The sequence below is a fragment of the Oenanthe melanoleuca genome, chromosome 13 (genome assembly GCF_029582105.1).
Source record: "Oenanthe melanoleuca isolate GR-GAL-2019-014 chromosome 13, OMel1.0, whole genome shotgun sequence".
Classification (NCBI taxonomy): Eukaryota; Metazoa; Chordata; class Aves; order Passeriformes; family Muscicapidae; genus Oenanthe; species Oenanthe melanoleuca.
This window is the reverse complement of record NC_079347.1, coordinates 3,654,400-3,776,865: the sequence shown is the minus strand read 5'-3', so window position 1 is coordinate 3,776,865 and position 122,466 is coordinate 3,654,400. Positions and strand designations below refer to the sequence as shown.

General features: G+C 47.1%; 10 protein-coding genes across 14 annotated transcripts; 6 read left to right on the top strand and 4 right to left on the bottom strand.

The window, feature by feature from the left end:
* The first annotated feature begins 5,387 nt into the window (after positions 1–5,387).
* On the top strand, positions 5,388–7,598 carry FABP6 (fatty acid binding protein 6). Of its 2 annotated transcripts, XM_056502051.1 has the most exons (4): positions 5,388–5,793; positions 6,631–6,806; positions 7,235–7,324; positions 7,504–7,598. In XM_056502051.1, exons 1-4 carry the CDS (start codon positions 5,727–5,729, stop codon positions 7,555–7,557), a joined length of 387 nt encoding a protein of 128 aa, XP_056358026.1. In that variant the 5' UTR covers positions 5,388–5,726; the 3' UTR covers positions 7,558–7,598. The 2 variants fall into 2 exon arrangements, with proteins under 2 accessions (XP_056358026.1, XP_056358025.1); XM_056502050.1 differs by lacking the exon at positions 7,504–7,598 and having other exon boundaries at positions 7,235–7,402.
* Positions 6,353–13,567, bottom strand: C1QTNF2 (C1q and TNF related 2). Its single transcript, XM_056502048.1, has 3 exons — positions 13,086–13,567; positions 10,252–10,497; positions 6,353–8,969 (listed from the first exon to the last, which is right to left on the bottom strand). Exons 2-3 carry the CDS (start codon positions 10,487–10,489, stop codon positions 8,356–8,358), a joined length of 852 nt encoding a protein of 283 aa, XP_056358023.1. The 5' UTR covers positions 10,490–10,497; positions 13,086–13,567; the 3' UTR covers positions 6,353–8,355.
* Positions 13,568–17,539: 3,972 nt separating this feature from the next.
* GDF9 (growth differentiation factor 9) lies at positions 17,540–21,820 on the top strand. Its single transcript, XM_056502045.1, has 2 exons — positions 17,540–18,099; positions 19,117–21,820. Exons 1-2 carry the CDS (start codon positions 17,676–17,678, stop codon positions 20,046–20,048), a joined length of 1,356 nt encoding a protein of 451 aa, XP_056358020.1. The 5' UTR covers positions 17,540–17,675; the 3' UTR covers positions 20,049–21,820.
* A 998-nt stretch (positions 21,821–22,818) lies between these two features.
* LOC130258571 (cytochrome b-c1 complex subunit 8) lies at positions 22,819–23,890 on the top strand. Its single transcript, XM_056502052.1, has 2 exons — positions 22,819–23,244; positions 23,675–23,890. Exons 1-2 carry the CDS (start codon positions 23,091–23,093, stop codon positions 23,767–23,769), a joined length of 249 nt encoding a protein of 82 aa, XP_056358027.1. The 5' UTR covers positions 22,819–23,090; the 3' UTR covers positions 23,770–23,890.
* A 4,219-nt stretch (positions 23,891–28,109) lies between these two features.
* Positions 28,110–30,133, top strand: LEAP2 (liver enriched antimicrobial peptide 2). The gene is made up of 3 exons (XM_056502053.1): positions 28,110–28,341; positions 28,763–28,908; positions 29,871–30,133. The coding sequence occupies exons 1-3, from the start codon at positions 28,285–28,287 to the stop codon at positions 29,905–29,907; spliced, it is 240 nt and encodes a 79-aa protein (XP_056358028.1). The 5' UTR covers positions 28,110–28,284; the 3' UTR covers positions 29,908–30,133.
* Positions 30,134–30,735: 602 nt separating this feature from the next.
* AFF4 (ALF transcription elongation factor 4) lies at positions 30,736–77,077 on the bottom strand. Its single transcript, XM_056502033.1, has 22 exons — positions 76,738–77,077; positions 60,244–60,370; positions 58,004–58,786; positions 56,664–56,708; positions 55,728–55,814; positions 50,984–51,020; positions 49,483–49,531; positions 48,387–48,407; positions 47,794–47,848; positions 46,820–46,857; positions 46,288–46,450; positions 44,959–45,876; positions 42,870–42,958; positions 41,147–41,384; positions 40,058–40,155; positions 39,497–39,560; positions 39,235–39,371; positions 38,764–38,835; positions 38,009–38,102; positions 37,263–37,306; positions 36,246–36,466; positions 30,736–35,669 (listed from the first exon to the last, which is right to left on the bottom strand). Exons 2-22 carry the CDS (start codon positions 60,364–60,366, stop codon positions 35,551–35,553), a joined length of 3,495 nt encoding a protein of 1,164 aa, XP_056358008.1. The 5' UTR covers positions 60,367–60,370; positions 76,738–77,077; the 3' UTR covers positions 30,736–35,550.
* A 1,429-nt stretch (positions 77,078–78,506) lies between these two features.
* ZCCHC10 (zinc finger CCHC-type containing 10) lies at positions 78,507–88,264 on the bottom strand. Its single transcript, XM_056502049.1, has 4 exons — positions 87,879–88,264; positions 85,833–85,994; positions 83,138–83,179; positions 78,507–80,242 (listed from the first exon to the last, which is right to left on the bottom strand). The coding sequence occupies exons 1-4, from the start codon at positions 87,917–87,919 to the stop codon at positions 79,969–79,971; spliced, it is 519 nt and encodes a 172-aa protein (XP_056358024.1). The 5' UTR covers positions 87,920–88,264; the 3' UTR covers positions 78,507–79,968.
* Positions 88,265–90,758: 2,494 nt separating this feature from the next.
* HSPA4 (heat shock protein family A (Hsp70) member 4) lies at positions 90,759–105,658 on the top strand. The gene is made up of 19 exons (XM_056502034.1): positions 90,759–91,009; positions 94,991–95,048; positions 96,587–96,727; positions 96,930–97,052; positions 97,485–97,584; positions 97,956–98,089; positions 99,387–99,631; positions 100,006–100,082; positions 100,357–100,508; positions 100,628–100,734; positions 101,083–101,216; positions 101,612–101,793; positions 102,123–102,209; positions 102,705–102,857; positions 103,330–103,455; positions 104,150–104,257; positions 104,559–104,678; positions 105,061–105,222; positions 105,410–105,658. Exons 1-19 carry the CDS (start codon positions 90,903–90,905, stop codon positions 105,602–105,604), a joined length of 2,511 nt encoding a protein of 836 aa, XP_056358009.1. The 5' UTR covers positions 90,759–90,902; the 3' UTR covers positions 105,605–105,658.
* A 1,289-nt stretch (positions 105,659–106,947) lies between these two features.
* Positions 106,948–114,019, top strand: RNF14 (ring finger protein 14). Of its 4 annotated transcripts, none has more exons than XM_056502043.1 (10): positions 106,948–107,059; positions 107,495–107,609; positions 108,070–108,250; positions 108,702–108,853; positions 109,145–109,672; positions 110,339–110,567; positions 111,147–111,319; positions 111,821–111,951; positions 112,543–112,619; positions 113,333–114,019. In XM_056502043.1, exons 3-9 carry the CDS (start codon positions 108,097–108,099, stop codon positions 112,598–112,600), a joined length of 1,425 nt encoding a protein of 474 aa, XP_056358018.1. In that variant the 5' UTR covers positions 106,948–107,059; positions 107,495–107,609; positions 108,070–108,096; the 3' UTR covers positions 112,601–112,619; positions 113,333–114,019. The 4 variants fall into 4 exon arrangements, with proteins under 4 accessions (XP_056358018.1, XP_056358016.1, XP_056358019.1 ...); XM_056502041.1 differs by having other exon boundaries at positions 107,492–107,609; XM_056502044.1 differs by lacking the exon at positions 113,333–114,019 and having other exon boundaries at positions 107,492–107,609; positions 108,107–108,250; positions 112,543–113,187.
* A 278-nt stretch (positions 114,020–114,297) lies between these two features.
* GNPDA1 (glucosamine-6-phosphate deaminase 1) lies at positions 114,298–118,619 on the bottom strand. The gene is made up of 6 exons (XM_056502047.1): positions 118,306–118,619; positions 118,134–118,235; positions 116,915–117,097; positions 116,196–116,380; positions 115,457–115,631; positions 114,298–115,195 (listed from the first exon to the last, which is right to left on the bottom strand). Exons 1-6 carry the CDS (start codon positions 118,427–118,429, stop codon positions 115,098–115,100), a joined length of 867 nt encoding a protein of 288 aa, XP_056358022.1. The 5' UTR covers positions 118,430–118,619; the 3' UTR covers positions 114,298–115,097.
* Between the last annotated feature and the right edge of the window lie 3,847 nt (positions 118,620–122,466).

Sequence of the window (122,466 nt, the reverse complement as noted above, 5' to 3'; positions counted from 1 at the left end):
TTTTATTCACAGGCACAGCTCCGGGCTAGGTTTGTCTTTATATTATCAGGATAACAGCACTGCAAGAGTGTGTCCATCCCTTCACCCTCAGTGGGAAAACTCTACATTTTTCCTTGAAGAAGGATATTTAAACATTCATATGATAATGAAGAAAAGAACCCAACCATACAAAATTTGTATAAACCCATATCTGGCCCAGTGTGAAAAAATAATCCAGAGGCCACAGAACTGCAGGGCTGGCTCAGCCAGGCAGTGTCACAGAGAGCTCTTTCTCTTTAATTTTTTATTTGGATCCTCTCTGTATGTAGGTCACAATGACTTAAAAGAGCAGGCACTGACCAGACAAAACCAAACCTCTCAGAACAAAGCCATTGTTGCAGGAGGAGGATTTTTTTCCTCCAACAAGACCCTAAATTAGCACTGAAGAATTGCAGCATTCCCTGTGTCTTGCCCTGCTGGGATTCCCATTCCCAGGATGGGCAGAGCTGGGCTGGCCCCAGGGAGTCAGTCCTGCTGGGTGCCCCTTCCTCAGACCAGAGCAGGGATGGGGAGCCTCTCCCTGCAGCTCCCATCCCTCCTGCTTTTCCCAGTCCTTGAGCACAGGGCTGGACAAACCTCTCCTGCTGCAGCCCTGGGAGCATCACTCCATGGCCAATGGTCCCTGCAGGGATTCATTCCCTGTTTTCCTGGGGGAATTCCTCCTTCAGGCAGGGACACCCAGCCCAAACACCCTCCCTGAGCTGCTTTCCAGCTTTGAGGAGGGGAGGGAAAACAGATCCTGGGTTTGGCCCTGGCTCAGCCTCGTGCCAGCAGAGAACAGCAGGGAGTACCAATAACCTGCCAGGTTTTATTTTGGGAGAGGAGGGGGAGACAACCAAAGGTTGGGGCTCAGGAGATTCAAATGCCCTGGCCAAAGAGTCTTAGTGAGCCCTGGCTTGCACACAATGCTGGGTGGCAAGAGTGCAGATAAAAATCCCCCCAAAACCAGGCTATAAACAGGCCCTGAGTACAGATCACGGGGAGAAAAGCTCTGTAGAAATGCAGATTAAAACCCAAGAGATTCCCCTTCAGCTTCAAAATCCATATTGTGCCCCCAAACTTTGCATCAGGGGTTGAAAATGGATGATATCCAGGGTCCTTCCAACCCAAATCAGTCTGTGATCCTGAATTCTGTAAATGTAAAAAAACCCAGTCCTGATGCTGGGAGAGCTGAGGTATTTTGGTTTCTTTACCTCTCCTGCCTTTAAGGGCACGAGCTGCAGCTTTTCCCCTGGAATTCCCAGGGGAGGGTTCAGCAGCTCAGAGCTGACACTGGATGGTGCTGTGGCCCAGCACAGGTGAGCTCACCTGGCTGCCAGACAAATCCTGCTGCTCCTGGAACCACCAGGGGAGCCACAGGCACAGCCAGCATCCTGCACTGCTCCTGCATGCACGTGCCTTTCAAATGCAGATTTTGCAAGAGCACTTTGTGCCTGAGGAAGCTGAACTTTGGGAAGTTGGCTCCTACCCAGTCACTGAGGTTTTAAGCACCCTGAGAGTGACCTGTGCATGTTACCAGTCTGAGCCATTGGGAAGACAGATTTAAGCTAAAAATCAAGTTTTAAAAACATAAACAAATTTCCAGATCACAGAATGTTCTGAGTTGGAAGGGACCCACAAGGATCATCAAGTTCAACACTTAAGCCCATACAGGGACTGAACCCACAAACCTGGTGTTCTCAGCACTCTGCTCTGACCAGCTGAGCCAATCTGCCACTTTTTAGGGGCTTTTTGACCCCTGATGTTTTCCCATTGTTTAGGAGGGAAGCAGCTGTTGTTTGGTATTCTGGAGTAAAGCAACACTTAAGTAGAAGTTCAGATTTTGAAGTGTTTTCCAGATTTTTCTTCTCATTCTGGAAGGAATCTTTAAGAGAAATGTGACTTATTCCAGGGTTTGAGAAAATCACAGCTGTTACCAACCCAGTCTCATTTTCCCACTTTCCCATCAATGTTGATTGATTAATAAGAGCCAAATTAGTGCTGAACAACTCAGGAATAAATCAAACTGTAGAAGAGGGACACCAGATGTAATAAAAGCAGTTCCTGGAACAAGAAGATGCAAAGATGTGCTTGGTGTGGAGGTGGGGAAGGAATGGCACGTGAAATGTGTGTATTTGCTCTGCCACAGAAGTATATTTTCTTCTCCTGATAAATGTATCCAAGGCAATATAAACAATTTCAAAGAGCTGAAAGTATGCAGTGAGATGTTGCTGTGAATCACACACATCAAAGCAGAGCTGAGGCCCAGAAGAGGCTTTCTGTGCAAAGAAAACTGGCTTTTCTTGTATTTCAAGGAAAGAAATCCTTCTCTGCCTCTCAGGCTCTGTCTGTCCCTGCACACTTGACTTGGATCAGTATTTTCAGTGGGGCACTTACTAAACACTGCACTGGCATAAGAAAAATGCACTCAAATATTGGTTTCTCCTGCTTACCTTTGAGATGATTTCTGATGAAATCTCTCTTTGTGTGGCTCCTGGGGTGGTTCCTCCCCAGCCCCACCTGAGCCTTGTCCCAGGTGAGCTGCAGGGGAGAGGAGAGCAGGAAAGGCTTCAGGGGGTGACACAGAGAGAAGGGAATTGGGAATACCAAAAGGTCAGCTGCAAACCAGATGTGCCCTCAGAGAAAGAAAAGAGCAGTGTTTGAATTGAATTGAATGTTCCTTGGCCTGAGCCCTGGGAAGCACAGCTGGGGGAATGCTCTGGAGCTGCAGGAGCTCTCTGGAAGCCACAGCCATGTGAGGAAATCCCAGTTAGATTCCCTGGAGGATAAGTTCCATTTGGAGCTGTGTTATCTGATATGCCAGCAAGGACAGTCACACAGATATTATCAAGTAATAAAATCTTTACAACACTGCCCATGAACTGGGTAGATAAAGGGGTGGCTTTGGGGTTTGCTCAGAAAAGTCCAGAAGAGTTGCAATGATTCCTGCCTTTAGGGCTGCCAGTTATTAACTTAATTAGAACTTCATATATTTCTATATAAAAAGATCCATAGAGAGAGGAGCTTTAACTCTGATTTCTGACCAGAAGACTCCACAGATCAAGTTGAATTATATCTTCCTTTTCAGCAACCTTTGAAATATTGTCTATATTAGACTAAAACCATTGGAGTTCAGAATATTCCACAGTGGCTCTTAATCCAAGGATGATACTTCAAAGGAATCTGAGCAGTTTTGTGGGAGCCAAATTGAGAGCAGCCAAAATTAGTCTTCCTGTGCCTTTTCAGGATACACAAATCCACACTGACTTAACAAAATTCAAGTCTTCTGTTGTAGTTGTTAAAAATCAAGATAGCTTCCCATTTCTGCTGAGCATCCCCATCCCATTTAACTGCATACCACTGATAACATTTACTACAGGATAACTCATTAAAGGAGAAAGGAGGGAATTAAATTCCCAAGAAGTTGTGGTACCAGGTACATTTTCCCCAGGTTTAGTTTTCTGTCTCTGTAATTCCCAGCCCAGACCTCAGCAGTCCCCCTGAGGTCCCACTCAGAGATCAGGAACACCAGTGGGATCCAAGCTCTTCCTACAGAGGCTGTGCCAGCCTGGATTAATCCTTTGGTTGTCTTATTTTTCTGAAAATTTCTTTTCTGGAGATCCAGACACACTGAAGGTTCTCCTGACAGAGTGTTGTCACACTAAATAATTGAATTTTCTTTTAGAGAGTCCCCAAAAGCACAGGATTTTTGGAAGATCTCTGCCCTCCTCCCTCACAGGTGTTTCTGTCTCCAGGTGAGCTCCTGTTTTCCTGGTTTGTTGGGCAGATCCACATCTCTGTGCTGTGTCACCTGTGGACTTGGCAGGTGCATTTCTCTGCAGTCTTTGAGCTCTGTCCAAGCCGTGCAATAACTGAGCCCCGTCCTGGTAATGAATTCTCTGCTCTTTAGGGCTGGAGAGCTGCAGCACCTCAGACCAGACTAAACGGGCACTTAACAGGGCCGAGCTTACAGGACTCCCCTGGAATTACCCAGCACATTAACGCCAAATGAGCTCATCCTGAATTCATTAGCAATGATTACTCTGAGTACCAGAGGAATTAATAATCATTAGCATTTCCTAAGGAGGGCTGCCACGGCTGGTTCAGGGCTCCACAGCCTTTCCCCAGCAAGTTCCATTCGAAGGGAGTCATTAACTGCAGCTCTGTGGTCACTGGAGAGTTCCCACTGATATTTTCAATCCGTACTCCCAGTTCAGTTTCAATCCAGCTCTAAAAGCACTTCAAAGCCCGGCACTGCCTGGCTCAGTCACTGCTGGAATTACCTCCCTTATCCTCGTTTTGTCTCCCAGTGATTCTGCCTGGCTTTCTGAAAGGTTAATAAACCTGGCAGGCTGCTGGGAGCCACCCAAGGGCGAGGGGACTCCACAGACAAAAGGAATGCAAAAACGTTGTGTTATTATTTTGTGCAAGCAAATTCTCAAAGTAAAGATTTCCGAGGCTTTGATTTGGCTCCTTAAAGCTCCCTCTGTTCCCAGCAGCATTTGAAGACTCGGCTGTTTTGCATATCAGAGGCAGCTGGCTCGGGAGGCAGAGGGAATTCACTGCTCACTTTGGATGACCTTTTCCTTTGGGGATGAGCTTCCACAAGTTTTACTTCTCTGTCAACTTATTCCTGTTCACTGTCTCCAAATGCCACACACTTGGAATTTACATCAGCCTGGTACCTTCAAATGCAGTGCTGAGCTTTTCTGCATAACTGCTCCTTGCCACCAGCAGAATCACTCCATGGGATTGTGGAATATTCTATCCATGTCTATATGGAGCTGTCAGCATTTCTATATCTCATCATGGGACAGCTATCAATATAATCTGATCTTTATGGACAAGGAGCATAAAAACTCAAGTACTGTTCCTATAATCTGATTATCTCCATCCATTCATACGGGACTGGGCTGCTTTCCTTATCCAGCTTGATCTCTCTCCCAAGGTCCCTGTGGAGTTACTCTGCCAGAGAAATTGTCCCTGCAAGTTTTATGTGAGCAGGAGAGTTTATGGCTTGAGTTCATGGACCTCCTTCCCAAGGTTGTGCAGATCCTTCTGGAACAGAGCAGTGACTGAGGCTTCCATGGCTGTGCCACCCCTGCCCTGCTCCCTGTGCTAATGCCCTTTACAGGTGGGGCCTCAGCACTGGGGTCCAGCTGGGAAAGGAAGTTTCCTTTCGTTGAGTTCAGCAATCTTGAGGTTAAGCTGAAGGAGTTTTAATTAACAAAGTGTCAAATATGTTTTCAAGATAGTCAGAGTCATTTAACAGCCACCTTTAAATCAAAAGTGCAAAGGAAAGCCTGGTGGTGACACAAGTTTCCCCAGGTCCTTCTCTGCAGAGCTGAGAACTGGTGCATGGTCCATCTTTATTTTAACATCCTGAATGCAAAACCAGTGAAATCTTAAAAGTAAAAATACATAATTTTGTTGAAATCTGCACTAAAGGAAAACGGAGCCTTTGGCCTTGATTGCTGCTGATCTCCAGGTTATTGGCAGGGATGCACAATTGCCTGATAACCTTGATTCTCACACAGGTCGATGGCATCGCTGTGACTCACAGGGACCATAAAGTTCTGCTTCCAAGGGGTGTGGGCCAAGTGAGCTGAGAGCTTGGATGCTTTATAAAGGCAGGGCTCAGCCCAGCTGATCCATCCTGCTCTGATCCAGCTGCTGCTCCTCTGCCCCAGGCTCATCCCAAGGGAACGATGGCATTCGCAGGCAAATACGAGTTCGAGAGCGACGAGAACTACGACGCCTTTGTGCAGAAGATTGGTGAGTCTGGCTGGGGTCAGGCACAGGGCATGGACTGGATAAAAATCCTGGGGAAAGGCTGGGAGAGCTGGGATTGTTCAGCCTGGAGAGGAGAAACTTCAGGGTGACCCAGTTGTGGCCTCCCAGTGCCTGAAGGGGCTACAGGAAAGATGGAGAGAGACTAGAGAGACTTTCCAAGGAATGGAGTGACAGGACAGGGGGAATGGATTCAGACTTGCAGGGTGTAGGTTTAGATGGGATATTAGGAAGGAATCCTTCCCTGTGAGGGTGATGAGGCCCTGGCACAGGGTGCCTAGAGCAGCTGTGGCTGCCCCTGGATCCCTGGGAGTGTCCAAGGCCAGGCTGGACAGGGCTTGGAGCCACCTGGGATAGAGGAAGGTGTCTCTGCCCATGGCAGGGGGTTGGATGATCTTTAAGGTCCCTTCCAACCCAAACTGTCCAAAGATTCCATGATTCCATGTGCATCTAGTTAAAGAGGAAGAGCAAATATAAAAACAGGTATGTGCAGGTAAACAGCAAAGGCCCAAGGTCCCACACATGAAGTTCCAAGAATGGCATGTGTAGGTTAAGGAGAAGGGAATATTTTACGTACTCTGTACTTTTTTCCTATGTATTGCTTTTTCGGGAATAGAATACAAGATTTATTTTAGCAAATGCATTAACGTAGCAATATATTTCTTTACATCAGTAATTCCAACTCAGAGCTTTGATGTTGTAAAAAAGTTAAACATAGGAAATGAACAACAAACCGGATGCTCTGAGAGCAAACACACCACTACCATCCTTCAGTTCAAATTCAGCTTAGATTTGATAAACTCTGTGTTGTCATTGTTTAAGGTCTCCCCAGTGACAAGGCTGAAATGGGAAGGAACTGCAAGATTGTGACTGAGGTGGTGCAGAATGGGAATGACTTCACCTGGACACAGCACTTCCCAGGCGGCCGCACCACCACCAACAGCTTCACCGTGGGCACCGAGGCAGACATGGAGACCATGGGAGGAAAGAAGTTCAAGGTAAATCCATGGAGCTCTTCAGCTCCCCAGTCTCAGCTGGGTTTGGATTTAGGGTGAGAAGCAAACCTATTGAAGGTGTCCATTCATGACAGGGGGTGGAACACGAGGGGCTCTAAGGCCCTTTCCAACCCAGACCATCCTGGGATTCCCTGATTCCATCATCACTGATTCCTGGGCTGCCTGCCAGGACTGTTTTCAGAGGTGTTAATGAGTGATGCAGAGATCTAGAACCTGCAGGAATTGGAAATTGAACAAATGTCTGTTTCAATTGTGAACATTCAAGAATTAAAGCCCACGGATTTTAGTGCATGAGGCCACCTGTGCCACACACAGCCTCTGCCTCATAAACTTCCAGCATCTGGTGTTTACAGAATCTGGTGACAGAAATTCCAGCAACCCCAGCAACATGAACCCTTTCTCTCTTACAGGCAACTGTCAAAATGGAAGATGGGAAACTTGTAGCTGATTTCCCCAACTACCGCCACACTGCAGAGATCTCTGGGGGGAAGCTGGTAGAGGTGAGTGCTCAAAGATCCAGGGCAGTTCATAAAAACAAAGAAAATCCTCAAAATTTAAAGTTTAGAAGAAAATCTTAAGTGAAGCACAGGCTCTGAGCCATCCCCAGGGCTGTTGCCCTGGGACTCTGGAGCTCTGATTACACTGCTCAGCCAAAGTTTTGGTTTGTTCTTTGTTCCAGATTTCTACTTCTTCTGGTGTAGTCTACAAAAGGACCAGCAAAAAGATTGCCTAAGGCAGCAAGGCCAGTCTCTTCTAATGCACTGAAAGCCAACAATAAAATAAATAAAATAAACTTCTGTCTTTGTCTCTTTCTTGGTATTACAAACATCCTCATGTTAATGCTTCCCTAAGTATCTGACAGGAGTGGAACAAGATGAGATTTAAACCCTTCTGTGATTCTTATTCTGTGCTCTGAGGGACACCAGTGGTGCTCAGAGCACCACTTTGTGCCCTGAGAGGAGCCCTGAACCTTAAAAACAAGACCTTTTAATCACTTCCTTTGCAGACCAGATGCTTTTGCTGTTAGAACTGCCTTGATGGGGCTGGGAGGGACTTTTACAACTCCAGCTGACAAATTCCTGCCTCTGAAGTGGCTGGCAAAGCCTCATTCCATTAACAAGGGTTGTGCTGGGATGTAGGGGAGGAGGCCCAGTGACAATCTCCAGTATCAATGGCACTTCCCAGCTCAGCTCCAGGAAATTTCTGTTGGTTTCCATGTTTTATTATAACAATGCAATAGCCAAAGCATTCTGCACCAGTATTTGAGTTACATGTCCATGGTGTGTTGGAATAATCATGGAATATATAACGGGTGGCTTTGGGATGGAGACATTCACGAGGCTGCTGAAAGCCTGGAAGCCCTGTGGGCCTGATGGCATCAAGGAAAGGTCTAAATAGCCCATACAGGGTGCAATCAACTGATAATCCCATAGGCAAATATGGAATCATCTGATAATCCCAGACATGCCCCATGTAAGGCCACACTTTTGGATTGAATCCCATTTCCTCTTTTCCCCCATAGTTTCTCATGCTACACTTCATTGAGATAATCTTGATCAGGATAAATCAAGAACCCAGTAAATAAGCTGTCTGTCCAGTAGGGATCATAAAAGAGCCCATTTTGCTCTGAGTAAAAGATTTGCAGCCACACCTCGTCCTCCTGCTTCAGCGCCAGGATGGTGGATCCAGAGGCCACGTCGTGGTTCCCAGTGTTGGCATCAAAAGTCTTGATCCTGTACTGGCCATTGTGCACCAGCCCAATGGCCAGGTGCTTGTTGGCCAAGGTGATGTCGTAGGTGAAGTAGTAAATCCCTGGGATGCTGCAGATGAACTTGCCACTGGAAGCGTTGTAATGGCCTCCCTCATTCATCAGGATCCTGTCAAACTTGATGGGCAGCCTCTCCCTGGGGTAGCTCTTGGACACTGCCACAGAAAAGGCAGACTTGGCCCTGCTGCCACTGCAGCTGCAGGGTCCTGGCAGCCCAGGCTCACCCTGGCTCCCTTTGGGCCCTTTCTTCCCCGGGGCCCCGATTTTCCCGGGATTGCCCTTTAATCCCTTGGGCCCCCGGGGCCCTGCCTTGCCAAGGGCTCCTGTTTTCCCCTTCGGGCCTGGCTTGCCAGGGTTTCCTGTTTTGCCCTGGGGACCTGGAAGAAAAATGACCTTATCAGTTTTTCTTATCACTTTTGAGGGAAAGAGCTGATACAGCAGGGGGAAGGGAGTAAGAGCATTGCAGCAGGGATTTCATTTAAGAGGAAGCTGTTGCTGGTGTGAGAATCCCAACAAAATCCCACTGAGGGCTGGACATCTGTCCAGACTGACCAGACAAGGCAGGCAGGGAGCTGGTGTGGTAACAGTGCAACTCTGTCCTAAGGACCAAAAGGCTGATTCCATTTTCTGGCTTTTCTTGAGATACAGGAAGAATTAAAAGACAAGCTTTAAATGTTTGTGTTTTACAGAATAGGGTAGGTTTGTGAAGTTTTCAGAGCCTCACTTTGAGCAGGTGAATACCTTTGATCTCATGTCTCTTTTTTTTTTTTACCTTTTACATTTAGCATGAAACTGCTTAAAACTAAAGTAAAAGTAAATCTAGATGTGGTTAAAAGCCCAGCTCAGCCCAGCCCAGCTCAGCCCAGCCCAGCTGGGGGATGAACCAGCAAACACCAGGGGCAGGGGCTGCCTTAGGTGGGAAGGGAGTTGGGCTGACAGTGATTCTGGCTCGGTGGTATCTGATATGAGCAAAACCGTGAGGATTTATGCCGTATCTCTGACCTGCTGTAGCAAGAGCAGATCGAAAAGCAGCTGTGGCTGGAAACGTGCTCTGCACATTGCCGGTTTGGGCAGGGAGGAGGGAGGGAGCGCGGGCTGCGCTCGCTGGCGTTGCTGAGGCAGGAGTGCTCTCTAGTGTGGCAGAGGGAAATCACTGCTGAGCACATCCCGGCAGCGCAGAGCACAGCCCCGCCTCAGCTCCGTGGTTTGCTCTGGATCTGAGCACAGGGCTGCTCCTGCTGCCATCCCGGCAGCACAGAGCACAGCCCCGCCTCAGCTCCGTGGTTTGCTCTGGATCTGAGCACAGGGCTGCTCCTGCTGCCGTCCCGGCAGCACAGAGCACAGCCCCGCCTCAGCTCCGTGGTTTGCTCTGGTGAGGTCAGCATGACCGGTGTACAGTGCCCGGGCAGCCCATCGTTCCTGTTCTCAGGTTTTCCTGGGAGCAGGAACCAGACCTTGTCTCCTCTGGAGAGCCCTGATCAGCGCAGGGCAAACGTCACTGTGCACAAAACGAAGCCAACAGAACCTGTCAGGACAGGGTGCGAGTCCGGAGCCCTGGGACGAGCGGGATCACTGGGAATTCCTGGCGCAGCTGAGCTGCGAAGGGGCTGCTCAGCACAGCTTCCACCCTGCCACTCTCACCTGGAGCTGCTCCCTTACCTTCCTCGCCGTGCTCGCCCTTGTCGCCGTCCTGGCCGTCCTTGCCGTCCTTGCCCGGGAAGCCCATCCTGCCCACGGTGCCGGGGGTGCCGGGCGGGCCGGGGGGCCCGGGGGGCCCGGGGGGCCCGGGCAGGCTGCAGGCCAGCTGGGCGCCCTCCTGCAGCTCCCGCCCCGAGCCGCCCAGGATGTGGTTGGCCACGCAGGGCACGGTCCAGAGCAGCAGCGCGGCGGAGATCATGGCACAGCCTGCGGGGAGAGGGATGGGGAGCAGCTGCGGCACCACTGCTGGGGAAACCCCAATGAAAAGGGGAGATCCTTCGGCTCTCTGGGCAGGGTGGGGGAGCTGTTTGCTTGGTGGGATGTGGTTCCAAGGATTTGGCTCACGGAGTTTTCTAGGTCACACCAATATTTTTATCAAACTTACTCTTCTCCAAGCCTGTATCTCTAATTTTGTTTTGCTCTTTTCTCCCAAAACTCCAGGAGCAATGCAGAGGGGTGCAGAAAGCAGCTGCTTGGGACCATGGGAGTGGAAAAAGGAGAAGGGATTTGGTGGAACATCCCCAGCATGACCTGCCTGTGGTTGGGTCACTGAGGTTTCTTCAAAGCACAAAGCCCATCACGTGAAGAGAGGCTGGGTAGGCTTTGGGCCAGGCCTTAGTGCCTTTTGTCTGAGCCTCATCCCCTTCCTCACTGCAGCTCAGCTTTAGCAGCTCCCCAGTACTGTTATGTGCAACTCCTGCACTGGAAATAAGATGCTTAAAGCACTGGCTAAATTCCACCTTGGCCTCAGCTCTCATCCTGCTCTCAGCTCCTGAGGGGTGGAAATGCATATTTAGATGCTCCAAATCCAGCCAGCTGATCCTACATATTTATGCTCAGTGGGAGCCCCCACTTCTGTGATATTATAATTAAGAACATGCAGAGGAGAGGGAAATGCTAACCAGATCCAGAGCAGGATTTGGCTGCTAAGCCCTTTGGTTCTTCAGCTCTGATTTGCTGCTGCTGAAAGGCATTGGTTGGACTTGTGAGATGGAAAACACCACCCAGTGTTCATGTGGAAAGCTGAATGAAGGCTTCCGAGTTCATGGAAAGGGAAACAAAACGTTCAAATGCCTGTGGAGTGGGAGATCACAAGGAAAGCTGCGTCCCTGCTTCCCAGGAACCCACTAATGGGGCAGAGAAGGGAGAGGCATCTGGAGATAGATGTGACTCAAGCTATGGCAGGGAAAAATGTCATTGTGGAGTATAACCTGGAGAAAAGCTGGGAATGCCTCATGTGGAGAAGAAAGGTGCAAGAAGGAGCCAAAGGTGGGAGAGCAGCTCCTCCTCTGACAGGTTCTTACCATAATAATTTCTGTTACCTTGAAACAACCCAGCTTGTTGACCTGATGGGATAAAAAGTAGCAAATAAAATCCCCCGAGGCTGGGAGATCTGGGGCACCAGTACTTGGATGAATGGGGAGTATCTAAGTAGCTGATGCTAATTAATGGCTCCACAAGAATGCTTCATTCCAAATCCCAGCAGCGTGTGTGGGATGCAAAGCACCACCACATCCACCAGAGCATCTATAAATAACCTCCTCGAGAAATCTTTTTGAAAGAGAACAAACCTCATGGTGTTCCACCTTAAAAGGAAAATTGCTCCTCGATGTAGAAGGTCTGATGAGCTCCAAAAAGCAAATTGGAAGCAGATCAGCACCTCCCCTCTCTGTGGTGTGGGCAGCCAGCCCGGCACAGGAGGCTGTGCAGCAGCAGGACTGATTTTCCAGTGACATTTTAACCAATGGCTTTGTCACCAGGGTTAGAGACCTTTGGGCCACGACCAATGCCTGTTGTGCATTAGAGAAGTGTTTCTGTAAGAAAAGATCCTGCCTGGAAGAGTCAGCACCAGCTGTACTTTCTGCTGCTTCCAGGGCAGCTGGGCTGAAATCCCAGAGGAAAATCCCTGAGGGCTGCCAGATGCAGGGTTTGGGGGCACGTGCAGTGGTTGGATGGTGATTTTTGGGCCAGTGAAGCCACCCTGTGCCACATGGAAATAGGAAACTGGGTGAATTGCTGCTTGGAGGGAGGCAGGAGCAGGATTAGGGGACAGCAGTGAGCAAACACTGTGACTTTCTTCTCTATTTCCTTCCAGTATTTGAGGCTTTCTCAAACAAAACATCCATCTTTCTGCCTCACAATTTCCTGGTGCACCTCAAGGTGTCTTAATTAATCCTCAAGATAATAATTATCCCCATGAGCCTAATTCCCAGCTCTGAAGGTTGCCCTGCAGCATCCCCAGGGTGGAAGCAAAAGGAGCCTTTGGGTGCAAGGCTGATTTAGATAAAACCAGGTGTGACAGCAGTGACAGACCACCTGAAATGGGCAGATTTAACTGATAGGGGCCAGGGAAGTACTTACACCAACAGGGGTTTGATCTGTTCCCTGCTGCTGCACAAAGCAACGGCAAAGGAGGGAAAGCAGAGGATGCACCTTCTGTCCTGAACCTGCAGAGCTCTCTTGGCTTCAGGCACTGGGAATTCCTGTGCCAAACCTTCCCCAGCCTGGAGCAGAAACACCAGGAATTCCTGTGCCAAACCTTCCCCAGCCCCGAGCCCAAGTCTCGGCAGCTGCCCAGCGCAGGGACAGGCTGGAGGAGGTGGGAGCTCCCAGCAGAGGCTGAGGAATGTTTCCCTCTTGGTGTTATTTCTTTAACTGGCAAATGTTGCCTTCACGGATTCCTGTACAGGCTTTGGAAACCTGAGTGCTCAGTGACTTGAACCTTATTTGGGAAGTTTTCAAAGTTAAGGTTAAGAGGAGGGAGAGGCAGAAAAAGGAAAAGTTGATCTACTCACCAGCCTGGTCTCCCCAGCGAGGTCCTGACAGGGGCTGGCAGCCCCCAGGGCTTCAGGCAGATGTTTTGCTGCAGATCCCCAGCCCTGTCCTGCCACAGCAGGTCCTGGGAGTGCTGGGCAGGATTGACTTGGGTCCTTTTTACTCCTGCTTTACTCCTTCTGGTGCGTAGTTTGAGTTTCCTGCAGCAGCTCCACTTTGGCTCCACGTTGCCAAAGGAATATTTTTATTATTGTGTAATGGATCTGTGCCTCTTCCTCGGTCACGTGGCACGGGAAGAGATTTTTACGCACATGTGGCTGGAAAGCTCTTGATGCTTGGGAGCTTTTTCCTTTCTGCCTCTCCCCCACAGTCCTGGAGGAAAGGCTCAGGGACTGCCTGGATCATTTCTGATTGATGCTGCCCCTCTCTGCTGTAGGTGCTGCCCACACAAGCAGGGAATGGGTAACGCTGATCCAACTGTAGATCAACTTTGACACTTTATCCTGCAGCATTAAAGGGAAGGAAATCTTGTCCTAGGGCTGGAAACTCACTTCAATCACTCCAGGCTTGATTTTAAGCACAAAGTCATGAAGCAGCAGCTCTGCAAATGCAAATTTGTACCTTAGCAGTTCTTCAGGCTGATGTGCAATACAAAATACAACTTTGTCATAGGGGTAGCAGGGCAGGAATGCTTCTGTCTTGGGAAAGGATTGGGATTTTGTTTTAAATCTGGAAATTAATTACAACCCCTCAACAATTGCTTCAGGTAAGGCAGGAGCAGCAGCTGAGGCTGGAGCAGATGCTCTGGGATGCTGCCAGGGCTGGTATTGACCAGACTCATCTTTGGTTGTGGGTTCCTGCTCTGGCCCCTCCAGGATCTCACATGAGGTGTGGGCCAGGCGTGTGTCTGGTGGCAGGGCTCCAAACCCTGCCCTGCAGCCTGTAAATCATTTTTGTGCAGAACATCAGCTGATCAGGAGAGTGCTGGAACTGCCATTCCCTGCTCCACCCAAATTCATCCTTCCCAGAGTGGTTTATTTTTAAGCTTTCCCCTGTGCTTGCTTTTGGCACTTGGTGGAAACTGATCTAACATAAGAATGAAGTCTGTGCACAGTTGGCTTTGTGAGCTGGGGCCAGTTTAGATGCTCCTGGGAGGACTGGGAACATTTGGCTGAGGAAGCACAGGGCTGTTTCTGTGCTGTGCTGACAGTCCCACAGAGCTCCTGCAGAGCCAGCTCCCAGACACTGAACAACCCCCCTTCCCAAACCCTGCAATTGTGGAATTTGCATTTCCCTGGGAAAAGGGCTGCTTTAGGAAAGCTGGCTCACCTCTGGCACTGGGGTGAGCACAGCTGGGACAGACCCAGACACTGCTCCAAGGGCTGCCCTGGGTATTGGTCAGATAGAAATTCTCACTTTTTGCCTGTTTCCATCAAGTTTGTAAGAACCCAGATCTCATGCTGGGCCCCTCTACCTGGGTGTGAGCCAAAAGGCTCAAGGCATTGCATGTGAAATAAAAACCAGGTGAAAGCTTCCTGTGGGCTTTGCTGTGGTGCCAGTTGGATGAGACTGGGAAGCCACAGTGGTTTCCTCAGACACTGATGGTGTGGAACAGGAAAAGCTCCTTTGCTTATCCTGCTCCTACCCTATGGCACCTGTGCTTTGGGATGGGTGTGACATGGACCAGGGATGAGAGGATGCTTGGACACACAGCAATCCTGCCAGGCAGATCCAGGCAGGAGCAGGGAATTCACAGCTCAGGGTGATTTTGTGCCCAGGCCTGCACATGGGGAAGGCAGTGAGAGCCTGACCTAGTTCAGTCAGCAGCATGGGGAGAAACTGCTGGGAAGCTCTGCCAGGCAGATGGAAAATCTGTCTGTGCTGCACACCCGGGCCAGGCTCCATCAGGGTCCCAGACAGCTCTGCTGAGAACACTTGGCAGCACAATTTGTTAAATAAACAAACTGCACAGACCATCAGAGCAGCCTGAGACTCGTGCTCAGTGCTTTCTGTGCCAGTGAGAACTGCAGGGCACATCACAGCAGATCTTGTCCCCTCCATGCTGTGACTCCCGTGGTGTCCCCAGGGTCCCAGGGAAGGGGGGCTGGCTCAGGGACAGCTGTGGGCTGGGCTGGGGGTGCAGACCCTGCTCAGGATGCTCTGCCTGGAGTGGGGGTGGAACAACTCAAACAATGCCCTGCTCAAAAAGCTGCCAGTGAGTGGAGAAGGGGCTCATGCTGCTTTTGGGGTGAATAATGCTAAAACCAGCCTGACCCATAAAGTGAGGTGAAAATGTGGCAGATAATAAAATGCCTGATAAAGGAACAAACAAGTGATGCTACTGACACCTGGCACAGAGCTGGCACAGACACATCTGACTGACAGCCCAGGCCCACTGTTTAGCAGAGGGTTTTCCAGCACACTCCTCTTGGAGAGTGTGGAGATTCCTCCCTGGACTGGGGAGACCCCTCAAGGCCACTCCTCAGGGCTGAGCCAAAGGGATTTGCTCACAGTGGCTGGTCTGGATGAGTAACATCTTTCTCTAGTTAATACTTTTTGTTATCTTTAGTATAATTGCCCCAATAAAACTGCTTTAATATAAATCTTCAATTTTGCTTCAAAACAGTGCACTGTACTATACTAGTAGTTCTGGCTACTCATACTAAGCAGCAAATAATTCTGTTTAAGGCCTTTTTAGTCTTATCATTAGCATGATAAATCATTTATTTCTATATAAATATATCTGGTTTGCCATCCTTAATCCTGCAGGACAAAGTCACCTAAAGGTTCAATCACCCTTTGCTGCTGCTGTGCACGTTCTGTGGGGGAGAAGTGGGAGTGCCTAAATGTGGGTGAGCATCAGTTCCCAGCCCAGGACAGGGCTGTGTCCCAGCCTGGAAGGATTTCCCCTTGTTTGCCTTCTGAGCACTCACTGGTTTCATTGTTAGGTACTGACCCTGCAGCCACGACTTTGTAACCAAATAAAATGATTCAGCAAATGCCAGAAGAGCTGAAATTCACCCCGAGGCTGGAGGCAGCCTAAAAACCAGCAATAACAATACAAATGTGCCTCACCAAAGATGAGTGTCAGTGCTTTGGGGTTTTGGGGAGATACTAATGGGAAAGAAAAAGCATTTTTCCACCCAACAGGCCTCCAGTCTTAGTGTGGGATGGTGATTTGAGTAATTTTTATTGCCCTGCATAAAAGCAGCTTGGAAGTCTGGAAGCAGCCTACAGAGAGTGATTGTCCCTCTCCAAAAGCCCCCATAAAAATGAGTCAAAACCCTGTTTAAACTTAAAGGATGCCCTTGAGACCATTAGCTCTGCTTAGGAGCTGCAGCCCTGACCCATTAAGATAAAAATAAATAGAGCTTATTTTGGGAAGATGGAAGTAGGAACCAGTCCAATCACCAGTGAGCCACTGCCAGCACTGAGCAGATGCTGTAAAGCTTGGGGTTGTTGCTTTTTGTTCCCTGAACCTTCTAAAATTCCATAAATTCTGTAATTTAAAGTAAATTCAGCAACCTTTTTGGTCACCACAATTAGTGCCTGCCTTGATACCAAGTAACATAGACAAGAAAGGATTTCTGAAAAGGCCTTGTATTTCCTAATCACAAAAACCCTCCAGCCCTCCTGGAGTGTGCAGCACCAGACCTGCACCTTAAACATATCCAATAATAATGTAAAATAAACGAGACACCAACAACATGAGAAACAATTTACCTACTCCTACCTTAAAGCCACAGCTGAAGCCCATGGCAGAGATCCTGCAAGAAGGACCAGAAGTGTTATTTTATTTAGCAGCAATAAAAAATTTTCTGAAGAATAACTCTCAGCTGGTGTGCAGCAGGATACCTTAAACATCACTTCAGGCAGCAAACAGGGCAGGTAAAACCAGCAGGCTCTCCATTTTCCACAATTTTGATTCTTCAGGGCTTTCTTTGCTCTCCAGCTTGTAAACAAGAGCTTGTCAGGCAGGAAAATACACCAAGGAAGCTGAAAGAGAGAGTAATGAGCTCAGCAAACTCAGCTTTCCACTGCAGCACACCAAGACAAGAGGGAGAACATCTGCTATAACCCCTAAATTAAGTTACCTGTAAGATGCTCTCAAAGCAGCCTCAAACCTTCTTCCTTAACAAAACCCACAACTTTTTACCCAGTGAGCAGCTGGGGGCTGGGTTGTTCAGCTCAGAGCTGGTGAAAACTACTCTCACATGGAGAGAAGCCAAAGGTTAAAAGCAGTAATATTTAGCTTTATATATTCCTGCAAATAAACCAGGATTAATTAGACCAAGCAACACAACGCCTCCCCAGCTCCCTCTGCGGGCTGGCACTCGCTCCCAGCCTGTCATTTCCCACGTGAAACAGGGTAATTCAGAATTAGTATCTCTTTTCAATAAGCGTTCAGGGCCAAGTTAGCCCAACTGCAATGAACCTGTGGTTTCAGGGGCCAGCTGCAGATCTTTCTCTTTGCTTCCTAATCACAAAGAAATCTCCCTCACATTCCACAGCTGCAACCTATATAAGGGATGGGGCTCAGGTACTCTTGTTTTTCCTTGAATACTTGAGGGGAGGTGTTTTTCTTTTTTTCATCTGCAGCCCTCAAGAGCATGGAGAGCACTTGGAGGATTTGTGTGTGTTTGTACTGCTGCTTGCCCTGGCTCTCTGCTGGCACCCAGTGCTCTCCCCACTCCCGGGGCCGGGGGAGCTCTGAGGAGCCCCCCGAGCTTTTGGCAGCTCCTGAGGATGCTGCCAGCCAGCTGAGCGCGGTGCTGCAGCTGCCCCAGAGCAGGGCACCAGCCCATGCCCTCCTGCCCCCGCTGCTCGAGGTGCTGCACGACCGCGGCTCCCGGGGCTGGCACAGCGAGGTGCCGCGGCTGCAGCCGGACTCCAGGGCCCTGCGGTACATGAAGAGGCTGTACAGGATGTCTGCCACCAGGGAGGGCATCCCCAGGGCGCAGCGAGGCCGCCTCTATAACACGGTGCGGCTCTTCACGCCGTGCTGGGAGTGCGAGCACGGCCACCCGGGGAAAGGTAGGAGTGCGCTGCCTGGGTTACTCGGGGTTTCTGTCTGTTCTGGGTGCTGGCAGCGCGGGATAAAAATACTTCCTTTCTTTAGAGCTGCTGCTATTTTAGTCCTGGAGGCACTTCTCCTAAACTGTGGGAGTTTTTCACAGCCTACTTCTCCTTGAATGGCATTAGGCACAGACTTCACAGGCTGGGGAACACCGCACCAGTGGTACGTACAAGGCATGGCGATGTTTCGGGCTGACTCATCTCCTCGTGAGTCAGAAAAAGCCACAAGCAGATCTAAGTGAAACGAGAGAAGTGTAAAAAATGTTAAAGTATAATGGGCAGCACATCTTAGTGTTGCTTTTTTTCAAAAAACCACAGCACTGGTACCAGACTTGTACCAAACTGCCAGAGACTCCTCTCCTTGCCTGGTGCATTTGCTAGAGAAGAATGAATCACAACCAAAGCCTGAAGGGAAGCGTAGAATTATTTGCAAATCAGGCTCAGAGCTGGGATGGCTGGGTACCCTGTAAGTTATGGTGCTTCCATGGCTTTCTTAAATGTGAGTTGATCACAGCAGCACCCAGAAATCGTTGGCTGTTAATCCTACTGAGGTGACCTGAGTTCTTCTGACTCAGATTTTTCACTAGAAAGACATAAGCACAGGCATTGCACTGCTGCACAGGAACAGCCCTTTGAGGTGGAGTTCATTGTTTGTATCATCTGGAGTGTTTAGTTCCTGTTACTCCATACAGCACATAAGAAACAACAGCTGACTCCCTCCTGTGCTGGTTCTTTTAAAGAAATGAATACTAATAGCTGTTAAAATGTGGAGTTTTCTTTGGTTTGTTTTAATGTCTTAATTTTTAACTCTTAAGTCCCTGACCAAAGTAGAAATTTCACATAGTAAATATAAAGGAGGTCATCTAAATTGTTTTCTTCTGCTGCTGTACAATTTTTATTTATCTACTACAATATTTATGTCTAGGTGGGAAAATAAGACACACTAACACTACAGGAATCTGTTTCCCTTCCCAGGAGATGTTCACTCGGTGGATTTACTCTTCAACTTGGATCGTGTTACTGCTCTGGAGCACTTACTCAAGTCTGTCTTGCTCTATTCCTTTGACACATCTGTTCCCATTTCCTCTTCCATTACCTGCATATGCCATTTATCCCTTAAGGAACATGTTTTTTCCAGCCAAGTTTGTCCCAGCATTTCCCACTCTCTAGCTTTTAGCCTGCACTTTGACGTTAGGAGACGCAAATGGGTGGAAATGGATGTGACTTCTCTCCTCCAGCCTCTGATTGCTGCGAACAGGAGGAACGTGCACATGGCTCTGAACTTCACTTGTGTGATGGGTGACCCACAACGGAGCACGGGACTGGCAAACGCTGTCAATGTGACACTGGTTCCCCCTTCCCTTCTGCTGTATCTCAATGACACCAGTGAGCAAGCTTATCACCGGGGGAGCTCCCTGGGGCACGGGAGGGAAAGCAGCAGCCCGCTTGTGGAGCCTCCAAAGGGTGGCAAAGCACAAGGCACCCGCCAGCGTAAAAGGGCGTCCCGCCAGCGAAGGAACGACCCAAAAGCGACCCCAGCCCCTTCACCCCACAGCCTGAGCGAGTACCTGAAGCAGCTCGCGTTCCCCCAGCACGAGTGCAAGCTGCACAACTTCCGCCTGAGCTTCAGCCAGCTGCGCTGGGACCGCTGGATCATCGCCCCGCACAGGTACAGCCCCCAGTTCTGCCGGGGCGACTGTCCCCGGGCGCTGGGCCAGCGCTACGGCTCGCCCGTGCACACCATGGTGCAGACGCTCATCTACGAGCGCCTGGACCCCGCGGTGCCCCGGCCCTCGTGCGTGCCCGCCGCCTACAGCCCGCTCAGCGTGCTCACCATCGAGCCCGACGGCTCCATCGCCTACAAGGAGTACGAGGACATGATCGCCACCAGGTGCACCTGCCGCTAGCCGGGACTCTGATACGCGTTTTAGCTTCGCGTTCTCTCCGCATCTGCTGCTACAATCGACTCCGGCAGCGTTGCTGTAACGCCGGGGTTTAGCACGGAAGGGGTTCACATCACAGCACTGATTTTTGTACTCACTCAGCCTTTCTAGAACGTGCAATTAAATGTAAATCATGTCTTTTTATGGGGAGAATTTTGCATTTAAAATGGGGGAAGGTTTCAACTACTAAATGTCTATTTTTAAACTGCTTTATTACAGATTAAAAAAAGAGAGAAATAAATGGCTATCACACATACCCTGACATGCAGTGCCTGCTACTCTGCCCCTACAGAGCCCTTGTGTGTGGCACCTCCAGCAATGATTAGGAAGAGAAGCAAATCTTTAATGTTAGAACTATTTCTTCAGTTTTTCATTCTCTTTCCCTACCACATTCCAGCTCTTCCAAGTGGATGACAAAACCCTTCCTCACATTTCTGTAAAGAGTTACCAGTTTGGTTTTTTTTACTTTTTTTCTGTTGCACTCTTTGGCTCTCTCAGCTAAAAGAAGGGTAAGAATTTAAGGGCAGTAGTGGGTAATTTGTGAACACTTAAATCAAGGCATTATTTTGGTAACATTTGGCATCAGGTGAGGTTTCCTTTGATTCGAGAACAAGGAGCAGCTGTCCACGGGATGAGGGCAGAGGATTGTCCACTGGAGTCACACTGCCACTGGCTTCTGAAGTAGGAAAAACTGTTTAAAAAGCTTAATCCCCAAAAATGGCTTCTAAAAGCCTTAAATGTGTTGATGTAAATGTTGTTCAATGGGTTCAACATTCAGAAATATGGGGCCACAGATTTGTTTCCTCTCACAATGAAATTGTAGGTAGCAAGTGCCTCAACTCTAGATGCTTTAACACCAAATTTTTACTGTAATTGATTTATTATCATTTATTTTCTCCTCCTAGACTTGGGGTTCATTCACAAAACCTCTCAGCTTTAGTGGGGATTTTTCTTGTTTGTTTTTTTTGTTAATTAAAAGCTGTGCAGCAGCACTATCTTGTAAAACTTGTTCAGAACATCCTTTAACATTGACTTGCTACTGGATTAATAAACAAATGTTGTAACTTTCTGCACTCAGCCACTCAAGCAGCCTCTACCTTAGATCCTGAGCAATTCCAGAGGCTGGGAATTCAGCCTGGCAGGGCAGAGGCTGCTGTCACTGGTGGTGTCACTGTGATCCTTCACCACGGATGTTGGGGTGTCTGGAGATACCTGGAGGTGCAACAGGCACAAACCGGCCCAGAAGTGAGGATCCTGCTCCAGGTCTCAGTCTCTGACTGCTGAAATCAAAGAGCTCAGCACCAAAAGCTCAAAGCAGAGTCTTGGTGTCACATAAAACCATCCAGGTCCCAGCACTCAGTTTGGATTGTATCACTGCTCCTCATCCCTTCAAACTCTGGGAATTTGGCTTTGCTCACCTGCCAGAGAAGAGAATAAATTGAGTTTTTTCCAGAGACAAATCCTTCTAATTTTGGTGAAATGTCTAATGTAGTCTAATAATCCTAAAATATTCTAATATTCTATTAATGGGGATCATCTTTAATACAGTCTAATAATTCAAATAGTAATACATTAAATATGTATAATATATTGTAATAATTCCAGTAATGTTGAACTTATCTAATACATTCTAATAACAATTCCAACAATGCTGAAAGTGTTTAACACATTCAAACAAATCCAATAGTTTAAATAATGGCAAATATGTCTAGTGCATCATAATGATCCAAATAAAGTTGAAAATGTCTAATGCAGTCTAATAATTCAAATCATGGTGAAAATGTCTAATATTCTAATAATTCTATTCTAATGATAATTCAATAATGTTAAATATACCTAATAATTCTAATATCTTCTAATAGTTTCAATTAGTGGAAGATGATTTATTATAGTATAGTAATACAAATACTTATCTGTTAATGTGGAAGCTGATATAGTACTATAATTCCAATATGTTCTAATTATAATTGCAATAATGATGAAGATCTCTAATATATTCTAAGAATAATTTGAACAAGTTTGATGTCAAATATATTCTATAATTCGAATAATACGGAATGTCTCAGACAGTCTAATAGTTAAAATAGACTCTATTAATCATTCCAGTAAAACTGAAGATATCTAATACAGTCTAATAGTAATTTCAGTTATGTGGAAGATGTCTCATACATTCTAATAATAATTCCAATATTGTTTGCTATGCTCATAGCATAGGGGGTGTGGTGGATATTTAACCTTTAAAAGCCTTTTCCAGCTGAAACTATTCCATAATTCCACAATTTTCTGCTGCAGACGCTCCCGCTGTTCATCGGAACCCCACAATCACCACACAAAAGTGGGATTTTTTTTCTCCATTATTTATTTTTCACCGGAACCCCACAACTGCCACACAAAAGTGGGGTTTTTTTCTCCGTTATTTATTTTTTATCGGAACTCCACAATCGCCACATAAAAGTGGGGTTTTTTATCCGTTTTTTATTTTTCATCGGAACCCCACAACCGCCACACAAATTGTTTTTTTTTCTTCGTTATTTTTCATGGGAACCCCACGACCGACACACAAAAGTGGGATTTTTTTTCTCCATTATTTATTTTTCATCGGAACCCCACAACCGCCACACAAAAGTGGGGGTTTTTTCTCCGTTATTTACTTTTCATCAGAACCCCACAATCGCCACACAAATTGTGGTTTTTTCTCCATTATTTATTTTTGGCGCGTTTTCCGCGCTGAGGCGCCGCCCCCCCCCCCCCCTCACGGCGCAGGCGCCTCGCGCGCCCCCCGCTCCCCTCAGGGCAGGGCCCGTTTATGGCGCACATCATTTAGTACAAATCTCCTGTTAAAACACACTTCAGTATAACTGTGATTTATCACACACATATTTCATCGCCTTTACCGTTAATTACAAACGGGAAGCGCGGCTCGCAGTGCCCCGGAAGGCGTCGCTGAGGCAGTTCCGGGGCGGGCGGCGGCCATTGCGCGGTGACCGAGCGGACACCGCGGTGACCATGGGGAAGCACTTCGGGAACCTGGCGCGGGTGCGCCATGTCATCACCTACAGCCTGTCTCCCTTCGAGCAGCAAGCCTTCCCCAATATCGTGTCCCACGGCGTCCCCAACGTGGGCCGCCGCTTCGCCTCCCAGGTGTTGAAGGTGGTGCCCCGTGAGTACAGGAGGGATCCCCTCTTTTGTACCCCCTTTGTACCTTTTAGTGTAAGTTTGGGGAGGAGAGCTGCGGGCCGGGGGATGTGGGATGTTGTTTTGTCGCAGGAGGTGGCTGCTGTTCGCAGTGCAGTGTCCCCTCACTGAGGTGTTCCCATATTGTGAAATCCCCTTCTCCCGGTGTCTCCATATTGTGAAATCCCCTTATTCCAGTGTCCCCTCCCTGCAGTGTCCTTTTGTAGGTGTCCCCTCACTGCATCGTGTGCCACTTGATTGTGAATGCCCCGTTACAGTGAAAGTCCCGTTATTGTGAAGTGTCCCCTCACTGCATTATCCCCTTAGAGCAGTGTTCCCTCTCCACTGTCCCTTTAATGGAGATCGCCCCTTTCTAGCAGTGTCCCCTGACTGTGCCTGTCCTCTGTCCCTGCCAGCCTTGGCCATCGGTTACCTCATTTATTCCTGGGGGACGCAGGAGTTTGAGCGGCTCAAGAGGAAGAACCCGGCTGACTACGAGCACGACCAGTGACCACGGGCAGTGACCACGAGGCTCCGGAGCTCCCTGGGGACCTGCTGTGCTTGTTCCCGTGGCCAGAGGGGATTAACAGGGAGATAAGCCTTGGATAATAAACTGTAACTTTGCCCCATGACTCTGTGTGAAATCCGTGTCTTGAGCTGTTTGAGGTGAGGAGCATCAAATCCCTTGTCTGGATCTCTCTGTACAGGCAGATAATCAGGCTGAAGTTCCATGTGCTCGGATGTTTTTATCTTAGAGCACTTCCAGTCTTCATAATTCCTGTTGAAATATTCCTCAATATAAAGTGCAGCAAGGGCTGGTTTGAAATTGTTCCTTGTCCTCTTTATTTTTCCCATCACTGGCTGCTGCTTTTCCGCCAGCCTTGAGATCTGTGAAATACAAACACTCCCTGGTTTGGTATTGATTACAGCTGGATGGGCTGGCTGGTGGCTTGGGATTTGGGATGGACCCTGACCTCTGGCCAGAGGCTGCTCTTCATGGGAGCCCTGGGCAGAAGATGAAGGGGAACAGGTACAGGATGCACCAGGAGAGGTTTCATCTCTGTGTAACAAAGGAGTTTTTTCCAGTGAGAACAATCAGTCCCTGGAACAGCCTGGGGGTTTCAGGAGGTGACTGGACTGGGTGCCAGGTAACCTCCTCTGGGCTCCCTTCCCACAAAATGCCTGCACCAGCTGATCTGCCAAGGTCCCTTCCAACCTGGGCTGTTCTCTGATCCTCTGATTCTAATTACCTAGTTACACAAATGTTAATTGAGCGATTAACTACACTCTGATATCTGATCAGTGGTAAGAGGCTGCATTAGAACCTTCTTGAAAACTGCGGGGATAAGCAAGACTATTTAAGGCCTGAAGATGATTAAAAAATCAGCTGCTGGTAATAAAAGTTGCTTAAATATGTGACAAATTCACCTTGTGTTTCTGAGTATAGAAACACCTTCACTGTTGGCAGCTCAGAACACGTGGCTGGCTCCTTTATCCTAATTTTTTCCTCCCAGTGTTCCACTGACTGCCTCCAGCTCCCATCCCATGCAGAGCAACACGTTGGTGTTCTGCTGTGCTATTCCTGGAGCTGTCCTGGGGGTTTATCTTATCTGCAGGGCAGGAATGACGTTTCCCTGTGTGAGTTTCCCTCAGTGTGCTCAGGGCTGGGCTGTCAGGAAGACAATGATGCTCAGGCTCTCACTTCAGGAAGCTGGGTTGATGCAATTTTTATAGCTCAGTGCTGGAGTATTTTGGGGCTCAGGGCACACGAGACTGAGCTCAGCCTCTTGTGTTTCCTCCAAGCGCAGCCTGAGGTTGGAGGCAATAAAAGTGGCAATCAAATCAATCAGCCAGTGCTCCCAAGTTGTGCCAAAAATATTCTGTGCTTAACTGCATTTTGGGTCACTGGTACTTTCTAGGCAGCTTAAGCAAGTGGGGAGCTACAAACTGGCTGCTGTGGCTGGTATAAAGGGACATTTATCCCAGAGGAGACCTCAAAGCCCATCCAGTGCCACCCTTTCACCTTCCACTGTCCCAGGGTGCTCCCAGCCCCAATGTCCAACCTGGCCTTGGACCTGCCAGGGATCCAGGGGCAGCCACAGCTGCTCTGGGAAATGTGTGCCAGGGCCTCAGAGGGAACAGTTCCTTCCCAGTATCCCATCTAAGCCTGCTCTCTGGCAGTCTGAAGCCATTCCCTTGCCTGTCACTGTGTGCCTGTATTGAAGTCCCTCTCCCTGAGGTGTTTCACTCAGACCCTGGTGTCCTGCTCACCGTGCCCCCGAGCCCCGCAGAGCAGGGTGGGCTCAGTGACAGCCCCAGTGCAGCTCTGCCTTGGCAGCTCAGTCACTGTGTTGTCCCAGCAGCTGCCCAGGGCTCTCACGAGGTCCCTGCTCCTGCTCACAGACAGCTGAACTGTGCCTGCCCAGCTGAACTGGCCCAGGGGCCAGACCAAGGCAAACAGGGGCAGCGGCACGGCGGCCAGGCCGGCTGGGCAGGGTCAGTGCTGGGGTCAGCGTGGAGGGACAGGGACAGGGACAGGGACAGGAACAACACTGAGCTGCTCCACCTGCAGCCTGTTGCTACCCTGCCCTGCCATCCCAGCCCTGCCCTGCCATCCTGTGACCATGCTCATCCATCCCAAAACCTTCCCAGCCATCCCAAAACCTTCCCAGCCATCCCAACCCTGCCCTGCCATCCCAGCCCTGCCCTGCCATCCTGTGACCATGCTCATCCATCCCAAACCTTCCCAGCCATCCCAAAACCTTCCCAGCCATCCCAAACCTTCCCAGCCATCCCAGCCCTGCCCTGCCAACCTCCACCTCTGATCCAAGCCTCATTCCAAACTGGGAGGCTCCTGCTGGACCTGTGGCACTGGGAGGGCATTGCAGAATCTGAACAAGGTGCTTGAAAAGTTTTCACTCATTTTTTTTTCTGTTGTCCTTTGGGGAATTATTAGCAGTGGCAACAGAGCAACACTTTGTGTTTCTTTTCTCACATCCCTGCTGTGGTGATTTACTGGCCTGTGGGAATTGTGGGCATGGAAAGGACCAGCTCAGTTACACTCTTTTCTTTCCCCCAGCTTATTGCACAGAGCAGTTTGCTCCTGGCAGGGACTGTCTGATGCTATTAGTGACCCAGAAGGACAGACAACAATTCTGATATAAATATAAATAAATATAAATCATTTAATCACAAAGTACCAGCCTTCTCCAGGCAAAAAAACTGAGACAGTGACTTACAGAGGGCTCTGCTGCTCTTCCAAATCTTGTGCTTTATGGAAGAAGTCAAGGCTCCTGCTGCTGCCTTGTGCTCCTTTGTGTTCTACACTAGTGCCTGGTGGAAATGGCAGAAATTAAAACTCATGATGCATGAAAAGATGCATGTATGCATGGGAAAAACAATTGACAAATTCCCAGCCAAATATAAATTAACTTTTTAAGTTCAGCTACTTGTCTCCATGATTTGCTGTTCTATTTCCTTCCCTTCTTAAGATTCAAGAAGGTGAAATAATGAAAATTTTCCTTCCTCCTCCCAGAGAAGCAAATCAAATAGAGCAGAGGAAGGTGTGTAAGAACCATCTTAGGATGGGAAAGATCAAACACTGGTTGTAGACTGTGCTGGGAAGGTTTTTCTTTTATTCCCAGTGAAATTTGGGCTAAGGGCTAATCATCTGACATCACAGCATTATCTAAATCTAAGTCACTTGCACTCCACGCTGGCACTTGTGCCTTCATATTAAGCAATCAAAGAAATAGACCCTGTGACATCCAAATCTCTATTTACAATTTAGCCAAAACACAGTTCATTATACACTTACTTAGTTCATTATTACACTTACTTATAAAGTATTTGCTTGAATTAAAACAGTGTGTTCCAAAACCTGACACAAGCTGCAAGGTCACTCTGCAGTCTCAGATGTCTTGCCCTGACAGATGTGGGAACCAGACAGAACCACAGCGTGGTTTGGGTTGGAAAGGCTCTTAAAGTTGCAGTTCCCCCCAACCTTCACTAGCCCAGGTTGCTCCAAGCCCATCCAAGGAGATCCACAAGATCCCACAGGTGAGGAGCCATGAGACACAAGCACTGGGACAAGCACAGGTGTGCAAGCAGAGGGCAGAGGAGATGGGAGGTACAGCTCTGCTCACATTTTCTCTGCTGCTGCTGCAATCTCACTCCACAATGGAAAATCTGAAGCTTCCTCTCAATGACAAAGAGCCTCTCCACCCCATGGGAGCCGCTGGCATTTTTGGAAGCCTGATGGTAAATGACACAACTTTGGGGCAGAGATGGCTCATCCAGGGAAACCACAGTCTGCACATGGAGCAGCTCCAGACAAGCCCTGAGCAGCCTTTTCCATTATCTGCCTAGAGATGATTATCTTTGACACCTCTGGATTCCTGGGGGAAGAGCTCTGAGTTATCACACATTTTACATTCCCAAACCCAGCTGGGAAGTGTTACACCTGCTTTTTGAGCACTGTGTGCCTGGAAATAAAGGTTAAGCAACTTCCTTATGGTTCTTTCATGTACAGGAGTGAGAAACAAATCAAAAGCACAATTCTCTGTTCCAGAGAAATCAGCTTGGCAGGACAACCCTTACCCCTGCTTGGCAAACTCACAGCTACTGAAGCTAAATTAGGCTTTTGATCTTGACCATAATAATTTGGGCCAGCCCCACTTTTGCTTACAAATAGACCATGGAGTTCTGGTAACATCTTAGGAGGGCTTTAAAAAAACGGAACAGTTGGCACAAGGGGTCAGCACAACTGACCAGACAAAGTACAAGTGGAAGGGGAGTAAATCATTAGCTCAAGATAGGCCTTGAACCAGATCACTGCAGCAGATGTAGACTTAGCAATTCTCTCTTGCTCCAAAGCAAACTTTGGCCCTGTAATAACTGGCAGCTGATGCAATGATAAGAGAATGAAGTCTATAAAAATGTAGCTGCAAGCCTGGGAAGTCCTGACTGGAGCTCTTTGTGCCTCCTCCGCCCACAGCTGCTCCAAGTGACAGCTCCTGCTGGGAAGATGCACTGGTGGAAAGTGATGGCAGCCCTTCTGCTCTGCTCACTGCTGCTCAGCCAGGTAAACTGACATCATACTGAAATAAACTATTTAAAGGGCTAATTCAAAGCACAGGCAGTTCATAAAAGCTGTTATGATTTGGATGGACAACTGGCAGGAGTTAAGAGGTGACAGCAGGGCTTTTTAGAGGATTCAGCATCATAAAAATGTAGAGTTACTGCCTAGTGAACACTGGGCAACTCTGAGCCATAGCTCAGCCAGCAATTCTGCCTTCCCTCCCAAGAAGACTAAAACCATCATTAATTTTGGGAGATACTTCCTTGGGGTTGGGCTGCAAGCACTGCTTTACCCAGAGGCTGCTGCGATCTGCAAACACAGAAAGATTTCGAGTGCTTCACTTGAAACGAAGCCTGGTGACCTGAGCAGCAGGAGGAGGAAGTGCTGCAGCTGCCCATGCCCTGACAGTGACCCTGTGTTGCAGAGCCACGGCGTGTCCCTGTCCCTGTCCCCGTCGCAGCCCCGCAGCCCCCGGCAGCGGCGCATGACGCCCTTCTGGAGAGGAGTGTCCCTGAGACCCATCGGAGCCTCCTGCAGGGACAACAGCGAGTGCCTCACCTTGCTCTGCAGGTAAGCACTCCTGGGCTGCCAGGGCACAGCACCTTCCCACCTGGCCTCATCCACACGGGATCCAGAGGTCACTGGGCATAAAAAAAGATACCAGGAATAGGGATGGGGCAACACAGTGAGACTCTTTAGTAAGCAGAACAAACAGAGCAGAGTCCAGCCCCAGTCCTTTCACTGCAACCCCAAATAACCTGGCTGGCCAAAGAGAACACAGGGCTCCAGACAGCTTTTAGGCAACTTACAGACCTTCCTATTAATCCTTTTCTTTAAAGCATGTACTAATGAAAAGTGAAAAAGCTTGTATTAATACATCTTACCCTAAATTAATCACTTTTGAGTGATTATTTAAGCTTATAGTTTAAAAAGCAACTATAGTATCAAAATTTAGTTCTATAAAAATATCAAACTATTTAGTTCTCACTAGGCATGAGCAAATTGTCCAACTACATATAAATTGATTAGTTAATATTATTACTTAATGACTGAAAGGTGATTTTGTATGGCACCTGTTGTACACATATACCAGCACTAAGAGACAGGATAGAAAACAGTCATTTTCTACTGTATGTAAATAGCAATAATGGATAAGTATATCCCTATTATTAATGAATATAGTACATTCTATTATTAATGAATGTTGTTATAAATAAGCTTATTTTATACTATAAATTATTAGTAAAAGTAAATAGGAGAGGGTGGTTGGGCTGCTATGATAAGTTTGGAATTCTGATGGAAAGCAAAAACCAAAAAATTAATCAAGACTGAACAGCTGAGGGGAGTCCAGTGTGCCTGAAGCCAGCACTGCTGGCACAGGGCACAAAGATATACCTGGGGTCCCTGGCTGAGCCCTCAGAGCCTCATGGTTGTTTTGTTTTGATTTTCCTCATGGTTGTTTTGTTTTGATTTTCCTCATGGTTGTTTTGTTTTCATTCTCCTCATGCTGGTTTTGGTTTTATTTTCCTCAGGAAAAACCGCTGCCTCCTGTCCACGGCCTCGGCGTGAGCTGGCACCAAGCACAGCCTGCACTGTTACTGCTGACCATGCTCCACACACTTGGGATGTATTTATTGACTGCTCAGGAGCTGCAAGGGCCTGGAGCAATCAGAGTATTTAATATTTCTGTCACATGTGCTGATAAAAGGACTTCAAAGAGCTCAAGAGCATCTCCTCCCACAGCCATGCCTCAGGAGGCCTCTGGCCAAGCTCAATAAAAGGGCTCTGCATCTCCTGCTCGTTTGGTTTTTTTGTAATGCTTTCTATTATTTATTTGAAGGTGTGAATTAAAGTATATGTTCAGCAAAGCAGCTTGGTTTTCCTTGTATCTTGAGCAAAGTGGATGATGAGCACAGAGCTGGGGCTCTGTTCCAGCCAGACTTTGGACATTCATCCTTCCCCCTGGCAAGAGCCTAATGTAGATCAGGCCCCCTCTCCCCCAGTCTAGCTCTTATCAGTCCTCAGATAAAGGCTGTTGGAAAGAGGGAACCAAACTGATAATACTGATTGCAATTCCAATATCCCAAATATATCCAGCGATAAGTGGAATGAGAACTATTTACTTTTAATTACTTCTAATCAAATTTACTTAAATATATGTCCTAGACTGACTTTTGCCACTGACCTTCTGTCCTGTCTTAAAATGATCAAAATGCTCTTTTGATGTGTTGGATGTTGACTTGGGGGCTGAAAGACAAAAAAAAAAAAATCAACACATGCACTGGATGTTACTTTTCTTTTGTTTCACAGAGCAATAGGATCAAGGAAGAAAATTCTGCCTAAAAATGCACTTCCAGGGAGGAGAAGGCCCCATAAAACAGATACAAGCACAAGGGGTTGGAAGTTTAATACAGAAAATCTATTTGATATTTATTAAACTTAGTTTCTCCAGTTACAGTTTCGCATTGTACAAAGCATTTTAATGACACAGTAGTTAAAAAGATCTTTACAAATTGAAATGTGATACCCTTTTCTCCAAATATTTTAATTGCCATAAATTTGTTTAAAAATACACATTAAACGCATGTTTCAGACACTAAACTTTCTATAATCTCAATACCACAAAATACATAGAATATACTATACAGATGTGGAAAAAATCTAGTTAGTATATAATACTTTGCTCACCATTAACAGCTTTATTACGTGAAATGCACATACTGACTTAGAAATCCTAATTTTGAGCCCCAAAGTACCCTTTGAAATTTCAAATGTATTGCAACAAATAAAATCACAGTTTGTTTCTATTTTTTCTGGTTTTGGTTGAAGACAGATGCCCAAATCTTTTGATAGAAAACAAAATGTAACACATGGACTTGTCATGTACAAAGCATAAAACAGAGACATCCCATTAGTTACTAACAGTACCTTTCTGTAGGATTAATCAGGGCTTCATTTATAAGTGACAGATTAAAAGTTACCTCCCCTCCCCAGCCCTCCCCCAAAAGAAAAACCCCTTCTTCACCAAATAATAATTTCAAATAAGATAAAGGATTTTTAATAAATATATAAGCACTTTATCCTCCATATACAAAATTTTTTTAAAACAATTTAAAAGTGGGACCAGATACAAATGTCAGGAACTGTGCTTGGAAAGTCATGCCTGGTCCTTGGAGTAGAGTTTGGGATGTGGAATGCCAAGGCAGCGCCAGGAGCCGTGTCCTGGGGCAGGGATGGAGCCAGGGATGGGCACAGTGCCACGGGGAATTCAGCTCCCAGGTGGACTCAAAGCAGGGGGGGCTCAGCCCCACAAGAGCCTGGGAGTGCCCCAGCAGCTGGAACTGCTGCCAGAGCAGAGCCAGGGGCTGAGCCTGGCCTGGAGCAGCGCTGCCCTCCCCTCCCCAGGGGACACCTCCTGAACTCTGCATCTGGGGGAGCTGCAGCAAAGCTGGGGCTCCTCTCTGCCCCTCGGGGTGCCCAGCACTGACCTCACTGCTCACTGGAACAGGGGTTTTCCAGAACACTGACACATCACAGGGAGAGGTTTCAACCCTGACCCAAGGATTTGTCGGGAAAGGAAGAATTTGGAAGTTGTTTACTCCCCAATGGGTAATTCAAACTTGACTTGCTCAGGCCCTTGTGGATCTGCCTCAATGGAAACACTGCAGTGACAGTGAAGATCTGTTCAGAAAATGACATTAAATACAGCAAAGGTAGTTTCTCTCTCTTTCCAGCAGTTTGCCTTTTGGGCAAACTCCATAATTCTCTGCCTACGGCTTTATTTTACTTGCCCCAGGCAAGTGCTACATCATTCCCATAAATTCTGACTCTCTGTGTGTTGGGGCCATTCATAAATACATTTCAGGGCATTTTTTTGTTACCACAGCAATCAAGCCTCAGCAATCTAAAGGAATATACATTGCACTCCTGGATAATATGCAATATTTATCACCAATAAGATGGTGACTCAGCACTCAATAAATAATATATCAATATAGTCAGTTGCACCATAATCTAAAAACAAGTATAACATATACTTTGGACAGACTGAGTCATATATATATACATATATATTAAAAGACACATACAATACAAATTGCATACTGCCATCGAAGCCAAGGAGAGCCGTCCGTCTGCTCTGCTTTATGGCTGAGATTCAAATCAAAACAAAACTCTTGGGCTGGTTTACTCTGGTGTCCTGAAGATTTGTTTGGAATTATAAATGGTTTGCACCTTTATCACCCTGGAACCTGCAAGTCTGAGAGCAAAGTCAAACAGCACAGATAGCTGAGCAAGCCTAGTCTGATTGAGCCATTTTTAAGATTCACCAACTGGGGCCATGATCAGCAAGAGAATTAAAATTACAGCATTGATATGCATTGATACACATTCCCTATCCAGAGAATCATTTGGGAAGCCAGGATTGGGGAGTCCCTCCTCAGTCACTCCTGTGACCTGCACTCCCCCTGTGGTGCTGGGAGCTGCCAAGGACAGGGACAGAGCCCTCCTACTTTGGCAGAGGGATGGAAGCCTAGGATGTATTTGCTTTTTTTTTTTTTTTTTTTTTTTTTTTTGGCTATAAAATATGCTCAAGTAAAGAACTTTCCTCTAGGAAACAAGGGTCAATCCCAAATTAAGATATGCTTTTGGAATTGTGAGGTTTGAGCTGATCTGTTTGCACCAGCCCCAGCTGCACAAGGCATTTCCTACCCATCCCCAAGCCCCCCTGCACGGACACAACACCTGGGACAGCACTCCAGAGGATCTGCCACCATGGAGCTCACCCTTCAGCTGGGACACTTCCAACCAGCTCAGGTCCACATTTTGACACGATGCAAAAAAATCCTTCTGGTTGTTTGAAGCCAATTTCTAAGATCCACTGCTCTAGGGATAAGCGATGCGTTTTCAAGAGGCCGATTCATGTGACACCAAAAGGTATTTGTGGGACTCTAGTTAAGGAAAAAAAATTCCCCGAGATGCCACCATTCCTGCTGACAGCAATGGTGACTGTGCACAAAGGAGCAAGCCAAGAACAGCCACGCTGGCTAGTGCAGCACTACACACAAACCCACCCACGAATGCAACTTCTACCAAGGGATTTCTCAGCGTCAGAGGTGTGCGAGGCACTTCAGAGGAGGAAAGGAAACACAGCTGACAGTGTCCCATGCCCACAGTGGGGAGTTTGAGGGTACAGAGTTCTGTCTCCAACAGCAAAGACTAACAGAAAGGTGACCTTGCACAGTGATTCCATAAAAAGGATGCTCCGACAGACCTGGAGAGTGGAGTCAGGGAGAGCCCCAGGTCTGCTCCCCGTTTATCAATCGGACGTAGCAAAGCTTTTCTGGAAGTACAAAACACGCTGGGACGCAAAGGAAGCTCTACGAAGATGCAGCTACCTTGTAGTAGGTTACTAATTTGCAAAACTTCTAAACTCTTAAAGCCCATAGGACATACTGCAGTACTAAGGAGCGTAGAATTCTATTCCTTCTCTCGAGGTTGCCGTGATTTTGGCACTTAACTACACCTACACAAAAAATTTAGTGCAATAATTTTCCTGAACATGCACGTTCATATCTGGTACAGAATAAAGGGTTCAATGGGAGAGAAAACAAAGCAGCATTCCACAATCTCACTCCAAAGGATTCAGAGTTGGACTCTGGGGAAGGAGACCACCACGATGAGTCAGTTTGTGTGACAGACACCGGGACTTTGAAAAAGGAAATGGAATTTTACCCAAGTACTGCAGAAGACCACTGCATACAGTATACCTGGTCCTGCTGTAAAACATCTTGTAAACAGTTCATAAAATCTTCATCTAAAAGTAAGGCATAAGGCACACCAGACATGTTGGGGGCACTAAGCAATACTGAAAGCAGTAGCATTTGAAACCTTTAACTCAGACAAGCACCTCACATGGAAAGGTACTTTGGTTTGCACTCAGAGAGGGCCACCTGCAGCTCCTGCAAGCCTCTGTGGCAGCCAGCAGCCCCTCGGGAGTGGACGTTACGTGACATGAACGGGACCTTCATTAGCACGGGGTAAAGCCGAGTTTGCCATCCATGCTGCACAGAACAGAGCTCCTGCAGGAGCAGCTCTGCTCCCACCCAGCCTGTAGTGTCCATCACCCAGCAGACCCTAAGAGGACAAAATGGACCTAGAGTTCTACTCAAGATTCCTGGTTTCTCAGTCAATGGAAAAGACGCAAATGACGGTTCCGATAGGAACTGAGCTACTCTTGGGTTTGGAACCACCAAGTTCCCCAATTTTGCAACTGTCAAAAAAAGTGACAAACACGGAAACAAAAGGGATTTGAAATGAAGAGATGCAAAAAAGCAGGAGATTGTCCTTTTCCAAAGCCTTTCCTGTTTGCATCGCACCCATCGGACTGAAGGTCATTCCTACACCATTGCCTGGACGTTACATTAAATGCAAATTACTGTAATGTTTTGTGATTGTTATAGTGTTAATCCATGGCTTGAAGCTGCCTTGGAAATAATCCAAGGCAGATCCAGCTAAATATTTTTCCATATAAATTTCTTTATAATTCTTTTAAATGAAGTATCTCAATATGTAGAAGAATATCTGGAACTTTTCTATTTAGTACAAATTCTGCAATAATAAATCTGTAGTTGTCATTTATTAGTCGACTCATAGGCATTAGGCATGAGAAGTATGGTGTCCCTATTCGTTAGAACCTATCAACCCTAGTTCCTTTTACAGGCTCTACCACCACAAGACATTACAGAGTAACAAAGCTCACAAAGTACTTAAATAAAGTGTCTAGGTTTAATTTCTAAGTACTCAAAAGGGGAAATTTAGGGAAGAAGAAATAGCTAAAACCAGCCCCAAAAGGGGCTTTTCAAAATTAAAATTAAAAAAATTAAAATAAATAGGATTTAGACTGACTATTCATGTATTGTGACTGGAATTCCAATGATCCATCCATGACAGATCAGCAAAACTACAACTTTTATGTAGCAAATTTTCACATATTTAAATAACTTAAACCGGGAATACTGGAGAAGTCCATGAACCAGCTGATTTGGGGGGGGTTAAACACAAAACACAAATGAGGATGGGAGACATGGGAAAGCATTCCTTGCTCTTAGTGTCAACTAAGCAATGTGTTATGGCAGTCTTCCTTATTGACATGACACAGTGTTGTGGAGAGGATCAGAGGCAGCTGAAGAACGGGCTGGGCTGGGCTGCTCCTCACTTGGCGTCCAGGCGCAGCCAGTGCAGCCCCTGGCGGGTGTAACGCACCAGCTCCGTCATGATGCTCGTGTTAAACACCAGGGGCCCCATCACCTTGTCCAGTTCAGCAAAGAACTCTAAAACAGCACAAACACAGGTTAAAGGAGCACATCTGGTAACCACATCCAACCCCAGCTCCCCGAGTCAGTCGCTGGGATGGAGAGAAAGGGAAGGAGGAGGAGGGGGGGAATGGGGGAGTCAAGAGGAAAAGTCCTTCCTAATCTATTTCTTTACTCTTCTGCACAAGACTGCTTGGAAACAACTAAACCACTGCCAGAATTCCTGCTTTTCCTCTAAAACTTGTATTGCACTAGTTGAAAATAACTAAACTATTGCCAAAAGTAGGTACTACTGTCAAAAAGAAGTAACTAAACTACTTCCTTAAGAAGTCGTCACTAAAGAATTTCAGAAAGGGAAATGTACCAAGTTCCTCTTCCTACACTCAACATTTTACAGGAAATGCAATAAGGATTTTTATGTCACTACTCCAATACTACCTTGACAACTACAACACCCAGGCCTGGGGTATCTCTGCAACCCCAAGCGTCACCTTCCCCCTGATTTTGCAGAATTCAACACCCATCAACACAATCAAAGCCTGGGAGTGTTCCAGCCCCCTCAGGAGGTTTCAGTGCCCCTGAGGCAGCCCTTACCTTTCTGCTCTCTCGAGAGCTGTTCTGCTTGTTCCCAGATTTCAGTGGCATAGAGGAAGTTGGAGGTGACCTGGACGTAGCTGGCAGCCATCTGATGGATGCGCTGCGGGATCGTCACCGAGGACCCGCTCCCTGAAGGGTTGGCTGCCCCGGAAGAGTAATTTCCTGAATTCCCTGGAGACAGCTTTGGAGACACTGGAGATGGCATCCCAACAGGTTTGCTGCTCACACAGAGGGGAAGATGGAATTGGAAAGGCAGAAATGCACCAGCTTTAGACACATCATGCTCTGAGATCTCCCCTAAGATCTGCCCACACTCAGGGTGTGGGATGGGAAAACACTTCCACTTTACACACCAAAAATCAGGATTTGCCCAACAGTAAATGAAAATCTCGAGCTGGGAACTGCTGAGGATCCTCCAATAATTACTTCTAGCTTACAAAACCTAATTACCAAACCTGAGCATCTCAGCATTCAATAAAATCTTAAATTCATTGTTTAAATGAACTTTAAAGAGTAAGAACAAAAAAATTTCAGCTACCTGGTAACTCCACTGCCAGAATATTGCACTGTATAACATTACTGCAGATAACACAATGGAAATCTGAAGTGCCCTCCCTTAAACTCACTGAATAATTTATCAAAGCTCCATTATAGGGTTGAAAAGAGCAGAAGTGATTGCTGAACTATGGAACAGAGAATCCTGAAAGTGCTTGTAACCTCTGGCCTTGCAGCACTAATAAAACTCTTGTTTGGGGGGAAATGCATTCAATTAAACACCAAAACTTCCTGGGATAAATGTCTTATGGGTTAATGGCACACTGCCCCTTTTTCAGCTTGACAAACCTGCAGAGCTGCAGCACCTCCCTCCACCATGATAATTACACAAAAATGGATCAAAGTCCACACCCTTCAAATAAACACCCAAAAGCTGCTCCCTGAGCTCCCCTGGCACACAGGAAATGGAGAAAACATCCTATAAACTGAGAAACAGAGGTAACAGCTTTTACCACTCACCTTCCCATACCAGGGGACGGTGCTTGAGAATTATTGTAGCAGTTCTGTGGGGGGAAAAGACACATTTTACTTGATTTGTGTTTATACTTTCACCAGTTACATTTTATCTAGTTGTTTGACTGGTTCTTTTTAACCAAGTTTTTTTTTTGTACTTGTACTTTTAAGTAATGTTCTCAATAATATGACATTGAACTGAAATTTAGGGAAATATCATTTTTTACTGATGGCTAAGACACAAATTAAGGGGTTATTTTAGCAATATAAACAAGTATTAGAGTAGTCCATCGTCCCTTATGGGAACATTTTCATTTTTTCAGTGCTTTAATAGAAAGAATCTGTGATCACTGGCATGGAACAATTAAAGATATCCCAAATCTGAGAGATTTGGTATGTGATGAACCTGTTTCCTCTCAGCATTGAGAGCTGGAAGCTTCAGAATCAGCTGCACAGAAATTTAGATAAAGTCATGGGCAATTTACCTAAACCCAGCCAACATCCCACTGCAAACAACCTTCTCCTTGTAGCCTACTACATTTATTAAAGAAAATCAAATTAACAGAGTTGTCATGCCAGGACCAGCAGGGTTTTGGTTATTAAAGCTCTGCCCAGCTTTAATACACCTTCAAGTCCAGTTCTAAACATGTGCTCACACGCAGCAGTCTGAAATTGGATTTGGGAACTTTAAGTGATGTAGAGCTTCCATACCATTAGATTTTAATGCTCTGAGAAAATACAGATGCAATTACCTTCAGATGTTCAGTCAGAGTTTTTGAGTACTTCAATGCACTTTCCTTTTTCAGTTTGAAAAGCCTCAGGTAGAGCAGAGCTTGGCACCGAAGGCTGCCCAAAGACAGGATATTTAAATCAGTCACAATAAAAGTCAGGTTTATCTCAACTCAGTGAATTTCAAAAATCTAATAGCTGTGGTCTTGATGTTCTCTCTGCCAACTCAGCTCTCAGTTGTAACTCAACCAGAAAATCCACAACCACCTTGAAATTCTGCAGGGAACTGGAACAGCTCTGTGTGCCTCAAGCTGGAACTGAAACTCTCAGTGATGCTGCTGGGTTTGGGAGACACCACCCAGTGCATTCCTGGACAAGGGGTTCATTTACTGTGCCAGGACACCCTGAGCCCCTGCCAGGGAGAGCCTTCCCTTTGCTCTCCCCTGAACCACAGGGTTCTGCTCCCCTACACCTTCTGCAGCCACTCCCTCAGCCTCAGGGCTCCTGCCAGCCCCACAGGCAGCCAGGTGGGATTTATCCCTGGCTCAGTGCTCAGGGAGCACCTTCTGCTGTCACCCTTCAATGTTTCAAAGCCTTGGCCCCTGCTGGCAACATCCCCATTTACAGCAATCAGACACAGCTTAACTTTTGTGTACAGCCAAGTGGAAATCCCCAGTGTTTGGTCCAGGAACACCCTGAGCTCAGTGTAAGCAGCATTTTGTGTAGATTGCAGACGTGGAATGCACCAGGGCACTGCAGGAAGTCCCAGCACACTCACCAAAGCACTGCCAGCCTTTTGTCTGCAGCCGTCGCATCTGGGGCCAAGTAATTCTTCAGTTTCATAGTGTATCTGCAGAGAAAGCAGCAGATCAGCCCAAAACAAAAACTACCTTCATCTACCATGCACAAAACACTCATGTTCTCACAAATTTCCAGTTTCAGCTGGCTCCTCTGTTCTAGGAACATCTCTCAGCCCTGAATAAAGCATTGACTCAGCAGTGACCAGAATAATTCTGCTCCTCTTGGGTCACTCATTCTGGAGGGACTTGAAGCCTCAACAGAAACCACCTCATCCTTCCTGGAAATGCTTTAAACCCCAGCAACTGGAACAAACTGGTCACTGCTCCAGTGTTACTGGGAATGTCAACAGATCTCAAGAACTGGGGGCAAAACCTCTGTGCACCTGAAAGCTCTGAATCCCAGAGCTCCCCCCACCCACCTGCCCCTGCAGGAGCTCTGCAAAGCTTACTTGATTAATTCCACAGTTTCTGAATACATAGGGAACGGGGACTTGGATTCCTGAGCATTTTTCTCCAATGCATTCCCACACTCAATGAAGGACACGACAGCATCCAGGTAGTACACGGCCTTCTCGAACCTGTCCGACTGCAGGAGGGAGAACAGCTCAGAACACAGAGCACAGAAGTGCAAGGAAATCCCAGCACAGAAGGGCAGCAAACCAACCCCAGGATCAGGGGCACACACTGGGTGGCCACTGGAGATCCACTCACCAAAGCATCTGCATTATGTTTGAGCTTCTTTGCTTCCTGCAAATAATGATCAGCTGAGTAAGTCCTGCAAGAGAGGACATGGATTTAGGGACTGGAGCCACTCATTCACACAGCCTCTTGTAACTGGAGCTTCTTAATATTGCCACATTGCAGAGCTTTTCTGTTCTAACTCAAGCCATACCCCATAAACATAAAACTGTTTAAAGGAATCTGTTAGTTAACTGTATGATAAAAATGTTAAAAGTAGTTTCAAGTTCATTCTCTAGTTTCAGGTAATTCCAACAGTATTTCAACCAAGTTCTAAAGCAAAATGTTTGGAAACATAATTTCATCTGTAAAGTGATTTTAAAGAAGCTGACATCTGAATTGGCCCAACTGAAACCTCAAGTCTGCACAAGATGGTAAAATATTTGTTTAATTCTCTTTTCAAGGTATTTTCTGTGACAAAGGGCATGTGTGTACCATCTTTTGTGGAGCAGAACACCAGCTCTCCTCAGTGGGGAGCTGCCTGTGCTCGAGATCCAGAGACCCCAAGAGGGAAAGGGAATTTCCTGTCCTTACCTATCATCAAAAACAAGCTTTGCTCTCCTCGACTTCACACTTTCCGTGGCCTGAGCAGAGGCAGGAGGGCAGCTGGAGGAATTGTTCAGGATCTTTTCCTGGAAAAGAAACCCATGCCATGATTACAAGAAGAGCATTTGTTGTACAAATTCCCCCATGGCTGCCCCCATTCCATTCCATCCAGGAAGGACAGTGTGCAGGAGCCCTGGGAATAACTGGGTGCTCCCACAGGGCTGGGCTGGGGCTCCTGACTGCAGAGGGAAGGGAGCAGCCAAAGCTTTCCAGATACACCCAGGGCCAGGAAATCCCTCCCTCCATCTCCCCTGTCACTGTTTCTAAATCCTGTTTTTCTGCTCTAACAGAGATGAGGAGGATTTTGAGGATTTCTATCAACAAAATTCTGTGAATGCCTTTGCCTTGAAAAACCCACACAGGAGTAGTTACTCCTCTGAGAAAGACATGAGTAAGCACATCTGAAGTATAAAACAACAAGCAGATCACGAAAGAGCAGCTGGCTTGGGGACATTTATATTTTTAAATTCCATCACATGCATCTTCCCAACCTAAATCTCTTACAAACCATTTTCTGCACCATCTCCATAACCATGTTTTCTCCCCTCCAACCATGGAGAGCTCTGTAAATTGCTGAGCTGGAGTTGAAATAATCTTTCTACAATGTCATAAAATGAGAGCCAGAGCTTCCCATCCCAGCACTGAGCAGGGGCTGAGCTCCTGCTGTCCTTTGAAAGCAGGACAAATCCTGTGTCTGTTCTGAGGAGACAGGAGCAGCCTCCCAGCTCCATTTCCAGTGTGCACACAGCTTTCTAGGGAAGTTCTATTAACCACTTCAACAATGAACAGGCAGCAGCAGCCACCAGGGGATGACTAAACCCACTTCTCTATAAACACAGCAATTTGGCAGGATAAGCATTTGTATTCCATGATCTCTCCAAGCTGTCTTCTCATTTATGGCCTTCCAAAGGTCTTGAGCTCTATGACAGGAATGCACATCTCAAACTAATGATGTCTTAAACTGAACTGGAAATGGCTGCTTAGACCAAACTAAAAGGGACAGAACCAGCCCTTCACCTTGGCTTCCTTGGCACTGCTGGACCCCTTCCCCTCTGTCTTCTTCTGCTTGGAAGAGGAGCTGCTCTTGCTGCCACTGCTGCTCTCCTTGCCTGGGTTGCTGCTGGATTTTAGGGATGAGGACTGACTGACTGTTCTCTTCCTGGAGCCATGTTCCTGCTTGGACTCCTTCTGCAGGACTGGGGCAGCAGGGGAGGGCAGCAAATCCTTCTCTTTAACAGCACTTGGCTTTGAAGACCTGGAAAAGAGGAACAAATTCAGGGTTTGGGTTTCTTGCCTTAACAAACAAAACCAAAACCAAAACAAACAAAAACAACCCCAAGAACACAACACATAAAAGTCTGATTTTTAAATCTTAAACTAAACACCTTTTACCCACCCCCCAAGATTTTTCCTGTCAGCCCCAGCTTTGGAGAAAAGCAGAATAATCCTCTCAGTGAGCTGGTTTCTCCAAAGCCAGATCAAACTTGTTTTCACCATTTTATTTGTTCTGACCTGAAAACACAGGCAAAACCAGACAAGTTCTAACCATAAAACCACACCCCTGCACCAGCTGTGTACAAAAAGCTGCCCAAACCCTCCCAGCTGCAGCAGTGGGAGCCAGTGCCAGCGCCAGGCTGTCTGTGCACTGCAGCCAGCCAACAGCTGCAGGGAAAGATGCTCCAGACAAACCCTGGAAGGCAGGGAATGGGAAACTGCCCCAGCACAGCCTTTAGGACACTCTCACCTCACCTGGCTGCTGAGGATGCTGCTGGCTATTCCTGCCTTCCCACCATTATTATTTCTAGAAAATCATAGTCCCATTTAATTAAATGTCCTTCAGAGAACTGCACTGGTAATCAAGCAAACACCAGGAAAAAAATCAAATATCAGGTAAAAAAGTCAAATTAGAAGCGTATCCATTCATTCTACAGCTGTTCCCTAACAAACAGTAAGACACTGTTTAATTCAGAAGAGGCAAACTGCTGCAGTTTCTCACATCTTTGTAATTTAGCAATTACTCACTGGACAGGAATATTTTCCATGACACAATTATACCAGTTTTCAGTTGCTTGAACTGAAACAGAAGTTTCAAAATGCAGTGGAAAAAAACTTCATCTCTCCTGTGGATTAACACTGACCAAGAAATCAATCAAATAAAGACATAACAGGTGTTGCAAAAAGCATGTGGAATCCAGAAATAACATATCAAACAATGATGCTGATCTCCTAATTCTGTATTACTTTGCTTTGGTATCACTCACACTTTTCTTGAGCTAACAAATTAAGGAGATGAAAGGCTAAATCCATGGATCCAAAGCTCAATGCCATCAGCTTCCCAAAGAAAGCCAGTTCAGGAGTTTACACCCAGCTTAAAACTTACTAAACAGAGAATTACAAGATGGGGTTAATTTAAAAGCACAGATTTTGATTTCTAGACCAAACCCAAGCCCCACTGTGTATCAGAGAAAACCAGGAAGGAAATACCCCCTTCACAGGAGGGGTCAGCTCACTTTGTTAAGGAGCACCATTGTCCTTAGCCAGTGTTTTTGGGGATGGAAATCCTTTTCCACCAATTGCTTGTAGAAGCACTGAGGTAAATTTGTTTGAAGGGTAAGAAAAAATGAAGTTTTACCAATTATTTGAGGAAAACTTGGGGTGGGAGAGAGGAGAAAGGGGGAAGATGAGCACCATTCTCTCCATGGCCACCCTGAGCTCAGGGCAGGGAAGAGCAGATACTCACTCCCTGCTGCTGGAATTCTTGTGTCCTGAGGGAGCTTTTTCTTCCAGTTTCGTTTTCTTGCTTTCACTGGCTCTGTTTTCATCCTCGTTCTGAGCAAAGCAAATGAGAAAAACATCCAGCAAAGATCCACATTTACACATCACTGAGAGTGGCAGCATTTCACACTGAGACCTCACTCAGCAGCTGTTTCACAGTTAAACACAGACCCCAAAACCATGGCCCACAGCACCTCATCCTTAGCAAATCCTCACCAGATCCTGATACTGGAACAAAATGAAAACCCCAGTCTGGCCACTGAATTACAGCCTGATAAAAGCAGCAACAGCCAAGTTGTTAATTTCAGCACAGATAAATTATAACCATGAAATCTCAGCAAAATCTGCCAAGGGCTTTGGCAAGACCAGGAGAAGATTTGATATTGCAGGGTCTAAAGAGGTGTCTGATGAATGCCAGGAAAGAATAAAAATCTAATCAGTCTATTAAAGTCAGCTCAGAGATGTTGAAGACTAGGTATTTATATCAATTTAATCCTCAAGTCACAGGAGGGATCAATACAGTGAATAAGAGGGAAAATGGGGCCTTGCAGAATAAATCATCTGGTAACAAACCCCAGGTTGAAACACCAAAGGTTTTGGTTTTGTTACTGATGCTGCAATCTGAGAATTGTGATCAAGGAAACCCAGGAAATGCAGAAAATCAAGTGGTGTCACTTGGGTTTGGAGCACAAACTTAAAACTGCAAGGGTGGGCAAAGGGGTCCTGTCCTTGCCTCAGACAGGTTTCCATCCTCTCAGGAAGCACCAGAGTGATCTGAGTTAACATCAAACCACCACTTTTCCTGGGTAAAGCCTCAATTTAACTGGTCTCACCAAAGCTCTGTGGTTTGGATGGGAGGGCACAGATCTTTAATACTGTAATTCCAAATATGTGGTTAAAGGCAAAACTGGTCAGAGAGAGAGAAGCCAGGGAATTCAGCCCCACTGGAACATGTGAGTGCATTCCCAGGAACATCAGGACTTACACAGTAACACCTGCACAGAGGAATTGTTCACTGTACTGGGCAGTTATTCCCTTTTTACAAAAGCAGTTCACTTCTTCACTTCATTTCCTCAGCCAGAGAAAAGAGGAATCTTAGGAACAGTACAGGGTAAATCTGCAGTTACATGTCAGGGCTCCTGCATGACACAGACTTCAGCAAGTGATCAAGTTTACTTTGGTGTGACTGAAATGATCCATCTCCTCAAATGACTCTGGGAATGATCTCCCAGAATCCTGGGATTGCAGATGGCAACAGTCTCCAAGCCCTGTCAGATCCCTTTGAGATGGTAAAAGGAAAAGTTCAGAGTGACATCCAGAGCAGGGCAGGGATTTTTGAATGCCAGTCCCAGGGCCTCATAGCCCTGCACTCCTGGAGACCAGACTCCCAGGGATCCCATCTGACAGCCCCAGGTTTGCCCTTTGTACAGAGTGTCCCTGTGCTGAGCTTTCAAAAAGCAGTTTAAAATTACACCAGCATTGACTTCTCACATTCCCCCTCCAAGAGTAACCCTGCTATTCAGTTCCCCCAGACCCTTGCCTACTTTACTGCCCCCCAGCCACTCCTTTTCCTTCTAGCTGGAGAGATGAAATGCTTTTGGAAAAGATTCAGTATTATCATGGAGAGATCCCCCTGTCCCCAGTGAAGCAGCACCTGAGATGTTTTCTGCTGCTGCCATGCCCCTGCCCCATCCCTTATCCTGGCAATGGGCAATTCCATGGCTCAGGCAGCTGATCCAGCTGAAAATTGATTTTTGGGTTTTCTTCCCAGGTGGATTTCCCATTGGATCAGCTGCTTGAGCCAGGCTGCAGAGCACCAGGGCTGGTTCCAGGGAGGCAGGAGAGGAAGCAGAGCTCACAGATCTGTGACCTCCCTGAGCTCTGGCCCCAGGGCTGACACTGCTCCAGGTGTTTCTGTAAGTCTCCTGTAACAGCACAGGGATGATCCAGGAGTTCTGCAGCAGCAAAGCCACTGCTGCACAGCTCAGTCCCTAGCCTGAGGCCTCACCTGGGTTCTGGGGGCTGAGAGAGCAGGCTGTGCCCTGAGTGCTCACCTGTTTGTGTTTCCTCTTGCCTTTGGTGGAGCTCTTGTCCGAGGGCTGTTTCTGCGATTCCCGCCCGTGTTTCTCCGGAGCGCTCTTCTTCTCTGCCTTGGCAGCATCTGCCTCCTTGTAAGGCTTCCCTGGGATCCTGGATAAGAGGCTCAGGTCAATCTTCACAATGAGTGGGTACCTTTCATCAGGATCACTCAGTGGGGACAGAAGCTCTTTCTCTTCCATAGGAGAGAACATTCTTTGCCGAAAAAAGCTGTCATCCTCCTCCATGGAAGATTTAACAGGAGTCCTATTGCTCTCAGAGTATTTGGGTGTTTGGGAGGAAGGAGGCAGACTCTCATTTTCATCTGAATCAGAGGATGAGGTATCTGTTTCGATGAATTCCCTGGATTTCTGGGCAGATTTGCTTGAAGCCTTGTATTTCTTTTTCTCTGTTGTAGGTCGAGGGGAAGACTTGGGCTCCTTCTTTATATTGGGTTTCCTGGAGCCTTTGGTGGCTGCCTTGTGCCTGTTTGAAGGGATATTTGTTGCCATGTCTACTGGGGTTTCACTTTCTATTTTAAGACCTCCTCTGGGCTCTTCCACAGATGTCTTTTCTGCTTTCTTGGGCTGCTTTTTCCCTACAGTCCTCCTCTGAGTCGAGCTGTCGCTCTGGGCAGGTGATTTCTGCCTCCCACGACTGCTCTCTGAGCCCTTCTGGGTGGGTTTGGAATCTCTCCCTGGTGTAGAAGAAATGGAGTCCTTGGATCCACCTTGGTCAGTGTACCCACTCCCTGTACCCTGATCCCGTCCCTCTTTCTTGTAGCCTTGGGAAGAAGGGATATTGCTGTCCACGGAAGAAGCTGGTGACACTTTATGGGAATTCACTTTATTTAACCAGTTATCCAGCTGCCACTTGTTTGTGGGTGGTGGCTCTGGCTAAAAACAAAGTAAAAAAACCAGAGTTAGATAAAATATTTCCCATTTCTTTCATCTTTTCCATGTACCAAAGTACAAGATACACCCAAAACTTGAGATAAATAAATGAAATATAGGCCCAAATAACACAAATATTCCCTTTGTCTGCTACCAACAGGCAATATTTGATGTCATGGCTTTTTAGGGTTCTGATACCATATCTAACTCTGCTCTCCAACAGACAACTGGTGGTAAAAACCACCTCAAATCAAACATCAAATGTGGGCTCAGCTAGAGAAGTGTCACATCCACCACAGGAACTGCAGCCTGACAGCGAGCCCATGCTGCTCTGTCTGTTCTAGACCAAAGTGAGAATTTACTGAAGCTTTGTGCTGTGAGAAGGCAGATCTGGAGGCTGCCCTGCAGCCCTACCTCGGGGGATGCACTCTGGGAGGGCTCGTTGGCCTCGCTGTCGCTGGAGCTGCTCTCGCTCTCCGAGTCGGAGCCCGAGCTGCTCTCGGAGCCGCTGTGGCTGCTCGAGTCATCCCTGGAGTTTTCTGCTCCTTCACTGTTGTGCTGGGAAGGCTCAGAATTACTGCAACAAAAATGGAGGGAAACCAAGCATTATCCCAGGCACAAGCACAGCCTTCAAATCCTTTTGTTAGAAGAAACAAAATAGAACGTTTTAATCAACATTCAGGAGAAAATTCAGCAGAAGTGAACACAGCTCAGCCTGGAAACAAACCTTTGGGTGTTGCCCCTTCCCAAAGTGCTCAGTCTCATTTGCAGGAAGTATTCAATATTATATTTATTGTTATTTAATCACTGACTGCATTCTAATCACCTCTTTTTATACAAGCCAAAGGACAAAGATGAATTTTGGAAAGCAGAGCAAGGCAGGAGTGCTGACTGGGCTGAACATCCCCATGTGCTGCCTATGCTGCAATCCCCCAGGAATTCCTACCTTCCAGGTGTGCTCCTTGGCACTGTCTTATCACAGTCCTGCAATTAAAAAAAACAGCATGAAGCTTCTAGAAGCTATTTTAGGCATGTAGATACAATTAAGTTGCAAAACATTGGTTTAGGGCCTTTAATTTTTTTAAAATTCATTATTTGCATTAGTTTATCTGCATTTTCCTTATACAGAAAGAGAAGCAGAGTTATTTTCTCCAAGTTTTCAGCACAAGTCTCTATATTCTGACTGCAGTTGTGAGAGTTCCCATTTCTACCACTAATTAATACCCTGTTTCCACCTTTTTGAATCAGATGACTCAGCATTTCACAATGATGTTCCCAGAGATGCCCAGGGTAAGGGGAGTTCACCAACTCCAAGTTTTCCACTTGAAGAAAATCAAGTACCAGAACTGGAACAGGAATAAAAGAAACCCCAGAGCAGTGGGGGTTACTGGGCAGCACAAACACACATTTTATTTTTATTTAGCATGTTAAGTGCCAGTCTGGCAGAAGCTGCACAAAGTTAATCCTGAGAGGAGTAAAAAAAAAGAGACTTTTTGATAAATATAAAGGTGCAGCTGTACCCCAGGGATACACACAGCCCCTTGTCACTCCAGACATCCCAGGGCACCAATGCACACAGATGTTCACACAAGAGCTCTGTAGCTGGGATGGCAGAGCACAAAGGGATTAATCTTTAATTAGGAGTCATTACATAAGTTTTAAAGTGCACCACTGTAATTTGATGTTTAGAGAAGGCCCATGTGAAATCAGTTAATAAGATTTTCTAGATAAAAGCAAACTGTTTCCACAAAACACAAAATTTCAATCTGTTTGCACAAAATTTTCCCTAAGATGACATTTAGGAATAACATCCCATGAGATTTTAATTTCACAGATCTGCTGCTGGGCCACTGATCCCTGCCCAGGGCTGCCCCATGGATGAGTGCAGTGGTTTTTTGGGAAGCCATTTAAGGAACATACCTGCTCTCCATCGCTGTCTTCACTACTGCTAAGTTTTAAGTCATCTTTCAGCATACTAAGGGAAAAGGGAGAAAGTGAGACAAGTTTTTCCAAGCACTTTAATTACTGCCAAAGCATTCTGCTAGATTTCAACATGGCACTGTTTATGCTGCAGAGGCTGTGTGGGTGAGACACCAGACACCACTCACACATTTCATGGTTAAGAATGGTGAGTTGAGTCATTCTTCAGAGAAGAATGAGGATTCAGGTACTTTGGCTCCTGAGTCCATTCTGTTAAATTTAGAAAGGAAATCTGACACAATTTACTGGTGTGGGATGAGGTAACTTGTGTATGTTCCACTTCTTACACACAATTGTAAGAATTGTGTTTGAAATGGAGGAAAGAAAGGCAACTCCAGTGGCTGCTTCCTGTCTCGTGGCTCAGTGCAACTGTCCTAAGCCATCATTAATTACTATTATTCAAAGCCATAATTACTTCTGGTAGTCACACACACAGAGTTTCACACACTGAGAATACATGAGCACAATGAAAACACACAGCAGGGCCTTTGTGATTATTGGAAACATTTGATTAGAAAAATAAAACATCTTACTCTGTCTGGTTTGATTCACATCTGTGGAGAGAAAATGACAAAGAATTAAAAGCCTGACTCTCCCGAGTTTCACAGTGAGCTGCTCTACTGATGGTCTGAACAGGAACATCAGCTTCTAGGAGCTCACTCCTGGTCACTGCTATCATTTTACAAATGGTGCATTTATCTCCTTTTTTCTTTACCAGATCATAATCACTTAAAATAATTAAATCTTTAAAGTTGTATTGCCACAGTAAACATCATTTAAAATTTGCTCCCCTGCATCCCAGCTCAGCAGGTGTCCAGTGCTGCCTCTTGTTCCCACTCCCAGCTCTGGCAATAGCACAGTTCCCTGATTTGGGACACTGATTGTGGGTTTGTATGCATGGAAGGGGATTTCTTTTGTTTTATTTTTCTCATGGGTCAGGTGCTTTTTCATCTTGCCAATTCTGTGGCAGAAGCACCAGGCTGCATCCTGTGAGTGCATCCCAACAAAAGTTACTGAGGAATGTTTCTAACCCAGTCAGCTTGCAGAGTCCACAGCTTTCATTAACACACAATCAGCTGGTAAATACATTTTTTTGGCCATATTTATTTGGAAACCATCTTTTAACTGCATATCATTGATTTTTAAGTCTGAGAAAGTTGGACTACAGCCATGCAGAACATTCCAGTTGTCTCTGAGCTTTCCTGTGTTGCTGGGTCTGTGTGCAAAATGTTTGTCAGGGACTTCAAGGCTGAGCAGAACAAACCTCACAAGATCCCAGACTCAGTTTTCTGTCTCCTCCAAACCAAAACCTTTCCTCATCCTGAACTTGTGTAACCTCCAGCTGCCAGCTCTGCAAGGCAGGTCCCATCCCACACTGATGTCCTTTCTGATTCCCAAGCCAACTCCAAGGTCCAAACTCCTGCTCCTCTCCTGGCAGCAGAAAAGCAGCTTGGGGTGCTTTTCACTCATTCCAGTGAGCAGTATTTGGTTTATTTGGGATATGATTCCTCTTCCTGCCAGCCAAGGAGAAGGATGCTGGAGTGTCACTCACATTCTACTAAACACTATTTCCTAAATCTCTTAAAATCCAATAATTGTTTGTGAAATGTTTTCTCAGCAGCCACTTACGATTTGGATTGATGACCATTGGATGTTTTGGATGAGGGATTGTATCGTTCTAGGAGGAGAAAAGAAGAAAAGCACAGCTGAAAACTCAGCCACAGCAGAAGTCACCCCAAAGCTGCCACAAGGATGCAGTGATAAGGCCCTGTGAGGGGACAGGAGGGAGCAGCACCCAGGTGACACCAGGTACAACCTCCCCCAGGGCAGGGGGAGGGAGGAATGCAGAGGCAAACACCAAATACAGCAAATAATTTACCAAGAAAACTGAGAAAATCATTTAAATCATTGCTGTGTAAACCAACACACACTTAATTTGTTATTAATGATGTGGAAAACTGTTCTGCTCCTACCCAGATGAAACTCCTGCTTTTTCCATGCAGGATATGGGATACAGACCCATCTGCTGAGCTCTGACTGCTCCAGCACCCCCACACAGCTTCTGATGGATGAGAACCTCCATACCCCAAAATCCAACTCACACACTAATAGTGACAGGAACACACCCTGAGAAAATCTGCTCCTAGTTTGGGGGTCCTTCCCTTCCCTTTTCTTTAATCCTGCTAAATAACTGAGTGCAGCTCAACAAAAGCAAGAACTGAGGCTGATAAAAGCTCTCCAGAAAAGCCAAACAGGCACAGGAACCTGGCTCTGTGTTTCATTAACCTTGGCTCTTCTTTTCCACACCTAAAGATCAGCTGCTCCTATAACGTGAGCCCACAGTTTAGCATCATGGAATTAAGCTTGAATTTGTTTCCTTAATTCCCCACTGTATCAGATGTTCAGATTAAGCTGCTTGTGAATATCTAAGAATAAACCATTCTTCTTTTACTATTTAAGCTGTTTAATCACTTCAAGAGGGAGTGGAAGGACTTTTGGAAGGTAACAGCACAAATTTAATTCAATTTTACCTGGTATTTACCTGAGTTTAGTGTTCATTTCAATAACATTCAAAATGACAGTTAAAAGAAATAAAACCTACTTTTCTTTTTTCCAAAAAAGTGCAAGAAACTCATGGATAATAGCATGTGATAGAAGTTCTTGACCAGTTCTCTCTCTTGACTTTAAAATGTTGAAGTAAAAAAAATGCCATGTGCTTTTTCTACTGAAATAAAAGCAAAAGCACTCTTTTGATTTCTAAGATGTCCCCAAGCAGGGAGTTGGGTTTTTAAAGGTGGTTTGGTTCAGTACTTAGTTATTTTCAAATCAATCAACCATAGAGGCATTTTGTAAAGAATTGGATCAATCAAAAGATATATTTTCCCTCAAACACACCACACACTTCCACTCCACTCAGTGATAACTTTCAAGACCTGAACAAGAAATGCTAAATGAAAATCAAGCAACTGTTTGAACAGCTTAAAAACCTGAGAAAGCAGAGAAAATTTGAAGTTAGACTCCATCCTGTGAGCAGTCTGGAAAACCTCATTTCCTAAAAACCCTGACATCTTGAGAATACTGAATGACAACAAAAACATTCAACACATTCCAGGAAGTTTCATGTACTCACTCTGTTCTCCAGTGCCAAAACTGGACTGCTGAGACTCCTGGGGGAATAAAAGACCACAAGTGGGTTTTTTGCAGTGGGAATCTTAAGGTACCAAAAAGCAGGCTGTAAGGAAGATATTCTTTCTACCTAATGGATCACACTTAATCTCTGGAGAAGGGGAAAAAATAACAACAAGCAAGAAAAAGGGATTCTTTCTCTGGGACCAGGGGCAGCCCAGGTGAGATCTTCACACTCCTCTTCCTCACCCACCTCCTTCCCAAGGGCACATCAGGGCTGAAAGTCCCAAATCCCTGTGTGACTTCCCTAAATCCCCTCCCCCTCTGTGTTTAGGATGGAGAGGAACTGCTCAGGATGTTTGTTTATGCTCCTTATACACACACAAATTTTGCTGCTGTTTGAAGTGTTTTCCTTCCAACTCTTTTCTCCTCATTTTCCTTCTCCAGGCACACACAGAAATGGGAACAGGGAAAATGTCTCAAGAAAAAATATTCCTCAGCCACAAAGGAGCCTTAGGGACAAGGAGAGGTTTCATTTGATCAGCTCTGCACACTCTGCCCCAAAAGCTCCACGTGGGTCCCTGGTAAACCCAGCCTGGGTGGGGAGCTCAGCATTCCAGCCTGGATCTGCCACACCTGGCAGAAAAGGCAATAAAATAGTGTTAGAGACTCACAGGGTGGGCTGGGCTGGAAGGGAGCTCATGGCAGGGACCCTCCCACTGTCCCACTGCTCCAGCCCCATCCAGCCTGGCCTGGGCACTGCAGGGATCCAGGGGCAGCCACAGCTGCTCTGGGCACCCTCACAGGAAGAATTCCTGCCCAATATCCTATAAAACCAGCCAGGAGAGAGGAAGCCTGACAAATTTTAGCATCTGTATCCTCCTCAGTATTCCCATTTCAGAAACTCCAATTCTGACTTCCAAGACACAGCAGATTATGAATTTTTTTGAAATCCTAAACCATTGTTTTAACAAATACACAGAGGCTCCTGAGCCACTGCAAACTCCCTTCCAGGCTCGAGTGCCTTGTTAAAATAGGACCTTCCTGACCTCATTTCAAAATGAGGACAACTGATGGCCTCAGAAAAATAAATCAAGTCCAGTATTTTCAATTTCTAGTTCTATACAAACGTTTTACTTACATGCTCTGGCAATGGCAAAGCAGAACTACAGTTCAACAATGAATTCCATTTTTCCTGGTACACCTGTGACCTGGTTTTCCCTCACAACAAGCCAGTGCCAGGCAGTGGTTACAGAGGCAATTCACAGAATGAAGTTTTTAAGCACACAAAAGCTTTACACAGCAAAGCACCCTTGAGATGTTTCCAATTTCCCTCAGCTTCATATTTCAAAAATGGAACAATGCGCTGAACAAGAATTTGGTGGATGGAGGATTTCATAAGGAGCTTTCCTTGGGAGGTGTTTCAAATACCTCTGATCTCTACTAACTGAAAGGAAGGGACAATAAAAACAATAATAAAAAAATCAGAAAGAATTCAAGAGCAAAGCAAAGATGGAGAGAAGTCTTGTGAACAGCCACACTTCCTTCAAAATAAATCCATTTCTTATCACTTGCACAGTGGGAGGAGGCAGCTCTGAATCCCTGGTTACTTTTTGCCACTGGCAGCCCAGCCAAGCCAACAAACTGAGAGAAAAAGGAAATAAAGACCACAAACTCCACATTCCCAAAGCCACAGCACTGGGGGAGCACAGGATGGGAACTGCACCCCTTCCAGCAGCACAGGGATTGGGAATTCTGCACAACACCCCTGCCTAATTCCCCACTTGAGTCAACTTCCTATTGCACAGGCAAAGCACTGGCTCTCAGCTAAGTGCACTTTAATGAGGTGTTAGGGTTCAATGTGCAACTTTTTCCAACTCCCTTGCCATCTACTGGATACATATTTCTTTAAGAAACTCAGAGACTAAAAAAAAAAAAAAATAAGCTCTACTTTCAACTCCCAGGTTATTTAGAGCAGCAGCTTCTAAAGGTCTGCTTCAGAAAGAAACTGCAAACAACTGAAAGGAAGGAAACCCTTTAAAGCAAAATATAATGGACTGAGGTTACACAGGGAAGACACTGGAGCAGGAAACAAAAACTTTGACAAAAAACCTGGAGAGAGGAATTGTCCAGCTGGGCTGGATTCCCATCCCACAGCCCTGGCTGGGGGGGACAGGGCCCATTCCCAGTTAACACCTGGAACCAGAGGTCAGATCTTATCTGCACTTCTCAGGAGGAGGTTTGTGCACCCAGCAGGGCAGGGATGGCTGAGGGGTCCTGCTGAGCAGCAAGAGCCACCTCTGCAGAGCTACAGCCTCCCCTGGAACCCAACCTGCCCTCCCAGCCAGCAGCTGGGCTGCTCAGTGCATTTCACAATCATTTCTGCAGTGTCTGACTGTGAGCCCATGGATAAAATTATAGAGTGTTAGGTCACAGGATAACATTTTTTATCAAGACACAGGAATCTGCATTTTTCCATAGCATCCATAAAACTCTCCCTGACCTATTTTCATGGAGTTTTCTCTTCTGATCCAAAGACTTCCTGGGAACTATTAGATATATTTATAGTAATCAGAGAGGCCCCAGTCAGGAGGTTGGGTTCCTTGGAGTTACTCACTCCCTACACACAGGGAAAGTGATCCCATCCCAGGAGCCTGACAAATAAAATCAAGTGTTCCACCAAGGGCAGCTTCACTTTATGTGAGCAGGAAGAACACACTGAGCTCTGCCCACAAGGGCAATGCTGTGAAACTCTTCAGCAGATGACTGGCAATAAATAATAATAAATAATAATAAATGGAGCACAGTATTAAAGAGAAGGAGCTTTCCTCCAGCAGAACTGCTTGATTAAAGTAAACCACTGTTGTGTTTTGTTTGCTGGATTCTGCTCTGGGCCCAGACTGCACAGGCCTATGGCTCACTAACTCCCTGGAATTCTGCAGAGCTGCTGCTGCCAAGAATGACAGAGGGGAGAAGGCAGAGGAAATTATAGGCTTTGGATGCAGAGAGAGAATTTGACAGAGTTCCGTGGCTAAGATGTGCAGCCACAAAATAAAAAAGCTGGCAAAAAGTCAAACGACTCAGAGCAGCCATAAATGGAATTTTTTGCAAACTGGGTGAAGAGACACAATCCAGGTTGAGAGGCTCAAAAAGCCCCACAAGCCATGGTTTTTGTTCAAACATTACCAGAGCTGAGCAGTGTCACGTGGCCTCTGTGCCACAGCCACATGGAATTCTGCACACCTTCCTCTTCCCAAACTCAAATGCCAGAGAAACTAAAACCAAGCAGCCCCACAGCCAAGTGTACTCCAAATGCAAAGGGAAAAAATCTCCCTAAAGGTTCAGGAGTGAGTACTCAAAGCAGTGCAATAAGGACCTTTGTTGAAGAGGAAAGGTGTGGAATTTCTTTCCTTATAAGAAAAGGTAAGAATTATTTCCAGGATGACAGTTTTATGTAACACACAAATAAACCCTGACTAAAAGCAATATTTGCAAGATTAATATTGATCTAATGCTAGGAAAACAGAAAACAGGATTTATTTCTAGGTATGCCTTCCAAAGTAAAGCTGAGAACTGAATGGTAAATTCTGCATTTTTTTGGTACTGAAGAGAAGCAAAATGCAGTGAGGCAGGGACAGGTCACAGAGAGCAGGAGTGCTCCTGGCTCTGGGATATCCAGCCAGGATGAGAACCTGAGAACCTGAACTTGGACCAGCCTGGGGAAGGTTTGTGGATTTGCCCTTGCATCAGGGACTGGAACCTTGGGCTGAAGGAAGGTCATGTCAAAGTGTTCACATAAAAGGAGGGGATCAGAGAGATGACAGCAGAAACCTCAGTGAGAAAATCTTCTTAAAATGATTCCCTCAGATGTTCTGTTTTGGGGAGCAATTTGGATCAAACAGGAAATTAAGAGCAATTAAGTGGTGTCTAGCAGCTGGTCAGAGAGAGCATGGGCTGGATTATAACATAGGTAACTTTGAAAAGACAAACAGTGCAATTTCTTCACTCTGAAGCTCTGCCAAGTTTGGGGTGGAGCACCCCAATTCATCCCAGAGAGATGAGCCTGGAAAAAAAAATCAGGCTGTTGAGCTGAATCTTTTACTGGTAATCAGCAGGTCCAGGAAGCAGACCATGAATTCCTGGGTGAGTCAGCTCCCCATGCTGGGTTTTACCCACAGCTGCCTCCCCTGGGCTCCCAGCATCCTGCAGAGCTGCTCTTCAAGGCAAACAATTCCCAGTGCCAGTGTGCCCTGGAACCCTGGAGCTGCCAGGCCCAGCCTCAGGGGAGGCAGAGAATTCCTTCCTCAGAGGTGTCAGCTCCAGCAGCTCCCCTGGACACGTGCCCTGTGCTGCCAACAGCAGCAGAGGTGGATTTCTCTGGAATTAATTGCTTAAACCCTTCAGCAGTATTTAAGAGCACAGGAGGCTGGGAAGAGGATCTTTTGGAACAAGTGATTTCTTCAGCAAAACATGTGATTCTTAAACTGATATCATTTTTTGTAATTGAAAATGCAAAAAAAAGGTAAGTAGCATTATAGATAATTTTGTAGACTGCATGTGCAAAGCAGAGGAAAACCAAGGAAAATTTTAGTAAGGCTGCTGCTGACAGATGATGTGAAGGAAAATAAAGAGAGACAAAGCACTGCAACAAACCATATCATATAGAAATGAGTGTGGGAGGTCCAAAATCCTGATCTTTAGCAGGAGTTACTTTTTCAACAGCATCCACTGTTTGATTCAGCACTGACCTTTGTTGGAAAGGGGAATTTGGAGGGTTCAGTTTTGCAGGGGGTGTGGATGGCAGTCAGTGGAGGAGGCCAGGAGTGGGTCATCTCCTAAAACACAACCAAAAGGAAAGTTATGAACAAAATAAATCAGATTTCAACTTGCAATCTGGATTCTCTCAATTCTTAGTTCATTGCTCACCCTTCACTAAGCTTTATATTCAAATCTTAATTTCCCAAATGTGCAACAAAGATTTTGCATGTAAACCTGAATGATAAATTGCTACTCATGAGAAGAGAGAGTTATGACATAATAACAAGGCATAAATCAATCAACTTGGTTGGCCTGAAGATAAATTGCAGAGCAAGTCAGTCTGATCCTTTCAGTGTGTGTGGGAAGAAGAATCCCAGGGAAGGGAAGCCTGTACTGTTTGGGAAAAGGGGGAAATCAAATGCCTGCAGCTGGAAATTGCCTCCTATTGTCCCAGAGCATCTCCAAGGCCCTGTGCAGTGCTGAAGGTCACAGGAAATAATAAACCATGGAAATGCTCCAGAGGGACCTGATGATCCTTTTGTGAGAGCAGACATAGGACAGAGGATCACAGGAGGGGTAAAAGGACTTGGGAAAACATCCCAGGTAGGAGAAAGGGAAAGTGCTGCCATGGGGCAGCAAAGCATTTACTATAATCTAAAATGTCAGGGTTAAAATCTGTATTTTGGTGGAAGCAGTGTAGTTCTGGTTATCAGGGAGCAGGAATGCAGTGAGAACCTCCAGGAGATGATGTGCACACCACCACACCCAGTGCCCAGCTCTGCTCCCAGTTTGGCCCAGTCTCCCTGTGCTGGGGGACCCCTCCTGTAACCACCTGCACTTGGACACTGAGAACTGCAGAGTCCTTTCCCTCCTTGGGAACTGTTGTATTTTCAACAAAGTTGGGAACAAGAACACTGAGAACTTACTTTGAGGATTTCATCCACACAGCTCACCTCACCAGAGGCTGATGCCTACAAAGCAAAACTCAAAATTAACATCTCCCAAATTTTCCAAGGGCTACAAACAGTTAAAAACAAACTTCAATCCTTATTGTGACTCATATGGACTCCACATAGACACAAACAGCCCTTGCTAACTCTTTTCATCAATTTTAATATCAGATAGATCCATGTTTTTATGGCATGAGTCACAGTTATGAAAAGCAAATACATGACATCACAGAAAACTGTGATAATAATCTCTCACTTTTCACTTGACAGTTAAAGTGATCACAGGCAGTCAGTGATATTAAAAACTTGTAGAGAGGGGAAAGAGAATCACAACTTTCATTCATTTCCTGGAAGCAGCCCCAGGATTGTATCTGAATTCAAGTGCAGGACCATGAATGCACAGGAATGACAAACTGCATCCCAAGTAAAACACTCATCACAGAGGGATCCCAAAAACAGCAATAATTACCAAACCATGAATCTTCTGCATCCCTGGTTGCCACAAGCAGAAAGGAGCAAAGCTACTACAGGATTCACTGCATCAGCATTGATGTGGCAGGTGTTCAGAAATAAAATAACTTCTGATTTCCTTACCTGTGTGCTGGATCTTACTTTGCTATCTGATGCAATCCCAGGAAAAAGGGCTTTTCTCTGGCTACCATGATTCAAGCAGTCAGACAGGAGATGAAATGAGACTTTGTTAGTAGGAAAGGCTCTCCTTGTAAGTGAGCTGGAGTCAGAGTCTGTGTCTTAATGATTTGGGAATTACCAAACTCCTCAAAGTTGTTAACCCAATAGTATTTTATATGCAGCACAACTGATAAAAGTTCTGCACCCTGTTCAATTTGGTGTGAAGGTATAATAATCACATCTAGTAATTGCTACTCACTTCAAAAGAAAATCTGATACAGGAAGATTGTATCAACAGCCCTAAGTCAATTCAGCTCCAAGGAACAACAATGGATTTGCCCAGCTTGTCAAAATATTTGTGGATATCCTACAATTTCCCTAACTCCTGACTAGAGAAATACTCCGTGAAAATTGGCCTCTTGGGGTTAAGTAAACCTTTCTGAATGTCTCAGCCTTTATTTAATAAAAATCCCAGTATCAACACTGAAGAAGCAGAAGACAAAAATAATGACTTCTCCATACTCCCCATTGAAAACACAGCTTGGTGAAGGAGCTTTGAGTAACAAAAACACAGTGTTTACTGAAAACTCCACTTGGGTTAGGCAAACTGGGATTCTGGAGACGCTGGAAAATCCCAACCCAAGTAGATTTACATTAAAGAAGGCAGAACACAGCCAGCAACTTACATCCAGTGGCTGAGAAGGGATTTTCAGCTTGGTGAGGTGCGCTTTGCTGCTGGGTTTCAGCTCGTTGACGCCGCCGCCGTGGCTCTGGCTGCTGTAGTGTTCCGAGGATAGCTTTGGTTCCATGGACTCCTGCCCATCCATCGGCCTGACGTAGGCAGTGGGTTTCTGTAACATGGAGCTGGACTTGGACATGAGCGAGGGGGGGAAGGACTGGCTGGAGTGCTGCCCGCTGGCGAAGGAGGGCACGCGCGAGGGTGAGTCCCAGCTGGGCTCGGGGTCCCGGGGCGACTTGGAGCGCTGGTGCTCCTTGCCGTGGTGCTCGGAGCCGTGGGCTCGGGCGTGCCCGGAGCCGAGGGAGGGCACGGCTGGCGGCTTCCCGGGGCTGCCCGAGCGGCCCTTGGAGTGCTCCGAGCCGTGCTGGCCCTTCTTCCTTCCGCCGCCGCCGTACGAGTCGCGCTCGTGCCGGGTCCCCGCGGCGCCGCCGCCCCCCGAGCGCTGCCCGTGCCCCCCCAGCCCCGCCGAGCGCTTCTGGGACTGGGCCGAGGTGCTGGGGGCCGGCCCCACCGGGGTCCATTTGCTGCTCTGGTGGGAGCCCGCGCCGTGCCGCTGCTCCCCGAAGAAACCGGGCGAGGGCTTCTCATCGGGAGCGGCGGCAACCGGAACCGAGGCCTTGGGAATGGCGACGATCTTCTGCAGCGGCCGCTCCCCGATCAGATCCGTCATCTCGTCATAGTTCCCCAGCATGCTCTGGATGCGGCTGGACAGCTTGTCTTCTTTGCTGGTCTGGCATGAGAAACCACAAAAATCGGGAATTAGAACCAATCACAACTTTGTGTGCAGTTAAATATCTGATAACTGCAGCGCTGCACCTGAATTTCAGCTAGAATACACCTTTCCTTGCCAGCGTTTCCAATTCTGAATTTTAGTTCTTGAAACAGCAATTTGACTGCCTAAAACATACTAAAAATATGGAATAATACCTATTTCACTCCCTAAAACATATCTAAAAGATGGAATAGTACCTATTTCACTCCCTAAAAGATGGAATAATACCTATTAAACTCCCTAAAACATATTTAAAAGATGGAATGATACCTATTAAACTCCCTAAAACATACTAAAAATTCAGCAGCAGGAACAGCTGAACCAGCAATAAAATAATGCACTGCTGAGCAAGATGCAAGTTCCAAAGCTGCAGATGCCTCCTGTCACCTTACAGACTGTAATTTCTCTAATGCAGAATGCACCAGTCCTAAAAGGTTTTAATTAGCAGTAAAATAAAATCAACTTAACCTCACCCCCGTAAGTCATTTTTAATTGGTATTTATATTGGCACAATGGTCGTTGCACACAGTTAAAAGGGTTCTTTCTTCTATAACCATGTTGTTTTCCAAATCTGGGATCCTGGATCATTCCCCCATGCATGCCAACCAGCTCCAGTTCATTTCATACATGTGCAATTTGGTTATCGAGCACAAGAAAGGGATGGGAGGACAGGAATAAAAAAACCACCAGGTATTTCTCAACCTTCCTCCTGCAGGAAGTCAGTTTTCAGTCATGTCTGACTTCTTGCAAACCAGCTGAAATTGCAAGAAGGGTTCACTTTCAAAGTGAGTTTTGAACTACGTAATTAACATATTAAATAATATTTTATTAGTTATTCCAGAATTAGGTTATTTTTTCCAGTTCTGTTCAGCAAAGCAACCTGGAAGGAAACCCAGCACAGGCTGAAAGCTTTGTAAGACCATAAACAGAATTAACTCCTTCAAAACAAACTAAAATATCAGATACAAACTACTAGAGCACTAGTTAGAGCTGATAATTCTGTCCTATCAAACATCCCAGCATTTAAATTAACCTCCTATTTAAACATTCTCTTCCTGAACTTAGTCAGGTCTGGATTATGTTGATGAAAGATTAGAAAGTTTAGCAATAGGCTAAAGCACCCCAAAAATGGCAATTTGGCATCACACAATGGACAGCTTCATTGTTTTGAGTCACTGTATAGAAGGCAAAGGAAGGTTTTATTTTCCTTTTTCTCACTCCCTATAAAGGTTCCTCCCCTTCCCAAGCACTATAAATCTGCCAGTGGAGCTGTGACTGTCCAGCTTTATTTTCAAGCCCTGCTTAAACAACTGGTTGCTATAAGAGCTTTCGATCTAACAAGAAAAGATAAAAACATTAATTTGCACATGATTTCTGTAAGAAAAGCTGCATTTTTCTGAGGTGCAGGAACTCACCACTTTGTATGGTTCAGCAAAGAGAGGAGAGTTGGGTGGGAAGGCTTCGTCACCCTGCTGAATTTCTTGATTTCGCCTTTCCCTTTCTTTCATACGCAGCACATTCCGGTCTTCACGGTTCATGTTGCTACGAGCAAAAAGATCAGTCCTGATCACAGAGGGAAGCAGGAGGGATGAGAGGGCCCAGGGGAAGGATGAGAGAGCCCAAAGGAGGGATCTGAGTGCCCCAAGCAGCCTCTGGCTCTTTTTGGCCAAGGAATGATCTCTGTTAAGAACCCTGTGAGGGCCACAATTCCTCAAATCTGCCCAATTTCAGCCCCCTCCACAGAGCTGTAACCCCCAACCCACAGCTGGCTTCTAACAGGGAAACTTTATGCAGCAATAAAAAAAAAAAAAAAAAAATCAAATTGAAGAAAATCCACCAAGTCCTCAGGCAAGTAACTATTTCAAACCACTTCACCCGCTCGACTCATCTCGGCTCCAGCCCACGCCAAACATCTCCCATTCATTTCTAAAATACCTTTTCTCCCCCACATCCCCCAGATGTTCTGCCATCCCCCCACCCATACAGTCCTTGACTTCTCCTGTAGATTAGGGCTATTTTTGGTGCTGACATACCTTTTTTTGGCACCCATTCTCCAACATATTCTAACCTCAAGCTTTGATGTGGTTTCCAGGTCTCTCTCCCTCCCTGATTCCCAAAAGGCATTTCAACTCAAAGCAGTAATTTCAGGGAAGCTCTGGCAATAATGCACCTTTTGCCTTGGACCATATCCTCCTACTGCAAAAATGCAGGTTAAAAACCTGCCAATCCCCCTTCTCAACAAACTTTCCTTTGCAGTTGTGTTAACTTGTGTTTGCTGCTTGTGTTAACAGAAATACATCAAATTCTTGCAAAACACACACAGAAGCTGAAAAATATTCCCTCTGACCTTGACACAGCATTGGGACATAAAGAAGTAAACAAAATGAGATGATAAAGAAGGTAAAGGATGATAAAGGATGATAAAGGATTAACTCCTTTAACACCAAACCCCAGAATGGTTTGGGTTGGGAGGGGCCTCAAAGCCCATCCAGTGCCAGCCCTGCCATGGCAGGGACACCTCCCACTGCTCCAAACCCATCCAGCCTGGCCTTGGGCACTTCCAGGGATCCAGGGGCAGCCACAATAAGTGCTAAACTCTGCAGCAAGAGATTCAGAAATGCTCTTTACTGATCTGCACAGAGTACAGTAGGTACATCCAGGAAAGAAACTGATGTTCCACCACATCAATTGCAGTCTAAAATGAAAATGTAGCTGCTTAGAAAATCATTATTTCATGTCTTTAGACAGCTGTCTGATTATTAAAATAATAAATTACTTGCTAGAGCATGACTGAAAGCTGTGCAAACCACCTATTGCATTCTCAACAAGAAAACTACAACCCATCACTTGGTTTTTAAAACACAAGTCTTTTCACCTCAGTAATATTTTAGCCTCTTACATTTCTTCCCCATTTGGCTCCACTGTGTCTATTGCTCTGAAAGCAGTGAAATCTCAGAGGCTAAAGCAGGCTAAACCCAGGCTGTAAGTTGAGATCTTTGATGCTTTCTAAGGCACCAGGTTTGTTGGATTTCCCTGCCTTGCAGATAAGATACAAGCACTGGCATAACCCAACTCTGTGCTGATACCAAACCCATGATACAATTTACATTTTATGTGAAAAATCACATTTTTCTCCAGTTCTCCTGTAACCTGCTGAACTCATGTAACCACAGGCCAGGAGAGGGACCTGTGCTCTGGAATGTGGCCAGCAAACTCCTGGCATCATTCTGGCATTGATGACAAACTTGTTTTAGAAGTCTGAGACTTAAAAAGCTCATTCTTGAGATTGCAGCCCAATTTGCTACATATGTAGGATTTCAACAGAGATAAATATCAGATTTAATTATAGACACTGATCAGTTAAAGCCAAGTGGAACAGTCTGAGTCCATGGCATTTACTGTTAAAGGCAAATTTTGAGGCAGGGAATAGGAATGCTCTGGTTCTGGCTGGTTCATTCCCACCAATACACTAAAATCAGGAATTATATACAGCTATATAGCCAGAATATTATAAGCTTAACAAAGATTTTTACATCTGTGTTTTCCAAATAGAGGGTTAAATATTTACAAAGAGCTTTGCTATTTTTCACAGAGATATGCATCATCTTTTAAAATTGCATCAACATTTCCTATAACTCTTAGAGCTGAAGAAAAACTATCATTTGTACCAACACTGTCACACAAAAGGAACATTACAGCAAAGATTCACTTGAGATCTGAGCTGGTGCAAACCCAGAGCTGATCCGGCTGTGCCTGCCCAGGTCAATGTAAAATTAGTCACCAGAAAGACACCAGCTAATGACACTTTTAACCACTCCTCTGCAGCCTTTTGTAATACAGTGAAAGATAAACATCCTCATGGGAGTCACCTTGACTGTATGGGGATTTAGTTCAGGGTTTTTTGAACTCTTTTACATTTTTTTATTAGAGCAAATAGTTTGACTGTGATACAAGTTAGACTTGTTGCTATCTCAACATCCAATCTCCACACAGAGCTATTTTAGGTGCCTATAATGTGTACAAGGCCATTAAAATCACACCAGCATTAAATGTGTAAATAGAGGAAGTTCGTGGGGCTTCCTTAGCTCTGCACTTCAGACAACTTCCCACTCAAAGCCACATCTTCCACAGCCACGAGCCACAGAAGGGAAATGTTCCCATGCTCAGGAAAAGCAAGGAGAGGCTCTTTGAAAGGCAGATAACAATGTCTGCTGATCAGCATTAACTCCAGCAGGTAGGAAACTGCAGCAGCTCAGTTTCCAGACCACTTCAGGTTGTAACAAACCTTTAATACCCACTACAATATACTGCTCCCACCACTCCTAGCCCATCCTCTGGGAACAAGGACTGCACCTCTGCTCCCTCCCTGCACAGGCCTGGAAGTGGAAGATAAAGAAGCTGTTGCCTTGTACCTGATGCTACCAGGAGGATCCTGCTAAAATTCCCCTTTTCCCAGGTAGCCTGAGTGAAAAGGTGAAGGAGGAGCAGAGCCAGGCTGAGAGAGCCACAACAATGTCCCTGCAGCAAGGGCCAAGGTCAGCTTAGCTTCCACATCTGGGAAAAGAGAAGTTCAAAAACTCAAAAAAATCAGAAAACAGGCCTAAAGCAGAGCAGAGTATTTCCATTTTTAGGAACTTGAACTCTACACAGTTTGAGTCACTCCTCCTGCAGTGTGTCCCACTGTACTTTGAACACTGCCTGTGTTTGAGATTTCCCTGCACAACCAACCCTTCACATCTCACACCTCGGCTCCAGCTCAACAGGAAGAGTTGAAAGCAAGCAGGAAATGCAGCAGGGAATGCACAGAAACTCCTGCCCAGCCTCACCCTGTATGGATTCCTGAACCACCATTCCCTGCTGCTCCAGGCACACTGAGCACATCAGTGCCAGCATCACCCAGAGCAGACACAGCTTTCATTTCATTTCTCCTTCCAACCTCTACCTCAATCCCACCTGGGTTTTCTGTTAATCCCTAATCCAGCAAGGGCATGGCTTTGGTTTGAGATCACCACCTTGGATGTGTAACCTGTGGTGTGAAATGGCAGTGTTGGTGCTGCCTCCTCCTTCTGCTTCCCACCTCCCACCTCTGGGACTTTTGGACCACAACTCCAGACTAAAGATAAACCCCAACCAGCACACCCACACTGCCTGAATTTCCTGGCAAAGCTGTTAAAAGAAAAGAGGATCTTGGCCAAACCCTTCTCACCCCCCTGAACCACATCAGGCACACAAGCCCTCACTCCAGCTCAGCACCAGCAGCATCTCTTCATCTTCCCAGACACAAAACCATCAAAGGCCAAGGTTGGCCCAAGGAACCCTCTACACACAGCCCATCCAAAGGGATCCCACCCCAGCACACCTCAGCCAGCCAGCAGTGCATCTTCAAAGCCTGCTCACAACACCTCCACTTCCTTCCAGACACCCTCACCTAACTCCAGGGCTTCTTCAGTCTCAATTGGTGTCATGAGCAAGAGGAATCAAACAGTTAATTGGTTAATTGGCTGCGATGAAACCCCAATTTTGTTTGACAACATTTGGCCACGAAGGATAAACAGGCTGAGAGGGAACGTGCAGGATCCCAGCTCCCTGCAGGGCACACCCAGCTGCAGGGGCACACCCAGCTCCCACCATTCCAGCCTTTTCTCTCAAAAGAAAGGGGCAGAAGAGCTGGAGAGCATGCCTGGAACAAGGAATGATGTTTTCAGAAGGCATTTCAAACTACCTAAATGCTGCATCCAAATATGCTTGTTGATTATTTCAAATATTCTTTTTACCATGGGCAAGGGGCATCTCAGGAGCTGGCACAGGACACTTCTCTCAGCTTGTACATCAAGTAGGGCATCACCACAAATCCTGCCCTGGATTCATGTGCATAAGCCTAAAATGCTACTCTGTCAGCTTTTAATACAAACACACTCCCAGAGGAGCTGTTTAAAAAGGGAGACATTGACAAATAAATGCCCTGCAACAACAAAATTAACACAAAAACACCGACACACAAAGAGGAACATTGCCCTGGTGTCACCAAGAGCTACTTACAGAAGTGTACATACAATACATATAATCTTAACTTCCATGTTCTATGTGATGGTGAAGAAGAAAAACAGAAAAAAATATCACACTTCCTACTAAAACAATACAGCTTTGCCCAAAAAAGCACAAACAGGACGATTCTCCTGTGATGGTGCAAATACAGAAACAGCAGAGACATCTTCAGAGTCTAATAACTGAAATAAGGAACACAACTGAAAACAACAATTTACACAGAATTAAGCAGTTTTTGTACAGGCAGAAAAAACCAACTTCTCAAAAGCATGAGGGTATCTGTTTCTGTCCTTCACCTTCTGACACAGGAGGGGGATTTGGTTTGGGATGGCTCCTGGTGCAGGTGGGATCTGCTCTGCCAGAGGAAAGGTTGTGACAGCACCAGTATCCCAAAATTCTACCCCATAACTCGGTATCACAGGGTGAGACTGCACAGGTGAACACAGGAAACCCTGAGCCATCCTCTTGCTCAGCTATTTTTGATGAGAATGAACTTTTCCACAGCACCATCTCCCTCTTTCCAAGGTTACATTTCAGCTCTTGGGAATACAATTTAAATACAATTGTACTGGTAATATGATACAAATATAAATCAGATTCACCACTAACTGAATCACAAATGTTTTTCATTCCTACAATACAAACACAAATGCTTCTATCCCATCCTTCACATCAGCAATTCCTACTGCACATTCAACAGGGAGAACATAAAGTGCCCCAAGAGCTGCCTGGGAACACCTTTGTACATACTGAGGGTGGGAGAGCTTTAAATAAAAATAATTTAAAAAGTGAGTTGGCCTAGATCTGGTTAATGTTTGACAAGAACTCCCAGGGAGGGCAGAGCCAGCAGTTTGCTGCAGGCAAACTTCTCCTTCCCACTCAGCTCTGCAGCACCCAGAAATCCCCACCAAGCACGATGTGCCTGGACTTGTGCTGCTCCCCAGACAAAGCAGCACAAATCCTTCACCACCGTTAGCTGAGAGCAATTCCACAGCACTTTCTGTGGGAGCACAGCCTTCATTCCAAGTAATTACATCCTGCTTTGGAGTTTGAGCTGCCAGAGTCCCCTTCATCCCTCAAATATCAGGTTACCTGAGGATCAGTCAGCATCTTCCACCTGAGAAGTCAACACTCAGCGATGGAGGATACAAGAATTACAGTGATCATTTGTAACTCAACACTATCCCCTGGAAAAGGACTTGGGGATCCTTTAGAAAGAGGCTCTGTAAGTGTAAGATTTCATTAAACAAGTCCAGATGAGAACTGGGTGCATCATTCATCATACATGAGATTCAGCACAGAGAAGCAAGGGAGAAAAGGAGTTTGGGTTGGATGAGACTTTAAAAATCATCCAGTTCCACTCCTCCTGCCAAGATAAGGTAAAAGAATTAAGGTAAAAGTGAACCCCCAGCAACTGGATTTTAGAAGCCAAGTCAAGGGGGACATTTCTAAATTCAGCACTTGCAGTGCAGCTCATTTAAAACCATTTTAAAGTCGATTTTTAAATCATAGTACTAAAACAGCTTAAAACTGTTTATATTCAAGAATTTGCAAGATTGGTTTGATGTAATTCACTCAAGGGACCTTAAAAATGCACAACCACACATCTTAAATGTCTCATTTTTGTGCAGAAGTACTACCCAGGAGGGAAAGTGTCTGGTCCCCCTCCCTGAAGAGCACAATTAATTCCCAACTCTTTTCCTTAACAGGGAGCAGAGCTGCTCAGAGGACTTCAGTCCCTCCTTTCTGTGCTGTCTCTTCAGGAGCAGCAGAGGAACAGGAAAGGCCAGCAATGACAGCACAGATCCCTGCTCCTCCTCCTCTCCCCAAAGGCAGGGGGCAGAGGGAGGGTCCCTCCTCCATCCCCTCTCCCCAGTTCCATCCTGGGGGACACCACAGATGTCCCAGTGCCATCCCAGAATAAGAGAAGAATCTCTGGGACTGACACCATGGGATCACAAAGCCACTAAAATTGGCATTTTCTGCACCCACCCCACAGCCAGGCCAGGATTCCAGGTCAGATGAGACCCAGGAGCCTCAATGAGCTCCTGCCACAAGAACCAGCCTGAGCCAGGACAGGGAAGTGAAGCTGCTGCTGCTGCTGCTGCTCAGCAAAGCTGAATTTCAACTTTGCCTTCCCAAGCCTCTCACTTCTATTTGCTTCATCCTGCAATATCTGCTCTGAGGAACAGGGGACTTCCTTACCCAGGTAGTAAATTCCTGGTCCTGACACCACAGCTGAGACCACCAAGCCAGCAGTGCACTGACCTCGAGCTCAGCCATCCACCAGGAACATTCTTTTCTTTCTCAGTTAAATCCCTTCCCAGCCAACTTCAGCCAAGTTCCATCTCCCACTCAACCAAGGGCATCCTCCCCATCCCTTCCACTCTCCATCACTGGGAGAGTCTTTCATTCCCCCAGTGCACAGATGGACCATCACAAAAATCCAGCATTTTTCCATGTGGTACTTTCATGTCCACACAGGCTAGCCAAAGCATATTCCAACACAGTTTCCCAACAAATCTCTGCCCTTTAATTGGGCAGAAACTTAATAACCCAATTCCTGTGCCTACATGTTCATCTGCTTAAACTTTGAAGCCAAGACAATTGGCATTTAGATTTTATTAAGCAATAGTTATTCAGACATCTAACATTAATCTGGCTATTATCATTCTGACTTCCTCACAATAATTTACTTTCATAAAAGACATCATTACATTTGAGTGCTATGAACTCTGTGGCATTAGGATTAAGAAAGGATTCATTTGACAGAAATTCTCTGATAGATCTGCTCTGTGTAAGATTTGAAACAGGAGACAAGGTTTTAATGAGGTGCCATCCAAACCAGGAGTGAAAAGGCAAAAGGGAAAATCACATTCCAGGTTCACATCCTTCTCCCATCTCAATAAGAGAAAAAGAAAGGAGAGAAAAAGTTCATCAGACACTTTACCCTGGTTTAACTGTCACTTCCTCCAGCCTGTGTAAGATCATCTGTGTGCAATCTCTCAAGACATTTATCTTGGACTTCCCACCGTGACCAAGGCTGAGCCCTGTGCTGCATCACAGAACCAACATCACCCTGCAGTGTGGTAGTGAGGGATGGAGGATGCTGGGGAGCAGGTCAAGGTCAGCACAGCAACCAGGATAAAAACTTCATTGTTCAATGACTGAACTCTCCCCAGGACCATGGCACACCACTCAGGGTGAGCCACAGAACAAGAGAGGCCTGAAGGGAAATTCAGGCTGTTCCCAGAACTGCAGGGAAGCACCACAACCACCAGGGTGGATCCATGGCACATCAAGGGATTTTCTAAATTATCAGCAATGTATTTCTATCAATATCTTTTCAAAAGTGGTGGCCTGAACTCTCACAGGGCCAGTGCTCCTCACTGGCAGCTGCAGCAGTTCTAGGATTGCTTTACAGCTCAAAGACTTCACAAAATCCACAATTCTGAGTACCAGGAAAGAGAGAATATGAGTTTTCCCTCCCAGTGTTCAGCCCTAACTTGTATGCAGTTTATCAAACTCAGCATCATTTCCTACTTGTCTAAAATCTGCTGTCAGAACATGACAGTTTTGAGACCTGGGATGCTTCCTGGTATCTTCAAACTTTCTTTTTGAATTTGAACATGCTGAAGATGAGAGCACAGAGTAGCTAAAATTCTGGAAAAACCTAGGGAGGAGGAGCATGTAAGATCTGCAGGCAGAGCAAAAAAATTTGGAAGTGAGAGGAAGGGCCCAGAACTATCTACAGAGGGAAAGTGAAATGCAGCAGGAAAGGCACAGCTTTGATGTGCTGTGCTTCCAAACAAACACTGCTTAAAAAGTTGGAAAGTTTTCACTTTTCAGCCTACATACACTAAATGCCACCTGTACTTTATAATCCCACTGGGCAGACTGAGAAAAACAACAATATTTCTGCCCCCACTGAATAACAGGGCATTTAGTGTACTATCTTCTACCTCAGGAAAATGTTGATAAATGTTAATTTAGCTGTACAAACTCTTTTAATATAAATGACATAATATTTTCCCATAATAATGATGTTTGGCTTTCTTTCCCCCAAAGTTCTTACAACTTCTTGCACTTTTCTGGATGTGGCCTTAAACCAAAAGACATGAAACTACAAAACACAGAATTTTACCAACACATTCCACTTCCAGCCAGTGAGACTCGGTGAGTTTTGCCACCAGCAAGAGAAGTTCAGCTTTTTGTGGCACCAAGTTAAAGACAAACACAAGAACCATTGCAAAAGCCATGTCAAAATTCAGCTGGGTTTCAAAACCCTTCATGCATGAGGGCACTTCACACGAGCTGGGTCAGGGCTGGAGCCTGGAAATGTCTCTGGAGAGCCAAAACTGCTTCCAAGTGCCCAGAAATTCCATGGTGAGAGTTGCCAAAGCTCCCAGGCTTTAGCTGCAGCTGAACAGGCACCAGGCATTGAGCTGGGGGTCAATTAACAAAATTCTTCTAAGCACAAGTTCAAATTATTTTTTTTTAAGGTATGATTCACTATTTATAGTGAGAGTCACAAATAATATTTTTTTTAGAATTGAATAATGCATTGAAATAAATGTTATAGCAAGGAATGAGCCCATTAGAGCAGCTAATGAGATCCTAATTTCATACTCTAAAATAGCAATGAAGATTAAACCACACCCATTTCTGACCATCCTGAGCTTCAAGTCTGTCAGCAAATCATGACTGGACAGATTTGAACATTCCTCTGAAAAAAAGAGACAAAAACAAACAAAAACAATTTTGAATGCCAATTCAGCATGAACCTTGCTTCACGTGGCCAGGAAATAATGCAACTTTTTCCACTAAAAACAACCCAAAAAGCTGAAGAAAAAAAAAAACCTGAAGAAAGTAATTTTTAAGGAGGTTATAAGTGATTAACAAATTTAAGCTGAAGACTACTTGTTAAAACTCTCCTATTAAAACATATTTCTGGTAATTATTGGCTAAGAATGTGTCACAGTGCAAAGTCCTTACTTGTGTTTTTTGCTCATTAAATATAATTAGTGGAGCTCTTTCAGCACAAGCAGTTGCTCCAGGAAAAACCTTTTCACCCTTTATCTTTTTTGGCTGGTTTACACCAAACACCAATTTCTACCATGGCAAATCAATACTATAATATCATGCTAATTTATCCTATCAGCATCAGAAGGCTAAATTAGATCTAAATGAATTAATTTAAAAATAAAATAATTAACTAGAAATCCCAAAGTTCAGCAGGCAATTTACACCAATATTCCATGTGAGCTTTTCAGCCACAGGGGGATTCCAGAGCTCCACACCAGGAAGAGTCAGAGGTGAACTGGAAGGTTTAATGGAAAATGCCAAACAAACACAGCACCTGACTGAAAAATAGAAAAACCTCCTCAAAACACACAAACAAACTCTCAGGAAGTCTGTTTCACAGACAACTAGAACACAAAAAACCCCCAGGAGATAAAGAAAATATCAGTACATCAATGCATTTAACCTCCTCCTGGCCAATCTTTGTGCTTCAAGGCTTCCTGAAGTTACAAAAATACAATAATATTAGGAGATCTCTGTAAAATCAAGCATTTTTCACTCAGCAATTTCCATCAGGTTCACTTTATTTATGTCAAAGCACAGGACAACTTGCTGTTCCTTTAAGTTCTTCAACCTGTTACCCACATTCAATTGCCTGAAATTTCCATCTTAGTGTTTTCAAATCTGGATTTTGACCAAACAATTTAAAAAAGTATCTTTAAATAAGGAAATGCTTATGCTAATTATAATGCAACACTGGAAAGTTACATTGGCAGATCTCTCAAATTATTTTGTTTTTCCACAGAAACTCTGGCTATTCCTCTGCCCACAGAACACAAACTAAATTCCCATTTTGATGTAGGGTGTTTTTTTTTTTTTTTTTTTTGTTTTTTTTTTGTTTTTTTTTTTTTTTTTTTGCTTTGCTGTGGGAAAAACAGAATTATAGAATTGTTCAGCCCTTCAAATTCCTGAAGTCCCACCATTGCCACTGCCAAGTGGCACCTCCACACCCTAAAGCCAGGCAGGATGGGGACAGCACTGCCCTGTGCAAGGCTGGACAATCCTTTCCAGGAAGGAATTTTCCCAATATCCAGCCTGGACCTCCCCTGGCACAGCCTGAGGCTGTTTTCCCCTGTCCTGTCGCTGCTGCTGCTGCCTTTGGGATTTCCTGAACACTCCTTCTGTGAGTTCCTCTGCAGCCAAACCATACAAAGGGAATTGTGGGCTCTGATCTCTTCATCCTCCTCGCTTTAATGATTTGTGCACATCAAAGCCTGATTAAAACCATTTAAGCACTTCCATCACTGAAATCTCTTTAACGTCTTTTGGAAATTAAATTAAATGCAGAAACAAAAAAAAAAAACAAAAAAAACCACCATGTGAATGCACAAAGCTGGACAATTATGGTCAGGTTTGAGCTTTTATAGTCATGTCAGCAGGAATGGGGAAATATGTGGGAGTACACAGTTCCTAAAGCCTAATTTATATAAAAATATAATTGACAACCAATATAAATATCCAATACTCATTTAAAATCAGATATCTTCAACAGGATCACACCAAGGAAAGTGAATATCAGGAATTTCAAAGGAAAATGAAGTGAAAAACTGAATGACTGTTCAATGGTGTGAAATTTCCACAGGAAGAAACCGTTGAGGGAAATATCTGCTCTGGAACAATTTACCTCGGTGAAATCTTAGAATCCCAGCTAAGGACAAGTGGAAACAGTTTCCTCTGTTTGAGAAGTTTAACTTGTCACTGATCACAAACACTGTTTTCTCAGTGTCTGGTTCTGCAAATTAAACATTCTTTATTTTTTTCTTAAACTGGAAAAAGTCTGTCAATAAAGTGACATATCACCCAGCTCCAGTGAGGTACCAACTTCCAGGAGATGACAAAGTGACACCAAGACCTGGCTGCCCTCTCATTTTAACACCACACACAGCAAAGGTTACAGAGCTGGAAAAGCTGCACGTTTTGGGATCTGCTTTGCTTTGAGACCTTTTGTGACACTTCCCAACCCTCAGCCACTCCAGGAGGATCAGAACCATTCTAGGACTCATTCCTGCCCCTCCATGAGCTCAAAAACTGAGGGAGTTTCCAGCCCAAAGCACAAACAGCTTAAAGCAGTTCTTGGAATATTGGAACTGCAAATAATGTGGGAACATCAATCCTTCAGAAACAAACACACTGAAGAGAAGCACACCATTATCCTGCCTCTGCTCTCCTACCTCTTTATGTTCCCAGTGTAGAACTGGGAATAGTGGGAAACTGCTGTGGGGCTGCAGAGGAGCACACCTATCCACATGGAGAGATAAGGAATGATAAAACAGCCTCTCCTGGAAAACATGAGCACTATGGGATTGCACATTAGTAAAAGCACACTCTATTTGTTTAATTATAAAACATGAAAGCAGCACGTTCAAGTAATTTATCAATAAATGTTGTGATGTGAATAAAAACTAAGATGAACGGTAAAAAAAAATAAATCAGTAAAAAGGGGCTCTGAGCTGCCTCATGAGGTGTTGTTTTCCATAAAAAGATGAGCAGGAAGATCTCTCTTAATGAGCTGTTAACAGAAGAAAATTAGTTCAAGACTTCAGGGCAAGAACTTCCCTTATTCTAGGTTTGTACAGTATGGAGTATAAGGAGATTTTTTTCCTGCTGGTACCTGGTGCTACTGGCAGTTAATAACCCAGGTTTTACAATCATCACCAAGAATTAATGAACCAAGCAAAAACAAGAGACAAGACAACCTGAGGAACTCCAAGCACTGGGGAGAAAAGACAGAGTTAGGGAAAAGAGGAGTTTGAAACACAGAGCTGAAGCAAGAAACTTGGAAAGCAGTAAAAATCTGAGAGCCTGGGGAGATGGCAGACACCAAATGAGACACGAGTGCATGAGGCAAACAAGCTCCCAGCTCCAGCTCCAGGGAATTTTGGCCAGCACAGCTGAGGCTGGCCCAGCCCCAAGGAGCTGTGCCATGGCACAGGGTCACCTCAGAGAGCACCAGCACTGCTCCAAACTGGGAAGTGTTAATTCAGCTGGAACACAGGCATCCAGTGCAAGCAGCTGGAAAGAGAATAAAGCTGGATTCCTGCAAGAGAGAGCCACGGGCAGAGAACAGCAGAGCTCCAGCACCTGGGGCTGGCTGAGCTCAGAGAGGCTGTGACAGGAAGGAGCAGGGGCTGTGCCTGGATTTCCTAAGCACTGACAGCAGCCCTGTCATTTCACAAGCTGCACAGCATCTCCTTAGTCATTAGTGACTGCAGAGAAGGAACCATCCTGCAAGAGAAGAGTAACTGCCACACAAGTTCTTTCATCTTGAGTTTTGCAATTCTATGAACTTGATTGCTTATTTTCTTAGTTTAACACAGTTAAGATATTTTACATACACCTAACCCTGCTCTAGCTAAATGCAATCTGTTAAAGTCTCTTGACTCGTTTCCAGACACTTCCTCTTCATCCTGCAGCCTCCATCTCCCCACAGCTCAGGGTGCTCTGTTCTCCCAGTTTAGAGAAGCTGACACCAACCTCACTTTGGTTTTGGTACACACTCTGAGGGAGACACTGAAGGAGAAGGAGGACAGAGGGTCTTGGTGGGAAGGGACCTCAAAGCTCATCCAGTGCCACCTCTGTCATGGGCAGGGACATCTCCCAGTGACCCAGGTGCTCCAAACCCTGTCCAGCCTGGCCCTGGGCACTGCCAGGGCAGCTGTACAGGGTACCTGTGCCAGGGCCTGCCCACCCTCACAGGGAACAATTCTTTCTGTGGATCTAATCTAAACTGAATTTTAGGTATCTAACCTCAAATTTAGTTATTTGTGAGCCTCTGCTGAAGATAACTGTGACACCATAGTAATGAGAGAAAGGAAATAGGCCTGCAGAACAAACCACAGGTGAGTAACAAACTGAAATTATGTGGCCAGGAACAATTATTGCCACAGAAAAGAAACCTCAGTCACCAAAAACTCCAGACTAGTCCTACATCCTCACACAGGGGGACTCCAAACACGACACTGCCACTCACATTGCTCCCAGCTCAGCACACACGTTGCTGTGGCCTCTTGGAAGCTGCTCAAGCTCTCTCCATGTGCCCATGGCAGAGGTGCTGCTTTTCTAGCTCAGCTCTCAAAACTCAACTCTCAGTATTTCCACCCTCAACACTGCAAATTTCTGATGATCTGGAGTGAAGAGTAAGTGCAGTGATGAGTACAAAACTTCTAAACCAAGAGGATGAGCAGGAAGGGAAGGGAGGGAGGTTTCAGCAACAGCCACCAGCAGCTTTGGCACCTGTCCTAAGCACTGGAAAAGCAGTGAGGGGGACAATGCCAGCAGCTCCAGCAGCACCTGGGCACAGAGTCCCAGCTGCCAGGCACCAGGAGGTGCCAAGAGCCTCTGTCTCAGCCAGCAAGGCACAGTCACACAGGTCCTTAGTCACATCCGACAGGAGCAGCCACTGGAAAGCACCAGGGCACAGACCACACACCTGCCAGCAGCCACCAATGACACTGGGAGCAAATGCCACCCTGTCACGGGCCAGCTGCCACCTCAGGACACACTGCTGCTGCTCTTTATCTACAAAGCCCCCAAGAAGCAAACTCTGTGGTTTGTGCAGACAGAAGTGTGGAATCTTCTCATTAAAGAACTGGGTCGTAATCATGCAAAAGCATCTGCACATTCCAGCTCCCTAAAAAAACATCCCAGAAGTCCCAAGTCATATTTCACCAGGTTTTATCGTGTTTTATCAAATTCAGGTCACTAGAACTGGCAAGAATGCTAAACACATAAATATGACTTATTTTTCTGGCTTGCTGTGTGGCTTCTCACACAAAAACTGACCCCAGGGGCTCAGTCTCACTCACTCAATGTTTGAGACAAGGAGAAAAGTCATAAAATAAGAACTGCAAAGATGTTTAGAGGAAATACCAGGGACCTGAGACAGCTTTTGAGATCAGAGTTGAAATTCACTGTTTTCATTCACTGATGTTAAACTGTACTGGAGTCCTGGGGGCACTGACAGCACCCAAAGAAGGGACATGGGGATGGGGAAGGGTGTGGAAGGACCATGAAGCAGCTGCTGAGGGCACTGGGACTGCTCTGCTGGAGAAGAGGAGCCTGAGGTCAGAGCTCACTGGGGGCTGCAGCTCCAATCTCTGTGACAGTGACAGCACCAGGGAAGGGCTGGAGCTGGGCCAGGGAGGTTCAGGTTGGATTTTGGGAAAAGATCATCCCCCAGAGGTGCTGGCACTGCCCAGGCTCCCCAGGGAATGCCAGAGCTCCAGGAGTGTTTGGACACTGCTCCAGGGATGTCCAGGGTGGGATTTTGGGGCTGGGCAGGGCCAGGAGCTGCACTGGATGATCCTGTGGGTCCCTCCCAGCTCAGGATATGCCAGGATTGTCCCCTGAACACAGGAGACTCTGCTCTCACACAGAGCTGCAAACACACTGGACAGGAGACAGAAAATGACAAAAATTGACATTGCTACATTAATAAAGCCAAGGTATTCATAATGCAAAAAGATAAATTTTCCCTTTTGTTCCTGACCAACAACCTGCCCCAGTCCCAGTGACACTGGGACTGTCTCACACCTCCAGGCAGACACACAACAGCAGCTTGGGGAGTTTAATCACGTTTCCCTCATTAGAGGAGACCATGAAATGACCAATCAGGTGCACAACCACTCCTGCAGAGCACTTCACTAAACCCTGTTTTGCAATAACCCCCCCAGGCTGCAAATCCCCACTTGCCAGGGATCTGAGAGAAGAATTCAGCAGTTTTAAAGGAATGTCAGGAACTAGAAATCCACCTGAGAGATCAGTAGCTGGAAGGGAGCCCAGGTGACAAATAAACACACAGACCTGAGCAGAACCAGCTCATTCCCAAGAGGGACATTGAGAAAGGGACACTCAGGGCCTGGCTGCCATCACTGGGAATGTTGAAAACCACCAGAATTCCTGAGAAAATGATCAAACAAGGCTGTAATAAGACCAGAGGTGAGCTGAGGGGGGGACAGCAGGTCCCACACCTGCCCCTTTTCAGGCTCCTTGCCCATTGTACAGCATCTGCCCGCAGCTTTGGGTACAAGCACTCAGTTCTTCCTGAAAATTCAGTCAAGCACTTGCTCATTTCCAGAAGAGAGCCACAGACACAGCACTGAATGAACCAATACCTCGGTTACACATCTCAACACTTTTATGCTTTGTTTTGTTCATTGGAAAAGGGAAAAAAAAAAGAAAAAAAGTCAGCCCAGAGTCCAGGAATGTTAATCGGCTGCTCTTTTACAAAGTCCAACAGAACCCCCCAGCAGGGATGAGGCTTTACATAACAGCCACCCACTCACCGGCGGCCGGGATTGTGTCCGGAACTCAGACTGTCCCCCCGGACCTGCGGCAGCACCGGCCCGAAGCCAGTTCCGAGAGCAGCCCCGGGACCCCCCGGAACCCCCCGGCCGCTCCTGCCCGCTCCATCCCGAGCGGCTCCGGCCCCGAACCGCGGGGAGCAGAGGGGAAGGAACAAAGCCCTGACGTCAATTACCGGAACAGGATTAAACCCATCACCGGGGAGGGAGCGCAGCGGCCGCGCCAGCACCGAGCGCCCCCGGTTCCCGCTCCAGGCAATGAATGCGGCCCCGGGAGGGACCCCCGCCCTCCGCAGGTGTCACCGCGGGGCGAAGCGCGGGGAAATCGCGGCTCCCGGCGGGAGGTGCGGCTGGAGCGGCCGGTGCCGGCCCGGGCCCGCGGGATGCGCCGCGGGGGAGCGGCCGGGCTGTCCCGGGAGGGGCCGGGCCGGGGCGGCGCTGCCCCGGTGCCGGCGGGAGGCCCAGCCCGGCCGCGCTCACCTGCGCTGGCCGCTCCGCTAGGCCCGGACCATCTCCTGGCTGCCGCCACCGGCGAACGATGAGGCCCGAGGAGCCGCCGCCGAGTCGCGGAGCGCCGGGGGGCGCGGGGCGGGCCCGGCCCGGGGGAGGGGGGGCGGCTCACAAGCGGGCGGCCGCTCCGTAGGGGTCCCGGCGGTCCATGGCTGGGCCGGCGCCGGGCTGGCGGCTCGCAGGGCTCGGGCAGGACCGCGGCTCGGCCGGGGCTGCGCTGGGCCCGCTCCCGGTCCCGCTCCCGATCCCGGCCCGGTCCCGCCTGGCGCTTCCCGGCGGCCCCCGCGCGCCGCCGCCGCCCCGATCACGTGACGCGCGGGGAGACCACGTGACCCCGGCGGAGCGCGCTCGCGCGTGGGGCGCGGCCTGAGCGCGGCCCCGCCTCCCTCACGGGGCGGTGGGAGAGTCACGTGGGCAGCGCGCGGGGAGCGCTCCCGCCGCGCAGAGCAGCACAGCGCCCCCTGGCGGCGCGGAACGGCCGGGCCTCATCCCGATCCCAGACCGGCCCTCATCCCGATCCCGGGCCTTTCCATCTCTCGGGAAAGGCAGGGAGAGCTGGGGGTGAGGAGAAGCCTCGGGGCTGTGGCCTCCCAGTGCCGGAAGGTGCGGCAGGAGAAGATGGAGAGAGGGTTTCCGAGGGATGGAGGCTCAGCACGCAGGAAGGTTCCCCACCGCGGAGGCAGGGCAGGAACTGCTGCCTGCGAGGCGCTGAGGCCCCGGCAGAGCTCACCCAGCGCCCCTGGATCCCTGGCAGTGCCCAAGGCCGGCTTAGAGGGATTTGGAGCAGCCTGGACAGGGGAAGTGTCCCTGCCATGGATCTGGATGCTTTAAGGTCCTTCCAACACAAACCATCCTGGCATTCTGGGATTCTCTGCTGTTCTGCTGTCAAGGTTTGCAGCCACATGCTGGGGGAACAAAGGAGGCTGTGAAGATGCACCTCAGGCAGGATCCAGGGTCCTTGTTTGAGGCACAGCTGGGGCAAACAGAATTTCACAAAGCAAACCCATTCGCTGGAGAACCTCCTGCTTATTAAGGACTCATCCCTAAGAAAACAAAGCAATGCACTAATCCACAGAGACTGCACAACACACTTGCAGCCAGGGCACCCAAACCCCGTTTCTGAGTGGCAGCTGCTCGGGTTCATAAAGCCCTGCACTCACAAATGGGGCTGTCTCTCCCTTTTCCTTCTCCCCTCTGCTCCCAGGGTTTCTCCTTGAAAGGTGACAGCTGTTCCTGAGGCTGTTTCCTGCCAGGCTGCATCAATTGCTTCCCCACAATGAGCAGTGGCAGCTTTGCCTGGAGAGGGAGGGATTAACTGGGGCAGTCCCTGCAACAATTCCTGGTTAACAGGGATTTTACAAAATTCCCAATCCAGTAGGAGAGCAGGAAGTGAGGTAGTGGCAGATAAAGGAGGGGAGGGTTACTCTGTAAAATAAGAACATGCAGAGACAAAGTAACCAGAAAAGGAAAAAAAAAAAAAAAAAGCCAATATAAACATTGTATTTGAAACGAAAATTAAAAAGAAAAAAAAAAAAAATCTGGATACAGAGTGACTTCTGGCTGGAGAACTTCCGTGGGAGCAACCCTGCCCCTCTGAGGGAATGCCAGGGCAACTCCAGCTGAAACCTGCACACAAACACCACAAATATTTTAGATATTTGCAGTAAGCATCAACTTAGCGATTACAGTTTAATAATTTATTCACTTTCCCATCAAATGATACATTCACTCCACAAGACTTAAACACCTTTCTGGTAGTTTTATTTACAGTCTGCAGCTTGTTCAGGAAAACACAGGAGTGATCACAGACAGACACACAACATAGGTATTTTCAAACATTTAAATAAGTACAGTTTATTCCAAAGTAAGTCTACACACTACTTTTTCCATAAAAATATAAAAAATAGTTTAGTTACTGTATTTCACCTAATGCCCCCTCCCCAAAAAGGGCACTCCAACATAAGAAATCCAGGAGACTCCATCACCAAACAAAATACTAATGGCAACTGCTTTGATCCACCAGAACAACAAATAATTCCCACTCTGCACCCAGCAATCCCTGTTCTGCAGTTTGCATCTGCTCTTGTTGGGTCTGTGGGGTTTTGCACTCCCTTGTTTCTCCAGGGCCATTCCCACAAGCAAAGAATGAATTCCTGCAGACTGACACTCACTCAGCACGTGGTGCCCACCAACACAGCCCTGCACTTCACACATCCCTTGGGAAACACATCCAAAGGGGAACACTTTCCTCTGAGACCTTTATCTCAAGGAGTCTCTGTTACTGAGCATCCAGAGAAAAGTGCCCAGTTCTGTTTGTTATTATTTCTCTGCTCTTGCTGACCATATTCCAGATGGGAGTGTTGATGGAGTTGTGCAGAACACCCACTCCAGCCCTTGTCTCACTGGGGTAACACTGAATTTACAAAAAAAAGGCACCAAGATGAAACTCCTAAAGCAGGACCAGCCCCATTCATTGAGCTGCTGCTTTCCATCACCAACACTGAGAGTCTCAGCAAACACCTCCAACACAGAGCCAAGGACACAGGGGAGTGAAGAGCCCCGAGGCTGTGGGCAGGACAAGCACTACATTGATCAGTAACAAATCAACACAGCTCAACTGGATGGTGCAGTTAAGACTCGACCTGGAAGCATCAGGAAAAGCCATTGGAACACAAGCTCAGCAGCACAGAATCCATTTGTCACCAGCCAGATGGGAGACTCTGTGTGGGACACGTTGTGCATTCAGGCTCAACAATGCCAGAGCTCCAGAGCAGCACTGAAAAACTTCTGCTTTGAACAGTTTAGGGGATTTTTCTCAATGGAAGTGAAGCTGTCATTAACAGAGGAACAGCACATGATGCACAGCATAATCTGCAACAAAAAAAAAAGCTTTTGCTTTCCAGCACGTAAACATCCAGGTTACTGGACATAAGCTCATATAAACAAATCTGATGATAGGATTTTTTTTTTTTTTTTGGGAACTAAAAAAGTAAAATCTTCCATAAAAGGATAAACCACAAAAATACTCTCTCTGTTAGTCTCACGTGCCATTTAATACCTTCCAAGTCCTATGAACAACTATGCAAAACACTTAGAAATCTGAGCAGTAGAAATGTTTGACCACCGAATGTTTGGCAGGCGTGTGCTCCAGGCCTGGCAGGGCAGTGTCACTCACTCCACAGCAGTCCTTTCCCTCCCCAGCTATTTCTTCTTCTTCTTCTTTGGGGGCTCATCCTCAGAGCTGCTGTCTGTGCTGCTGCTGCTGCTGCTGCTGGAGGAGGAGCTGGAATCTGACTCGAAGTCAGAGGAGGAGGAAGAGCTGCTGGAAGAGTGGGAGGAGGAGGAGGAGGAGTTGCTGTCCTCACTGTCACTGTCCGAGGAGGAGGAGGAGGTAGAGGAGTCCTCACTGTCAGAGGAGGAGTCACTGGCTGAGCTGTCACTGCTGCTGCTGCTGGAACTGGTCACACTCTTGGACCTGAGAGGGAACAAAGAGCTGAGCCCAGCCCTGCCAGAGCCCATCACACACACAGTGTTCCCTCTGCTCTGTCGAAATCATCCACAGCAATTATTTGCCTTGAAAATTTCCATGCCTCACCATCTCAGATGAATTCCTGCGCCCTCCCCTCCCTTTACTCCACTCCTGGATGAGTGGATTTTGGCCATGTGAGCAATGGCAGAGTGGCCCCAGGGCACGACACAAGGCAGCAGAGAGAGGCAGGGAGGAGAAGCTGGCCAGGATCTGTTCCCAGCCCTGACAGGGGCTCTGCTGCCCTGCACCAGCCCTGGGGGAAATGACCCAGGCTCGGTCCTGCCTCACCACTGCAACACTGAAATTCTGCCACTGCAACAGTCAGGGGAGGTTTCAGCAGTGATTGCACCAAGGTCAGAGCTGTTCCCAGCAAAATCTGTTCTTAGATTACTCCTGGCAAAAGAGCCAAAGCACCTGCCACCACAGGATGCTTGTGTTTTCCAGGTGGAGGAGAAGGGTGGAAACAATCCAAGATTAAGACAGAATGATGAACACAGCAAAGAGGATTTCTGTATGCTCTGCACTTTTTTTTTCAAGTTCAGCCCTTCCTGCAGCCATTGTTCTCAAGATCAACATCTCTGATTAAGGGAGGGTGATATGAATTCCAAGAAAGTACAATTCAATTCTCCCAGAGATCTTTCCCTGAAGTACAAGATACTGATTCACCTCCCTTCCCACCAAAACCAATCAAAGAGCATCCAAAAATGTAAATTATGATACTGCAGATTCTTGTTTCCATTAGAAAATTAATGCAGCACTTTTTATCAGAGGGTTTGGTTAAATGTAACAACTCAGGAAGTGCCTGTGTTAAGGTTATGAAGAGTGTGAGGGTTTTTCATCATATCAGCCCTGTCAGCTGACAAATGTGGGTGTGGATTAAGCCACAAAGCACTGAAGTGTTTATAATACATCTGTAATCTGCTATCTCTGTGTGCAGACACAACAACTGTTCCTGACAGATAAATCCATAAGAACTGCTTCAACACTGACTTTTCTGGGGAAAAAATCAGCATTAGGATAAGGAAAATAAAAAAATATGGGAGTAGTAGTTTCAGTCTGAGCAGTCCCATGAGATGGGCAGGAATCAGAGTAACCCTGAACTTTTCCTGATCACCTTTCACAGAATCCATAGCAACAATCCCTGGACAGCCAGTGTTTAGGTCTATTCCAAAACCCACTCCCAGAAAATCAGGATATTGCACTAAAAGCTGCCTCTCCCAGAGGGAAGCAAGAGGAAACAGGCAGGAACTTGTTCTCAGGAGAGGCAACATGTGAGCTGCTGGGACTGACAGCAGGAGGATGGAGATGGGGACAGCTAAAACTCCAGCACAAAACTCAATTTGGGGAAGCAGGAGGGGAGAGGACACAGCCCTGCCCCTGAGCCAGGCAGATTTCCCTGTGCCAGTGCCAGGTGGGACACAGGCCAGGGAGCAGCTGTGGTGCCTCTGTCACCTGAGGTCACAGGGCTCTGCAGCAGCTGCTCTGCCTCAGCCTGTTCTTCTGGTTAGGCCTGAGCTCCCTTATTAGTGTTTATATCAAAACAAACACACTCTGAAAAAGGTTCCTGCTCCTCCTGCCAGAACCCAAACTTTTAGAGTTTTAATTTAAACTTGGAACTTAGAAATTTAATGATTGCCATATTATAATAAAGATCTAAGTAGCAAACTGACTGGAAAGGAATTTATATTGAAGGATTCTGTGCTTGCATAGAAGCAGGAGAATAATTCAAACTTACAAGAGTTTTAAAATTTCAAGGAGAAAGTGCCCAAACTTCCCTTCCCCATGAACCCTTTTGCTCTGTCCATTTTTGCACTGGTTGGGAGCTCAAAGTCTGTAAATAATTATGCCAGCAAAGTCTGAAGAAGCTAAGGCAGGAGGAGGCCTGAGCTGCCCAGCTCAAAACCAGTTAATTCATGATCTCACCAGTCCTGAGTAACCCCAGCAATAAATTGGCACTTCTGGGAAAGCTAAAGCACCTGAGACAGCCCAGCATTCCAATAAAACACATTCCACAGGACAGCCTGGAATAAAGGAACACCTGAAAGATCTGCTCTGCCTTATTTACTGCCTGCCACACACAGCAAAGGCCTGGCCTGGAAACACCTCCTGGAAACTGGGCTGGATCAGACTGAGACCCAGAAGTGACAGTGAAGGGAAGAGATGCTGGGGCTGTGACTGCACAGACATTCCCTGCTGCAAAATTCCCAACAGGATTCCAGGAGTGTTACATCCACAGTTCTGGCTGCTCCTCCTTTCCATTTGCTAAGAAAGCAAATTCCCAAGTAAACATTAATGCAAAGTAAAGTACAAACAATGTCAAAAGAGTTCTTGGCTCCAGCCATGACTTGGAGAGGGGCAGGGTTGTTTCCTGGGTTTTGGTTTAGTTTGGGATCAAGGGTTTGGGTTTTTTTTGGTGTTTTTTTAAGATGTTTTATTTCATCCTCTAGGTAAAGCTTGAGAGAGAGATCTGGCAGGAGAAGGGAATGGAAACAGCAGAAGTCAGAGCAGGATGGGCAGGTGAACCCCATTCCAGCCTTCAATCAGAGACTCCTGATGGACTCTGAGGCAGAAAGAAAAAGACTTTTATTACTACAGCAAGATCATCCAGAGGGTGGAAAATCAGCAGGGAGAAAAACAAAGAATAAAATTTTGAGAGTTTTTGAACAGGGAGGAGCAGAAATTCTCCAGATGTCTGTCAGACAAAAGCTGGTAACAACCACAAAGCAGCAAAACCAAAACTTATGTGCAAAGCTGACTTTTGCCACCCCCTTCCCAAAGTCCTGCTGGAACAGCCCAGGACCAGTTCCCACCAGTCCAGGACCAGTCCCAAGCCCCACATACCTTTTTTTCTTGGTCTTCTTTTCTGCAGCACTTTCTCCAGTGCTAATTAAAAGGAAAAAAGAATGACTTTGATTAATGCAATAGGAAAATTAAATAAATAGCAGCACATTGAGGCTGGGTTTAATATTCAAAGGGCACTGGGCAGCTCAGTCCTGTGCAAAGCACAGCAAAACCCACCTGGGAGCCAAACCAGCAATTCACCCCTAATTTTCTGTGCTGTTTATGCTCTGCTCTCCCCTTTGCCTCATTGTGTATGGACAGCAGCAGCTGGGGTGTGAAAGGCACAGGAGAAAAGGATACAGAAATTGTGTGTAACTATATTTAGCAATAAGTGAATTGATTGAAATCAAGGGTAAAAGCTTGGCTTGGCCTGTAGCTTTCACATTTCTTTCAAGAGCAAAAAGAAACAGAAAAATCCATTGATATTGATGCTTTGTTTGCCACCAGAAAAATGGGGTTTCTCCAGTTTTTTATTTTCACACATAAGGCATAAGAACATTATCATCACACACAAGTTTTCCACACTCCCCAGGCTCTGCTGTGGGCAAGGGAAGATTCACTGACATCCACATTCCAATCCCACCCATATTCACACTCCTGACCTCAGACCCTCTGCAGGCACCCAGGGTGTTCCCAGGTGAGAGGAGTCACTGTGAGAACAGAATTAAACCCCAAAGCAGCTTTGAGGAGACAGGACCTCACTCAGGGAGTGTCTCCCTCTCAGCAGTTAGCCAGGAGTTCCTGCTCTCACCTCAGAGGCACAAACCCAGCTCAGGGCTGGGCTCAGAGCTGCAGCACCCAGGAATGAGCCTTCCCTCAGCTCCCAGCCCTGCCCCAGGCACCCAGGGCTCACTGACACCCCCAGAGTGGCCACCAGAACCGTGGGGCCAACAGCAGGCAGGCACAGGGAGCCTGAACAACTGGGAAAGGAGTTCCTGCTGCAAACACCTGGCTGAGACTGGCACAGGTAAATATTGACCTGTCCAGGCTGGGTTTGCCCTCTGGTTAATGATTCCTGGGCTCTTTCAAGGTGCTGACACAGACTCTCCAAAGCAGACCTGGGGGAGACCCAACTCCTCCAAAGGCAAGGAAGAACCTCCCAAAATCAGAGACACAAAAATGCCACTCAAGTGTGAGGCAGGAAGTTGTTTTTCCATGAAAAAAAAGCTTCATCCTTGGAAGTGCAGCACTGGCAACAAAGGACCAGGATCCCTCCTGGCCCAGCTAAGGAGATTATGATTAATATGATTACATAAACCTGGGATTCCAGCCCATTTACCAGGATTAATCACTGCTCCCACTGGCATTTCTCAGCCTTCCTTCCACAAGATGATTTTTCCCATCACAAGCCCCTCACTGTCAGAGCCCCAAACCTTTTGTGCCAGACTGGCCAGTCCTGAAACTCCCACATAAAATAATCCCACACTCAGATTCAACCCAAGGACAGGACAAGGAATTTCACCTTCAATTCAGCATCCCTGTGATAACCTGCAGAATTCACCAGAGAAGGGGCAGAAAAGCAACAAGGAAATAATCTGAGCCTTAAACTCAAACTTAGCTTAAAAATCTTGAGTCTCTGAAGAGATTTTGCCTCTAAATGGAGCCAAGTGTCAGAGTCCAAGCACTCCTGATCTATCTACAACACAGGATGACTCTAATTGCCTCACAATTACTCACTGGATCAAAATGAATTTCAAAATCAATCACTTGACATCACTCTCCTCACAAGCTCATGAGTCTCCACTCCAGGCAGGGTTTCAGGCCTGTGACTCAGGAGGCCAAAGAGCCCTGGCTGAGCTCCCACCCCTCCCTGTCCCAGCAGGAGGCAGCACAAGCTGGGAATTCTCTCCCAGGGGGACGAGCTGGAAGTGGCAGTGACTGAGGACTTGTGGAAACCTCAGGAATTCCAGCTGCAAGGAGTGGCACTGGGAGTGACCCTGTCCCCCTCCAGCTCCCAAAATCAACCTGGAGTGGCAAAACCAAGCCTGACACTCAGGAATTCCATGGAAAACTGAGGTGCTGCATCTCTGCTGCTTCTGGATCTGCCTGTGGGAGCATTAAAATGTGTTCCCAGGGCAAAGTGCAAAGGAAATCAGAATGCAGAGCTCTGTTTGGGTTTCTCTGTCCCTTCCACCCCCAGGGCTGTCACAAGAGGAAATAACTCTGTAGTTCAGTGAGATATTTTTACTTCACCTGGAGGTAAAGCTGATAACCCAAGTCTCATCCAGCTGCCTGACCCCAGGGAGCAGCAGGAGCAGGGCTGGGCCAGCTTTAACTGCAGCTCTGAACAGCAAATCTGACACAGGGCAAGAATTGGCTATAAATACATTTACAGCTTTCACACCCATCTGCTTGGACAGCACAGAAACATGAAATCAAACAACCAAGGAATTCAGGAAACTATTCCACTACCAAAAAGGCTCCAACTGACTTAACCTTGGCTCAGTGCCTGGTTTTGGTTTCAGACAGGTCAAAACATGTAAATGTATTTCAGATGAGCAGGTGTGAATGAAATTAAAATGTTGATTTTAATTCTCTGGGACCTGAGTGTACATATCTCACCCAGCACACAGATCAGCTTTACATCAAGCACACATCCCACAGCCTGGAGGAAAAGATCACAGAAAATGGTCTGGGACAACATCTTTTCTTTTATTTCAATCATAAACCAGACATTTCATCCTGCCACTCTTACCTCTGTTGCAGCAGGAGCTGCTTTTCCTTCTCCTTAAGGATTTTGGCCAGCTGAGCTGTCCTGGAAGGCCTGTGCAGGTATTTCCTCTTCCCTTTACATTCATATGTCCAGTGGCCAAACTCTAAACACTTCTGACACCTCACATGCTGCTTGTTTGCCTCCCTAGAAAAATGAAGAAATTGCTCAAGTAACTCATTCCAGGTCTGTTCTACCGAATAAAAAAAAATCAGTTTTTTATCATGCAGCTTTAACCAAGCTATGATTAAACCAGATGTACCCAGGTGCTTCAGATTTTCTTTTGAATGGGCAGTAACACCAAGCAGACACAGAATTCAGGCAAACAGATCTTGATTTATTAAAGCACTTTCACATGAGGACAATCACACTGCTCAGTTTGCTGCTGCCCAACAGCTGCAGGTGGTTGTGGCTTCAGAGAAATCATGAAATTCTCTTTTAGCACCAAGAGCAGCACCTTGTTCCTGAAATTAAACACCCAAGTCCCAAACTGCCCAATCCTCACCCACAGCCCAGGACTCTCTGAGAGGCTCCCAGTAAATCCAAATAAACTACAGCCAGAAGCTGGTGAAGCCTGGCCCAAGGTTTATGTTTGGGACAGTCAAATTCCCAAATTCTGTGCAGTTGCATGGAGCCAGACCTCCCCAAACACCTGCAGCAGCAGGGAGAGCTCACACTCAATTTCAGTTCTTGCTCTGGGCATTTCCAGCCATCAGGGAAGGGAAAACTCTCCTATTTTCATGCTGCAGCTCTTAAGCTGCTCTTCTGAAGCTCTGCAAAGCTGCTCTGCCTCCTCTCCTCCTTTACAAACAAGGGAACTCACCCAGCCCAGGGACTGCTCAAGGTCACAACCAAAACTAGTCCTGAGCTCAGGGCTGTGCCACCTCAGCTCCCTGCCTCTGCTGTCTCTTCCTGCCACCTTCAGCTTTTGTTCCAAGCACCAAAACAGGAATTTTTCAAGGCCAGTCCATCTAAGCTGTCTGAAATTGCAGCCTGGCTGCTCCCAGATCCATGAAGTGACAGAGCAGCAGTGAACATTCTCCCCTCTTCCAGCCAAGCTGTGAATTGCTTCTCCCTCAGCTTCAGCCACCACTTTTTGTGCCAGTTCCTGAAGGGAACCTCGTGCTGAACATCAATCTCTTTTTAAATGGAGAGCATTTGGCTTCAGCCTCAAGCCTTAGAAATACTCAGCACAAAAAACTCCCAGCACAATGAACCTGGGCAGGTGATTCTGGTGAATTTCTGGGAATGAAGAGAACCCAACAGCTCAGAAGGATTTGCTGTGCTTTTGTCTCCTTGCCACAGCAGTTACAACCCCCAAAATCAGTGTTTGTCTCCCATAACTCAGCACTGGCAAATCTAAAAACAGAGTCCTTAGCTCAAATAAAAGAGCAACTCAAAAACCACAAGCATTCCAGGAGTACTCTGAAATCCCCAAATTACCTTCCACTGGAAAACAGAAATTACTACTAAATCACAAAGAAATTCGTGAACACATCCTGCACGTTGTGATCGGGCAAAAAACCCACGGTGCAAAAATTGAAACGAGAAATAAATTATTTAAGGAGAAAATAAACAGCCAAACCAACAAAGAGCTGAAAAACCAACGCCAGGACAGCACGGGAGTGGGACACGTTTGCTGCACCTCACAAATATACAAACACAAATGTGGTTTTTTCGTCTGGGGGCTCTGCAATCCCTCGGTACTGAGGGAATTACTCGATTGCAACATCCCCGGCTGAGCAAGAGCCGCTCGCTCGGCTTTTGCCTTTTCGACAGATCCGCAAACTTCTCCCAGTAACGTGAACCTGAACTTTCCACAAGTGACCCGAGAGCTTCTCCCGAACACCGTGGGCAGCGCCCTCAGCCCCGAGCGGCGCAGGCCGCGCACGGACACCCGCGGCCGCCATCGCTTCGCCCCAGCAGCGTTTGGGGCGGTTTCCCCTCAGAGCGCCGGGAAAACGCGGGGCCAGCAGCGCCCGCCGCCCCTCAGCCCGCGCCCGCCCCGCGCCGCCCCCCCGGGCCACTCACGCCTGTCTGCGGGCAATCAGCCGGTGCATGGGCGTCGCCATCTTAGCGCCGGGGCCGGAAGTGAGGCTGCTGCGGGGAACGGCGGGACTAGTGGCGGCTGCGGGGCATGCCGGGATGTGCGGCCTGTGGGCAAGGTGCGGCCGCCATAGAGAGAGAGTCCTCCAGGACAATAGGGAGAGACCTCCAGGATCGGAGTGAGTCCTCCAGGGTCAAAGAGACGAAGTCCTCTTGGGTCACAGAGATTAAGTCCTCCAGGATCATAGAGATTAAGTCTTCCTGTGTCATAGAGACTGAGTCCTCCAGGGTCATAGAGATTGAGTCCTCCTGGACCATAAAGAAAGAGTCCTCCGGCGGCCAGAGCGGCGGGGCCCGCAGGCCTGCACTCTCTATCGCCCCTGCCACTCCCGCACGTCACTGCCGCGCCCGGGCCTGGTGCCTTTCCGTGTTCCTGTCTCTGTTCCTGCCTTGGGTACTTTGCGGTTTGCTGGGCAGTCATCCAGCTCTGATGGTTTAATTTGTAAACCCATGGTATCTAATTATCTTTCATGTTTGATGGAAAACTTTGAAACCAGAAGAAAAGGAGATTTACCATTTTAATATTAATTTCCCTGCAAATCTGTGAGCTAACGCAGCTGGTGGGAGCGGCTCCTCGGGCCGCGCAGGCAGTGGGGCTTTGCAGAGCTGAGCTGTGGTTGCCCGATCCCTCAGCGGAGGCATCACAAAGCCCTTTGCTATCGGAATATCCCAGAATAGCCCTGACCCTGACGTGTGAGGGCTATTTCCAGCAGCCCAGGCAAGAGCCGCTCACAGATTGCAGCCAGGGATTATTTTAAGCCCGTTCTGGTTGTGCTTGGTGGCGGTAATGAATTCAGAGACTGAACTGGAATTGCAATGAGCTGTGAACTGGGAGGACACTGGGACACACAGCGCTGGTGGGTTTCCAGTGAAATCACAGATCTGTTTCCTATGCAGATCACAGGAAAAGGAGAGTGTTGGGTGTGCCAGGCAAGGATTTCTGTGTGAGTGAGTTTTGGGAATGTCTGGGGGGATCAGGAGAGCCCAGAGTGAGTCAAGCACTGAATGCAGCACAGGAGAGGCAGAGCAGGGGCTGGACAGAGTTAAAGGAATCAAGCAGAGATTGATTAAAAACCCTTCAAAGGATTCACCTTGGGCAGTGCAAGAGCCTGGCTGAGGTTACACCCAGGATGGACCCAAGGCAGGAGTTTCACACTTTTATCAGCTTTGGTCCATTCCCACATTGGGTTCATTGTCCAATCCCAGCTCCAGGTTCTGCAGTCCCACCCTCCCAGATTCTCTCCTCAGTTCTCTCTGTTTGCACTTTTTGGGGCTGGAAAAGGATTGTTGTGTGTGGCTGAGCTGGGAGGAGAACTTGTGACACTTTATATGGAGTTCAGAGTTATATCCTAAGGCAGGGCAGAGTCTGGGAAATATAAAAGCTGAAACTTAAGGTGGACACCCTGAGAACACAGAGTGTGACCAGAACTGGCTGCTAGGCTGGCAGGACCATGTGCTCCCATCCCCCCTGAGGCCACACTCCACTCCCTGGCTCTCTTTGGAAAAGCCAAAAAAATACAAAAAATACAAAAGGCAGCTGGAGCAGCCACTGGGGCTGTTCCTCAAGGACATCCGAGGTCAAACACTTCATTAATATGCAATTAATGCTGCAATTCCCCAGCCAGGCAGTGGCTCTGGGGCAGGAGTCCTTGCTGCACTGTGGAGTTTCTCTGGGTGTGGTTTCTGTGTCACTCAGAACTCGCTGTCTGTGACACACTGCACTGCCACACGGGTTTCACTGTGGGATTAAAAGTATTCCTAAGCATTCAGTTTCACAAAACTCGTAAGTATCAGGATTAGGTTTGTGTTAGGATGGATCCAATCTCTCGTGCTTTTATCCCAAAATGATTCCCTTGGCAGAACCTTTCACGCTGCTGAGGGGAGCAGCTGCAGTGTCCACTCCACCTCCACTGCTGGGACCATGGAATGCCCCAGGAACTCCTAGGGACTTAAATTTTTGTTTTGTTTTGTTATTTGTTTAGCTCTTTAGGAATTCCTGATCCTTAAAAGGACTTTTTCTCCCACACGCCCACAAAGCACTTGGTGGCCAAACACTGCCCTGGAAAACACAATGTGTCTGTGCTCATCCAAACTGCAGCAAGAGGGCCCCAGTGAGATATAATGATATTAAAATATTCTGTGGTGATTATAGACCAAGTGTACTGTAAATCCTACTGGACACAGAGCAATCATATGCTGAATTTTACTGGGAGCACAGGGGGTATAAAATTATCCTTTAATGCAATCTCAAATTATGACACCTTGAATTTTTAACCTGGGATCATCAAACCCAGCCTTGGGCTTTCTGCTGTGAATCAGAATATCGAACTCCAGCCCGGTTTGGGTTGAAAGGACCTTAAATCCCATGCCCTCCAGCCCAGGAACGGCAGGGACTCCTTCCCCTGCCCCAGGCTGCTCCAAACCCATCCAGCCCGGCCTTGGCCATCTCCAGGGATGGCTCAATCGCCGAATAAAAATTCCAAGGAGGCGTTTAAATCCTTTCCTGCAAAAACCGTGTTTGCAGAAACGGTGTTTTTATTACCATTAAATCTCGCGGTGTGTGTGCTGTTCCCATCCACAGCTGTCACCCTCAGGTGTCACATCACGGGCAAGGAAAGTTTCACTAAATGGCTTTTCTGCGGCACCGGCCGGCCCGGCCTGAGGGCAGTAACCCAGCGAGCTTGGCACAGCTGCCGAGCTGGGACTTTATCGCCTTTTTCCGCCATTCCGCGGCGCTCGGGAAGGAAATAAATCCCTGTGGGGAAGGAAATAAATCACTGTGGAGAAAATAAATCATTTCGGGGAAGGGCCGAGCGCGGGGCGCTCCCGCCCTCAGCGCGCCCCTCCCGCGCTCTCGCGAGATCTCGCCCCCTCGGCGCCGGCGCGGCCGCGGCCCGACGGGATCTTTCGAGAATTGCCGGTGCCGCGCTCCCCCTCAGCGCCGCCGCCATGTCCGTGGTGGGCATCGACCTGGGCTTCCAGAGCTGCTACGTGGCCGTGGCCCGCGCCGGCGGCATCGAGACTGTCGCCAACGAGTACAGCGATCGCAGCACGCCGTGAGTGAGCGCCGGAGCCGCGCTGAGGCGGCGGCAGAGCCCCCGCGGGCCCCGGCGTGGCGGGGCCGGGAGGGAGGGAAGCGGCGGGACCGGGAGGAGCGGAGGTGTAAAGTGCTTAAAGAAAAGCGGTAAAGCGCGGCAGACACTGAGGAGAGACTCGCTCAGCTGCCTTTCGTAGAATCACAGAATTCCAGGATGTTAAGGGGCTGGAAGGGACATTAAAGCTCATCCAGTTCTACTCCTCTGCCATGGGCAGGGACACCTGCCGCTATCCCAGGTTGCTGCAAACCCCGTCTGGCCTGGCCTCGAACACTTCCAGTGATGGGGCAGCCACAGTTTCTGTGGGCAATCAGTGCCGCTGCATCCTCATCCTCGCAGAAAGAATTTCTACCTTATTTTAATTTTCCCTTTCAGTCTGGAGCCGTTCCCCTTGTGCTGTCAGTCCAGTTGCTGATGCAGAGCCCCTCTCCGGTTTCCTTCAGCCCGTTCAGTCGCTCGGAGGTGTCGCACATTCTCCTCCTTTCCAGGCTGAGCAGCCCCGGCTCCCTCAGCTCCGGGGGCGGCACGGCCGGTTTGTCCCCCCGAGGCGGGGCTGTGCTCTTGCCATTGGGGGCTGTGAGGAGAAAAGCATCCCCGGCTGCTGGAAGTGCCAGACTTTATTCCCTGTGTCTCACAGGCCGTGTTCTGGTAGCACGGCTGTCGCTGCCCTGCGGTCCCGGGGAGGGCTGGGCTCGGTGTGAGCCCCGTGGTTTGTCCTTGGTCAGAGTTTGGAAAGCTGCTCAGCAGCCTGCAGTGCCAGAGCGAGGGAAATGGCTTCAAAACTGACAGAGAGGGGGTTTGGGTTGGATATTGGGCAGGAATTGTTCCCTGGGAGGGTGGGCAGGGCTCACACAGGTGCCCAGAGCAGCTGAGGCTGCCCCTGGATCCCTGACAGTGCCCAAGGCCAGGCTGGACAGTGTGGAAGGACAGTGGAAGGTGTCCCTACCATGGCAGGGGTGGCACTAGATGAGCTTTAAGGTCTTTCCCAACCCAAATCATTCCGTGATTCCATGATACAATGTGATCAGTATATTCTAGCCCTGCTCATGTAATGGTCCCTCCTACCACATTCTCAACAGGAGGGTGCATTGCCTCCATGAATTAAGGAACTTCCTGAGAAGGAGAGAGAGAACTGGAATAAAACTCTATGAATAGAGTTGCAAAATGAAAGTGGAAAAAGAATTTGAATCAAGGATTGGGCATCAGACCTGGGGAGAGCTGTTCTAGAAGTGTTTCTGGAGCTTCCCCTCTGTTGCAGTATGGCTTTGTTTAAGCAGATCCTGCAGTAGCTGTCTCAGTGAGACAATTGTATAATTTTTGGTGTTTGGGGTTTTTTAGATCCCTCTCATCACCTCAGAAAGCCCAGAGTGACCTTGCTGCTCATTAGACAATACATCACTGTTTGATTGCTCCTGTCTCTAAGCAATGAATAAATGGAGGAGGAAATTTTGAATTCAGCATGTGTGCTCGAGTATCTGGAGTTCTCTTAAGTGTTCTCAGTAATGTGGAAGTTTAAAGGTTAGATGTACTGGGAAAATACTGAATGTAGAGAATATCAGAGCTGTGCTCTAATAGCTGTATTTGGCACTCAGGGAGGTGAAGTTCTGCTGATAAATATATCTATGTATTTGAGATGTGAGCACAAATCTCCCTTGTTGAAGGAGATGAGCTAAATAAAATATCTGACACACTGCATCTCTTGGGAAATAATTCAGTTATGGGAGCCTGAATGAAATTGGAAGAAATGATCATAATGAAAATGAGAGGTTTTTAACAGGACTTAATCTCCAGGTAGTGTTCTGAGGGAATGCAGAAAACCATTCTGCCAGCAGACCCTTCTATTAAAAGAACTTCTGCATGGTTTTTAAGTGACTTGGAATCAGAGGCTTGGTTCAAAAAGTCAGTGCAGAGCAGTTGTTAGAGGGGGAAGTCATGCAAGGTGTTGACAGGTTTCCTCAGGCACTGGCTCCTGGTCAGGGTTAAGCACTGGGGTTTGTATGTGTTACTGTAATAATTTGTATTATTAAAATAAACCCCACCGAGGGCATTGGACTGAGTTCAGTGGCACAGATGGCACTCCCACAGAATCTGCTTTCAGCTCTGCTCCTTGCATTCTTCTGGAATGCTGTAAAATTTGAACTTGTACATCCCAAAGCTGTGCAAACTGTGTTTGTCTTTGGACATGGAGAGGGTAGAGAGGAAGGTAGTGGAATCTGAGAGGAAAATTAATTAATTATTTCTATGGGATGATCCCTTGAGTTAAATGAGATCATTGTGATTGACCTGGAGCTGGTGATCAGTGCATGAACTGTCAGGGACAGGGAACTTCCCAGGAAGTGGCAGTGCTGGGAGGGTCAGGAGGTGCCTCCAGGTACGTGAAGCAGAGATTTTAACTTTTAAGTTGTTTCATTAGTCCTCTGATGACCTTCACTCAATGTTTCTGCATAAAATGCACTGGTTAGTTATTCAGCTTCCAGAAATTGTGTAATAGTGTCATTTGGATTTTATGAGTTTACTGCTTCTTGTGAATGGATTTGGGGAATGACACTGGTTGAAAATTCTTCCTTCTCTCCCTCCTTCCTCGTTTCACTCACCTCTGTGCTGGGTCCCTGTCAAGGCTCTCATCTAAATTAGTGCATTTGTGTTGGTGAGGGGATCTTGGTTTGTGAATTCAGTAGTGAAAGTAGTTGGAATTTTTTTTTTGTCCAAGAGAGGGACAAAAATTAATGCCTTAATTCCTGTCAGGAGACAAGAGTAAATTAATAACCAGCTTTCTGCTCTGGGCTCTTTAGATTTTTACCTCCTGTTCCACTGGTGTGGGTCTGAGGGTCTGCAAAGCACAAACTTATTTTTGTTTTTTTAACTTACCTCATGAAAAGTTGTTTCAAACAACTGCAGATTTATTCAGGAATGTTAATTCTGTTTCAGCACATACTTTAGAGTAGGCCTTGTTACATTTGTGAAGTTGTTAATAATTGGAAGAAGATACAAACCCGATGCAGTTCTATCACCCCATCCTTCAGGTCTGGTTTTGACAGTTTCTGCTTGGAACACCTAATTCCAAACCTCAGGCTGGACTGGAATGTTTCCTCTGGCAGCCCTATGGCATCACCCTGCTCTAAAGTAGATTCTTAATCTGCTGCATGGAGAGCAGCTTAATTAGACTTTTGGTATGTTGTGTGAGCAGTAAAGATCTGCTTGCCTAATGGCAGGGTTCCCCCCTCCAAGTTTACCTCAGTGGCATGAGCTGCTTGGATTAGAGGGCTGGATTTTGTTTTGCTAGAGCTCCTACAGTTTGTTAAATATGTAAATGGAGAGGCTTAATCGGCCAAGGAATTTCTTCCAAAAGGAGAATTTCTCTATTCAGAACTGCAGGCTGTCACAAAGCAAGGGGAAGTAAAACATAATTTCTTTTTCTGTGCTCCATGTTATTTCAGTGGGTGCAGATGAAACTCTGAAAGACCAATCTTTCTCTGCAGTTTCTTCCTGCCCTGGAAGGGTTTTCCTTAAAACTGGAAAGCTTAGTTAGCATCTGCTGCAGACGTGTAGGAACGATTTCCTTGAGTGACCCTGTGCTTGTCTGCTGAGCAGTCGGATGTTTCTGTGTTAATGGCAGCCAGCTTTCCTCTGAGTGCATCACACACACAGGCAGTCAGAGGTGAGGCTGCCTGGCAGTGCTTGGATGGGAAGCTTGCAGGAGCATGGATGAGTTTGGGGTTAGTGCTGTTCTGCAGGGACCACTGCTGCTGTGTAAATGCAGTTACAGTTCCTGCTCTTCCCAGAATCCACAGAACATTCCATGCACACATTGCAGCGAGTGACCAACTTTTTAAATGCACTTAATCATATTAATTACAGTAATCTTTTGGGCAGTATCAGTACTTTTTATCCCAAAGATGTGCAGCTGTAGAGTCACTGACTGAACTGCTGTTTTCCTTGCAGAGCCTGTATATCCTTTGGGCCCAAGAACCGTTCCATTGGTGCTGCAGCTAAGAGCCAGGTGAGTGTGGGTTTGGGTAGAGCAGCTCCAGAGCAGCAGAGTGACACTGCACATAACAGATGTCCCTGAGCTGAGCTGCCCTCAGCTGTTCACCATGGGCTGCATAATGAATTGTACAGAAGAATTCCTCTTAAGGAATTCTTTTAACTGCTAATTATTTTTTTCAAGTTGCAAACATAAATTCTAAAGTTAAGCAGTGGTGCTTCACCCTGCCCTAGCTTGTTCCAGTTCCTGTGCTCTATGATGGCTTTTAATTACGTGACTCTGTCCTATAGAATTCCATTAAGTGCATGATTTAGGCAGAAAGGGGGCACATTTCAGTGTAAATAGACAGAGCTTTCTTGACCTTTTGTGGCTGAATTACAACCTAAATATCTCTCTTGGGTGTTCTTGCCCATAGTCTGAGTTTCTGTTGCTGTAGGCAGGTAAATGTGATTTAAGGAGTGAGAAGAAATTAAGCTGATTTGTCCTACTTGTGGTATTTGGGTCCTGCTGGATCAGATTTTATGTTGCTGTGTAAGTAACCCCTATAAAAGATTATTTATTTTTTTGAAGTCTTCTGCAGGAAGTGACTAGTCAAACAGTTGGCTTTTCTTAGTCTAAAAAGCCTAGAGATGTGTGTGAAGATTCTTTATCTAAAATACAGAAATGCCTGGACACAGCCATGTTATTCAAGAACAGCACAACTGTACTAGAACCAAACACAGCTGTTTTTTCTGGAATTGAGTGGCTGCTTAGCTTAACGAAATCCATTGGTGCAGAGCCCTGTAGAGATGAGTGTGTCCTGCACAGACTAAACTTAGAGAACATCCAGCCCAAGTTACTTAGGAGTAGAAGCTGCCTGAGCCCCCTGCCAGGTAATGCTCTGTGGAACAGTGTCTGCTCTCAGTGCTGTGGTTTCAGTGTGTGCCTCGCTCTGCTGTCAGTGACACAGTTCCCTTCACTTGTGCTGCCAGCTGGGATGGGCTTTCACTTCTCTGTGCTGATCTCTGCAGGCCATGAAAGTCAGTCTGCCTTTTGTCACTTCAGTCAAGGTGACAGTATCATCTTAGGGGACCTCCTGACCTTTTAAAGCTTTGTGAGCAGGTCCTTGAGCTGTTTTGTGACAGTATCTGTGTGTTGAATGTCATGTGCATGTGATGAACCTGAGCTGGAGTTTACATCCATGTGCTTGTTATGTTTGGGCAATCACTGGTTGTATAAAGGTAGGGGGTAGAGAACAGGTAAGTGGGAGAGAGGTTTTGCTAACTCTTTCTGAAGAGTTTCCTACACGTATGCTATGAAATTTGAGTGCTGTTGTAATCAATATTTTATAGACTTGGCTCGGTTTTTAGTGTACATTTTATTTTCCATCTCAAATTCCTGTAGGTTCCGTGAGCAACCAGAGGGAAGTTGCCTCCCAGCACCTGTTCAGATACTGTTAAGATACAAATGACAAGAGTACTCTGGCAGGAGAAGCATGAAAACAAAACTCTGTCTTCTGTTTGAAATTCAGATGTTCCCCTGCCACGTTGTATTAAAGATTTCTTTTCCTCTAGGTTATTTCAAATGCAAAGAATACAGTACAAAGTTTTAAAAGATTTCATGGTCGTGCATTCTCAGATCCCTTTGTTCAAGCTGAAAAAGCAAGCCTTGCCTATGAACTTGTCCAGCTGCCAACAGGCTCAACTGGCATCAAGGTAAGTCTGGCATGTTAGAGAAAGAGCCAGAGGAGGAAACTGATAAAGTTTCCTTTTATTTCCCTGTTTTGAATCTGCTTGCTGTAGTTTGTGTTCTCTTTTGAATGGAAAGCCTTAACAGAGAAGGGAATAAAGGGCTGATAATGGGATGGTGCATGGGTTCTACTGCAGTGTAATGAGTGTGCACAATTTTTATTTGAAGGCCATGTATATGGAAGAAGAAAGAAACTTTACAATTGAACAGGTGACAGGAATGCTTCTGACCAAATTAAAGGAGACCGCTGAGAATGCGCTTAAGAAGCCTGTGGTTGATTGTGTTGTTTCTGTAAGTATGGAATCCACCACAATACACTTAATTAACTTAGTTACTGTCTGAGCTGGAATGGCTGCAGCATTACATTAAATCTGATTCCATTGGCCAGCAAACTTGAATGTTTAAACTGAGTCTTCACCTCTTGGAAACTAGACTTACATCATGGTCCTAAATTGCTGCTTGTTAGCAGCATCAATAATATTTGATATTCGTTTCTGATGATGTGCTCCAAAAATGAGTGGCTTGTGATATGGAATGAAAAAAGGAACTTTTGTCTTTATGTAAAGTTTTTTATTTTTTACTTTTTGTCTCTTGCAACTGAAATGAGCCCTGCATTTGAAGGAGGCCTCAGCCGTGCTCCATGAGCTCAGTGTTTACCCTGGTAACTGTTTTCTGAAGGTGGCTCCTGTAAATGTTAATTTTGGCTCTCTGACCTCCTTGCAGGTTCCTTCTTTCTACACAGATGCAGAAAGGAGATCTGTGATGGATGCTACCCAGATTGCTGGTCTCAACTGTCTGAAACTAATCAATGAAACAACTGCAGGTAATTCCTTCTTCTCCCTCACTCAGTGTTGCAGTTCTACTACATCAAAGGAGCCTTGCTTTCTGGAACTACAGCTGGTTTTATACACTTGAAATAGAACTGAAATTGAGTGAATCAGGAAGTTTCTTAAATTCTGTTTTTTCATTGCTTTACAAAGGCATAGATATCTAGAGGATATCTGTTTTATTGCAGCTGAGGGAGGGGCTGGTGCTGTTTAAGGTTCTTCTGTGTTTCTTTAGCATTGGGAATTTTTTTTATGCAGTGTCTGCAGCTTGAGAAGCACAATGAAATGCTAATGCTGATTCCTGATTACCACTAATTTCTTGATAATTGCAAACCTCTGTGTCCTAACTATACTTTTATTTCTGTAGTTGCCCTTGCATATGGGATCTATAAGCAAGACCTGCCTGCCTTCGAAGAAAAGCCACGGAACGTTGTTTTTGTGGACATGGGGCATTCTGCATATCAAGTTTCTGTTTGTGCATTCAACAAAGGCAAACTGAAAGTAAAGAAGCTGTTACACATCCATTTCAATTATCTGTAGAACATTCATCAGCACGTCCATGGACTGTGGCAGGCAAGCCTGCCTGGTTTCACAGAGGGGCATCCACACAGCTCAGTTCATATTCTTAAAATTGCACTTTGGAGCAAAAAGTGGGGCAGGGAGCTAGAGAGCATTTGAGCACTGTGTGGAGCAAGCAAAGATGTCTTAATCAGCAGACTTTAGCAAAGAATAAAAAAACCTGGATTAAATGGTTTATTCAGAAATTGTCATATCTGACTGTGTTGCTTTCAAAAAAATGCTCCAGTTCAGTCATGAGATCTGGTGTTAAAGCAGGAATTCCTGCAGTGGTGTAAGTGGCACACATTGTTTCTGAACCCTCACTGTGGTGCTCATGTAAAGAGAGGAAACATTCCTGGTTGCTTTAAGCTGCCAGTGGAAGCTCAGCAGATGACAATGTATTTCTGAGTGCACACTGCCAAAGCACTGCTGTTTGCAAGAAACTATTAACATTTCTTACCAGCACTTTTTTATTATTATTTATTATTATAATTGGGGCTTGGCAGTTACAATACCTTTCTCATGATAGGCTGGAGAAACAGGTGCAAGATTTAAAGCATGAGGTAATGAAATGCAGAGAAATGTTCTGACAGCATTCATTTCTCATAGTTTTATTTAGTGAAGAAATGTAACCTTTGTGTTTCTCTCGGATTTGTTTTTTAAACTTGCAAGCCATGGCAGTGTGGAAGGGATGCTTTGAGGTCCAGAGTGCAGGGCTCTTAGACAGTGTAGAGGCCAAAGCCATTTGAAGGAGTATTGAGTAATGGTTTCTGTTCCTAAAAAACATAAACTGCTGTGTTTACAGAGCAGAATGAGCTGAGGTGGGTGGGCTACAGGTGTTCTTTGCAGATAATTCCTTCATGAAAAAGGAGCACCTGTTTTAAGAGTTAATATCATTTATTTTCTTCCTGTTTTATTTTTAGCTTGGTGTAAATACGTTCCACCCTTAGGGCGGCATCAAATATTAAACTGGGATATGACTCAAACTGGCAGTGGCTAAGCAGAATTTGGAAACAGAGATCTGCTCCCAGCACAAGCTATGGAACAGATTGTGTTGCTAAGTCCTGCCCTATCTCCCTGAATTCCTTTTAAAGCAGTTGTCACCTCATTCCAGGAATGATTTCTTTGACTTTGAGTTGAACTGTATTTGAAACAAAGCACTGCTGTGATGTTAACTGCTAATTGCTTTCATTGGGTAATGGCACATTGTATTGTAACTGAAGGGTTCTCTTCCTTTAAGGTTCTTGCTACAGCCTTCGATACAACCCTTGGAGGCAGGAAGTTTGATGAGGTGTTGGTGGAATACTTTTGTGAGGAGTTTGGGAAGAAATACAAACTTGACATAAAGTCCAAGATCCGAGCACTGCTGAGGCTGTACCAGGAGTGTGAGAGGCTGAAGAAGCTGATGAGTGCCAATGCCTCTGACCTGCCCATGAACATAGAGTGCTTCATGAATGACATAGATGTGTCAGGAACCATGAACAGGTAACCTTGGCTCCTCTACAAGGGGAATCATAGAGTGCCCTTCAGGCAATTAAAAACTTAGTATGAAGTGTCAGCTCTTAGGACTGCAGGGAGGTGAGAAATCAAAGAACAACATGTGCAGAAATGCTGCTGGAAATGAAAAGGTTTGGAGCCTGTTCAGGAGTTAGGAGGGAGGGGTGGGAATGTTGCAAGGATGCCAGGGTTACTGGAACCAGGTTTTGTCTGGGAGAATATAGTCAAGTATAAAGCTAGGACTGGGGGAGAGAAAAAACTGCAGTACACAGTGAAAGTGGCATTCCTTCAGTTTCAGCATCCTGTTGTTTGCAATGTTGCTTATGGTGTGCTGGAGCTTTGTTTATGGCTTCTTCCAACAGAAGCAAATTTTTAGAGATGTGTGAAGGACTGCTGGCAAGAGTGGAGCCTCCTCTTCGCAGCGTGCTGGACCAAGCCAGTAAGTGGGGGGGGTGAGGGAGTGCTCTGCATGCACACAGGAACCAGCCAGAGTGCAGGCTTGCTCTGCATGTTGGGCACAAGGCTTTGCCACAAACAACAACTTCTTGCTTTGGAGTTACAAGATTAAAAAACTTTCTCGCTCAAGTGAAGAGCTGAAATTTTTACTGCTTAGGAACTTAGCCTAAAGTTGGTCTATTAAAACTTCTGGTTTATGATGTCAGTGTATTCATGTGAAGGAGAAACATTTCGTCTATTGTCTGATTCTTTTCTAGGGTTGAGGAAAGAAGATATTTATGCAGTAGAGATAGTTGGTGGTACCACAAGAATCCCTGCCGTAAAAGAGAAGATCAGTAAATTTTTTGGCAAAGAAGTCAGCACGACCCTGAATGCAGATGAGGCTGTGGCACGAGGCTGTGCACTGCAGGTAAGAACTGTGTTTGTTTTAGCTCTGAGAATATTAGGCAGCATCAGTAGCTGCTTGCTGAATGAAATGCTTGTTCACCTAAAGTCTGAACGTGTAATGTGGCTTTTGTGCTCTTGCAGTGTGCAATTTTGTCCCCGGCTTTCAAAGTGAGAGAGTTTTCTATCACAGATTTGATACCATATCCCATCTCCTTGCGATGGAACTCGCCAGCAGAGGAAGGCCTGAGGTAAAACCAGTACAATCTGCTTGCATGTTACAGCTTCAAATGCCTGGTGATGATTAGGGTAAATAACAAACATCAGTAAATACCCTTAGAACAGGGTATTTCCAGGATTAAATGCCCACTTAACACTTCCAGTTTTGATACTTCTGAAGTTAATGATGATAGAAAACAAAACCAAGGTTGAATGGCAGTTTGGCACTTGCTGCATGGCTGTTGGTGTTCCTTAATCTGAAACATCAGGACAGTCTTGTCACTTCTTAAGGAAGGTTTTCCCTAATAGTATCTAGAAATGTTTTGTTTCCTTATCAGCTGTGTTGTCAGACTGAACACAGACTGTGTTTTCTCTTGCAGTGACTGTGAGGTGTTCCCCAAGAACCACCCTGCTCCCTTTTCCAAGGTCCTCACTTTCTACAGGAAGGAGCCCTTCACTCTGGAGGCCTACTACAGTTCCCCCAAGGAGCTGCCTTACCCAGACCCTGCTATAGGTCAGCACCATTCTGTACCTTTAACTAAGATTATGTAGTCTGGACACGCAGCCTACTGCAGATGCTCTCAGGACAATGTTTCAAATGGATTTTCAGGTGAAATAACATGAAGTTTATGTGCAAAAACAGAATCCTAATACTGGAGCAAACCTGGAAGGGGTACACTAAGAGTTGTGTAGTCATTTACTCTGATAAAAGTTACACCAGGTTTTACATAAAGAATTCCCAATAGCTGTGCCCCAGCATTGCTGAGTAAAAAACTGCATTGTCCAACTTGAGTAGGTTTTAAGATTCCCTGAGCACATTGCAGTGAGCTGTGTCAGCAGCAGTTGTGTTTGCTTTGCATTCAGCACTCAGGTTCATCAAAAGTGTTTGGTTTCTTTCTCTCTGTTTAGCTCACTTCTTGGTTCAGAAGGTCACTCCTCAAACAGATGGATCCAGTTCCAAAGTGAAAGTCAAAGTCAGAGTAAATATCCATGGCATCTTCAGTGTGTCAAGTGCATCTCTGGTGGAGGTTCATAAATCTGATGAGAACGAGGAGCCGATGGAGACGGATCAGCACGCGAAGGAGGAGGAGGTAACAGAGTCACTGCCCCCAGCTGCTCAGAATCCCCCTGAAGCACAGCTGGCCAGGGTCTCAGGCTTGTGTAAGGGTTTGCTAGACATGTCCCAACTGAAATAAGGATTGAGTACTCATTGTAGTGTATTACACCAGTGATAGATCTCTTGAAACCAGGATGGAGCTGTGGCTTGCTGGAGCAAAGAGTGGGAACTCATCATTTATTCCTTCAGTTTTCATTCTGTTTCTTTGGCCTAAAGAGCATTAGAGGTGTTAAGGGATCAGCCTGGGAACTGAAGCAGTGATCTGCATTTTTTTTTTAATGTGTGAATTTCTCTGAATTTCAGAAGATGCAAGTAGACGAGGAGCAACAAAAGGCTGAAGAGCAACAGCAAACCCAGCCTGAAAATAAGGCAGAATCTGAAGAAATGGAGGTAACAGGAGCATTTGAGATTTTATTTTCATGAGATTCCTGAGAATATGAGGAGTGTGAGCACATCTGCTGCCTTTGTCATGGTTCTGGAAGCTGAACTTTTATTTTAGTCCACTGGTGGTCTATTGTGATTAGAGCTTTAGAAAGGACAAAAATGGAACTGATAACTGCAGACCTGTCAGGTGACCCAGCACTGATAAAATGGGGGAACTCTCCTGTTCAGGGAAGAAATAATCACCTGGTTTTCAATAACTTGAATACTAGAACAGTGTTCTGCCATGAGCACCCTCCCCCACGAGTGCAGACAGTGCCCAGAAAAGGTCAGTGGCTGCATTAATTATCTCAGGCTGCAGCAGCTGAGGTGTCAGAATGGCAGGGAGTGCTTGCTTCTCTTGTTGAGGTGCTAACTCCATTTTCCTGTAAACCCTGACTGCTCTCCTTGAACTGAGTAGTGATGCTGTTTTACTATGAATGCATTTATATATTTTTAATGCAGACTTGTCAGGCTGACTCAAAGGACAAGAAAGTGGATCAGCCACCTCAGGCCAAGAAGGCCAAAGTGAAGACAACCACCGTGGACCTTCCCATCGAGAACCAGCTGGTGTGGCAGATAGGGAAGGACATGCTCAACTTGTTCATTGAGAACGAGGTAAACTCTTCCTGCCCAAGCTAAAAATGTCACTTGCTGGTCTCCAGAAATGTTGTTGTTCATTAAACATGGTTAAGGATGGTCAAGGAAAGGATTAAAAGGAGTAAAACAAGCAGTTGTAAGTCAGAGGTGAACAACAGTGCCCCGTGGAGGCAGAATACATTCACTGCTCCTGGCCAGGGGAGCTGACACTCCCCAGGAGCTGCTCTGCAGGGTACCTCCAGAATGATCTGCACAAGGTACAAGGTGCAGGTGACCCTCAGGGTGGAGGTTCCTCAGCTGGAGAAGGATTCTCCTGTGCTGTACTGGACATCACACCAAAACTGAAATGAGTGTTGGGGCATGTGCTGTGTTAGAGCAGTTCTGTAAATCACAGGTTTGCAAAATCTTGATCTGGTTTGATCCTTTGCTAACAGAAATAAATGTGAAATAATGAGCTTTTTAGCCAATTAATTTGACACCTTGTTCACAGGGAAAGATGATAATGCAGGATAAGCTGGAGAAGGAGAGGAATGATGCCAAGAATGCAGTGGAGGAGTACGTGTACGAAATGAGAGACAAGCTCTGTGGTGTTTATGAGAAATTCGTCAGTGAGGATGTGAGTATTGCTGCTTGATTGTCCTGAAACATTGTGCTGCAATCAGCAGCTGGATACTCTTGACCTGTATCACATACTGTATTTACATAAATTACATATTCAGACTTTAAATTTGAAGAAATAATTGTAACCTTTCTGGCTCTGATGATAATCTGCTAAATGTGGGCACCTGTATCTGAACTGGTTGCCTAAAAATCTCTTGGCATTATTAATCAGCTTTCTCTGTTGCACTGAGGGAGCTTGGTGTGTAATAAATTTAACTGTGCTTTTAGGGATGAATCTCTGAACACCTGACTGCACCTCCATTGACTGCAATGGAGCTTTGCCAGCCAGGTGTCTGCAGAGCTCAACTGGGACATGGCAGTTGACATTTATGGCACCTTTGCTAAAGAAGAGTTTCCCTCTGTTCTCAGGCTTGCTCACATAGTGACAATGAAAACGTGCAGGGGACAAAAAAGCCTTTGATGTGACACTATTTGATTTTTAACTGTAGCTGTCACACACCTGGAATCCACCACAAAGCTGTACAGAAGAGTCTTTTATTTCTTATTTTTCACTTAAATAGGATAGAGTTCCAGACAGAGTTCATATTCTAAAAATACAACCCTTCCAGAAAGGTTCCAGGTACCATTTAATGCCATTTGTCACCTAAGAAAGGATGTCACCTGCCTGTTTTGTGTGTGCATTGCTGCAGGATCGCAACAGTTTCACACTGAAGCTGGAAGATACAGAGATTTGGCTTTATGAAGATGGTGAAGACCAGCCCAAACAAATATACATTGATAAATTGGCAGAACTGAAAGTAAGTGGTTCTTACATTCCTGTGGGAATTTACTGAAGCTGGAGAACTTTGCTCCAGTGAGGAGCTGTCTGGGGTTTGCTGATTCTGAGGTAACAAACAGCCTGCTTTGGAATTTAACTGTGTGAGGAGTAGATACCCAACAGACCTGTAACAACAGGCCTGAAGGAGGCTCAGTCTTTCCTGATGTTGAGGGGAGAGTCAGATTTCTGAGGAGTTCAGGAAAGTTAATGTATCCTGTCAAACCTTGAGGATCCCTCAGTGATGCTCCATGAGTTTTGATTTCTGTTGTGCTTTGTTTCAGGCTCTGGGTCAGCCTATTCAGGTGAGATTCCAAGAATCAGAGGAAAGACCAAAAGCATTTGAGGACTTGGGGAAGCAAATCCAGCAATACATGAAAGCTGTTCATGGATTCAAAGCAAAGGTATTTCCATACTTAATTTCTGGAAAATGCAAGGAAATGGTACAATGTATTTTCTGAATTTTAGGTAACCTGCTTCAGACAAAAATCTGTTGCAACCTCCCAGGGGGCTTGTGAGTTCTTAATGTTTAATAGATTTTCAGAAGCAGATTTTGGGCCTTGCAACATCTCAGTCTCTTTTTAATCAAGTGTTGATTTCCTCATGGAGCAGCAGGAGAACTTCAGTCTTTGCTAACTGACCTGTGTGTGATCAATTTGGTTGATTTGTTAACCACAACAGCTCTTGGCTGAATGGTCTTTAGTATTTTGAAGTTAAGCTTTGAGGAAATCAGAATGCAGGTTGTGCTCAAACAGTGACATGGGTGCTCCTGTTTGGGTGTTGCAGGATGAACTGTATGAACATCTTGATGAAGCAGATGTGGCAAAGGTGGAGAAGAGCACCAATGAAGCCATGGAGTGGATGAACAACAACCTCAACCTTCAGAACAAGAGGAGTCTTACTTTGGACCCAGTTATAAAAGCAAAAGACATACAGGCTAAAGCAAAAGTAAGTTTTTCTACATAACTCACTGTATTTAGTGACTTTTGGTGTTTGTTGCTCTATCAGAAATCTCAAAAGTACCAGGGAACATCAACTCTCAACTGGAGTATTCCCAACAGTGGTTTCAAAAGTTACAGTTTGGCTGTGGGGGACAGAACCATTTCTGAGGATGTGTTATTTCTGTGTTTCCTAGGAATTGGCAGGTATCTGTAACCCCATAGTGAACAAACCCAAACCCAAGGTGGAGCTGCCCAAGGAGGAGCAGAAGGCCACGGAAGCCAACGGACCATTGGACGGGCAGGGAGACGGCAGCGGGAGCCAGCCCCCCGAGCAGGGCTCTGCCCCCACAGCCACCGACAAGAAGCTTCCAGAGATGGACATTGACTGAATTTCAGCACTTGTTTATATTATTGCAGATTACAATAAAGCTTTAAGTTGTCAACTTTGTACGTTCTGAATACAAACTGAAGCAAGTGAATCCCACAGCACTCTTGGTAACTCTTGGAGAGGTTTGGGCAGGGCAGCAGGTCAGAACACGGAGGTGGCGAAGGACTCGCTCAGCTCAGCAGTGTTTGCCTTTATTGATTGTATTTAGAAGTTTTGGTAGTCTAACTAGACCTCTAGGAACAGCCATAAGCTGCTTCTCCATTTGTAATGTCCAGGCTGAGTCAATTCTCCCTTGAAGGAGGGAGACAGCAACATCTGCAGTCTGATGTGCACCCTGCTCTTCCCTTTCCCTGGGGGTTGCAGCGCTGGCACTCCAGGGAGGGCAGGGAGAGCCAAGGCAGAGTCTTCCATTGCTCTTGGTTTGTGTTAATGCCTGCTCTGGACTCACTCCGATTTGCACTGGAACAGTTGATGGTTACAGGGGGTTTGCAGAGCAGGGGGTGGCTCATCAGCACCTTGATTCCTTAGCCCAGACTGCAGATCAGACTCAGAATGTGCTCCTGGACAGGGGAGTGGGTTTCTCACAACCTCCCCAGCTAATTAGGCCCTGTAAACTCCTTGTCTCTAGTTAAATTAGCTGCTTGTAGGAAGAGTGAATACTTGTATTTCAGCTGCCTATGCTGATAGTTGATTCTGACTTGTTCCTAACTTTTTCTAGCAGGGGTATGCTTGCTTCCACGAGGCCTTCATTTGGAATGCTTGGTTTTTTTGTTTTGGTTTCTTTTTTTCCAGGAAAACCAAGATTTATGACAGATTATGTTGGTTTGTTTTGTTTTGTTAGTTTGTTTTTTTTTCTATGAGCTTTATACAATGATTTGCTTCTAGTACTGATTGTCATTAAACTTGCAAAAATTAATTTGTATGTGTTAAAATCCAAAGCTGAATAACACCCATTCAGTTATTGCAAGAAATAAATGCACTGGATTCTACTGGATCACCTGCTGCAGCTGTTGATTCCGAGGCAGAGAGCGGTGTGGGGGTGGAGGGAAGGGCTGTGTCCCCGCTTCTGTGGCGAGCAAGGAGCTCTGCCGGGCTGCTCCACGAGCTGTGGGGGGTGTGAGCTCAAGCTCCCTGTAATGAATCACAACCATGTTTTAGAAGGGACTCCCAGGGCTCAGTAAATCCAGTAAGTCCAATTCCAGCGCTCCCCCCGTGCCCCTTCCCGGGGAGCCGCTCAGTGCCCGAGCAGCGCCCGCAGCGGGTCTGAGCACCCCGGGCTGGGCCCTCCCGGCCGCCGGGGGAGCTGCGGGGCCGGGCCGGCGCCTCCTCCTCCTCCTGCCGGCGCTTCCCGTCCCTCCCTGTCCCTTCCCGTCCCTCCCCGCCGCCCCTCCGTGAGGGGCAGGGCCGGACCCCCCTCGCTGTCCCCGGCCCGCTCGGCGCGGCCACGGCTGCCCCGGTGAGGAGCGGGCGAGGGAGGGTGAGCGGGGCCGGGCCGGGCCGGGCTGGGCTGGGCTGGGCTCTCTGCCGGGGGCTGTGGGGCCGGGTCGGGCTGGGCCGGGCTGGGCCGGGCTGGGCTGGGCTCTCTGCCGGGGGCTGTGGGGCTGGGCCGGGCTGGGCTGGGCTCGGCTCTCTGCCGGGGGCTGTGGGGCCGGGCCGGGCCGGGCTGGGCTCTCTGCCGGGGCCGGAGCCGCCATCGCCGCGGCAGAGCCGGGCCTGGAGCCCCGCGGTCATTCCGGACCCGTCACCGCAGGGTCGGGGTGCCCCAGCCCAGCCCGGCCCGGCCCCGCAGCTCCTGCGGCTGCCAATGAGCCCCAAGCCCTGAGCGAGCTGCCGGCACTTTAACCCCGAGGGGACTTTAACCCGAGCCTGTGGTGATGTTTGTCCGCAGCAGCCCCAGGCCGGGGCCAGCGCCGTGTTCGGGCCCGGAGGGACGGGAGGAGCCGGGCCCGGAGGGATGGTCGGGGAGCGGCTCCTCCGCTCGGCCTCTGCGCGGCTCTGACCGAAAGGTAACTCGTGGAACTGCTTCATTTCCCTAAATGTAGAGCTGAGATGCTCCACGAGTGCATCTGCAAGATGCCCGAACAGGATTTCTGATATTTTCTGCCCTTTTTCTGATATTGTCAATCACAAATGGGACTGTTTTCCCTGTTTGAGTTAGAGCACGGGGTAAGAACTACTGTTAGTAATTCATTTCTCATGTGTTTTTTGGGGGTCTGTTTTCTTCTAAACATCAGTGAAATGTCCCTGTGTCACCTGTGCCATCTCCATATTTCATTATTTCCCCCCCCCTTACAGCTGTCTTTACCTACTAACAATCAGTTTACTTTGTGACTTTTCAATATTTTGTTGTTTTTTGGGTTTTTTTTTTTAGCTTTACCTGGGTTTTTGTAAAGCTTACTATGCTATAAAATAGATGCCTCAGGTTGATAATTGGAATGTGATGCATTAACTTGGTTGATGTTGCAGAGTGGTGGTAACTCTAGAGAAAATTAAATGTCTTCAGAGGACAAGGAGGCTCAGGAGGACGAGCTGCTGGCTCTGGCCAGCATCTACGATGAGGATGAGTTTAAGAGAGCAGAGTCTGCCCAGGGAGGAGAAACAAGAATTTGTCTGGAGTTGCCTCAAGACTTCAAAATTTTTGTGAGGGGTGAGTTGAGATGTTTTGTATTATCCCAAGGGAGGCTTTGCCAAGCTCAGGTGGTTGTTAGGGAGTGACCTGAGGGAACAGTGACTGGACAAAGCTGTGGCTCACCCTGTGCTGTGCTTGTTGGGGATTGTGTTTGAGCAGTTCAATCCTCATACACAGAACATCTTCAGTACATTTTAAAATCACAGATGAGTAATAGCACTTCTTCAGAATAATGAAGTTAGTTTATTGGGTTTTTATTCCCTCTGACATTTCATAGTGCTGCTGTTAACTGCTTTTATCACACACCTCCAACCCTGTGACATTTTACTGCACTGAGAGTTTTGTTATTTAGGGTGGAACAAATAGTTTTAACCCCAGAAACACATCAAATTAACAGACATGGGGAGCTGTCAGAAACAGCAGCAGTTGGTTAGTTTTCATTTCTGTGTTATTTCTCCCCCTGGCTCAGGCAGTTCCACAGAGAGCCTCCAGAGCAGTGGGTTCGAGTACTCCGTGTGCTTCCTGCCTCCCCTCGTGCTGAATTTCGAGCTCCCACCTGACTACCCATCGACCTCACCACCCCTGTTCACCCTCAGTGGGAAATGGCTCTCCCAGGCCCAGGTTTGCACAGCATTTTTTACATTTTGGCTGCTGAGGAAGTTAATAATTCACAGTTAAACAAAGTAAAAAACCAATGATGGTTGGTTCTTCTTTTGTCTCTTGCTGGTGTTCATTTGATTACTGTTCTGAGGAAGGAAAACTTGCATCTGTGAGAAGTAGTTTATGTGTATTTTACAGATAAAAACTGCTGAGTCTGAAATCAAAGTTTGCAGTAAGGACTGTGTGAGGGGAGGAGCCCAGTAAGGAGTTACTCAGACTTACTGAAATCTGGAATTCTTTGTTCTTTCCCAGCTCAGTGCTCTTTGCAAGCACTTGGACAATGTGTGGGAAGAGAACCGAGGCTGTGTGGTCCTGTTTGCCTGGATGCAGTTCCTGAAGGAGGAAACGTTGAATTACCTGAATATTTCATCACCATACGAGCTGAAAATGTGCCCTCAGGGGAAGGGGCAGAGCTGGACACCTGGGGGGCCCCTCGAGACTGGGAAAGACTGTGGGGGTGCCACAGGCTCTGCCACAGCTGAGGAGGAAATCATGGATGCCAGGGCTGTGCAGGATGTGGAGTCCTTGTCCAGTCTGATCAGGGAGATCTTGGACTTCGACCAGGCCCAGAGGAGGAGGTGCTTTAACAGTAAGATGTACTTGTGCAGCATCTGCTTCTGTGAGAAGCTGGGCAGTGAGTGCATGCACTTCACTGAGTGCAGCCACGTGTACTGCAAAGCCTGCCTGAAGGACTACTTTGAAATCCAGATCAGGGATGGACAGGTGCACTGCCTCAACTGCCCCGAGCCCAAGTGTTCTTCTGTCGCCACTCCAGGCCAGGTAATTCCCCTGCACGGGGGCTGGGGAGCTCTGGAATCAAGTTCAGGGCCAGGCTGTGGCTCTGCATGGTGGACATTGGCAGTCACAGAGTCATTTAGGTGGGAAAAGACCTCCAGGATCACCAAGTACAGCCTTTGACCCAATCCCACCATGTCATGAAGTTCCACATCCTTGTTCACCTCCAGGGATGCGCACCCCAGACCTCCCTGGGCAGCCCCTGCCAAGGCTTGACCACTCTTTCCATGAGGAAATTCCTCCTGGTGTCCAACCTGACCCTCCCCTGGCACAGCCTGAGGCTGTTCCCTCTGTCCTGGGAGCAGATCTTTGATCCCCTGTGACCTGTTGGAGAATCTGAAGTGGATTCATCCCAGCTGTTGGTGCCTTTTCACTGACTTGCTGTTTGTTGCTGCAGCAGGCTCAGAATTACAGATGGAAGGAATCAGAGAATCCCAGACTGGTTTGGGTTGGAAGGGACCTTAAAGCCCACTCAGTGCCACCCCTGCCATGGCAGGGACACCTCCCACTGTCCCAGGCTGTCCAAGCTGCAGTGTCCAGCCTGGCCTGGAACACTTCCAGGGATCCAGGGGCAGCCACAGCTGCTCTGGGCACTGTGTGCCAGGGCTGAGGGCTGTGGGTGAAGGCTTTGCCTGCTGTGGCTGTTTGCAGGTGAAGGAGCTGGTGGGGGAGGAGCTGTTTGCCCGCTATGACCGCCTGCTGCTGCAGTCCAGCCTGGACCTGATGGCTGACGTGGTGTATTGCCCCCGGCCCGGCTGCCAGACCCCCGTGATGCAGGAGCCAGGCTGCACCATGGGCATCTGCTCCTGCTGCAACTACGCCTTCTGCACCCTCTGCAGGATGACTTACCATGGGGTGTCCCCCTGCAAGGTCACTGCAGGTGAGTCCCCTCCCCCTGGGCTCCACTGTCACACCCACACACTAAATCTTGGCTGGAAAAGTCCAAAGTTGAGCAGGGGAGCTCCTCACCCTGAGCTCTCTGGAAGCTGCATTCATTTGGAGGAGGGCTGTTGCTGGCAGTTAAATATTCTTTTGGTGAGACTCCTCTAAACTGCTGATTGTCAGGTGCTGAGAGGCTGTAGCAGGGGAAGTATTACTTTATATTTTCACTGCTTTGTATTGTCAGAGTTAATACTGAAATCAGGTGAAAGCTTCTCTGTCTGGCCTCAAAATCCTGTGACAGAATTTTATTAAATATATAGTCAGAAAAAAAAATTCAATTTTTAGTTTATTTTACATTGTTCTAATTTCATCAATAGACCTTTTTTATAATAAAACAGTGTAAAACTGCTGAATTTTGGGGCAGAGTGGTTTTAATATTGTCATCTTATGTATTTTAATAGTTTTCTTGCTTTTTAATTCATTATGTTAATTGTTTTTTGAGAATCTTTATGCTATAATTAGCTGGACTCCTATATCTTTCAAAAGCTGTCTGGTTTGGTTTGATTTTGCCCCCCAGAGAAGTTAATGGATTTGAGGAATGAATATTTAGAAGCAGATGAGACAACTAAAAGATTTTTGGAACAACGCTATGGCAAGAGAGTGATTCAGAAAGCCCTGGAGGAGATGGAGAGTAAAGAATGGCTGGAGAAGAACTCCAAGTCTTGTCCTTGCTGTGGGACCCACATCGAGGTGAGTGAGGAGGGAAAGGCTGGGGATCCATGGAGCAGAAAGTAACCCACAAGGAGGCAGTTCTGGGTGTACAGGAGCCTCTGGGGAGAGGAGATCTCTAGGGAATGCTAAGAGAACTTTCCATTTCTGTGTGACATGGAAAAGGAGGCAAGGTGATGTTTGTGGATCCCAAGGACTGGAGTACAAACAGTGTCTGGTGGTCAGGCTCCCACACTTAACAGATCCCTGTGTGAATTCTTTAGTTTTCCAAGTGTTTCAGGCTACCTCTGGTTCACACTAGAGCCAGGAAACCAATCCAGCTTCAGAAAAATACTAGCTTCCATTATTTTTAGTATTATAACAAATTTCCAGTGCTGGGATTCCGGCTCCCAGTGAAAATATCTGTGTGTGGTGGAGCCAGGGGGGGATGTGTTCACTGACTGCTGTGGTCCTGAGGGCAGAGAGGGACTGAAGCCTGCCACAGCAGGGTCTGTTATCACCATTTCCTGGTTTTTTCCCCAGAAGCTGGATGGGTGTAACAAGATGACCTGCACAGGGTGCATGCAGTATTTCTGCTGGCTCTGCATGGGCTCCCTGTCCCGGGCCAACCCCTACCGGCACTTCAGCGACCCCTCCTCCCCCTGCTTCAACAGGTCGGTGCTCCAGGGGCCTCCTCCACTGCTGCTGCACCTCTTTTCTACTTTTCCTTACAGTCTCTCCCACATTCCTACCTGAAGTTTTTAGCTGCAGTTTAAGACCCAGTTTCTCCTCTCAAATATTTGCACTAACAGTAAAAATCAGGAGTGATTCGGGATGTGGTTTTGCTCTTTAAAAACTTTGGTTTTAAAACTCTGGAGGAGTTTTCTTGATTCTTTTTAATCAGGTCATGACCTCACCCTTTCTGTGCTGCCACAGCCTGCAGGGGCTTCCCTGCCACTGCTCAGGAGCAGCTTGAGGATTTGGGGAGGAGCTGCTTTGAGGAGCTGCAGATTTGCCTCACATTCCCTTGGGGAAGAGCCAAGAGACAGAGGTGCTACTGTGGGACAGGGACATACTGTGACAGGCAGGTCACAGGAGGGTGACAATGGCAGCCTCTCTTGGCCCTTCCACAGGGCACAGATGGTGGTTTGTGATACTGAAAAAACCAGGGGAACTTGCTGTACTGTTGTTCCATTTAGGGTGATACTTTTTTTAACTTTTTTTTTTTTTTTAAGCCCTGATATCACTGATTTTCTATCTTGCAGATTGTTTCAAGCCATGCACGATGGGGAGTTCTGGGAAGTGGAAGATGATGATCAGTAGCTTCCTCCAGCACCAAAAGGTGAACAAAGCAGAGACAGATGCCTTTTGTGTGTCCTTTGTTTGCTTTTCACTTCCATTGTGTGACAGAAGAGTGGTAACTGCCCTGCAGTGCAGGACACTCACACCTCAGAGCCTGTTGCCAAAACCAAAGGTGACTTTTCCCCATCCTGGGATCAGGATCATCATGGAATGCCCAAACAAACATGTCTGTTATTAAACAAGTCAGAAATTGGAAAACCATTGGAAAAATAGACACTAAGAGGTGCCCCTTTTCTAAAAGCCAGCAGACAAAGCTGAAGCCTCAAACCCTGGAAGTATTTTGGAATTTCCTTTAGGGAGATTGACCCTTGGAGACTTTTGGATTGTGAACATTGTGGGGTTTGGGGTGGTTTGGTGGAGGTCTGGTGCTCTCTCTGGAGCTGCTTAGACTGGGGGAGTTTTCTGATACAATACAGAAAATTTCTTCCATATTCAGCAACAAAGTTTGTTGCTTTTATTAATTTCTTGGTGTGCTTCTCTGAAAAGCAGCTCCTGGCTCTGTCACTGGTACTTTCTAATGACATTAAAGCTGATTTTCCCCAACCTTTCTCACTGGCTGCTGTGCCTGAGCCTTTGCATCCCTGAGAGCTTGGGCAGAAAATGACCAACAGCCACTTCAGGGATTTCTGTGAGGTTGGTGCCTCCCAGTGTTGCTGTTGGATTCCCTCATGTTGCCTGTCCTTGTTTTGGCAGGGGTGAGTGCCAAGGCAGTGAGCTGAGGATGTGACCAGTGAGGGTGAAAAGGAAGAGATGAACTTGAATTCTTCAAGATACTATTACCTTGTGTTCTCAGTTGATGAAGTAATTTATTTTTTATTAATTCTTCATATAAGAAATTTGATGGTTGATACTTTTGCTTCTGGACTAGATCCTTTATTTCTATTGGTTTTGCACTTGAAATTATTTCAGAAACCAAATTGTTTCTCCTAAAATCTCAGCAAGTGGTTTTGAGAATATGAAGGTGATTAATGGAGGCAAACACTGATTTTTGACAAGTTTTTCCACTTGCAGAACAGTCTAAAAGTTTATTTGGAAACTAAAGCTGCATGTGCTTTGTTCAAGAGCAGTGGGGCCTGGATGGAAAGCTCTGGAGCTGGGACTCCTCAGGAACTCAGGGTGGTCACAGCTCACTCAGTTCTGACTGAGAGTTGGTAAATGTATCCTGGATGTTTGGCCAGAATGAACAGTGCTCAGTTCCCTCTGCAGAGGAGGAGTCTGCACTGTTGGAACTGGCACAGAGATTAAAAAGATGAAAGGAGGAGCAAATCCCACCTCAGCTGAAGCTCTAGGTCAGTGTGTAGGAAAAGTGCACATTGTGTATGGTTTGAGTTGTATTTCCTGCACCTTTCACATGCACTAAATTCACTTTAAGATGATAAACACAGTGTTCCTGTTTGTCTTCCTTGTGGCATAGATTTGGCAGCACAGGTGTGCCCAGGTGATGCTGGGAATGGGACAGCCCAGAGCTCCCACCTGCAGCACAGGATGTTTCTGCTCATGGGATTTCCATGTCTGCAAAGTGCCCTCCCACCCCCAGGGCCCTGCTCTTCCCTCAGAGAACAACTGGGCAAGGAAGGGGGGAGCAGCAGGAGCTCTTCCCACCAAACTGCCTCCAGGACAGCTTTGGTACCATGAGTACACTGAGACCAAGCACCAGATACAGTCAAGTATCACCATTTTAAAAAAATTAAAGACATTTAGTGAAGAAAGCTACATTACAGATGAACAATTTATAAAATTTCTGTATAAAGAAAATAAAGGTTGCCCAGTTTTCTTGCCCCTCTTGTGAGAGCATTGGATAGGAATCCCAGGAATAACCTTTCAGAACTGGTGGTGTCTTGGCTGTTGTCCACCTGTGAGGTGTGTGTAATCCAACAGAAGCAGAGCCTGCACAGCCCTGGGGATCCTGTCCCACTGCTTGGCTGTTCCCACAGTGGGGTTTCATCCTCTCCAGCCTGGGCATCCTGTCTCCACTCAGGCCCCACTGTCCCTTCTCATCTTCTTCCTGCCCTCTGGGTGCTGCTCTGAGCTTCCCTTCTCCAGGATTCTAATGCAGGAGTGTTTCATGGAAGTGGAAGGAATAACATGAGGTACTTGTCCTAGTTGCAAGGAATACACCCCAAAGTGATCACCCACTTGTTCCTGCAACCTTGTACTTTCATTTTTCCTCACACTTAGTTCTGCAGCCTTCAGTCCATGATTACAGGCAGTTCACAGATCAAACAACTTATTCTTCATTTACTTCAGAGAGTGGGTGGTAGCAGAAGTTTGTGGAGCACAGAACACTGGATCCTCCTTTGGTTAATTAAGGCAGGTGTTTGGCATCTGTCTCTTTAATGGAGAGAGGGAACCATATGATCATTCTGCTAATTTAAGAACAAATATGAGATCAGTTTCTGCAGCAATTCCCTTTTCTCCCAGCTGTTTTCAGCAGCTGGTTCAGCACTGCCCCAGCACATTAATCACTGTATGGCTTCTTGGACTGGCTCCTCTCTGCTCCCATCTCCTTCATGCTGTACAAGGGCTCCACAAGCTTGTTGTGAACCAGCATTAAACCTGATGGAGAGAGTCAAAGGACAATTTAAGTGGACAAAAAAGGAAAGTTCTCCTTCACTGGATGCTAATGGAATTACACATTACTGTTGTCCTTGTGCCTTTGCTCCCACCCAAGCATTAAGCATCACACTTGTACTACTGTGGTATATTTAAGGAATATACTCCTTTGGCAGTTAATTATACAGCCACACCTCTGCAGAGCATGGCTCAGGGCTCCAAAAGATGTAACAGAACAGCAGCCTGGCCTGGCCAAGCATTCACCTTTGAAGTATTTGACTGTTTTGACTTTGAGCTCCAGCGTGGCGTCCTCGTCGCACACGAACACGGTGTTGGGGTGCTGCTGGAAGGCCGACACCGTCCACATGTGGTTCACCCCATCCTCAATGGCCTTGTACAGAGCAAAGGCTTTGTGGGCTCCTGTGATCAGGATCATCACCTGCACCCCAACACAGAGAGGCAGTCAGGGGCTGGGTCAGGGAGGGCCCAACCACACCCTGCCACACTGAGAATGGTGACACCCCTGTCACCCTCCCCACAGCCTCTGTGTGCTGCTGCTCCTCTGACTGCTTCAGCTCCCAATGAAATCACAGCCTGCTGGGTCACTGGAATGATCCTTTGGGCACCTGTACACTGAGATTTAACAAGTGGAGATCAAGGAATAGACACCAGTAAAAGTCCCACACAGTTTTCACGACCATCTGTGTGACAACAACTCAACCTGATTTCTGCAGTTCCTGTCCAGGTGAGTTTCCTAACCAAAGACACCTTCCCAAACCTTCCTGGCTCCCTGAGGGAACAGCTGCTGCAGGTTACACAAACACAAGTGCCAGCAGAGACGAAGCAAGAGCCTCTCCATGGTGTTGGAGGATGCCAGAGGACAGGAGGATCAAGCATTGTGTGGCAGGAATTCCCTACACCAGAGGACACCTGGCTGCTCCATAACAGGATAACCTTTGGCTGCTCCAGAGGGCCTGCAGGAAGCCACTTCTTCTTTCCTCACCTCTCTGGCATCCATGACAGTGCCAACTCCAACTGTCAAAGCCATGGTGGGCACTTTGGAGAGGTCACCATCAAAGAACCTGGCATTGGCCAGTATGGTGTCCATGGCCAAGGTCTTCACTCGTGTCCTGGACACCAAACTGGATCCTGGCTCGTTGAAGGCAATGTGACCATCAGGGCCAATACCTGGGACAGGGACAGCAGAGCAGGGTCAGCTGTGGGAGCAGGGCCAGCAGCTCTCCCAGGAGAAGGACAATTCCAGGAACACAGAGCCCTGCAATTCCTCTGCTCCAGCTCACATTTGTGTCTGGCAAGAACAGCAAGAGCCCCCTCAGAAGCCACCAGACAATTCCCTGATTGTGCTGGGACAACAACAACAAAGCAAAGTAGGTGGCAGAACCTTATGGCAAACTGATGGGAAGAGCTTGTGTGGGAAAAGATACTCCCAGCAGTTTCCTGTTGCTACTGACAATTGATAAACACTTCATATGTCAGTTCCAGCCCTTCCCATTCCTCCTGCTAACACTTCCTGAATAATTCACTGACTGCACATAGGAATACAAGGCTGCCAGGACACAGCAGTGCCCAGGGCCATAGGCTGTGGGGCAGATTTCACTGCAAATGCACAGAAAATGAACAATCCTGACAATAAACAAGAGCTGGGGAGGACAGGCACAGCTTTGGGACAGGGTTTAGAGGCTGCTGCTCTCGGGTTCTCACCTCCAACAAAGAGCTCGATGCCTCCAGCTGCTTTGATTTTCTCCTCAAATGCATCACACTCAGCCTGGAGATCAGGGGCATTTCCATCCAAGATGTGGACATTTTCTGGTGAGATGTCGATGTGCTTGAAGAAGTTATTCCACATGAAGGAATGGTAACTCTCTGGGTGATCCCTTGGGAGACCTGGTCACAGAACACACAGGACTGAGAACAGCTGGAACAGAATCACCCATAACAAAGCACTCCCACAGCCCTGCAGTGGCTGTGGTGACAGAGCACTACTCTCTGTCCTTTGTCATGCCCTCAGCTTTCAGAGTTGTTTTTATTTCCCTAAATAACAATTAAAATCAGCTCCTGTAAGACATGTACCCATATTAACATACACAGATGTGCAAAAGCAGGTGTGTGCTGTGCCTCATCTGTCAGTACCTTCTCAGCCTTTTCCCCATTTCATATTAGTAAGAATTATTTAAAAACTGTGCAGAAGTCTGGGAAATAATACTTATTATATAATTATTGCATATTTACCCCCCTTTAGTGCTGTAAACCCACACTGGACTGCTTATTCCCTAATGCTTCTTGATTGGGAATATTCACAGAAAAAAACCCTCTTGACCAGGATAAAATTAGCATTAGCAAATCTTTAGCCTGTATGTTTTCACCTTTGGATCTGTTTCTTCTGAGAAGACTGTTTCACCACGACTGCAGAAATGTCAGTGCTTTGCTATCTCAGCAGGAGATAGCAGAGGGCACTCAGGGAACACACTGGTCTTTGTAAGGGACCTTTATAATCCCAGAGCAAAGGCTGAAGTCAGTGCTGCACACTGAGCCTGCAGTGATAAGCTGTGCCTTACCTGGTCAGTGCTGACATACAGCAGTGTCTGTAACAGTGTGTGCAATACTGGGCAACACCCACTATCCACTTTTGTCCATTTGTTCTCAAACCTATGGAAAAATTTCAAATTCCTTCCATAGGTTTTCAAATTGTCCCTCTTTGTTAATTCCCTGGAGGTGTTTAAGGCAAGACTGAATGTGGCACTCTGCCATGACACGGTGTTGTGGGATCACAGGTTGGACTCGATGATCTCCGAAGTCGTTTCCATCCCAACTGATGCTGTAACTGTGAAATGTCATCCCCTTACCTGGGCAGGTGGATTTCGGGCACCGCCAGGCCCCGCCGGGGTAAGGGCCCAGCAGCTCCCGACAGGACAGCACTCACCCACGTACTCGTCCATGTTGAAAGTCTTCACGTACTTGAAGGAGAGGTCGCCGTTGCGGTAATACTCCACCAGCTTGCTGTAGCAGCCCAGCGGGGTGCTGCCTGCGGGGAGCGGCCGCCTCAGCCGGGGCAGGGCCCGCGCTCGGCCCCGGCCCCGGCCCCGCGCACCCACCTGTGGGCAGCCCCAGCGTGAAGAAGCGCCCGGGGCCCGGCCCGAACTGCACGATGCGGTTGCGGATGTACTTGGCCGCCCACTCGCTGGCCTGAGAGTAATTCTCCAGGATGATCAGCTTCATGCTGGGCACCGCCGCTGCCTTGCCGGGATCGCCTTCGCCGGGGATCGCCGCCCGCTCCTGGGATCGCCGCCTTCCCTGCGATCACCGCTGTGCGAAATCGGCGCTTCCTCCCGGCTCGCCCCGGCCCGGGATCACTTCCGAGGGCCGGGAGGCGCCGCCGGGGCCGCCCCGTGGGCGGGCGGAGAGCGCCGGGCCCGGCCGGGAGGGAGCGCGGGGCGGGCGGCGGGACTGAGGGGAGGGCTGGATCCACCGGGAGTGATCCGGGGTGGGTGGGACTGAGAGGCTGGATCCACCGGGAGTGATCCGGGGTGGGTGGGATTGAGGAAGGGCTGGATCCACCGGGAGTGATCCGGGGTGGGTGGGATTGAGAGGCTGGATCCACCGGGAATGATCCAGTGCTGCTGGAATTGAGAGGAGGGGCTGGATCCACCGGGAATGATCCAGTGCTGCTGGAATTGAGAGGAGGGGCTGGATCCACCGGGAATGATCCAGTGCTGCTGGAATTGAGAGGAGGGGCTGGATTCACTGGGAATGATCCAGTGCTGCTGGAATTGAGAGGAAGGGCTGGATCCACCGGGAGTGATCCGGGGTGGGTGGGATTGAGGAAGGGCTGGATCCACCGGGAGTGATCCGGGGTGGGTGGGATTGAGAGGCTGGATCCACCGGGAGTGATCCGGGGTGGGTGGGATTGAGAGGCTGGATCCACCGGGAGTGATCCGGGGTGGGTGGGATTGAGAGGCTGGATCCACCGGGAATGATCCAGTGCTGCTGGAGATGAATTGAGCAGCACGGCTGGATCCACCGGGAATGATCCAGTGCTGCTGGAATTGAGAGGAGGGGCTGGATCCACCGGGAATGATCCAGTGCTGCTGGAATTGAGAGGAGGGGCTGGATCCACCGGGAATGATCCGGTGCGGCTGCTCGGGTGAATCAGTCACCATATTGCGAGTGTGCCTGTTGTCCAAGCAAAGCTGTGGGAAGCAGTGTTTTCTCCAAATGCATTAAAAAGGCCGTAAATATCTCGATGTGGTTCTGCTGGAGTGTCACCATCACAGCAGGAATCCACCCGACTCTGTCCTTCAGCTTTTTAGCCCTAAAGCGAAGCTCCCAGCCTTGTCCCACCAAACGAGCTGCTCTCACGCTTGAACTGTTCTGTAGGGACTCACTTTGGGGCATGCTGCGGTCGTTCTGGGGGATGGAGAGACCACAATCTCTGTCCTTGCTGCTCCTGGCACAGTGGTAACCCCAAAACACCTTCCTGTAGTTGCTCCAGCTGCCTTTAAGCTCTCATGAAAACGTGCCCGACGTCTCCTTGCACAGGCTTGGTTCATTGTTGGGATACAAAGCTCTTACTTCGAAGTTAGACCGATTTTCAATTTCATCAGAAGGAAGAATGAGCTACAAATTGCTTTGCTGGGATGCAGCCCACGCAGTTCCTTCTCATTTTAATAATTTAAATGACCTGGCTAGAACCAGTGCTCCCGGTGTTGTCTCATGCTGGAGAGCCTCGGTTGGCGTTGGGACGGGCAGTGATGGGTGTGCCGGCTGCGGGCAGACACGGCAAGAGTTTGAGGCCAGAGAGACGAAACAAATTCCATGGCCATGTGCTTCCATGGCGGTGTCAGCCCACGGGCAGCTCTCTCGGTGGTGAGGAGCTGACAGCAGCGGCATTCCCCCGCAGGGCAGGGCAGCCTGGGCTCTGGCTCTGTGGGACACAGCTCTCCCTTTGTGCCATCGGGGCCATCTCGGTGCCATGGCTGCCACGGCCGCGGGCAGGAATCACAGCACCGGAGGGCTCAGAGGCACAGGACCGAGGTGCTGGGCTCACCGGGGGCTGTCACCGCTGGGATGGAGGGGATGGATGGCGACCCTGAGGTCTGGACCCTTCCCATCCTGGAGCTGCCTCAGTCCTTTCTCCGGGGTGCTGCGGGCACAAAGGACACCTGGTGAGCGCACACCTGACCTGCACACACACCTGGGAGTTCCCACTTCACCCCAGTTGTGGCACAAGTGCAGTTCCTGGTGCGCAAAGCCAAAACTCCGCAGGAGCACCGGCACCGCCACTGTGCAAAGAATCCTCATGGGATCGCTCGGCGTTACCCTGGAAACGTGGAAATTTGGGAAGAGCAAATCCTGGAGGCACAGCCCGCGTAGGAATGGATGGCAGGAGATACCACGGACTTCCCTCGGCGGTGAGATCTGGGGGTGACTTGCGGGTTGTGGACAGTGTCACCTCATCTTCTGCCTCCCACCTCACCTGCCCCGGCTCTCCTGGGACTGCGGAGAGCTGCTGCCTTTGCCGGCGGCCTCGCAGCCCCCCAGCTGCTCACACAGCTCTTGTGGGGACGGGTTCTGCGAAATCCAAGGAGGGCTCTGACTGCACAGGGCCTGGCTTTCACCTCCCCTGCGAGTGGCTTGGGCAGTGCACAGGGATGCAGGAGGAGCCGACAGCTCCCTGTGACAGCGAACCGTGTTTTGGTGGAAGCAAAAGCTGCAGCAGAGGCAGGCAGGGCCCCCGCGCTGCCCACAGGCGGCACATCCCGCGGATCCACTCGCTCCATCCCCCGCTCCCCGTGACTCGCATGCCGGGTATTTTTAGGTATGATAATTTCTACCCGTTATTGTTCCTGCGTTTACAGCGAGCTGTTCCCATGCTGAAGAACTTCCTGATGTCTGAACAGGCTGATTTTCCTTCCTTGCAAAAGCAGCAGATGGAAGGAAACAAACACTTCTCTTCAGGAGAAGTTGAAGTTTAATGGGGGAGCTCTAACCAGCACAGTATTTTCTTTTGCCCCATCTTGAAGGTATCAGAGTCAGTGGTGCTCAGAGACCAGGGCTTTTGCTATTGGGAAATGCTTGGGAGCACTGGGATTCTTTCCTGAAACAGCAACAATTAAAAAATTATCTCAATGAAGAATCCTCTCTCCAAATCCTGTAATTAAAGAGTCTTTTTAATATCCACCATCAGTCACCTCTTCCTGCTCCAGCATGTTCCATTTACCTTCTGACCCCAATTTATAAGAAAAGGAGAAATCATAGATCTGGAGGGGAGCTGCTCTTTCCTGCAAGTCCCACTCATATTTTAGCTCTCCCAGCAGTGCCCAAATCCTAGTTAGGATATTTTCGGGGTCACAACAAGCTGATGTGTAGGGCAATGCATGAACAGGCAGTTCTGGAGAGCACCCATGCCAGACCCTCCCCATTTTTCAGGCAAGGCTTCCATAACAAAGCTGTCAGGACTTCACTCCTCACCAGGTTCAAAACTGCCAGTGTAAGCAGTAAGGGATTTAATCTGGATAGCAAGGTTAAATTAACCATTGGTTAATTGTGATTTCTCCAGTAGGCTGAAGAAATAACAGAGCAACAAAGGACATTGGTGAAAGCAGTGAGTTGGGGCCCCTAAATCAGGCTGGACTGAGGCAATTTGGATCTCAGCTCTGCCTTGCCCCGAGCACCATCCAGCACAACTCACTGCACCACTCCACATCCCTCGCTTCTGCTGGGTTTCAGAGGAGGAGAACTCTCATTGGGAAAATCTTCCAACTCAATGCTGCTGTTGTTTTCATCCCTCCTCCTCACAATACTCGTGGCTTATTGGGGCGTAATTTTCCACCCAGTGACCAGGGCAGTGCTTCCACCGCGCTCAGCACGGGCTGACGTGTGGCTGTGCTCACTGGGGCTCTGCTCGTGCCAGCAGACCCGAGGTGACCGAGTGCCTTTTGTTGTTGCAACAAACCCTGAAATTGCAGCTGCCTGCGCGTCCAAAACCCTGTTCAGAGCCCACACCTGCAGAACCTGCTGCTTCCAAGGAGTGGGGCAGCTTCCTTGGGCAGGGTCACAGAATGGTTTGGGTGGGATGGGACCTTAGGATTACCCAGTTTCACTCCCTGCCATGAGCATTCCACCATCCCAGGTGGCTCCAAGCCTGATCCAACACAACCCTAGGCACTTCCAGGGATGGGCCAGTCACAGCTTGGATTTTTTGGGCAAAAAGGTCAAAGATGATTCTAATACAAGATGGTCCCAAGCACCAAAAG

Bases quoted from the DNA above. Each gene is read 5' to 3' on its own strand.
- HSPA4 (XM_056502034.1), top strand. From the start codon at position 90,903: ATGTCCGTGGTGGGCATCGACCTGGGCTTCCAGAGCTGCTACGTGGCC. The intron at 91,010-94,990 runs GTGAGTGAGCGC...TTTTCCTTGCAG, and splicing joins TACAGCGATCGCAGCACGCC to AGCCTGTATATCCTTTGGGC. The intron at 100,735-101,082 runs GTAAAACCAGTA...TTTCTCTTGCAG, and splicing joins CCAGCAGAGGAAGGCCTGAG to TGACTGTGAGGTGTTCCCCA.
- GNPDA1 (XM_056502047.1), bottom strand. From the start codon at position 118,429: ATGAAGCTGATCATCCTGGAGAATTACTCTCAGGCCAGCGAGTGGGCG. The intron at 116,381-116,914 runs GTGAGAACCCGA...TCCCTGTCCCAG, and splicing joins CATCGAGCTCTTTGTTGGAG to GTATTGGCCCTGATGGTCAC. The intron at 115,196-115,456 runs GTGAATGCTTGG...TCTCTCCATCAG, and splicing joins AACAGTCAAATACTTCAAAG to GTTTAATGCTGGTTCACAAC.
- LOC130258571 (XM_056502052.1), top strand. From the start codon at position 23,091: ATGGGGAAGCACTTCGGGAACCTGGCGCGGGTGCGCCATGTCATCACC. The intron at 23,245-23,674 runs GTGAGTACAGGA...TGTCCCTGCCAG, and splicing joins GGTGTTGAAGGTGGTGCCCC to CCTTGGCCATCGGTTACCTC.
- AFF4 (XM_056502033.1), bottom strand. From the start codon at position 60,366: ATGAACCGTGAAGACCGGAATGTGCTGCGTATGAAAGAAAGGGAAAGG. The intron at 39,561-40,057 runs GTAAGGACAGGA...CCTCTCTTGCAG, and splicing joins AAGCTTGTTTTTGATGATAG to GACTTACTCAGCTGATCATT. The intron at 36,467-37,262 runs GTGAGTGGTAAA...CTGTGTGAGCAG, and splicing joins CCGTCCCCTGGTATGGGAAG to CAAACCTGTTGGGATGCCAT.
- ZCCHC10 (XM_056502049.1), bottom strand. From the start codon at position 87,919: ATGGCGACGCCCATGCACCGGCTGATTGCCCGCAGACAGGC. The intron at 83,180-85,832 runs GTAAGAGTGGCA...CCTTTTAATTAG, and splicing joins CAGCTCCTGCTGCAACAGAG to CACTGGAGAAAGTGCTGCAG. The intron at 80,243-83,137 runs GTATGTGGGGCT...GTTCCCTCTCAG, and splicing joins AAGAAGACCAAGAAAAAAAG to GTCCAAGAGTGTGACCAGTT.
- FABP6 (XM_056502050.1), top strand. From the start codon at position 5,727: ATGGCATTCGCAGGCAAATACGAGTTCGAGAGCGACGAGAACTACGAC. The intron at 5,794-6,630 runs GTGAGTCTGGCT...TCATTGTTTAAG, and splicing joins CGCCTTTGTGCAGAAGATTG to GTCTCCCCAGTGACAAGGCT. The intron at 6,807-7,234 runs GTAAATCCATGG...TCTCTCTTACAG, and splicing joins TGGGAGGAAAGAAGTTCAAG to GCAACTGTCAAAATGGAAGA.
- GDF9 (XM_056502045.1), top strand. From the start codon at position 17,676: ATGGAGAGCACTTGGAGGATTTGTGTGTGTTTGTACTGCTGCTTGCCC. The intron at 18,100-19,116 runs GTAGGAGTGCGC...TTCCCTTCCCAG, and splicing joins GCACGGCCACCCGGGGAAAG to GAGATGTTCACTCGGTGGAT.
- RNF14 (XM_056502043.1), top strand. From the start codon at position 108,097: ATGTCTTCAGAGGACAAGGAGGCTCAGGAGGACGAGCTGCTGGCTCTG. The intron at 111,320-111,820 runs GTGAGTGAGGAG...TTTTTTCCCCAG, and splicing joins GCTGTGGGACCCACATCGAG to AAGCTGGATGGGTGTAACAA. The intron at 111,952-112,542 runs GTCGGTGCTCCA...TCTATCTTGCAG, and splicing joins TCCTCCCCCTGCTTCAACAG to ATTGTTTCAAGCCATGCACG.
- LEAP2 (XM_056502053.1), top strand. From the start codon at position 28,285: ATGCACTGGTGGAAAGTGATGGCAGCCCTTCTGCTCTGCTCACTGCTG. The intron at 28,342-28,762 runs GTAAACTGACAT...CCTGTGTTGCAG, and splicing joins GCTCACTGCTGCTCAGCCAG to AGCCACGGCGTGTCCCTGTC. The intron at 28,909-29,870 runs GTAAGCACTCCT...TATTTTCCTCAG, and splicing joins TGCCTCACCTTGCTCTGCAG to GAAAAACCGCTGCCTCCTGT.
- C1QTNF2 (XM_056502048.1), bottom strand. From the start codon at position 10,489: ATGATCTCCGCCGCGCTGCTGCTCTGGACCGTGCCCTGCGTGGCCAAC. The intron at 8,970-10,251 runs GTAAGGGAGCAG...TTTTTCTTCCAG, and splicing joins GGGCGAGCACGGCGAGGAAG to GTCCCCAGGGCAAAACAGGA.